General features: G+C 41.1%; 2 protein-coding genes across 6 annotated transcripts in view; both read right to left on the bottom strand.

The window, feature by feature from the left end:
* LOC311042441 (guanylate-binding protein 1-like) overlaps nt 1-14,072 on the bottom strand; it is a 157,516-nt gene extending 143,444 nt beyond the window's left edge. Inside the window, exons 1-15 of one of the 5 annotated variants that reach the window (XM_084053179.1) lie at nt 12,435-12,571; nt 10,661-10,869; nt 10,091-10,190; nt 9,679-9,757; nt 9,388-9,436; nt 8,736-8,921; nt 8,178-8,384; nt 6,717-6,844; nt 5,779-5,888; nt 5,039-5,220; nt 4,677-4,913; nt 3,933-4,207; nt 3,301-3,504; nt 2,963-3,065; nt 1,104-2,430 (exon numbers count right to left, since the gene is read on the bottom strand). In XM_084053179.1, coding sequence (XP_083909305.1) covers nt 2,219-2,430; nt 2,963-3,065; nt 3,301-3,504; nt 3,933-4,207; nt 4,677-4,913; nt 5,039-5,220; nt 5,779-5,888; nt 6,717-6,844; nt 8,178-8,384; nt 8,736-8,921; nt 9,388-9,436; nt 9,679-9,757; nt 10,091-10,190; nt 10,661-10,760 — 2,172 coding nt within the window. In that variant the 5' untranslated portion in view covers nt 10,761-10,869; nt 12,435-12,571 and the 3' untranslated portion in view covers nt 1,104-2,218. Of the gene's footprint in view, nt 1-1,103; nt 2,431-2,962; nt 3,066-3,300; nt 3,505-3,932; nt 4,208-4,676; nt 4,914-5,038; nt 5,221-5,778; nt 5,889-6,716; nt 6,845-8,177; nt 8,385-8,735; nt 8,922-9,387; nt 9,437-9,678; nt 9,758-10,090; nt 10,191-10,660; nt 10,870-12,434; nt 12,572-14,041 lie in introns of those variants that run through there. The other 4 variants (XM_084053175.1, XM_084053178.1, XM_084053176.1 and 1 more) reach the window with 4 other exon arrangements.
* Nucleotides 14,073-31,529: 17,457 nt separating this feature from the next.
* On the bottom strand, nt 31,530-141,195 carry LOC311041919 (guanylate-binding protein 1-like; the record flags this gene model as incomplete). Its single annotated transcript, XM_084052402.1, has 19 exons — nt 141,156-141,195; nt 128,452-128,608; nt 124,383-124,454; nt 123,660-123,722; nt 118,243-118,302; nt 117,322-117,417; nt 114,458-114,517; nt 107,496-107,615; nt 104,588-104,677; nt 100,878-101,069; nt 93,316-93,443; nt 70,601-70,710; nt 68,281-68,468; nt 67,916-68,152; nt 35,193-35,470; nt 34,543-34,755; nt 34,261-34,363; nt 32,225-32,406; nt 31,530-31,700 (listed from the first exon to the last, which is right to left on the bottom strand). The coding sequence occupies exons 2-19, from the start codon at nt 128,465-128,467 to the stop codon at nt 31,530-31,532; spliced, it is 2,379 nt and encodes a 792-aa protein (XP_083908528.1). The 5' UTR covers nt 128,468-128,608; nt 141,156-141,195.
* Nucleotides 141,196-144,179: the final 2,984 nt, after the last annotated feature.

Here is a 144,179-nt window from a genome sequence, read left to right as displayed (position 1 = left end):
AGCGCCACATGTGTTGTGCACACTACCAGTAGACAACAAAAGTGCTACCTCTACTAAAATTGTTGTCTTCGCCAGGCCGAAAGGCATGGCGAGAGAGTATATTTTGCACCCTGTCCGTCCGTGTGTCCGTCCGCGTGTCCTGTCCGTGTGCGAGCAGCTAATCTCCCACACCGTCGGCCCGATCGCTGTGAAACTGTGCACACACACTCCCTGGATGCCAATTCAGAACCTCTGGCCCAAATGTTTCACACTCACATTCCCACTAGGCCGAGGAAGAAATGCCACCCTTTTCACATTGGCCTGTTATAGCGCCACCAGCAGGTCTAATTTAGCAAAACACATTTTTGGAACAAAATGCCTATAACCATGAATGCAGTATCTGATTGCCGTGAAAGGCCTAAGAATAAATGGCACCCTTTTCACATTGGCCTATTATAGCGCCACCAGGAGGCCACAATAACGTACCTGACCTGGCGGAGACCTATGCTCTGAGGAGCACATTTTCTAGTTTCACATGTTTTATATTTTTTTTTAATATTTAAAGCTAAATTACACTTTTGTTTTGGGAGGTTTGGGTCTACCTTGAGTTACCTGGCTTGTAACCCTGCCTTGTAACTCCAAATATTGGTGATATTCTTAATAGTTGCTCTGTTGATAAAAAATAATACAAAATAGCTTGTCCTTGGTGCGAGAATAAATAATTGGTACTAAATGTCTTTAAGCATATTGATTTGATACAACACATGATGATAATATAATGAAAACATTTAACCACAAAAGTAAGAAAACAATAATGTTAAATTCAGTGAACAGTGTCCTGAAGCTGATATACAAGAGGATACAAATTAGTACTGGATGTTTTTTCTGCTGAATCTCATCTGCGTAAGCATACTAATATACTTGACACCATGCCAAACGGGTTCCAACAGCCTTGTTTATTTTCTCTGATAGGGCGCTCCATTCAGGACTATCATGACAATATGTACTTATAATTAACCATTACAGAATACAGTCATATAAGAATGAAACTTAAATAAACTTAATATCAGATGAATAATAACTCAATAATCGAACAGAAATAAGTGTATTTCCATTACGATAGCCTCCCCCATTGACTTACATTTCACGGTGAAACAAGACTCAAAGACAATATTGATTCATTCAGGATGAAATCATTCCGATTAGAGATTTCTACATGGATGCTAAAAAAAGTAATCCTTGTTTACATGCCTTAAAGCATTTAATCTGAATATACCTTTTTGACATGCTTGGTTCCGCTTGTTTTTTTCCTGTAATCTTTCTTGATGGATCCACACCGTGTTTACATGCAGATATGTCCCTGTTGTTCTGAATATCAAAAGGTTTATACCACCCCTCTAATCCAGAATGAACATACCTTCTGATCAAACCGAATTGGAATATTCTCTTCCAATTGACATGTTTACACAAGTTATTGTGCTGTTCTGAATATTAGTGGATGTACTGTAAACAAAAAACAAGCAGAACCACTTTGTGCATATTAAAGTTATATTCCAATTTCACTGCAATCAAACGTTGCATTCAAACGCATTTTGTGCAAAACGGACCCCTCCCACACATTTTGAAAGCCAATCTTAGCCAATCCTAATTGATTCTGATAAAGGTGACAGATAGGCCTACATCATCACCTGACCACAGACATAATGAGTACCAATATGCGTTTTGGACAAAACTGTAGGAGTAGTAGCAAAAACTGTATTTAACAAAAAATGCGGAAAGTCTTGTCAGGCGGAATTGGACGTGGCCTATCTGGGGAGATGTGTCATGATTCAAGGAATTCAGAGAAGAAATATTTGTCATCGTACGGTTCAAGAGTTATGGCCAAAAAGTGAAATGTGCGGTTATAGCGCCACCATGAAGCCAATTAGATAATAATTTTCTTCCTTGGCCAACTGGGAGTGTGCATGCAAAGTTTCACGCCAAACGGTCCAACGTTGCCGCAGATTTGCTGTTCACAGAATGACTGACGGATGGAAAGGGGAGAAAACCATCACCGTCCGGCCTGGCGGAGACAATGAATAAATATTGTCCATGATCACACAGTCAAAGTCTCTATTTTAGTTGTCACATGAGCAAACAAAGCAGATTCTGAAATGTCAACATTACAATACAAAACCGGACACGGGGGTTTGTTTGTTTATCTTCATCATCTTCATCAGGTGGCAATTCAATCCCATTCCTATTCTGATTCAGAGTCATATTCTTGTCCATTGATAGCCCTTAACCGTCTTTGCTCGGCTCTCATACTGTTTCTGTTACTCTTCTCCATGAGCCGTTTCATTTTCTCCTCATAGGTTTTCTGCTGGTAAAACGCCTGCCTCTCCAGTAACTGGTTTTGCATCGCCGTAACCTGTCTTTCTCTCTCTGACTCCTCCCTTTTCGCTTTCGACTCTATAGGAAACCACAAAGGAACCAATGAAAAGACAAAGAAAAAACACTGTTACTATTCCTACCATAATACATAATTGCTGACAGGCAGCTAACAGCGAATGCTGCAACATTACTTAACCACCCAGACAGCCATTTGAAATACCTTATTTTGGAATGTTTGAAGCTCAATGCATTGCAATTCTACCAGTGGTGGAAAAAGTACTCAAATCTTTACTTAAGTAAAAGTACATTATACTGCAATATATAAATACTGTATTGGCATCAAAATGTACTTAAAGTACCAAAAGTAAAAGTAAAAAAATATTTTCAAATAGCCTAAGCCTAGGTATAAAATAGAGCTAAAGTGGTTAATGTTTGTTTTATAATATAATCTGCAAAGTAACTAGTAACTAAAGTTTTCAAATATTTTTTTCCACCACTGCATTCTACAATATACTATAATATACTGTAGAATAATTACTTTTTTATAATGTTTATATTTTGAAACATACATGAATTAAGCTTGATTCATGGACTGACTGAACTATATTACCCTTTGCAATCTGCTGTGCCTTGGAGAGCTGTTCATCTACTGCTTGTATGGTCTCGCCAATTCGAAACTTCTCCTTCAGGTATGCATTCGGGACGTATAGAGGCTGGTATCACACACAAAAAAAACATTTAGATGGAAACCTGTTACTCCCTCATCAATAGGCGCTATTCACAGCAGCCATATTATGAAGACTGTGTTATGAAGACTGTGCTAGACTAAATGGAACAGAGCCTTCATTAGTATCATTGGTAACACCTGGGAAGGAAGTGATAATATGGCTGCTGTGCATAGAGCCTATACTGATGGTCTGAATGTATTCTGCTCCAGCTCAAACTTACCAGGCCTCTTATGCATGCTTCACGCCTGTAGTTTTCTTTCAGCAGGTTGATGTCCTTGCAGAACCTATTGTATCCTCCAGAGACGGTGTAGTAACTCGTTTTCAGCTTGTCCTCCAGAGGCGTAAAGATGTGTTTGACCAGTGCATCCCTGGACTCCATGAAGTTTTTTTCACAGATCTGATCGTATTCCCCCTCAAGCGTGCTCTAAACACATAGTGGTTAAAATGAAAATGTATCGGCTATTCCAATATGGGTTAATATCTGGTCTGCTGTGTTCCAAAGCCAAAGTCACTTTGTATTAGTTATTGGGCCTTTACTTGTCCAGTAAAGGATTAGAAGAGGTGTGACTGAATAGTTCAGCCTGAATCGTTTATCATACCATAATAATAATAATAATAATAATAATAATAATAATAACGTGAAATACTAAGGGTGGATCTTTTACCTTGAGGTCACTGTATAACCATAGCCATGAACATTAGATTAAGAACTCTAAAAGTCAGTTTAACCCATTAATGACTATGATTGAGATGAGAGATTATTCATATCAAGCAGCAGCTAATAAACTAAACTAAAGAGGTAATTTTATTGAACTCAAGAGGAAATTTGTGTATTAAAAGTCCAACACATACCACAAGCTTCTTCTGATATTCATGGTTGTCATCTCTGAAGGAATGTTTCATGAAAAGTGCCAGGGCCTCACTCTCACTGAAAGCATGGATTTCAGACAGTTCCTCCTGGTTGGTGGGGAAGCGTACTGACTTCATCCTCTGTACATAGAGGACCTGGGCCTGCTCAACAGCTTTGGGATTCTCAATCTCAGCCAGTGCCGCCACAGCATTTTCCAGACAGGGAACCTCTCCACTACGGATGGCTTTCAAGTATGTCTCTGCCAGTTGACCAAGCACTGTGGAAGGAAGACGGATTCAGTAAGTGTGTTCAACTAGTCCTGATTGTTAAAAGATTGGTAGACAAAAGTCAGATGCCGCTAATTCCAATGTCAGCTACTGTACAACAACACAGGGAGGCTCTGAGGTATCAAGGATATTAACTTATACTGTCTAGCAAATGTCAAAAGGTATGATTTTAAGGCAGGACAGGATACTTTCAGCCCCGTCCATGTGTGTGTCCATTTGACTGTGTACAGCTAATCTCAGCGGACCCCCTCTTGCTATGCCATCGTCAGTGATACAAATGATACAATTATAGTATTATAATTCCAGTATTATAATATTTATTTTTCCAAGTAAAACAAATTCTCCTTGCGACAGCATTGTAAATGTTTTGGGATAAAATAAATTACATTTTCAACGAAAAAGCACCATGACAATTTGATTACAAAAATTAATGTAGCATAGCTTTTTTAACATACTTACATCTGCCAGTGACCTTTATTTCACCTTTGAGAGTCTTGGTCTCAGACTTAGTGTAGATGTGTTCAGTGAACTTTTTGGCCTGTTCAACAAAGTCTGGATACAGGTCGGCATCTGTCATTTCCTCCATTCGTTTCATTGTCTTAGTGTTGGCTGGTCTCTCAAACACAAAACATGAGCGACATGGGAAGAATTTACGAAGGCAGGTACGTGGTTGGTTGTATCGCTGGTTCTCTTTACCTTTTAAACAATGAAACACATACAGAACACAATACCTTTTAGTGTAAATGTGCAAGAGCATTATTGGCTAGTTTAAATCATTTAAATCAACTATGCTAAAAAAAAATGTCAGCAGTTCATGAAACCTTGTTTCTCCTTGAGACCGTGTTCCAGGTACTCGTCTGCTGTTATGGGTTTCCCATTAATCTCCAGATCGAGTGAAAAATCTCGTACAGCCCACACAAAGGAGGGAAGGAAACGTACATACGTACGATCATCATCCTCATCGGACTTCATTTTGATATGCTTTGTCAGTTCTGTCACATAGCTGTAAGGGATGGTGTTGAGGATGACAAAAACATTTTTAGATGCTGAACATTTTAGTTTGAGAACAGAAATGTGAACATCTGAAAAGACAAAAATGTGTTCATGAGATATACTGTATAGCTTTAATACTGAATACATGTGTAAGAGGGAAACTGTTACTGAAATATTGTTTGGAGATATGGCTGTGATGCTCCTCACAACACCAACAGACAACCTCCAATAACATTTTATTTCCAAAGGTTATTATCATTATCGTGCATTTCCATGGTAACAAAAGCTCCACCAATTAGACGTTTCTGCTATTACAATAGGATTGTGGGTAGTGAAGTGTTTCTCCATGACATTGTTAATGTTTTTTTATCAAACTAGATTGACTGCATACAGATGTGAGGCTTCTACGGGAGCATATAACATCGTTTTACAACCAGGAGCCTCGTGGCAAGTCTATGTTATAGTGTTACGACATTATTATAGCTGATAAAACAATTCTCTATGGAGAGAGTGAATGGGACTTTTACCTATACCTATATCTATAATGAGTGAATAATTTGAAGGATACTGAAGGTTCTCCAGGGCTTTATTATCGATGGTGCCCATGCTGTTGTAGACCAGGGTGCTGCTGAGCAGAACTGCCATGGCAAAGATCCAGTTGTCATTCGTCGTATCTCCCTGAAACCAGAAATATATATTTGGATGTGTCATTTTCTTTGTCAGGCCGACAGGCCAGGAGGCTTAGACTATGTGTGTCTGTGTGACTTTGCACAGATAAACTCGCAAACCGCTGGACCGATCAGCGTCAAACTTTGTCTGCTTTACGTTTTGGCCTATAACTCTTGAACCATACATTCAATTCATGTTGTCATGGGATGAAGTCTGAATCCTAATAACATCTATCAATCAATAATGCTCATTTCTGTCTAATTAGAGTTTGTATGCCATGTGATATTGACCCTCAAAACAAGGTTGTGGGGCCTCTATAGGACGCACTTTCTCTACTTTGCCCCAGACCTAATGGTCTAGGTCAGGATACTGATAACTTACAATTCTTATTAAACATTCTTTCATTCTTTCTTATTAATCTTATTAAACAGTGCTTCTGTCTACAAAAGCACCAACATAGGGTGGGTCCAGAGCCATTTATTGTCTCCGCCAGGCCGAAGGCATGGCGAGAGAGTATATTTTACCCTCCGTCCGTCCGTGTGTGTGTGTGTGTGTGTGTGTGTGTGTCCGTCCGTGTGTCCGTCTGTGAACAGCTAATCTCTGACACCGTTGGCCCGCTCGCTCCGAAACTGTGCACACACACTCCCTGGATGCCAATTCAGAACCTCACATAGCCCTGTTATAGCCCCACCAGGAGGCCGATTTGTGCAAAACCTATTTACTCCTACAGATTTTATCCAAACGTCATGCAAATCGGTACACATTATCTCTATAGTATACTTCTATATAATTATCAAATGCAACGTGATTTGAACATGAAAGAAAATGGTGTCTCACCTTCTCTATATCTCCCAGTCCCTCTGTATCCAGCAGCACCAGAGTGTGGTCAGTCTTTCTGGGGTGAGGTACACACCACATCCAAATGCCCTTTGTCTTGGATTGGATGGTGGATCCCAGAGGGAATCCTTGAGGATGGAATATGGGACAATAACAATAATACTTCTATTTAATCTTTAATTAATTGTATTGAATTATTATTTTATTTAAACTACACTGTCCATATTGATTCCGATTGTTTAAAGGGCAATACTAATTAGATTTCCATTTGCTAGTCATTCTTGCCTTGCCATAGGTTAGCCACTAACCTCAGCTCACAGATAATGCACTTTGTGTAACAATATCTATGATAGTTTGGCATCTATCACATCTTTGTAAGATATTAGACCTTTATTGATCCAAAGTCACCAAAAGTCAGCACAGCAGTCAAAATACAGTTACAGAGCAAAACAAAAGCACTGTAGATATTCAATTCAATTCAATCTTTATTTTAGACTCAGGGTCCATAAAAACAAGACAATATGCCACATACACAGTGCTAAAACTATAAAAAGCAAAGAGAAAAAACAAAACAAAACATAAAACACATAAAACAAAAACAGTCCATCTACAGCTGCTCACAGTCTGTAAAGGCTGTTGCGCCAATGTCTCCATCATGGAAGAGAACCGTGTAGAACTCTTGATAGGATTAATTAAAATCATGATAACATGGTTGTCAAGACTCTTCAATACGACATATGAATTTGTACATTAGATTTCTTAACAGGGCTTGACAGGTAGGTACCCCCAAATTAACAAACATCTGGCTGGCACTGTGCCATCTTGGTACCCTCACCAGCAACCGTAGAGCATCAATACTGTAGATGCAGTCCATTTTGAATGCATTTATGCTCCTTGTATGTTTATGAAACAGGAGGTCTCTCCACAATTAAAATCATCATAACTCGATGGATTCTCAACCGATTTTCACACAGCTTGGTTAGTTACAAAATGTTAGACATGCAGTAGAAATGTTGGTTTTCATACCAAAACACCTTATCTTTTGTAGAGAACAGTAGCCTAATGATTATAAAACAGAAACATAAGACTCTGGCATATGCCCTGCTTAATATGGAGGGGCATTGACATAATGTCCCAGTGGCCAATGTGGTGTCTATGTATTAATGTCTATGGCCACCGCTTCACAAAACGTGAAGCGGTCTGGTATAGATACATAGATAACCTTTATTGATCCCGCAGGGTAAATTCAGTAGCCAGACGCAGCACAGCAGTTAAGATACAGTTAGAGAGGGTCAGGGAAGTACTATAGATTCGGCAGAGTTACGAGTACACAAAAAAATAACACCATCAAATAATGAACAATGGTACACAACAGGATACACCTGGTCCTCTATATAGCGCCACCATGAGGCTGAAAATGTTGAGTGCCTTACCGGGCCTACTGAGAGTGTGCATGCTCACCTTTGTTTGTCCCAGCCAGTTTGTTCATGAGGTAGGACTTTCCAGTTCGGTACAGGCCCACTACTGACACCACAACCACATGTTGCTCAATGCGGTCTAAAATCATCTGGGCACTGGGAACCATACGCAGTCTCCCATCGCTGTCAGTCTTTATCACACATACTGGCTCCTTCATTGACACTCTGCAGTCTCCAGTGATGGTCACTGCTAGTGGAGAAAATACAAGAAACACAGAGGGACATACGAATAATATGTCCACTGCTACCTTAATGCTTAAGGTATTAATGTTTTTTTAAAAGGTGAGAATAGAATATATTATTGCAATGGTGTAAGAAAATGTATATGGTGTGAACTAGGCTGAAAAGGATTATCTATACTCGGCGAGATGGTGTGTTGAAAGGGATTCAAACTGCACGTGTTTCTAAACGTGTTTATAATAAAGAGTGATTCAGGATACACCATGCCAAAGTATACATGTCAACACATCGGCATCTATGGAGCCCCTAAACTTGGGACGTGGAGAGAGAAAAAAAGATTGGTGGAAAAAAAGTTAAATACTTTTGCAAACCAACTCTGAAACCAACTCTTCGACTGTTTCATAGTTCTCTCCGGTCAGGATTTTACTCTGGACTGTCTGCTTGATTAGGCTGCGCTCAAAGCCCATCTCCAATGCAGACTTAATCACTGGAGTGTTCATCATGATCGCGTCCTCAGAGCGCTCTACACCCAGACTAAGATCCACCTCTAAGAGCGAGAGAGAGACATAGATGCAACCGTAGGTATACCAATAGTTAAGCTTAGTTACGAATAGTTACGATAGTAATAATAATTAATTATAAATAATTATATTTAACCCCTGTTTATAATAATTATTATTAATTAAAATTATTATTAATAACATAATTATAATAATAATAATAATAATAATAATAATATCATGACTTGAAGTATACATTTCTTATCCCCTCTACTATTTGACAGCTATGTATACGTATATGTTCATGGATTTTAGTCAATAAAAAACATTGATAAATCAATCAACCAATAGTCTGATAAAAAAAACACCTAAGCGAATGGTTTTAATTATAGAAGATGCAAGGCAGTTCAATTCAACAATTTGTCCCTATATGTTACACTCATAGGAACAAGGACAAGTCTTGTGCAAAGTTTGCCACTCTTGTAAAATCTATTATTATTGTTGCATGCTCACCTGGGGAATCCACACACTCCCTGGAGCTGTTGTCTCTATCTGTAGAGAGCTGTAAGTAGAACACGCACGCACGCACGCACGCACGCACGCACGCACGCACGCACACACACACACACACACACACACACACACACACACACACACACACACACACACACACACACACACACACACACACACACACACCTATTCTTGAGTTATTTTCATTTGGACTCATATGTATTTTATTCTACAATGTTTTTTCAAATGCCAATCGTTCCTATCCAGAAAGGTGGGTGGTTCTGTACTAACCTGTTTTAACAGCAGAGGGAAACGAGCCTGGATCTGATGAACAAACTGCTGTCCCTTCTCTTGGAGCAAGTATTCACATCTGCAATAAACCAGAGGAACATGAATTAAAACATTTATGTAACTGTATGTAATTAATTGATTCAATTAATTCATTATGATGGCCTGCAGTATTGGAGTTACCAAAAATGTTGCTGATAACAATGCAGCTAATACTGACAATAAAGCACTTTTAACAAGGTTTAATTTGTTCAAGGTAACAAGTCGTTGCTGTCGGTCAGAAACTTTGTTTCTCCATATTTCAACTTTGTATGTGTTTTCGTAAAGATTAATGTCCTCCTTCGTCATACAGGATATGAAAAAAAAATCATTTTGGACATAAAAGGCTTCTTTCTGTATTTATAGTGGTATTTACCTGGGAAACCATTTAGCGTGTACCACCCATGGATCATCTCCGGACTGCCAGCATTGCAGGCCTCCGTCACAGCAGAAACACTTCACGTAATCATCACTGCCTGAAACGCCACGCAGGACAATTCAATTACCTGATGTCAAGTAAGAAGGACAGGTGTCTATACGAACACAATTGCGTTCGGGCATGTATTCCTACGGGCTGGGGGTGGCACCTGTGAGCAGGGAGTGTTGGGCAGGAGGGGGAGGCTCTACGTCCTCCCGTTGCGGGCTCCTCACTGGCAGGTGAGTCAGTAGGATACAACAGCAGTGACAACACAGAAATGCGTGTGTGGAGGAATTCATTGGCATACAAAAGTATTTTAATTCAGTGTGAAGCTAAAGTAATTTATATTAAACACAGTCATTAAAGTACAGATGGTGAGGAATTCTCTATGTGCTGCTAACCTCTTTAAAAGGGCGGTAGGGAGGTCCAGTCATAACAATTGCACCGGACCCGTGCTTTTATAACTATTATTTTGTATAATATCAACTACATTAATTGTTAACAACTCTGCTTTGACACAGTCCTTACCTACGTAGTAGAAGCCGGCTTGGGCCAGCTCGTCGGGACGGACAGGGATGCGAGAGGGCCAGTTTAGGAAGGTGAGCAGTCTGTCTTCACTCTGCTGCATGGCTGGATGCGACACGTTACTGAGAGCCAGGGACACGTTGTCTGCCGTGTCCTCTCCGACGGAGCGGGAGCTTGGGAAATTCTCTGTCGCCTAGCTCCGAGTTACTGAGCTAAAAATAAGTAAATGGTTTATTCCCTGACACATTTACCTAAATAGAGGCTCTGTTCATTTGAATATACAGATGCATAGTAGATACAACAATCACGCACTGTTGAGCAATTCTCCAGAGAAAATATCTTGTCAATTTAGTAAATAAAGTCAGGTCATATTTATAGAAATTAACATTGCACATCAAGCTTTGGACAAAGAAACTGTATCATATTTTGTAATACAACAAATGACATCAGTACTTGAACAGGCCTATAGTGGACAAAGCCAACCATCTTATTACAGAGAGTCTACAAGGTGACTAGAGGTCAAATAAATGTCATCTCTCGTCGTCTCCGCCAGGCCGGAGACTATGTTTGCAATCCTGTCTGTCCATGTGTCCGTTTGTATGTGTCTGTGTGTGTAACGTGAGTAACACATCTCCATCAACGATGGACCGAAAGACATGAAACTTAACGCGCACTCCCAGTAGTAAGTAAGTAAGTAAGTCAATTTTATTACCTTTCGAAACAGTGTTACAAAGTGCTGTACAATGGAACACAAAATACATACAATTAACAAGATACCAACAGGGTATCATAGTACAAAATAGTGAAAAGTACAAAACGGCAAGGATAAAAACAAAAGCGTTGACCTATGTGAGTCAGGTAACTTCAAAGGACAAAGTGCTTACGAAACAACAGTGTTTTAAGCATTCTCTTAAAACTTTCAACAGACTCAGCATGTTTTAAAGCCAGGGGAAGGGCGTTCCACAGTGTGGGAGCAACTACTGCAAAGTAGTTGTAGCAGTAGGCCAAGGAAGAACCTCAGCCACATTTATTTCTAAATCGGCCTCATTGTGTCGCTTAAACAGACCATTTTACATTTTGCCTTATAACCTTTGAATTCCTGGATTCCTTGGATCCTGACGCAACTCATCACATAGGCCATGCCCATTTTTGCCTGACAAGATTTTCCACCATTTTGCATTTTCAGTTTTTTTTGCTGCAATCAGGATTTCTTGCATTTTGTGCAAAAACCATTCCCGCAAACTTTGGAAGCCAGTCGCAGACATTCAGAATGGAATGTGAACAATCTGACAGATACATCTCTATCACATGACTACAGACATAATGGGTCTCATTCACTAAACTGTTTCCTATTATATTTAAGTGTAGAGTTGAATGTATATTTTTTAAGTATAGTTTGACGTGCAATTCATAAATAGTATAGGCATTCTGTGAGAAAAAAGGGGGTGAACCTGGGACAAAATACAACATGGTCTCGAAATAAAACTGTCCTATACTACCCAATACTGTAAGCAGAGGAGTAGGTCTAATGCTATAAGAGTGGGACTTCTTAAAATGTTTAATTAATAAACACATTGTCAATGCATCAATAAAATGAACTAAAAGTTAATGTGTCCTACAGACATGACAAAGATTAGATAACAAATAACCTCTGTAAAATTTGGCTTTTACAAATGATCAGAGATTCCAAGGCAATAATATACTTTGCAAACAGGGCTCTTAAGCCACACTTTCCGGTCTACATGTAAGTAAAAGACAAGTGGTCTCAGTGTCTTACCTGCTTCAGTATTGAAATCCTGATGTAGGTCTGGAGAGACAGAGGAAGTATAAAGACAGCTTAATCACCAAAGAACAACAGCTCACTGACGTCTCTTGTGTCTACATACAGGTTACAGTATGAAATTCCTTCAATAGGGGGAGCCAGAGATCTATCTGTTATTTACAAGAAGTGAGACCATTTCTTGTAAATACTGAGAGCGAGTGTGATCTGACCACTGGCACCTGGCCAAGCAACCTAGAACAAAGTGCAACAGAAAATCTTTTGACTGTTTTATCTCATATATATGTTATAACATAATTGATTATTTACCCAATTCCCCATTGACAACCATTAGAAAAATATATTTATACATGTTTTATTGTCTGATCGCACAAAAGGTTCAGTACTGTCCACAATCAACCAGAAATTGTGTTGTATGCAGTACAGAGCCACTACCAACATTCAAAACATATAGGACTGGAATATGCTATCGCTCCCAAATTGACAACACAAGGATTACTAGTTTGTTTACATGTTTGTAAAGTAAACAGTACAATATACCCATAATTGCAGTTATGATCATATAAACAAAATGTGTAGTTTCCCATCCAAAACGTGTTGTCTACTTTTCAATTACAGTATGATTAGAGTTTCTACTATAAAATTAGGATATTTTCTAATAGCGCTGTAACACAATCATTTATAAATAATATTCAGTCATAATAGTTTGATTTCAATTTATGAAAGGAGAGAGACTTACCAGACCAAACTATGACAGTCTTGCTCCACGTGTGTTTGTCCCTATGTATGTCTGAACACGGCATCAACAGCTGCGGCTGAACACAAACCAGAGACTGCAGTGCGACACCTATGCCACTTTAAGACATGCACACGCACGCACGCACGCACACACACACACACACACACACACACACACACACACACACACACACACACACACACACACACACACACACACACACACACACACACACACACACACACACACACACACACACACAAACACACACACACACCAAAAATGACTGATCTACATTTTGATTTAAGTACTTGAGTACTTAAAAGTAACTTAAGTTACTGAAAAGTAGAGCTGTTAAAGTGAGTAGAAATACTTTACAGACGTTAAAGTGAGTAACAGTACGTTACAGCCGTTAAAGTGAGTAGAAATACTTTACAGACGTTAAAGTGAGTAACAGTACGTTACAGCCGTTAAAGTGAGTAGAAATACTTTACAGCCGTTAAAGTGAGTAAAGATAGGTTACAGCCGTTAAAATTAGTACAAATACTTTACAGCTGTTAAAATGAGTAAAACATGCTTTACAGCTGTTAAAATGAGTAATTTTTTTTTTTAGCAGCCTTGAACAGGGATTTAACATTGTTCTTCCAGTTCATATATAGCAATATACTGTAGCTTGATGAAATTGCCTCATCAAAGGCACCGCTCACTTCACACAGTGTGATTTTTAAGTACTGTCCTTGCTATAAATAGATGGTAGCCTATGTCACTGCATGCGTGCCAGGAAAGAGGATCCAAATGCAGATGACTGAAGAAGATCAGGCGCATTTCAGTAAATGTATTAATCAAATGGCGTACAAAGACTTACATAATGGTGAGGCAGGCAAAAGGAGCAGGCAATGGTCCAAAATCCAAACAAACAAGTTGCAGGTCAGAGGAAAATAGAAGCCAAGACCAAGCATGTAGTAACAAAACGTAGGATCTGGCAGTGAACAGAAGAATTGAGCTGGTATAAGTATACAGAGGAGTTGACGGGGAAAACAAAAACAGTAGAATGTGGAAGAGGCAGGGTTTGACCAGGGTTTGACTGAGGGGGAATTGAGTGAAGGTCTGAGGGCATCTAGTGGGTGAAATGAGAATTGCAAGTTAAGGGGGGTGAAGGAGAAGAAGCTGGTGAGGAGAGAATACAGAAATAGCGACAGAGTGAGATGGGATTTATCAGAAACTGAGAGAGCCAGAGACAGATGTGACTAGACAGAAAACAAACAGACACGCACACACAACATGTGTCCTATATTAACCCATTAAGACACAAGGCCGATTCTATATAAAATGCCTTCTAAATCAGTAGTTGTCAAACTTGTTAATGCCAAGGATGACCCCCAAAATGAAATGAATTTGGCCGTGAATACCCCCCCCCCCCCCCCCCCCCATCGGAAAATGTTTTCTGCCAGGGACCCCCCCAGAAGAGAAGATAGGCTATGTGTTAAGAAATGACAAAATTATTCAAATTATAGCAGATGTACAAAACAGTTCATTACAGTAATCTTAACATAATGGCTTATATTGAATACAAAAAATGTTTAACTCACTGTAAATGCTCAAAACATGTTAATGATTAAGTTTGATTACAAGGTAACATAAAACCTAATTGTACTAGAGTCACCACCTTGCAGTGTTGTGAAAGAAGCTCTTTGAAGCTGACAGACACTTGTCACGCCTGGGCATGGGCACACTTTGCATTTCACTGTGACCTTTCAACTACAAATTTAAAATAATGCAACCTTAACCCTTCTGCCATCTCGCTATCTGAGCTGCAAATATGCAATCACATACTGTACCTACAGGGAAACATCAGCATTTGCTTTTGTATTTGTTGCAACTGAAGCAAACATGAACAAATATTCGCATGAACAAAAAGTCCTGCACACTGCTCTTGCTCAGCAGCCGCTTTTATTCAAATTGACAGACGTTTCGGTCTTACTTTCTACTGGACCTTCATCAGGAGTGTCTTACAGCATCCACAAATTAGTAATTCCACACTCCAAAATAGTAGGAAGGCAGGAGGGTTATAGGTTCCTAATTATTTATTTATATATGGAGAAGCACATTGTATCTCCATATACATTCAAAGATATCCTTTTTTCTGGTCTATCCCAAAGCTTTTGCCATACTAGATTTGGCCCAATTATAGCACATTCAATTTACATTTACAGTGAATATCGTCTCCGATCCTTTCAAGAGCTCAAACAAATCTATAACGTCCTTTTTTTTTTTGTTACAGTTGCGCACTGCAATGCGCACTTATGGCGTCCCATGGAATCAGCCTTTACCAGTTCATCCTCTAATGCTTATAGTGAGTGGCATACATGTTAAAAGTTATATATAAATTGCAAGAAAAAACTATATGGAACTACAGGTAATATCACAGTCTAGAACATAGATCTAAAGGACTATAACGTCTGTGCATACATTGGCAGAATGTATGGAATAATATTCTGTTAACCTCTCGTTATTATAATAATCAATTAACTTATTATAAATTGATACAAAGATTGTATTTGTCACCCAGGAAACTCTGCCAAATTAAAATCCTCTATGTTCCTCATGTCCGCAAAAAGGGAATGTCTAGGAGTACTAGCTTTTTGGGCCAAGGTTGCATTATTTCTCACTGACATAACAGAGATAAATATACCTTGTTTACCACACATTTTATTATTAAATGATTATTCATCTCTAAGATTAACACCTCACAAAAAGAGAGTGTTTCTGGCCGGTTTAACGGCAGCAAAACAAATGCTTGTAATGAGATGGAAACCACCTCATAACCTTAATATTCATCGTTGGAAGCTGTCCTTCTATGAAATCTTGAGATTGGAGGCGTCCAGTGCTAGAGCACAGGGTGCAAGGACATAATCGATCCAAACATTACTCACTGCGGCCCAGAAGGTTAAATCAGTACTCTTGAACACCTGTACTTCGGCATCAGAGATTGAGCAACAAGCATGTTGTTTTTTTGTTGTTTTTTCCCACAATTTTGTAACCCTTTTTCACGAGGTGCCAATTATCTAAGTGATCCTGGGCGCTACACTTCCCCCGTCAGCCTAGGGAGCCCAGAGCCGAGCTCATGCCTCCTTCAACGCATGAGAGCCAACTGACCTTCTTTAATATCACCTGACAATGTGGAGTTTCCCCGGTAGGACGTAACGCGTTCCTTTCCCCTCCATCAGGTGCCCCGGCTGTCATGGGGGAGGCGGTATAGCAACCAGGATTTCTACATGTTTTTGTGAGGGTATTACCCTAGGAGACATGGGGAGAACATGCAAACTCCACACAGAGTAGCTCCTTTCGCCAAACCCCACCTAGGGTATGGGCGCTGGTGACGCGGAGGAGAAAACACACCCACAGCGTCCCCGGCAGGAATCGAACCCAGGACCTTCTAGCTGTGAGGCAACAGCGCTACCAACTGTGCCACCGTGCTCCACTCTTTTTTCTTTTTTTTAGAACAGAATTAGAGGGTATCCAACAACATAAGTATGATTTATTTTGGTTTTCATTTCGTTATTATTTAAAAAAATATTGTGTTATATAAATGTATACATCATGGTTTTTCCTTTCCTTTAATGTCTATGCGAACCCGGCAGTCTGGTGAAGGGGTTAAGAAGCAACCTGGGTTGTTTTACAACCACAGGACCGCCAGATCAGAGGAGGAGACTGTCACTACTGCTAGCAGACAAACTATACAGTAAATGATTACATTAATGACCACTGACGGACAATCTATGTACTGCAAATATACACTTCTGTATGCCACTGTGGGATTTTGTATGAACTGCTTGCCCCTACAGTGATGTGATGTAATGTCTCTCCCCCTCTGAAACATCTTCTCATATATATACACCCCTTCATGTTCACAGGTGTGAGACAATAACACTCCTCTGTAGGAGGAGGCCGTAATTGTATCACATTTGACTTGCAATTATCTTGAGATATTGCACACTCTATTTGTCCTTTAATAAATAATTCAACATCAAACTCGCAACAATAAAATATCAATGCACAATAAAGTGCTGGGTGCGTAATTATTGTGAGTCCGATCTGAATATTGTTTAGTATGTCGACTACGCCACTTTTGTTAGAGAGGAAAGTCCCCTTTCCATACACTTTAACTTCTTTTCAGGCTTTCACATGTTCGAGTTACTGGTAAGTTTCAATACTTTGGTTTTGAGAACACAACTTCAGAAAATACCCAGGAGAAACTGGACACGGATTCAAATGTATCAAAGGTAAGTAATCATTTATTGTCCCTATTACAATGGCATCTGTGCCGTAAAAACAATCAAAAATAACCACTATACTAATAAAACCTAACTAAACACAACAGAAACAATTTACACAACAATTATAAAATAAATTATAAAGTTGTGCAAATTACACAGGGCTGGGTCAACAGGGTTTCAATTAGCAGGGGCTCTGCAACAAATACTTCATAAGTAAAGTGCTGTGCCAATAAAGTGCTTTGGGATACTCAACACGGTCTGTTTCGGGGGAATTGTTGCGTGTCCATGGGGGTAAGGGAAGAGGATTTAGGCCAGTCGTCTTTGTCTTCTTTTCTTCTTTGTCTCCTTCTGCAATGATAGAAACTCTGACCAGTTCACTGTGCATTGGTAAAGTACATGCACGTTTCACAGTTGGTGGTTTTACAGGGATAAACGTTGCATGGATCGGTACTTACTGACAGGCCAGGCTTTTACACCTGGCGCTGAGTAGGTTGTGTATGCAACGTTATCGCCACTCTCCGTCTCAGCACTCCTTTTATGGTGTGGTCTCGCTCTCTTCCTCCCCTTCGGTTCGATCACTTTTCCCTCTTTGCTCATAGAAAGGTACACCTCGGCTTCCAACTACTTGGTGGCTGGCGTAACTCACTCAAGTTTTCCTCACTGTATTCCCGGCTCTCATACAACCTCCTCCTCTGCCGTCTCTCTCCGTCTGACACCTCTGTCTCTCTGGGGCTCTGCTTCTCCATTCAACTGTCCCGCCTCCTCTTTTGTACCTGTCAAACCACACCTCTCTTTGCGTTCATTTGTCTGTGGTGACATAACGTCTGGGGACATTGGCCATGACCGTGTCCTTGGGCGTGACCTCGTGACCACCTCTCTGCCACTGAATGTCTCTCCATGAGTGAACCAAGGGACCGGGGGAAAACAATTGTAAAACAATACAGTGCAAAACGGTGGTACAAAAATAATAAGATGGTGGTTAAATGAGCAATTAATTATACATTAAGCACCAATAAAAACAGTTACAAAAGTTTTAAGAAAACCCCCGTTTCACCTTTGTCACACATAGATATAGAAACCTAGATACCTCATTGGCCTCTGCAGTTCGTTGGAGGAACTGGTATCGCGGCCGTCATTTTAGCGTAGGCAAACTGAGATTCAAAGTGACTACTGGCCAATCACAGCGCTCACAGCGCGTTGACTACTGGCCAATCACAGTGCGTCTTTTCCGGGACTTGTCAGTGCAATGGTTCTCAACCAGTGGTCCGGGGACCACCAGTGATCCTTGAGGGGGTTTCAGGTGGTCCCCAGCTAAATGATGGAGAGTTGATAACCAAATGGACCCTTATAGATCTTTAAATCTTGAGTATAACATTTCACACTCTCAAGAGTCAAATTGTTAAACATCTGCATTACTTACTATACAGGTACACAATTAGAGAACGTAAAAAATAATGTTTTGACAGCATCTTATCGAACGATAACAACATATTCTAGGTTTTGGGTGTGAGAGGCTAAAGCTCATCAAACGGTGTTCCGTGGCTCAAATGCCGAATAAATAATGGACCTTGATATGAAAAAGGTTGAAAACCACTGTTTTAATGCAATAATCCATTGAAGCAGACGGTCTCTCCACAATTAAAATCATTACAACTCCCTGAATTTTCAACATATTTTCAAGCGGTTAAGTTTGTCACAAATGCGAGACATGGAGTTATGGATCCAGTAGGCGTAGGCCTATATTTGGGTTACATCTATATTGCATATTTTCATACCAAAATACTTTCAATAGCAGTAATAGTCACAAAATATTTTTGTCTCCATTCACTGACAGTCTGACAGACTACATGAAATCTGCTGGCCACATTGCAGAATTGCCTTTATCCTACATCCTTAATGTTAGCTATTCAGGTCAGAACAGAGCTATCAACTTTGAAAGACCATGGCCCTCATTTATCAACGCGGTGCAGCCCAAATAATGGGCGTACGGCGAGATCACCGCACCTTTCGGCATTTATCAATATATCCTGACGTGGGCTTCATCCTACCGTAGGCTGAAATCTCACGTCTGGTCGGGAGCAGTTGTTGACTTTGGCTGCGCCTGTTTATTCCATTCTAGACCTGCGGAGCAACATTGTCTGACTGTCTGACAGGCATCTAGACACATAATCCACTCCAAAATGTATATCTACACTAATAAATAATCCCTGTGAAAATATAACATTTTATAAAGTAATTTAAACAAACTGCTTTAACATTCATTCAGATAAGATTGTAGATCTGGTTGGTAAATGGTAAATGGCAAGATCTGGTTGCATTGAAAATAGCAAACTCTACAAGCTCACAAGCCAGCGTCGCATCGCGACGCGTTGTGAGCTTGTAGATCTGCCAGTGGCGTCGTTAGGGGTGGGCTTCGGTGGCTATAGCCACCAATGTTTTGTCCAAAGCCACCAATAAAAAAAAATAAAAAATAAAAAAAATATTATTATTATTATTTTTTTTTATTTATATATGTATCACCCTAATCTAACCCTACCCCTAACCCTAAAACCGAAATAAAGTAACCCAAAACGGGGGGGAAAGCACCCTAATCCGCGAAATCCGCGGTAAAAAATGCGCGCGCGCGCGGGAGGAGGGGCACATGCACGAGCGCTGCGCGCGCGTGCATGTGCCCGTTGCCTGCGGGGCTAAGCCCCCGACCTAGTAGAGACCTAGCGACGCGTCTGACTGCTATTTTCAAAATATACGAGCGTTTTTGCGTCGGAACTCCCGACCATCTTTTCATGGACAGTGAGGTCTACAAACGTACAGTAGCTTGTCCTATGGTATGGAGTTACGTCATAGAGAGTTATATAGGCTACAACCTGGCTGGGTTAAGGATATAAACCTGACGCTCCAATCTCTTATAATGTGGGTGGCGGCACGGGATCACTGCAGTCTGCAGACCGCCCGACTCTTTCTTTGGTCGTATTCTGGTTCTTCATGTCGTAAAATCGGGGTGTTTCGAGAATATTTAAGGGCGTGTTATTTAAATGACGCTCGTTTTCAGACGTGAGATTTATCCCAAGGCTGGGACCAAATGTACGCTCGGATCGGCTGTGTAGGATTCGTTCATAAATGTGACTTCGACGTTGGTGTACGGCCGAATATATGGAAACATATACGTCGGTTTATACGCTGCGTTGATAAATGAGGGCCCATGTCTCTAGGAACCTGTTTAAACTGCAGTAAAAGACGATTATTATTCCAAGTTCCAACTAACTGGATGCTGCGCAGCTGCTGCCTTTTAAATGGTTAAGAGCTGGGTTACAAAAAGACCCGCCCCCACCTGGCTCTGATTGACCTACCGAACGCCCCCTTCTGTGAGACACGCGGAAGCTTCAGGGAAGCTTTCCTGCGCTAAAATGGCGCCCAAGATACCAATTAATGCCTCAGAGCCGAAGGAGGCGTCTACCTTTATATGTCTATGCCTGTGTGTGGCTAATCACACAAATAGAGACACACAGGAACTTCAAATTTCACGCCCACAATTGAGGTGCACCCATGCGAGGTCTGTTGTACTGCAGCTGTCACTGCAATTCCAATGAGAGGAATATGAGAGTTAACCTACTTTTAAAATTATCCTACATGAACTGGAGACGATATAGAGTTGAATAAAAATATGTTTCCAAATGTATAGTGTGTCTTTATCAACATATCTTCTTGTTTTCTTAATAGTTGATGTGTTTCACATTTAATTCGCCTCAGTAGTCAACCAGTGCAATTACGGTGTTTTACGATGCCTCTCATACAGAATGCATTGACAGCTGCAGTACATCGTTCTAACGGACCTCGTGTGGGTGCACTGTCTCAATAGTGGGCGACATCATGAACTATAGGCCCAACCTAACACATAGTATACATTTATATTATTTACAAAAAATGCAGCGGAAAGATGTTAATATGGTAGGAGACTCAAAAGAGATTATTTGAGTCTCCTACCGGAAACGCAGCCGGTCATCAAATTATTGGCTTCGGAAAGCAACAAAAACAAAAACATCTCTCTGAATTCAAGGCTTCATGGGATGTGTAATTGATAGAAAATAAGTATTTTTTTGGGGTGAACTACTCTTTTAAGAATTTCATCTATGTTCCCAGCTCTCTCTGGTAGAGACACTTTTTCAATACCCTGGAACCTGAACGATGAGATATCATGCTTAAAGTGTGCTGCTAATGGTTGATTTCTATCCTTTCATCCTCTCCAAAGAAAACAATTGACTGGTGCACATATCTCCTTTCAGCATTTGCTTTTTTATTTGTTGCAACAAAAGGATACATTTTTAAGTAACTGATTGCTTATTTGAAAACACATTATTTTACTGTTCAACAGGAGTAACATTTATCCACTAGAGATATGAAGTAGCCTACTTCCATGTGAATAATGGTGACAAAGTCAATACAAATGATGTTTTATTGCAGGTATGGCAGGTGATTATCCATTGAATATATAGCAAGAAAATGAATCAAATAAATGAGGAATTAAAACAAATTGCCATCTTCAGGATAGTAAAAACACATATTGTTTGGAGGGAACCAGAGCAGACAGCTTATTATAATTCCCTATCAGCTGACTACACTGTCTCTGTAGAAGTGCTATAATGCTATAATAGTATAAGTAATAGATTTGAGAGATTGCAACCAAGATCTTCGATGGATGATGTGGCATCCTAATGAGGAATCCCCTTACTTTTCTATTTCCCAGGGTTTTGATACCTGTTTGCCGTAGCATTCTAGGATGCTCCAAGGATTTCAATTCACGTCAACTCTGGCTCCACCAATAACATCATACTGTACATTTCCATACATAATGTGGTTCCACAAATACAATCTCACAGATTACATTTTTTAAATATTACAGTTTTAATCACTCCCAGTCCCAGATGATTGATTTATCCCTAACATTGAATTGATGACAGTAATAACATACTGTATACCTGTAGCTACATGTCCCTGTTTTGAATAGCTGTAAAATGCACCCATTTGTCAGACTTTGTTTGTTATATTAACAGGCTCCTAATACAGCTTGATTATCCCATTACTTGATTAGTTCATACTATTCGATTTAACATCCTATAATACAATCCGAGATAAGGCGCATGCGCGAGTAATTTGTTTGTCAAAAAAAACTGCGCACTGCACATGCGTATGCGTGGACGCACTGTCTCTGTGCCGTTCATCCAGATCATCTTTCACCCTGCAGCAGATCAGTGTTGCCAGATTGTCCGCGAGCAACAAGCAACCAGCTTCTTTTTTTTTTGTTCTACTCATATATACATATTTTGATATAATTCATTGAAAAAGCTCCCTCAAATTCGCAAGTTTTGACAAATCTAAGTTTGGGGCATCACAACACACCCCTCTGCACAATTTTTTTGGTTTAGCCTGGGGAGGAGGGGACTCCCTTGGTGTTTCAACCAGGTGGGCGTGGTTGCATCCTGAACCGACGACCGTGCACTGTTTAGTTCTCTCTCTCTCTTTCCTTGGTGTTTCGACCAGTTTCCTTGGTGTTTCGACCAGCTGCTGCTAATCTTGCTACCATAATTGGCGGCCACACTCATGGAGTGTACACGCGTGTATGGCCTCAATGGCAAAGCAGACACATGGCCCAACTAACTCCACATTTTCCCCCAAAATTCCTCAATATTCTGCCTGTAAAACCAGCTGCTTCGCATCCCATCACTGTACTTGCAGGATGTACAATTAATATCAAACGCATTATGCTCCAATACTTATGCAAATCACTTCGCCCACTCCAAATTCACGTCCGGGTTGGCTTTTTACCAGCCAATCATCATGCACCTTCGTTGCCGAGCCCCAACAGCGCACCTCCCCCACACAGCACAAAGAACGACACAACAGATCTACAAGCTAACAACGCCTTGCGCGTCTACGTGTTGTTGCCTTGCAAATCCACTGCACATTGCCCCTCCCCCGCAGAGCACACAGCAGCACAGAGAACGACACGGGAGAGAGGCAGAGAAAGGCAGAGAGACAACACACAACACTTTCCCCACACAACTTTACCACACAAAACTTTGCACGCAGCCATGGGACCAAAAAAAAACAACCTAACCAAACGCACACGCAACGCTACGCAACATCGTGTGGCTCGCGCAGCTGCTGCATCAGCAACAACAGTTAATTACTTTGTTATTTCTTTCACTTCCTAAGACATTACTTCAACGTGTGTGTGTGTGTGTGTGTGTGTGCGCATTCAGATTATTAAAAGACGCCTCCAACTCACCATTCATGTGTCCACACGCACTGTTGTGACACAAAAACAGCGCCCATCTCCACACACATTCCTGTGTGTGTGTGTGTGGGTGTGTGTACGCGCGCACACACACGCATCGCAAAAACACACGGCCGCCACTTTGACCAGATTGTACAGGGTCACACATTTCCATATAACACCCTCCACCCAAACCTAAACATCCCTTCTATAGACGGATTTCCGCGCGACGTCATCACAGAGCAGAATGCGCAATCTGCGCATGCCCGGGTGAAAGGCGCGTTCGAAAATACAGCCCTGAGCGGCAGTGAGCGCACTGGCCAATACAAACTAATAGGCGAATGTGCTCCGGTGCGTAATTTCCAAACGCACCCATAGGCTTCCCCCTCCTCTGCGCGGTCATATTCCTCTCATGTTTACTAACAGGAAACCCGTCTATACACCACGTCTCCGTTTGTAGGTGTGTGTGTGTGTGTGTGTGCGCACGGAAATTACTTCAACGTGTGTGTGTGTGTGTGTGTGTGTGTGTGTGTGTGTGTGTGTGTGTGTGTGTGTGCGTGCAGTACTGTGCGTCTTCTGATTATTAAAAGACGCATCCAACTCACCATTCGTGTGTCCACATGCACTGTTGTGCAAACACACAAAAACAGCCGCCATCTCCACACACATTCCTTTGTGTGTGTGTGTGTGTGTGTGTGTGTGTGTGTGTGTGTGTGTGTGTGTGTGTGTGTGTGTGTGTGTGTGTGTGTGTGTGTGTGTGTGTGTGTGTGTACGCGCGCACACACGCGCGTCGCAAAAACACACAAACGGCCGCCATTTTGACCAGATTGTACAGGGTCACACATTTCCGTATAACACCCGCCACCGAAAAGATGTATGATGATTCATTGTATTATTATTTGATTATTAGATAATGATTATACATGCCCCATGATTATTATAAGATCATATATCTTAATCACATATTATAATCATATGATATAATTAATCATCATAACTTATTAATAATCATAATAAAATAACAATATTAAATAACAACATATTGCCCATTTTCCCCCAGCCATTTCGCCATTTACATATGTATATATATATATAGAGAGAGATAGATAGAGATAGATAGATAGATAGATAGATAGATAGATAGATAGATAGATAGATAGATAGATAGATAGATATCCAGTAAAGTGCAGTACTTGCAGCACATGTAGTTATTTACTCACCTCTGTAATTTAATTCATGAATCCCAGGATCCATTCTCTTTTCGACTCCTCTTAGGACATGCTTATGTCTCCTACAGACTACGATAGGCTACTTTACAGGTCACACTTGGACCATTGATAGGCAGGAGTAGGCAGCTTTAGCTTTGTAAAAGGTGTGAATGGGCCAGCCAATGTATCACTTCAGTAACGTCACTGGCGGCCGGCGGCTGTGTCTATAGTTGTCGGAGCAGAATTCATTTTCCTGGCAAATCTTCACTGACCGGGCCATGGCCCCACTAGCCCTCATGCCGCTACGCCAGTGATCGGCGCTGCCAAGTGGTCTCTACGTGGGCGTGGGCGCTACGTGGGCGTGGACGCTACGTGGGCGTGGACGCTACGTGGGCGTGGGCGCTAGATGTGAGGCCGGCGCAGCCGGCCGAACTTCTAGTTAATAGAAAGGAAGACCGGATTGGCGTCACGCCCATTCACTGTGCGTACGATGCGACACCATCACTCTCACAGACTGTCTGGATGTTTTTCTTTTTTCCCCGTTCCATAACATAAAGCTATAGCGTGTGAAGTAGTTTCAACTAGGCTACCTGGCTACTTCTATTTCCAGTAGTATTTCAAAATAAAACGTGTGTTGAATTATAACACATTCCAAGTGTAGATTTTAAAAAAACTCTTATTTTGAAATGCACATCGCTTTGAAAGGAAACAGACTTCTGGGGGCTGCGTGACTAACGTCAAGCCTATGTTCTTCTCACACTTGAGAAGAACATAGGCTTGAGTAAAAAGTAAACAACACACGGACGTGGGACAAGGGACATTATGGAATATAAAGACTTTGGGGCAAAAGTACATATTTACCACCATGCTCTCTGAAATTACCGTATACCATTAAGAAATGCCTTATAGCCTTGATATGTCTATGGTAATAGATGAGGGGTTAACACTACGCAAATTGTAGATCTTCTGGACACAGCTTTCATCCACTATTAGTTTCAGATGGTAATATTTATTAGGCTCTTGTGTGTGGCATTCATGTGATCAATATACAGTAGAGTAGCCTACAGTAAGCCGGCTATTAGCCTACAAATTAATAGCACGGACACAGGAGGTGCGTCAGTCCCTCCGCAGTTTCATTAAGGCATGATAGCCTATTTTCATTATTACGTGACACTTTGGCTGAGATGGCCCGCTGGCTCTAAATGCGACTCATAGCCTAGAAAATAAATAAAAAGCGGTGGAATCTACATCATGTCTATATTATGCATAGGCTACAAGCAATACATCGTTTGACATTTATTTTTATTTTTTAATATATATGTGTTGACAAATGTTGGGCACATATATATTTTATTTGAGGTTTGCCACTGTTGGTAAAGGTCAAGAAAGTCAGAAATCGCGGAACGGTGGTACTGAAGCCCAAAAAGTTTGAGTAGTATACTATCACCCACCAGCTGCGAAACACACAGATCAGCTGATGCCTGTCAGTGGATTAAAAAGCATGATCCAACAGGATCAGCTCATCTGGTCCCCGGACAAGATGAAAACTACGATCACAGCGTGTTGGCTGCAGCTCAAAGAACAGGAGCGTTCAGAGCATCAAAATGCCTTGTCAAAGCAAAAAAGAGTACGACTGTGTCATTTAATCCTGCTCCTGTGCAAGGTAATCATCACTTAATTCAAGTGTGTTAACAGCTTGAACCCCAGCATGCCTATTCTGGGGTGAACAATCAGCAAAAATATAGATCTACAAGCTTACAACGTGTTGCAATATGACACGTTGTGAGATTGTAGATTGCCTATTTTTGATGTAGATGGAAAAAAAGTACAGTTGTAACTGTACTTTGGATTTAAGTGGTTAAAATACAATATACAGTTACAATATTAGGGGTGTGCCGATAAACTAATTTTACGATTCGATAGGTACACGATATTGGGCTCACGATATCGATAGGATACGATATTACTATTTCTTTTTTTCAATTATTATCAACATTGGCCATCATCTTCAGTTTAAAATTGTTTATGTATACAACACATACAAAAGCTGTTTTACACACAAAAAGAAATACATTTATACAAGCTTATAAGGAACAACTGAAGTAAGTTCTCACTATAAACCCCTTTGTTACAGAGGACATATTATGGACACTAATAACAAATATAGTATAAATGCTACATAAATATTAATTCCACTAAAATCATAGTCATATTCTTGTCATCTGGACTTTACTAACCAAAAAAATCCTTGACTTTGATGCTATGCAGGCCTATTTGACAGTGCAGAAACATAATTGCCTTGATGTATGTAACATTAACGAGCGTCAACAAGTGACAGCTAGACACAGACACACACACACACACACACACACACACACACACACACACACACACACACACACACACACACACACACACCTGCCCTCTGCAGTGCTCTATAAACTGAAAGTGACTGGAGTCTCATTTCTCTCCAAAAGCCCTTGAATATGATTAATGATTGCTGTGATTATGGTAAGCTCACATTTCATATATCACACACACCATACACTAAGAAATCCTCTAACTTTCATCAGCCCCCCCCCCCCCCCCAAAATAAATCGACAAACCCCTTGTTAATATAAGTTTATGATTCAAACACAGTCTTTTTTTTCTTGTACAGACATACAGTAATCCTACTCTAATCTTCTCTAATTCTTTCTATATTTTTGATGATTATCACTATAGCCTTAAAAACGTCAAGGTTCTGGGTTATTTTATTCTTCCCTAGGGTAATTTGTCTTGGTTTGACAATTGGTTGTCCAGCTGCCACATACATATACATATATATTGTTTTAAATATGAATGTACATTTTAGCAATGAAAAACATGTCAGTCTCATCAAGTTTGTTTTCACAGTCGACAACTAGTCTAACCACTCTCACGACTTATGTGAGGGTGGTTAGAGGTGGGGTTAACTAACTATTGTTCACACCCATTACCAGGCTGCAGAGGTGATCATAAACGTTGCAATCTTTAAAAGCTTTTTTTCTCAGCTTCTTGTTTTGAGGCTATAAACAAGATAATTTAAGCATCTGAACATGGTTATTCTGATAATTACATCATGAATAAAATAATGTTGTGGTGAAATCACAAATTTGAAACCTAAAACAATTTGGACTGTAAAGTCAAAACCTTAAATGAAAACAAAAAGGAGCTGACAGATTTCTGCTACGCAATAAACCATTTTAAGTAATGAGGTCCGATCATTGGGACCATATGGTGTTTTTGCATGTTGCAAGTCAATGGATAAAAAAATATACTTAACATTACTGCTGACATTTTCCCAAGTATACCATGGTTTTATTGATTGTATTTTTCCTACAATAATGTCCAGGAAGACATTTTGTTTCCATTCAGTTCAGTAAGGTATGAAAATCAACTTATATACTTGCTATGTGTTTAGAAGTGTTGGTCTCCCCGTGTCTCCATCTCATAAAAACAAACAAAAATACACATACTAATTTGATTGGATCAGGAGGGAACTACAGAATACTAGGATAAACAATTGAAATTGGAAGTGATGAAAATAACACACTGTTTGCATAACACTGTAAATGCTCAAATTATGTTTGATAACAAGAGTTTAAACTGATTACTTATTTGAAACATAACTAAGTAACTGATTCATTGAATTGCAAAACCAAAACTTTGTAACTTGTAACAAAAAAACAATCAGAGTACTCTTTCCATAGGATATTCTTTTACAGAGGTGGAAACATTTTGTAAATAATTAAAAATATCAATACTGCATGTAGAAATGTTCTGTTGCTGAAGTAAAATCCGGAATTCAAAATGTACTTGCGTAAAAATACAAAAGCATTAGTATCAAAATGTACTTATAGTACCAAAAGTAGAAAATAGTCATTATGCAGAATGTGTTGGGGGGGGGGGGGAGACATGTGTTCCTGCGTCATCAAGCTAGCAAATGCACAGCGAGTATTTGCAGGAACTAAAGCTGTAGTTTAAATGTTTTTATGAAAAATGTATATAGCTATCATCAAACGTACTGTAGCTGATAAACAGACAACTAGGAAAGAAATACTCTCCTCCTTTCCATTCAGTAGCCTACCTACCGGGGGGGGGGGACTTAGTTTTGTAGCCTAGACTCGTCGGGAATGAGCACAACAAAAGCCTTCGTCGTCATCAATCATTAGAAATTGATTAACATTTCGTGCACGCTTTGTATTGCACTTTACATTTAATTTGTTTATTTGAAGAGTTTAATTCTCGAGGAGGCAGACCATTAGGATACATTTATTTTGCAAAATAAAATGACAAACATCGTCCAAAAAGAAATCGCCTAATAAAAACATTTGTAATTGGACCAATCGCCCAACCTTAGTGTTTGAATTGTTACCCAGCCTATCACATGCAGGTGTAACATAAAAATGGACTCCCTCCTACCCAGTTCCCAATTCAAACAGGCCACACAGGGTTAAAATCCTAAGAGTTCAGGATTTATTTTGCAGTTAATAACACACATTACAGTCATTTAGCAGACGCTTTTATCCAAAGCGACTTACAATAAGTGCATTCAACATAGGTAGGCAAGGAAACTACTAATCACCAGACGTCTTAAGTGCATTCTCTTCTAAAACAAGCAACTAAGAGTATACCCGGGGAACCTATAGGGATGAGCCGAGTATACCTACAGTAGCAAAACGTAAAAGTGCAATATATCAGCTACCTAATTTCTTAAACAGATAAGATAAATGGGAAAATCAAATGAGCAAGAGCTAAAACAAATAAGTATTGAATAAACAAGATCCAATAAAAACAAGAGCTCGTACAACTAATTGAGAACAAGTAGGCAAGGCAAAGAGGAAGGGTCAGGGTAGTGTTTCACATGTACACATACCTAACCTATAACTTCCAAAATACAACACACAAATCCTACTCTCAACGAGCAAAACGGAGAACAAACTGAAATGACAAAGAGAGACCCCAACATACCCAATGCAATACATTATCACAAGGCTAAACTGAACAAAGAGCTGGTGTTTGGAACTTCGCTTGTAGGAAGACATCATAACAATTGAGGACAGCAATCTCTGTAGTCATAGGCGGCGGGTGAGCCCGACATTTGGGAAGGCTGATACGGGACACATGCACGCGCGCGCAACGCGCGTGCATGTGTCCCCCTCCCGCGCGCGATTTTTTTCGGGTTTAGCGCGGATAAAGTTACTTTTTGGTTACTTTATTTCGGTTTTAGGGTTAGGGTTAGGGTTAGGTATTGACCAGCGACAGCACACACAATATATAGTAGCCTAAATAATGCTGCGCACATTTATTGTCTCCGCCAGGCCGTAAGGCATGGCGAGAGAGTATGTTTTACCCTCCGTCCGTGTGTCCGTCCGTCCGTCCGTGTGTCCGTCCGTGTGTTACCACCAAATCTCCGGCACCGTTGGCCCGGTCGCTGCGAAACTGTGCACACACACTCCCTGGATGCCAATTCAGAACCTCTGCCTCAAATTTTTCACATGGGCCTGTTATAGCGCCACCAGGAGGCCGATTTGTGCAAAACCCATTTTTTTCACATTATTCCTACAGTTTTTAACCAAACGTCATGCAAATCGGTACACAGTATCTCTATAGTCATGTGATCAACCCTGATCTGTCCGATTTCCCATATTCCATCCTTATTGGTTAAGGTTGCCATCCAAAGTTTGCAGGATTGGTCCGTTTTGAACAAACTGCCTCAAACCATGAACGCAGCGTGCAATTTCCGTGAAATTTCACACGCACATTCCCACTAGGCCGAGGAAGAAATGCCACCCTTTTCACATTGGCCTGTTATAGCGCCACCAGCAGGTCTAATTTAGCAAAACACATTTTTGGAACAAAATGCTTCAAATCATGAATGCAGTGTCCGATTGCCGTGAACGACCTAAGAATAAATGGCACCCTTTTCACATTGGCCTATTATAGCGCCACCAGGAGGCCACAATAACGTATCTGACCTGGCGGAGACCTGTGCTCCGAGGAGCACTTTATCTAGTTATATATAATTTGCTCAATTTCAAAAAAATTCCAGGATAACATTTGGGAAGGCTTAGCCTACCCTAGCCTTCATTACCCGCCGCCTATGTCTGTAGTCCCCAGCCTGGTCACAGGAGCCAATCATCAGCAGGCTCCACCTACTGTAGTAATCAGCCAGTCACACTCAGCCACCACTCATTCACCTTTCACACCAGCTGGTACTCAATCAGTCACTCATCACTCATCACTCATTCACACACACACACACACACACACACACACACACACACACACACACACACACACACACACACACACACACACACACACACACACACACACACACACACACACACCCCAATGAGGGGGAAACATACACAGGGCAACACAGGGAAAATAACAATTGTGTATAATAAAACCATAAAAGACACAGGTATGAGTGATACTCCTAACTCGCATGCTGAAATACACCCTACATGGGAGATATATCGATTGCATAAGAGTGTGACTGGTAGATAAATGTAAGAAGTCGAACACCCATTACAATGGGAGGTCTAATTAGTTGCATTGATTGTGTGGCTAGAGAATTGTACAATTTTCTTTCTTCAGCTGTTCCTCCAACTGCCTCCTCTGTTCCTCCAACTGCCTCCCCTGTTCCTCCAACTGCCTCTGTCTCATGAGAGCCTGCCCCTGTTCTTCCAACCGACGTCTCTCCTGCGCATCAGCTCTTTTCTTTTGTTCGTTAATCTCCTGAAATAACACAAACACAACACCATAAGATATAAAAACTCATTCTACTGTTCGCACACAATATTAATTTCTGATCAATTCTCTATAATGGTGTCAGACCCGACAAAGCAATGAGCAAAGCACAGTAATTCAGTTTAAAAAGGATGACTACTATGACTTTTCGATCCTTACAGATCGTCTTCAGGTTTAAAAATTAAATGACATGAAATTAAACCTGAAGAAAATCCTAAAGAATCAAAACTTTAATAACCTTTTTTTTCTTCTAAACAACATAATCATCATAATTATAATTTAGACAATAGTCCCCACTCCTTGTCTTGGGGTGTTTTTTTGTCATTGTATAATGTAAATATATGCACATACATGAACTTCGTCCACTGCATTTACTAATAATGACTAGGAGCAGTGAGCAGCCATTCTACGGGGCTCGGGAGAAATTAGAGGTTAAGAGTCTTGCTCAGGGACACAAATCGACACATTGCTGGAATCGAACACCCCATTACACCATTCATATAATCACTCACAGCCATCAGCTTCTCATGCTCTGCTTTGGCTTGTATGCTCGCTCTGTCCATCTTCGCCATGAGCTGGTTCATATTCTCCTCTTGGGTTTTCAGCTGATCAGCCATCTGCCTCTCCAGTGCCATCTGATGCTCCGCCATGGCCCGTCTCTCTCTCTCTGACTCCTCCCATTTCGCTTTCTCCTCTGTAGGAAAAAGAAAAACACTGTTACCATCCCACAAAGTCTTAATTAAGCTAACGGGAGTGAACCTATTTCCCGTCAGCCCTATGTTCCCTCAACCAACCCATAACCCTAAAGATATTTTTGCATCCAAAGAGCCGCAACACATTTTTGGCAGTGTGTGCCTCTTCTTGTTTATATAATTCAATAATCGCCATTTAATAGTGCATGTAGTTGCGTGACAGTTTGCGCTCCGGTGGAGCTCTGTGCATTGGGCAGGAGCCAGCCGGTGATGCCCTGCGTCTGGTCGTTCTGAAGTAGATAGCCTATGGTAGTTTGTCTGTAAACCATCTATACAGTAGGCAAGGCTATTTAACCTACAGTATACTTTGTTTGATGGGAAAGCATTGTGATGGAGAAATCACATCCAATATAAACTAAACACATGGATGTGAATCGCCCATGTTACCTCGTACTGCCCGCTGCCTCTGTGATCTGGTCTATTTGAAGAAATAATCCACTGTTTACTTTGAGGTGAGGACATGAAAAATGCATAGGCCTATGTTTTCAATCTCAATAGTTTGGCTGAAGATCCACTACATGTCATGTTAGCTATGGTTTAAACTTTAAGGGGAGCTGGTCACCTTGGCTGGAGACAGCTTAATTGATTTTACCTAATTACTTCTGCGCTGTGCACTGGAATGATGTCATCAATTATTTGGGAGCAGGTGTGTAAGATTCCAATAGTATAAACATGTTAAATGGCTTTCATACACTCTATACCTTTTTTCAAATGAGATTTGGCATAGGAGATCAAACCAATAGGCATAGGAGATAATAACATTTTCAGTTACTGGTTAGGTACTTTGTAAATGTTGATTATTATTACAAAACATACATGAACCACTTCAGCCCTATATACATTTCGACCATTTGAAAATAAGTTCACAATGCAACATACTGTGAGCTTTCTATTTTCAAAAGATTTTTAGACATTTGAAAACTTGAAATGGGACATTCTGTATAATGAGTACTTTTACTTTTGGTACTTTAATTACATTTTGATGCCAATACTTTTATACTTTTCAAGTACATTCTGAATTCCGGACTTTTACTTGTAACATAGTATTTCTATATTGCAGTATTGATACTTTTACTTACCGTTTTAATGCGGAGAGAGATATTTTTGTAAACGGGTAGATGCGGACACAGAAATACATAATACAAATAATTGCCATCTATTGTTAGGTATGCCCATACGATCACCACGGATATACTCTAAAAGTGTGAAAAACATATTTTTCATTTCACTAGACCTTTACGATGAGCGCATACTTGCAATAGGATTTTGGGGACTGCTGCGCTGGAATATTTTTATGACATGAGAGTGAAGTCTCCCAACTTGGGTAGCCTACAGTATGCTACGTCCACACACCAGCCTCCATTAATGTTTACGCATTAATCAATCACTCCATAAACGTTCATATGATGACAGCCCCAGGCTATCTATCTCTCATAAACATGGTGTCAGTCACGGACCAACAAGCCCTGAGTTAGCTCTGTACTTGGACTGCTCTGGTTTCCTTCTACGTGAAATCTATTCGGCAGAAAACTCACATTCTACCATCTAGCATTTACCACGGACGAGTACAAGTCTTTGCCAAGGACACATTTGTCTGTGTACGGACATATTGATGACTCCTGGTTGTGAGCTTCTAGATCTGCTATTTCTGGCAAATGTTCCCCCAGAATATGGGGTGCTGTGGTTCGAGTGGTTAAATACCTTATTTTGGTATTCCTAAAACACAATTCACTAGGAAATGTTCTATATAAATAGAGCTTGATTGATTTACTGACTGACTCTTCAATATAGTTTACCTGCTGCTCTCCGCTGTGCCTCGGAGAGGTTTTTATCTGACATCAGTAAGGTGTTGCCATTTACCGCCTTCTCATCCAGGTATGCCTTCAGCATCTCCTCAGCCTGGTCTCACACACACACACACACACACACACACACACACACACACACACACACACACACACGTATAAGCCTAAATGGACACCTGTCACCCCTGTCATCAATACTGCTGGTTTAATTGTATTCTGCTTGCATCCCACATTCTCTGACTCAGATCTGAAGTTGGCAGAAATCCAACTGACCTTGACTCCTCTGCCTTCTGCATGGTTGTATTTATCAGTCATCATCTGGAGGTCCTGGCAGAACGTCTTGTATCCTCCAGGGACTGTGTAGAGACCAGCTCGCAGGTTGTTCTCCAGAGGTTCAAAGACTTGTTTGATGATTTGTTCACATGCCTTCCTGGACTCGTTGAAGTTCTTCTCACGGATCTGATCATATTCCCCCTGAAGTACACTCTAATAACATAATGGTCAAAATGAAAATGTATATATTCCCAAATGGGTTAGTCTGTAGAATGCTCGAAAGTGTATTGCTCAGTCTATGTGTCTTTGGCTGAATAGTAAAAAAAAAAGAAGAAAAAAAAGGTAAATAACGTGCAATAAGAAGGCTCTTTAGCATGGAGGTTCCTGTTTGATGTCATTACAGATTCAAACTTTAATGCAGTTAGCCCATTAATGATTAGGATTTGGCCACGATTGTATAAAAATACAAGAGACAAGAGACAGAAATGATGAGCAGTTAAACAACAACTGAAGAGGACAAGTATTAAGCAAGGGAAGTAGGGACTCAAAAGGAGAATAAGTTGACTAAGCCTTAGAGTTGTTTTAAAAGTGTTGCATAGGGTGATGGAAACACAATTTGAAAACAATGGATGATGATTTCCAACACATACCGCAAGTTTCTTCTGATAGTCGTGGTTGTCATCTCTGAATGAATGTTTCATGAACAGTGCCAGAACCTCTCTCTCACTGGATGCATGGATGGCAGACAGCTCCTCCAGGGTGTTGGTGGGGAAGCGTACTGACTTCATCCTCTGTACATAGAGGACCTGGGCCTGCTCAACAGCTTTGGCATTCTCAATCTCAGCTAGTGCCTTCACAGCATTGTCCAGACAGGGAACCTCTCCACTACGGATGGCTTTCACGTATGTCTCTACCAGTTGACCAAGCACTGTGGAAGGAAGACCCATTCATATTTACACTGCAGCAGATGTTGCTAATTCCAATGTCACCTAAACAATAAGGAGAGGCTTGTAAGTATACCGTATTACAAACAAAATACACACAATTTCACTTCCACAATAATAGGTAATTTTGTCCTGGAACAAACAAATCCTCCCAAATGTCATTAATCCTTCAAAAAGTCAAATAAAATGTATCTAACATTTTGACCATATAACCCAGGCATCTTGCATTTATCACACACACTTGCATTTATCAGAATGCAAAGTGAGCACAGGTAGCAGTCATTGATGTCAATCCCTCAAATACTTTTGGCTGACAGAAATGCCAGAAACCCAGTGGCTGCAGTGTACCTTTATTTAAATCCCACTTACTTCTGCCAGTGACCTTTATGCCGTCACTGAGATTCTTGGTCTCAGACTTAGTGTAGATGTGTTCAGTGAACTTGTTGGCCTGTTCAACAAAGTCTGGTTCCAGGTCAGCATCTGTCAGTTCCTCCATTCGTTTCATTTTCTTAGCGTTGGCCGGTCTCTCAAACACAAAGCAAGCGCGATGCACAAAGAATTTACGAAGGCAGGTACGGGGTTCATTGTATCGCTGATTCTCTTTACCTTTGAAATTAAACACATACAGAATTTAATACCTTTCAGGGTAAATGTACAAAATGCCTAGTTTACATTATTTAAATCTCTACTATTTTCAAATAATTTGTCAGCTGTTCATGAAACCTTGTTTGTCCTTGAGACCGTGTTCCAGGTACTCGTTTGCTGTTATGGTTTTCCCATCAATCTCCAGATCGAGTGTAAAATCTCGCACAGCCCACACAAAGGAGGGAAGGAAACGTACAAATGTACGCTCATCATCCTCATCCTTATTGGACTTCATGTTGATATGCTTTGTCAGCTCTGTCACATAGCTGTAAGGGGTTTTGTTGAGGATGGCAAAAGAACATCGCACAACACAGGGTTTCTAAACTTAGAATCTGTTTAATGTAGTTTTAGGACTGACATTTTAACATCTGAAAATACAGAAGTACCTACATGTATTTAGTATTACATACTGAATAATTGTTTGTTAAGAGGAAAACTGTCCTGGAAACACTGTTTGTAGATCGAAAGCATCTGATTGCTGTGGCGCTCCTACCCTCTCATTACATTCACAATACCAAGAGACATGCTCTTAGCATAAGGCTTCATTTAGTTTCAAAAGGTCTATGCATTTTTATGGCGATCGGAAAGAAGGTTTAGACTTTCCCAAAATAACAAACTTGAGCTTGTCCAAGTACTTGGACTAGATAAGACCTGAAGACATGGCAAATGGCTCAATGGTCACAGATATAATATATAAAGTAAAGGAGGGAATAATGAGTGAATGCTCTGAAGGATACTGAAGGTTCTCCAGGGCTTTATTATCAATGGTGCCCATGCTGTTGTAGACCAGGGTGCTGCTGAGCAGAACTGCCATGGCAAAGATCCAGTTGTCATTTGTCGTATCTCCCTGAAACCAGAAGAAACGTTTGGAGGTGTTAGCTACATAATTTACTCTGATCACGTTGTTCATAGTTTGCCACCCTTTAATTTCCCTTTTCTTATGTTTAAATGTGTTTAACAGACAGCCAAAAGAAACCGTTTTGAAAGTTGACAGGTGTACAACAAATCTCCACCAGGCCGGATTTGTACGGCAGACGGTGCAACTTTTCACGTTTGTGATGCCCCCTACGTTTTTCATAAGACTTTTTAGAAGGTGTTTTTAAAGGGTTCAAAGGGTTCATGTAAAGTTGTGTTCTATGACGTTTGTTTATTTCATTTATTCATGTGTCCTATAGAACAGTTTTGGCTTGGTTGTCCAAAGTTGCCATTTGGGCAACTCTTGTAATTTGTATAATCCAATATGGCCACTGAACGACATGGTGAACATTTAATTTTTACCTGCTTGTCCTACAATGATACATGTGTAATACATTTCTGCTTCCCAAGTAGGCTCTCTACTGTTATATAAGAGTTGCAATTAATAATTGATCTAATTTAACTTGTTTGAATGTGTAAGAAGAGCTATCCGTTCTCTGTGTATCTGTTCTTCTGTTTGTAAACTCTTTCAGACAACTTTCACTCCATAAGCATTATTTGTTTTTTTCTTTGTGGCAGTGAACGCAGCAATGTTGGTTAAGTCACTAGACTTAACCAAAAAAGAAGAAAGGAAAGAAAGAAAGTAGGTAGCTAATGCACTTTTACCTTAGTTGCTAGGTATACTCTTAGTTGCTTGTTTTAGAAAATAATGCACTTAAGACGTCTGGAGATTAGTCATTTCCTTCCTTACCTATGTTGAATGCACTTATTGTAAGTCGCTTTGGATAAAGGCGTCTGCTAAATGACTGTAATGCAATGTAATGATGATGTAAATAGAAATAAGTATAAGGGGTATTTCACTTTAAAACAATTATGGGGTCATTTTAACATCTATCTGGCTGTTGTGTGCACCCAGACAGTTCTCAAGTTGCTTGATTGAATATTTTGACATTTGATATACATTTTATCATACCTCCAATATACTTTAAACCCATTGTAACTTCCAACCACATTTTAACCATGTTAGATTATTTGAAAACACATCCTTGGTTCTGGTGACTGATATCACCTTTTTCATTAATGTATTTCATTCTTTTATAGTATTTTTTATTTTATTTTTTCATTTTTAAAAAACAATTATTAAAACAATTAAATTGTATATGTAATTTTATATTATTATTACTATTATTGCTGCTACTATTATTGCTATTAAATATTTTATTATTAAACATTAAAAATGTGTTATTCTTAACAGTACACAGTAGAGTAGACTGTTGTGCATTTCTTTGTCCTTGGTTAGTATGGTCTCAAAAACTAAGAGGAATTAAAGTGGTGTAAGACTTGCACACCACAACAATATGGATGACTCCTTAGACAGAGACTAGAACAATTAACCTTTTTTTTTTTTTTTTTTTTTACACGCCCAACCACGAGCTAAAGTGCTCAAAGTGCACAAGTTATAGTACAAACGTTTCGGTCATAAGACCTACTGACGTCTTTTGCCACTTTAATTATTCTTAACAGTACACAAGATGTAACAATAAAGGAACTTTGAACTTCCAATTTTATGTATGCTCATTACTATGGGTTAAACATTTCCTGTAAGGGTTATGGTGTCATTGTCTGGCCACGCGAGGCTAAGTGAGACCAGGACTGATCTTCTTTGAATAGACATGTGTGGCACTTGGCAATGTGACTATGTACTGTAAGGCATATACAGGTGGTGGCAGTGTACAGTATGAATAATGTCTACCTTCGGTAACGTGGCAAGTAACTTGGCTAATTATAATAATAATTCAAATTTATTATAATTAGCCAAGTTACTTGCCGCGTTACCGACCAAGGTGACCACTTCGGTAATCTCTCAAGAGATTCAGAGCTGCGCTTCTGAATCTGTCGGGAGCCCCGTTCAGAACGTGTGCGCGTTAGCTTAAAAATGGGCGTGCCTTCAGATCTGGAAGTAGGCCGCGCTTTACCCAATCAAATGTAGTGGCCGGGATTTTCATCTGTGCGCTCGCTTCCCACTGGAAACAAACCGAAACTCATATAACTATAGACCATATTCACATGGCGGCCATGTTGCTATTAAGTCAATGAAGTGCCACACCGGTTGCCACGGCAACAGGGTGGCACTTTCAATGTTAAATTCCATAATGGCCGCCGTGTGAATATGGTCTATAGGGTCCTCGGAGCCGACAAAACCACGGAATGTTAGTAACATTTTAACTTGCTCTTTCATCATAGAAACAAGTGGGCTTATAACCAAAACGATACATGTTCTTTGGGAGAAATGTGGAGAAATGTTAGTGGGAATGAAAACATAGGCGCACCACCGGAAGTGGAGGGCTGAGGGCATGTCCACACCCTGGTTTCCAGTCAGCATAGGTCTAGTTAATCACCCCCCCCCCCACAGAGTCAAATGCTAAAGTGAAAAACACTGAGGGCGCTGCTTTTCCTTTTTATTTGACGATGGGTTCCAAGATTACCGCTTCGGTAACGCATTATATTATCCGTTACCGCAATTTGGTAATACATTACAGTAACAAGTTAGTTTAGTAACACTGATCACTTCCTGTAATAACGTCATGATTTATAATTATTAAATGCAACATTGATTTGAACATGAAACAAAATGGTGTCACCTTTTCTATATCTCCCAGTCCCTCTGTATCCAGCAGCACCAGAGTGTGGTCACTCTTACTGGGGTGAGGTACACACCACATCCAGATGCCCTTTGTCTTGGATTGGACGGTGTATCCCAGAGGGAATCCTTGAGGATGGAATATGGGACAGGAGCAAACCAAATTACTTTAAAAATATTTCAACTAGGCTGTCCATATTGATTGTTTGTAAGTCATTCTTGCTTTGATACAAAATGAAGACAAAAAAGCACCTCTATGACCAGCAATGCAACATTCATTATCATAATTATGTATTTAAAACCTCTGAAAACATATTGAGGGTGAGCCCTCAACTACTGGTTCTATACTGGAGGCGCTAGCCAGATGCTAACGTTGCTAGTGCTAGCAAGATGCTAATGTTGCTAGTGCTAGCAAGATGCTAATGTTGCTAATGTTAAGACCTGAGGCCGATTCTTCCAACTAGAAGTTTGGCCCTCATGTCTAGCGTGACGCGTCGTCCACTTCGCATCGCAGATCCACCTTACAGCCACCTCACAGTGTGAGAGAGAGTATTGTGTGAAAGTAGGGCAAAGTCGCTTATAATTTCGGACATGGTAACACTGTGGTGAAAAGTAAGCCAAAGTTGCGTATGATCTGAGGACATGGCAACGCTGAGTGTCCTGTGCTCCCCTCTTTCTCTGTCCCTGCGTCTCTCTCCCCATGTCTGTGGAATAAGGTTAGGTTTTGTCAGCATTTTAGTGAGCTTACGTTATAGCAGGTGAATCCCGGCGGAATTGGCCCGGGGCGACTGTGTTTTGGGGCGAGCGTTTTGATATGGCTTGTGTTGAGAAAGACATTATGTTGAGGCGCGTATAGCAGAGCCACACACACGCACGCGCACACACACACACACACACACACACACACACACACACACACACACACACACACACACACACACACACACACACACACACACACAGCTGGTGCTAATTATACAACGTTGCACAGGCTCCTATAGCACTGGTGAAGCTGCTAATGTTACACTATCCGACATGTGGATTTTAGTTTAATGCAAGATGACATGCAAGATGGTGTGTGTGAGGGGGGGGGGGCTCAAAGAGAGAAGCAGGAGTGTCTCTGCTCCTCCATAGAGACACACGGCCGGAAGCGGAAGGCCTACAAATTCACGCCCACTTTTGAGACAGCGCCGCTACTCGAGGTCCGTTAGAACGATGAACTGCAGCTCTCAATGCAATCCCTATGAGAGGATATGAGAATTAGCCTACTTTTAAAATATTCCTACATTAACAGGAGACGATATTGATTCAAATACAAATATGTTTCCAAATGTATGGAGTGTCTTTGTCAATATATCTTCTTGTTTTCTTAATAGTTGGTGTGTTTCACATTTAATTTGACACTTTTACGAGTTACCCATAATGTTAACACAGCAGAGGGTAAACGGCAGACAGACAAGTTGTCGCATTTCAGTGACATCTCTGTCTTTACGAGCGCTGAGCGGCGACCAGTGGCGTACCCACTGTAGGGGCAGGACAGGCGGTCGCCTGCCCAACTAAGATCTCGCCTCCCCTAGAAACCCCAAACAACCCGAAAATGTGTCAATGCGTGCTTAATGTCTTCAAAGTCTCGCATCCAACAAGCTTTGAACCGAGTAGATTGATCTTGAAAACGGCCACTTTCGCCGGTTTTCTGGGTATTGAAAACCTCAAGGGATGCGTCCGTGATGTATATACCATGCGACCACTTAAACTCTAGATCTCCGATGCTAGCGGTTTTGACATACTGATGGAGTATATTATAGTATATTGTGGGTAGTATATCAAGATGGCAGATATGGGACATTAAAAAGGATAAATTAAACAAATGGGACATTTTATTAGAACACAAAAAAAAAACGCTACAGCCTCAGTAGTTAACCAGTGAAATTACAGTATTTTACAATGCCTCTCATAGAGATTGCATTGAGAGCTGCAGTTCAACGGACCTCGAGTAGCGGCGCTGTGTCAAAAGTGGGCGTGAATTTGTAGGCCTTCCGCTTCCGGCCGTGTGTCTCTATGCAACAGTGTCTGGCCGAGAGAGACGTAGCTGCTGCATGTATACTTCTCCCTACAACGGTGTTTTACCGATCGGATTGTACTGGTTGTGGGCCCGAAGGGCGACATATAAAAAAAATAGCAGATATACAAGCTTGCAGCGCGGCACAAAGTGACACGCTGCAAACTTGTATATCTGCTATTTTAGCCATCATTCCAATCTAAAAAGACACGGATGCTTTCCCTGTTTTAATGGGTTAATCAATGATCGATCAATAAGGTGCATCAACTATCAATTGGTTTACAGTAAATGATTATTTCTACCATTGACAGATTTTTCATTGAGAAATATAATGTTATGCAGCTGAAATAAATCCAAGCCATTGTTTAGTGGCAAGAAGTATTGTAGCAACAACTCAAGACCACTTTAGGATATTGACGGATTTTGCAGATATGAAATTAATATAATATAATACTGTATAATATATAATTATTACAAATTATAGCTGTTTTGAGATTGGGAGCAACTGAGAAGTGGAGAGTCGTGGGGTTAAATCATTTTAATTTGTTCTCATTTAATTGTCCTGATAGCATGGGTGGGCTCCCCTTCCTCCCTCTCTTTCTTTATTTTATTTTGTTCTATATTTTCTGTGTTTCTGTTTCCTTTCCTTTCCTTTATTGTCCCCTTTACTTTTGGAAAAGTGTCCTCTGCATCCAGTTTAAAGCCTGTACTGGCAAGACTAGGCCTACTGTATGTAGCACACTAAATAGGTGCAATTATTAACCAAACTAACTATAAAGGAAAGTGAAAACTCATCAGGCTGCAAACATTAGTAATGATCTGAACTAGGATAATCTATTTTGTGGACTTTGGAGCACATACTGTATCATGAGTGTTCATGTATCTTATTATGAAAATGCTCACCTTTGTTTGTCCCAGCCAGCTTGTTCATGAGGTAGGACTTTCCGGTTCGGTACATGCCCACTACTGACACCACAACCACTTTCTGCTCAATCTGCTGTAAAATCTCCTGGGCACTGCGAACCGCATGCACTCTCCCTTCTCTATCACTCTCTATCAGACATACTGGCTCCTCCATGCTGCAGGCTGCCATGATGGTCACTGCTAGTGGAGAAAAGAAAAAGAAAAAACACAGAGGGACATGAGTATAATATGTGCACTGCTACCTAAATGATGCTACTTTTAAAGGGGAACATCAAATATATTATTGTAAGTGTGTTTGCCAGGATCCAAATCATGAGTTGTGGCTGTCAGGACCCAAGGAATTTGCAGGGAAAAATAACACTAGAGGCCCCACAACATGTTATTCAAATATGAGGTCGGATGTTCATGATAGCTAAGTCAAGTCACATTTATTTGTATAACACTTTTAGCCAGCAATGTTCGGAATTTGCCAATCAGAATATGGAAAGTCGGTCACATGACATTAGAGATAATGTGTACCGATTTGCGTAATGTTTAGACAAAATTTGTAGGAATAATATTTTTAAAAAGTATTCGCCAAAAATTGCCTTCTGGTGGAGCTAAAAAAGGACAATGTAAAAAGGTTGGCATTTCTTTCTCGGCCTTGTGTTTCACGGCAATCGGATGCTGCGTTCATGATTTGAGCCATTTTGTTCAAAACTGGCCACTCCTGCAAACTTAAATGCCAATCATAGCTAATCAGGATGGAATCTGAAAAATCGGACAGATGATCCGTGTTGATCACATGACTATAGAGATAATCTGTACCGATTTGCGTGATATTCGGACAAAATCTGTAGGAGTAATATCAAGAAATGTGTTTTGTAAGAATCGGCTTCCTGGTGACGCTATAAAAGGCTGATGTGTAAAATACAGGGCAGAGGTTTTTCCTTCGCCTCTAGGGAGTGTGCGTACAAAGTTTCACACTGATTGGTCCAGTTATAGGGCTTAGCAGTGACGGACACTTTGTGGTTCCATAATAAAAAAAAGCTTTCATCTTTCCCACAGAGATTTCCAAAAATATTTATATCAATTATTTTAAGCCTAGAATCAAGCCATCTAGGCTCTTGGTGAATCATGGCTGTAAAGCATTTCATTCTGTGAATTATTTTTTGAAAACCGCAAAACAAAGGGTAATGAGTAACATATATATTTTTTTTCTTCACAAAATCAAATGTGTTATGGCTTGATGGGCTTGATTCTACTGTAGACTTCAAATAATTGATTTCAATTATTAGCCTGGATGAAAAGATCTGTTTGGTTTAATGCCTATAGAGATACTGCATGTGTACCGATGTGCGGGATGTTTGGACAAAATAGGTTGGAGTAATATAAAACAAACATATATTTTTCAAAAATCAGCCTCATGATGGCGCTATAACAGGCCAAATGTGAAACATTTGGGTGCAAAAAGTGGGTCTTTAGGTTAGATTCAAAAGTTCCAATGGTGGAGCTGGACTTGACATTAATATAATTATCTACCTGTGTGGGTGTATACTGTAAAGTTGACATTTTTTTTATAAAAACAAAACAAAAACAGTGCTGGGTTTGGGCAAAACAAACAATGTACCTAATAATGTAATAGCCTGGTATATCCTTCACAAACATATCAGAGTGACAGTACAGTCCTTATTATTGTAGTTTGATTTACTGTAGATTTTCAGAGGGAAAAAAATATGCTTGTTAACTCCTGCATGGCAGAGCAGAGATCAGAGAGAGAGAGCTCCGTCCATGGTGGTCATTTTATTAACGCCTTGTTAAGTACTTGGCAGGCTTTCATTTAATTTTCAATGTCTAGTGCCACTTGTATGCAAATGACAAATCCATATGAGAACTCAACAAATAACTATAGATGAATCAATCGGAAAAAAATAAAAATAAAAAATACATCGATAAATCAGAACTGGGCTGGCTAATCATATAAAATCACCACTGGAAACACCCATGTATTATCCATTCCCCTCCTCCCTGTATCTTGTGAACATCACACTTTTGTACATAACTGATTGACGCTTAGACATTGCTTTTGTTCCTCACTCAAACTGTTCCATAGTTTTACACCAGCAATTGATACATAAAAACTTTTCTTGGAGGTATGTCTGCTTAATGTTTTAAAGTTAAATTCTCCCCTCAAATTATAACCCCCCTCATGATTCCAAAACAATTTTTGAATATTGACTGGTAGATAATGGTTCTTAGCCTTGTACATTATTATTGCTGCTAATATAATTACTCATTTTATTACACACCACGTATTTCAAATAATATGGACGTCTAATGTAGGCTACAATATGTGCAATTCATTTTCACACTACTTAAAATGTAATCACGGCATTTAATCATAATTGTCTTGATCCTGGATTTATTTAATTCAAATGTTATGCTTTGCAGAGTATTTTTTCACTGTTAAGTGTAATACTAGTTTATCATAAATGGGGGGAAAAAATAAAACTGGCATGGAACTGAGTTTTATATCAAAGACTGGTATGCTGGTATACAGTATATATATGCACAAATGTTTACAGACATTCATGGTCATAATTTAATATTTGAGGAAGTAGAGTAGCATTCCCCGTCCGTCCTTTTTCATCACCCATCTTGTTCACGTTACATTCACCCATTAAATCATGCAGCAGTTACTGTCTTGCTCAAGGACACTTTGACACAAATCCTAGGAGGAGCCAGGGATCAAACCGGAGACCAGATGGCCACTGTACCATGTTAAATCAATCAGTTAATACATTTCAAATATGGGCCAGCACCCTCCAATCCAATAACCAGGTCCCTTACCACCCCACACACCCAATTAATGTTTTAATTGTGTATGCTTATATCATTTATAAACAACTAATTGAATTTCAAATAGCAGATTTTACATTACTCTGGACTGTTAGTATGTGAATATTACAGTATGTAAAGAATAACCTACTTCCCAAGACGCCACACAAACATAAGCATGCACAATCACACGCACACGCACACGCACACGCACACGCGCACACGCACACACACACACACACACACACACACACACACACACACACACACACACACACACACACACACGTGATAATTATAAGTAGCATTGTACAGCCACAGGTATCCCTCCCTCCATTGTATTATTGTATTATTATTCATATATTTTGTACTGTTAAACAACGGCTACAATTATGAATTGGAACTTCAAACAATAAATGGGTCTCCTTATTGATAATAATTACTCTGTACAATACAAAAGAGCATTATGGACTGTGCTCAATCTGATCAATCAATCTCTGGTTTAGAAATTCATGTCACTGTCACAGTCACAATCTCTCTCTCTCTCTCTCTCTCTCTCTCTCTCTCTCTCTCTCTCTCTCTCTCTCTCTCTCTCTCTCTCTCTCTCTCTCTCTCTCTCTCTCTCTCACACACACACACACACACACACACACACACACACACACACACACACACACACACACACACACACACACACACACACACACACAGTCATGTCACTGCACAGTGCATCTCTCACTATCTCTCTACTATCTTGATAGATAAGATGACATAAGATAATGTACGACACACAAAATGGACACGTATAAAAAGGCTGAGCACAATAAACACATGAATGCAACGTATTTTATAATCATGGTCACACACACAGCGCCTCCTGGGGGCGCTGTACCACCCCCTGAAACACTATTGTAAGTATTTTATTTTACAAGGTCTTACCTTCTGTTACGTTCTGTAACTGAGAGAGGTGGATTGTTGAGACTCAGGAGCCTTTGATTCTTCTCAAGTGGGGAGATGGGTTGGATAAGGCTTCATATACTGTATATATACATATGTTATCAGTGGGTGTGTTGCAAGTGGATTCATTCATGACCAATCACATGATAGCTTTTTATTGTCCTTGTAAAAAAATCAGTGTCACCAAAAACAAACCTTGTACTATGCACCTTTTTTTTTTTTTTAAATCTTAGCTCTTATCCAACTCCGCTAGCAGGGTGCCCACCCATCCTCTACTGGAATATGTCTGTGCCCAGCCGATGGCCTTGGATGCATCATTTATGATAGCATGCATTATATGAGAGGAAGATATGATCTATAGAATTGTGGAGAACATTGCTTCTGACAACATAGTAAAAGTCCACAGACTGGGAGCAGACCATGTATCAGACCAGGCCTGGTGACAGGAATTATGGGAGCCTTGGGAGGGGGGGACAACTTTTGTGGGACTTTCTGGCACAGTACTAAACTGGTTTGAATCATACTGAAAGAACAGGGACTATGTGTCTAGCTTACACATCTGAGCTGACAAAAATGACATGAATAGTTCTGCAAGCCTTGTCTGTTCAACATCTACAGTACATGCAACTAAATATGTCACCGTATGCAGTCAAGACACATATTTACATAACAATTTCATCAACTTGACCCCCGGTATAGAGCATTTTAAGACTCCAAGAAGGGGTGGCAACATTGACAACGTATTGCTTAGGAGAGAAAGTTATTACATACATACGTTACTTGTCTCCAAAAGGTTTGAATCAAGAAAACAAAACGATAGAAACGTTTTTTTGTTAAATTTAACAATATGTCTGGTTCCATTGTTAAGAAATTCAATCCCTCTACACATAAAACCTTTGTCCTCCTCTATACAGTAGTTTTGTGATCGATTGTGTTCTAGTTGATTACCTAGTTAGGCAGACTAATAGTCCATACTATTATCTTCCCATTAATGCACCAACAGTTGATATATGTGAATATCTCTTCTAACCAGGGCAGGAATTTCACGGCGGCCACGGCCGTCGTTGCCCCCCTCTTTGGCCGTGTGCCCCTCAAAAAATTACATGCACTATGACCCCTGTGGCCGTAGTGCCCCCTTACTGCACTGCACACGCTGATTTCACCGTTTCCCCTCTGCGCTATTTTCCTCTCAATAAGGTAGGGTGACTGCTCATAAGTCCGACATCCCACTACTCCGACTACGTGGCTTCCGCGTGCGGTTAGGGTTAGGGTTAGGGTTAGGGATAGGGTTAATGTCGGAACAATGACATGTCGGAACAATGACATGTAACCATACGGTAGACACCAGTTGTCTGGTTGAGATTCAACATCAATTGAAACGCTGCACATAACCAGTGGTAGGTTTGGAGTCTATATTCCAGCTTAAAGTGTGTGGAAGCTAAGCAACGCTTTTGAGAGAGAGAGAGTATTCCATACGGACCGATGTGCCCAGACGTTTGATCAACAGCAAAATATAGATTAATACATTTGACAACATACAGCCAAAATCCCAGAATTATGAGTCTTAGTTTTAATATCCAGAAAGCAATAGAAATGAATTACTGCAAACAAATGCAAATAAATACATCATTTTGCAAACAATATCCATGTTCTGTTCCTTTGTCAATGATCTACAAATGGGAAGTTTATTTCACCAGCTAGAATGTTGACATTGTTTGAGCCGTTTTGGTGCACAGCTCTTCGTTTAAATTAATTGCCTTCACCTGTTGTGCTGCTGTGTGCACCAGGGCAGATCCGCGCCAGGCCAGGTTGACCTACCCAGGACCATGAAATTCATAGTCATAGTAGCTAATTAGAATGAAAACTGCTAAAACTGACTCATATACTGATATAGAACCATATACTGTATGCTATATATATTGTCGCTGTTGGGTGTTTTTTTATTTTTTTATTTAAAAAACAATTTAAAATTGTGCAAATAGCTACAAGCTATAATTATTAATAATTAAGGAATACTACATTTTAAATATGACTTAACGCAGATACAGTATAGGGGACAGCCCATGACGCCCTGGGCTCCAGTCTCCCCAATCCCAATCTAACCGATCTCCACGCCCATAAACAAGCATTGCTTTCGGCACACAGCAATGTTTTATTCTGGAGCTGTTCTGTAGGGAGCCCCTGGGAATATTAATGGTCAACCTCTACCGACTCTCCTCTGAGCCAGTCCGACATAGACACCCTTGTCTGCCTGACACACAGTCATGCACCACCACGTGGAGGTCTTACAACCACCAGTATGGGGGGGGGGGCGACCCTCCTCACTACCTATGCCCACTCACGAGCGCCTATCTCGGACATAGGAGCCAGCCAGACACGACAGGAGGTCCATTTGGGACCAGCATACATAGGGACACGACTGCCTGCCTGACACAGTCTTGCAACATGTGGAGGTCTTACAACCACCACCACTAGGGACTGTCCTCACTACCTATGTTAACTCAAGAGAGCCTATCTCGGGAGTGCCTATCTCGGGAGCCAGCGTGGAGGTCCACTTGGGACCAGTGGGACTATCCAGTGAGCCAGGCGACATAGGGACTTGCCGTGACATAGAATTCGTTTGCATCCCAAATGCTAATTTGCTTTTGGAGGAGCTGAGAACGAGGAGAGCGCAGGCTCCCTAAGCCACTTGGAGTGAGATCTGGCAAAGATACAAATGTATCTTTCATGTATCGTTTGCAGAACTGTCTTCGTTGAAATGTCGTATAATTTCTGTTGGAGGTTTTGCACGTCGGACATGGGGGAGATCAGAAGCTCAGGGTCTCCTTGGCCCCTTACTTTGCTCATCTGCGCTCCAAGTGCCCAGGGAGCAATCCAGTGACCCCAATACTCCCCTCTACCCACCTGAGGGGAACCCTAGGCCCACTAAACTCTAGACCAGTCTAGGCACCCAGTACAGTCTTGGTTCTGACAGCTCTACACTAACCTCCATAACCACCCCCGCCCCTCTTTGCACACTCACACTGATTGCCTTCCTAATGTGTTAAAAAGTTCTATAAACATCTATTTACAAGATGACACTGTCTATCTACAAGATGACACTGCACTTGTCCACGAGAAAAATAAATATTATTGTGTATGTAGGGGAGGAGTTATGAAGTTCCTGTGGAGTGGGTAAGGGGAGGGGTGCAGAGAGATTGGTTCATAATGCAAGATTTTTTTTGGGTGGGGTACTGCCCTGCCAAGCCAAAGTGCAGTAACTACGTTTTTGGACACACCGACTTATTTGTGTATCCCAAAGGTCAAATTAGCCTTTGTGATTTTGGAGGATAAACAATTACCTCAAGAACAGATGTACAATTAGTGTAATATCACTTATATGCCGGTATCTCATTTGGCTGACCAGTTGAATCACTTTTAAACCAATTTTTCAGTGCTTTTTTTTTCATAGTTACTGCACTTTGCTTGGCAGGGCAGTATAGTCAAATATTAATTTAGTTTGGGCTAAATTTGATCCAAAGAGCTATCCGAAACCTTTCAATATTTAAAACAATACTATATTCTCTGCCACCACCTTCTGAATTACTGCAAATTGTGACTACTAGTTTTGTTGTGTTTTGAGGATATCTTGAAGCCTTGTTCCAGTAAAAAATAAATATAAGTAGTTGTAGTTGTAGTAGTTATTATATAATTAGTTAAGTTAACTTGAAACGGTTGACCATTTCAGAGGGTTTTAATAGGGTCACAAACAAAATATTGGATTTCACAATTATCTGATTGTATATCTGCAATTTGGACAAGTCCAATGGATTCCCAGGCCCCCAAAACATGGGGCTAGACACAAAAGGTACTTGTCTAGGATAAATAATGAAGGAATTAAGCTATTTTAATGTTTTTGTGGACATCTTGGACACCATCTTGAAAATAACACCTTAAAAGTGGTCAAACTTTGGTCAACTTTTAGTATGTTATTCAGGACGGAAGGCATACGATAATCCGACATCCCATTTCTCCGACTATGTGGCATCCGCGTGCGGTTAGGGTTAGTTCAGGACACCTAATTCTACCAAAAAAACTGTTGAGAAACATTTGATTCCAATTCGTTTTAGGGAACAGTGCTGTTTTAAATATATATATTTACCCACCTATTTATACAGTAGGTTCTGCAATTCTTTCAATAGGGGGAGACAGAGATCTATCTCTGTTATTCACAAGAAGTCAGACCATTTCTTGATACTGAGAGTGGGTGAGATCTGACCACTGGTGCCTGACCAAATATATGTGTGTGTGTGTGTGTGTGTGTGTGTGTGTGTGTGTGTGTGTGTGTGTGTGTGTGTGTGTGTGTGTGTGTGTGTGTGTGTGTGTGTGTGTGTGTGTGTGTGTGTGTGTGTGTGTGTGTGTGTGTGTGTGTGTGTGTGTGTGTGTGTGTATACACATAGATGAATATAAAAAAGATGTATGCATGTTTTCTTGTCTGATGTCCACACAAAAGGTTCAGTACTGTCCACAATCAACCAGAAAGTGTGTTGGATGCAGTACAGAACCACTACCAATACTCTAAACATATAGGACTGGAATATGCTATCTAATGATTACTAGTTTGTTTACATGTTTGTTAAGTAAATGGTAAATTGATAGATTGATTGATTGCTTGATTGATTGATTGATTGATTGATTGAATACTTTATTAACAGTTTGCAAATAGTACAGAGGTTACATGTTACATGTAATACAATACAATACAACATGTAATACAAAAAAAAGATATTACATGTAATACAATAATGGCTCCCTAATATTCTGTCATATTAGTTTGATTTCAAATGAGGCAGGCAAAAGGACCAGGTAATGGTCCAAAATCCAATGATCAAGAGAGAAAAAAAAGGGTAGTCAGAAACAGGGTTGCAGGTCAACAAAAACAGAAAACAAGCCATAACCTGATGCGGTAACAGAACTTAGGATCTGGCAGAGAACAGAGGAATTGAGCTGGTAAGTAGTTAGAGGAGTTGATGAGGAAACAATAACAGTAGACTATGGAAGAGGCATGGTTTGGCTAAGGGGAATATGGTGAAGGTCTGGGGCATCTAGTGGGTGAAAGGAGAATTGCAAGTTAGGGGGGTGAAGGAGAAGTAGATGATGAGAAATACAGAAATAGAGAGACAGATGTGATGAAACAGAAACATAGAGAGCCAGAGCCTGGTGTGACTAGACGAAAACAGACAGGGAGAGACAGAAACATTATGTGACTAGAGTAGACAAACACAGAGAAAGACAGATGTGACTATCAATAGATACAGACGTACAGTAGGTATGTGGTTTATAGTCCATCCCTGGAGGAAGGAGGCAAGCGATGTGAGGACACAGGAATCGACTGGGTTCAGCTTGAGAAAGAGAACACTCCTTACTCAGTTTAAAGAGACAGCAATTACTTATGACGCATCACAGCTGGATTGCTGGTTCACTGGTTATGGATGTTTATTACAACTGACTTAGACAATGTTGTAGCCTGGCACGACCAGACTCTCACATGTTTGTCAGTAAGTTCTCTCGGAGAACATACTGAATGTCTGACGTGTTCAACAACAACTGTTATGAAAGAGAAAAAAAATCAAGCTCCCAAGCCACGGAAAGGAGACAGATCTTTGTTTGTAACTCCAACATGACATCGATTCCCTTCTCTTTTGTGTATGTGCTAGGGCATGACGTCACTATAGCTAAAAGTGTTGCAAAGGTCGAGACGGTCATAAAACGGGGAAAGGTGGTACTGAAGCCAAAACGGTTTGAGAATAACTGTAGTATACTATCACCCACCAGCTGCCAACACTCACATCAGCTGATGCCTGTGAGTGGATTAACAAGCATGGTCCAACAGGATATAAAATAGTTTCCCAAGCCCTGGTCCCCAGACAAGATGAAAACTAGGATCACAGCGTGTGTGCTGTGGAGCTTAAACAACAGGAGCAACATAGCGCTGCACTAGCTAAAGAATCCACAGCACACGTTATTATACGTTATACACGTTATATGACACGTTTATGAGCTTGTAGAGCGCCTATTTTTGATGTAGATGGAAAAAAGTGGTCAAAGTACAGTTGTATCTGTACTTTAGGTTTAGGTGGTTAAAATACAATATACAGTATACTGTATGTATATGATAAGTATAAGTATATGATTCAAACACAATCTTGTACGGACGTACTGTACAGTAATCCTACTTTTATTATCTATTTTTTATATTAATGTACATTTTAGCAATTAAAAACATGTCAGTCTTATCAAGTTTGTTTTCACAGTCGACAACTGACTGACAAATGACAGTTCAGTTAAGCTAGTGGGATAGTGGTTAGAGGAGGGGTTAACTAGCTATTGTTCCAGAGGTGATCAAAAACGTTGCAATCTTTGAAAGCTTTTTTTCTCACCTGTGTGTGTGTGTGTGTGTGTGTGTGTGTGTGTGTGTGTGTGGTGTGTGTGTGTGTGTGTGTGTGTGTGTGTGTGTGTGTGTGTGTGTGTGTGTGTGTGTGTGTGTGTGTGTGTGTGTGTGTGTGTGTGTGTGTGTGTGTGTGTGTGTGTCTAACTTTGTATCTGGTAACACAAAAAAGTATTCCGGGTTTTACTTTACCCCCAACACTGTAGAAACAAATATCAATACATACATAGGCCTACATGAGAATAATGTTTACAAAGTCAATAAAAATGCATTTATATATGATTTTATTGTAGGAAGTGTAACATAGCAGTTAATTATCTAATGCATATATGGCATATGACAACATGAATAAATGTAATAAAGAATTAAAACAAATTTCCATCTTTATTATAGTATAAAGACTATTGCTATCATTTGTAGGGAACCCGTGCCGACATTTTATTATGATCTTCTATCACCTAAGTGGAAAAAGTGGCACTCCAAAATAAATACTGCAAGATATACTCAGATGTAGTTTCTCATTTTATTGTTTCGGCCGCAGCCTTCCTCTGAGCAGATTAGATTAAAAATGTAATCTAATCTAAGAATATAAATCTCATTTGGGTATAAGATCGCACACAAACTTTGTAATACTGACTGAACTGTCCTGGGGCACAAGAAGAATACGGTAATTCTTAAAACCCAAAGTATTTCTGTAATAATGTTAAAGCAACTGGTATAATTGCATCTAGTACCATTTTAGCTATTTTCATATAATTTGATATCCTCATCTCTTCCTCCAACTTTCTCTGTTTCTTGAGAGCCTCCTCCTGTTCTTCCAACCAAAGTCTCTCCTTCTCATCAGCTCTTTCCTTTTGTTTCTTAATCTCCTGAAATAACACATTATCATAAACAGCACAGCCTACACATCACAGAGTCCACATGATATAAAAAACACATTCTACACTTGACACACAGTATTAATTTCTGATCAAGTATATGCACATACTCTCTATATATTGGTGTTCGAACTCAAACTGCAAAGTGCAGTGATTCAGTTTAAAAAAGAAAGGCATGTGACTATTATTTAATGTTCTGTACAAAAAAGTTTTTGAATGACTTTTGAAATGAAATTAAATGAAATGAAACCTGGAGAAGATCCAAAAGGATTGAAACTTTAATAACAGTCATACATCATTCATATAATAACTCACAGCCATCAACTTCTCATGCTCTGCTTTGGCCTGTATCTTCTCTCTCTCTCCTCCATCTGCTTGAGCTGGTTCCTGATCTCCTCTTCAGGATAAGGATAATTCCTTTTAACAGGTTGTTCATGAAAGTCCTTGTGGTCTTGTTTCCAATGAGAACCTGTGAGCAATTAGGGGTTAAGAGTCTTGCTCAGGGACAAATTTCATTTCATCGACACATATGCTGTCCTGGCCGGGAATCGTACCTGCGGCAACCAGGGCCTCTGGCTCCCTAGGCGGACTCACTAACCACTCAGCTATAGCCGCCCCTTCGGTCTTCTTCAGATCAGCAATCTGCCTCTCCTGTACCTTCCGATCGTCCACCATGGCCCGTCTCTCTCTCTCTCTGACTCCTGCCATTTTGCTTTCTCCTCTGTAAGGGAGGGGTGCAGAGAGATTGGTTCATAATGCAAATGGTGGGGTGGGGTGTATAGTCAAAGATGAATTTAGTTTGGGTTGATCCACAGAGCTATCCAAAACCTTTCAATATTGAAAACAATACTATCTATCAACTGACAATATTCTCTGCCACCACCTTCTGAATTACTGCAAATTGTGACTATTAGTTTTGTTGTGTTTTGAGGATATCTTGAAGCCTTGATCCAGTAAAAAATAAATATAAGTAGTTGGACATTTATTATATAATTAGATAAACGGGTGACCATTTCAAGTCCAATGGATTCCCAGGCCCCCAAAACATGGACACAAAAGACACAAAACATACTTGTCTAGGATAGATAATAAAGGAATTAAGCTATTTTAATGTTTTTTTGGCCATCTTGAATATAACACCTTAAAAGTGGTCAAACTTTGGTAAACTTTTAGACACCTGGTTCCTACCTCAGTCAGACCAGTTTACTCTTCAGTAATCTCTCAAAACAGATTAAGACAGATTCAGATAGATTCAGAGCTCCACAGCAGAGGGCGCTGTTTTTTACAATGGGTTCCCAGATTGATTCTACAGGGACAATCAATGAAAACTAGAATCCCTGCCCATCTTTTCACTATGTTCTTTCTCTGTCTCCCGTTCAGTCTGTTCATTTTCCATTATTTAATGATTTTTTTTTGTGATAATGTTGTTTTGATTTTACTGTGCAGGCTATTGTTTTCAGGCAGAGTGTTAGACAGGGGCAAAAACATCATCTCCATGTATACGGTCAATTACAGTAATCCTAACATAATGACTTATATACTGAATTACAAAAAGAAAAATGCACAACACACTGTAAATGCTCTAAACATGTTAATGATGAAAACACAACTAAGTAATTGATTACTTGAATTGCAAAATCAAAATGTATGAAACGCGTAACACAATAAATTAATCAGAGTAGGCCTACTCTAACACATCGCTTTATCCCCAACACTGGTAGAAACACATATTTTACCGTTCAACAGGAGTAACATTCAACTAGAGAAATTAAATACCTTGTATGTGAATAATAGTGACAAAGTCAATACAAATAATTTTAGATATGCTTTTATTGTAGGCAGTTTAACATAGCAGTTGATTATCCATAGACTATATAGCAAATTGTCATCGTAAAAACACACATTACTATTATTTGGAGGGAACCAGAGCAGAACATGTTATTATAATTCCCAATCAGCTGTCTCTGTAGAAGTACTATAACAGCAGTTTTGAGAGATTGTAGCCAATGTCTTTGATGGATCATGGCATCCTGATGATGAGGAATAATTCTCTATTTCCCAGGATTTGTCTGCCCTAACATTCTAGGTTGCTCCAATGATTTCAATGTACGTCAACTCTGGCTCCACCAATAACATACATCTTAATCTGGTTCCACAAATACAATCTACAGATTACCTGTTGATTGATTTCTCCCGAACATTGAACTCATGACTGATTTCACAACCTGCAAGGTTCAGGTACATTTCCATATACAGTAATAATAATATTCTGTATAATAATTACGTAATCCCTGTTTTGAATAAATGTAAAAAAAAAAAAAAAGAATAATAATAAAAAAGCCACTGGAGCACCCCTTATACACATTGATTATCCTATTACTAGATTAATTCATAATAAACTGTTTAACATAATGGTAAATTGACCACAACTTAAAGCTCTTACATATTGCGTAGCATTCAGACTGTTCACTTATTAATGTATCATTAGCTACTTTAAAGGTAGGGTAAGTGATTTGCAATTATTCAAATAATTGCAAAATGGGTCTACGTTCTGATAGTGCTCGTTACTATAGAGTGTCCTGTCCATATAAGGAGTCTCCAATGTCTCTCCAGCTCCTTATTAAACAGAAAATGCATTTCAGTGCTCTCTCCTGATTGGCTTAAAATGTGTCACCTGCCTGAACATGTACTATATTCTGTTTACTAAAGAGCTGGAGAGACCCCTCTGACCGAACAAACGCTCTGTAGCAATGATTACTATCAGAATATACTACTTTACCCTTTTTAACAAAAAAAAAAAGAAAAATACCCAAAAATATCACTTACCCTACCTTTAACTTAATTGTATTCATTTCACTCATGACAGTTACATGCAAAGTTAACATCATCCCTGAAACAATATTCATAATCAGAGTCATACGTCCTCATTACATCATCCTGATCAATGAACACAGCCAGACTCATTCCCGCTCTGCCATCAGCCCTTCCCACCTAGCTTTAACCATCCTAGTGGTGTCATTAGCCTTCCCTGAGTTTTGTGGTTCTTCACATTCCATTCCCAATCCCACCAGAACATTTCCCCCTGCCTAGGGCACCAAATAGCTCAGAGCCGGCACTGCATGGTGGCAAGTATTATTTGGTCTTAAATGTAGCCTATTATTAATGTCTGCTCAAGACTTGACTTAAAACATGATGCACCATTGTTTGAATCTTAAAGGAAAGAAAGAAAGAAAGAAAGAAAGGGGGAAAAAATCTTTATAATATAGTATTAACGTGGATTACATCGACTGAACAGGATCAATACCTTTTGAAGTGATCGATAATTAAACACCTAAAAAGTACTGTACCAACTGATATTCATGAGACTGGACCATGGTCACTTGGAACAGGTGTACTGTAGGTGTGTACATGGAGGGAAACAAATAATTATTATTCTCTGACAAGCCACTTCCAGAAAAATATACACCACAACGTAAATCAGTGTAATCTGATCAGATATTCCACACTATCAGGGCAAGAACTAAATATGTTCAATTCAATGTAATTTTGAAATAATTAAGCACACACAAAAAATAGTCAAAGCATAAAAAGGTTCAATGACTATCACAACCTGATATTGCCTTGTTAGATCTTTAAGCAGTGGCGAAAAGTAACTAAGTACTAAGTCATTTACTCATTCACTTAAGTACAATTTTGAGGTATCTTTTACTTTATTTTTACTTTCCAATTTTCAATACTTTTTCTACGAGTCCGTACAGTAGTCAAATATTGTACTTGTAGTACTATTGTACAATTATTTGAAAACTTTAGTTACTAGTTACTTTGTAGATTGTTATTACAAAACATACATTAACAACCTCAGCCTAATGTATAGCGATTTGTACAAGCTCACAATGAGCCGCTATTGTGAGCTTGTAGATCAGCTATTTTCAAAAGATTTGTATATATTTTGAAATCTTCTGAAATGGACATTCTGATTGAGTCTTCTTTTACTTTTGGAACTTTAAGTATATTTTGACGCCAAATACTTCTGTACTTTTTTGAATTTCACAAAATTTTGAATACCAAACTTCTTTCTTCTAAACAGAGTATTTCTACATTGTCCTATTGATACTTTTAACCCATTAAGACCTGCGACCGATTCTACAAATGTCTTCTAAATCCTAACAGTTTTCTGAAAAACCTATGTTGCAATATCAGTGGTTCTCAAACATTTTCAAGGACCCCCAAAATGATATGTATTTGGCTGCTGACCCCATCTCAAAATATGTTGTTCAAGGGACCCTCAGAAGGAAAGATTTGAGTTTAAAATGTTCGCTTTAAAAATATAAATATATTTCATATCTCTGCTGTCGGGCAGAAACCAGCTCCAATTCCAAAATGTTCCTTTTTCAGGAAATGAAAAAACAAAACAAAAAGTGGAGTTAAGAGGTTTTGTTCATCATTGATAAGAACAGCTGAATGGACCTCCACGCTCACACTGAGGTTGGAGGTCAAAAGAGGGTGGAGCCTGGAGTCAGCAAAACCAGCTAACTCCACCCCCCTTTGGTGGAGTTAGCTGGTTTAGCAGAAAGTTTGAGGATCCAATGGAGTTTTGCCAGAAGCGCTTTTTAATACTTTTCAATGTTTTTTTTTTCAACACACAGATGTAAAGGGTGTTCAATAGCACTGATTTATGAAAAAAAAAAGCTAAAAAATGGAGTAGGCTGGTTTCTGCCCGACAGCAACGAATAATGTTTTTCCTGTGGCCTAGCACAATGCAGTCAATACTTGTGAACAAGCAGTACTCTCTCCTGAAGCTCAAAAATATAAGTTAGAACCCTCCATTTGGTGATGAACTAGGAGTTTTTAATCTTACACCCAAATTAAGTTTTAATTGGAATAGAAATCTGCACACATTTTAGAGAGATACAGTACCTACAGACAATTGTTATCTCACATCAAATCAATCAGTATTGACATCACTTGAACCAACTGGTTACCACCAGTTATCACGGAAAAAAGCTGTAATAGTATCCACAGCATGCTTATACCAGGCTTTACTCTTCTCTTCCTTCAGCTTTTTCTCTGTCTTGAGAGCCTCCTCCTGTTCTTCCAACCAAAGTTTCTCCGTCTCATCAGCTCTTTCCTTTTGTTTGTTTAAGTCCTGAAATAACACATTATCAGACATATTATGTATATGTATATGTATGTGTATATATATATATATATATATATATATATATATATATATATATATATATATATATATATATATAAAGCCTGCAACGATACATGTATTCGTATTGAACCGTTCGATACGAGGGTCTCGGTTCGGTACGCGCTACGAAGTTCAGACGATGCGCTCTGTGCTGAACCTTACTAGTCTCAATGGATCTGCGCTCAACTATGCAACCTAGACCAACCTAGAGTTGCCTGCTCCTCCCCCCCACTCCCCCCACACCCCCCACACAGAGTAAACAAAAAAAAAAGTCACAGCGTAAGAGAAGACACGCTGAATGCTACGCTAAGTTAACCTGTTGCAATAATGGCTAATGCCACAGAGAGACCAGAAATAGAAGACCCTCCATTATCCAGCAGATCTGGCATTTGGAGCCACTTTGGTTTGCCAGTTAATTACCCTGGAACCCCCTCGAGGAACCCCTGCCTTAGAAGATGGGTATAGTTCAATGTTAAAACAAAATGCTGAATAAATTACACATTTTGGGGAAATAAATCTATTTTATTTGTATCCAAAAAGTATCGAACGTGACACCAAAATATTGAACCGAACCGTGAATTTTGTGAACCGTTGCAGGCTTAATATATATATATATATATATATATATATATATATATATATATATATATATATATATATATATATATATATATATATATATATATATATATATATATATATATATATATATATATATTTATACATATACATATACATACACATACACACATATATATATATATATATATATATATATATATATATATATATATATATATATATATATATATATATATAATTCATAATACGTACATAGGATGTATAGGTGATTGCTCTGTAGAAAGAGTTTTAATGACTATTCGATCCTTATGGATTGTCTTCAGAAAATGTAATGGAATTAAACCTGAGGAAAATCCAAAAGGATTGAAACTTTTATAAACAACAGTCATACACCGTTCTTATAATCACTCACCGACATCAGCTTCTCAAAATCTGCTTTGAATTGTATCTTCTCTCTCTCCATCTTCTCGATGAGCTGGTTGATAGCCTCCTCTTGGGTTTTCTGCCTATCAGCCGCTTTCCTCCTTATGGCCATCTCATGCTCCTCCATGGCCCGTGTCTCTCTCTCTGACTCCTCCAATTTCGCTTTCTCCTCTGTAGGAAACCAATAAGACGGAACCATTCAAAAGAAAAACACTGTTACCATCCAATAAAGTCTTAATTACTGAAAGCTAACAGGATTGTACCTATGTCCCATCAGACCTACGGTATGTTCCCTCAACCAAAACCCTAACCAAAAACCGAACCCTAACACCTAGAGCTGAGCTGGGCGATTAATTACATTCAGATTTTGGTTTCGATCACAGCACTTCATGATCTGTGAAATCCAATGACAATAATCCTAAACAAAACTAGCTTCATTATGTTGGGATTTCTGGGTGTACTCTTCATCATCATCATCATCATCATGATTCACAGGCTGCGGAAGAGCGCCCTCTTACGTAAAACCACTGAAAACACCACATGACGAGAATCTCGTCATTGACGGTGTGAGCCTTGGAGAAAAATGAGTCAATGAGTTAAAAGGATCCCTGGCTAATAATTGCCCTCTAACTGAACTTAAAAACACCTTAAATATTGTATTTATTTTATAATAGTTCATGTTTTACTCAAGGGGAACAACCCCCGTCTCAAGTTGATGATGTCATTTGTCCATGTGGGGTATTCATAAAATAAATCAAATACTTAAGGTGTTTTATTGTAACATTTTTGTTATAGAGGGTAATTATAATGTATTAAGGCATATTTGGCTTATTAGCCAGGGATCCTTTTAATGGCTGGCGCATATCTTAACTTGAGCGGTGGGGGTGTCTCAGTGATATTTTGCTATCTTACACCAAGTGCAACACCGGCGCTATATGCTAAACCAATCAAACCAATCAAAGTGCAGAGTGCCAAGGTTGCACCCTTTGCAAGTGACACTTGTCATGCATTTTAGTGATGAGATCAAAAGAGCACAGAATCCTTTCTTAGTGGGAAATGTCCTGCATGAAGTGAAGCGTGCAAGTTTTAAATCTACTAATAATGTGACATCATGATGTCAGGAGACGAAACAAAACTCTTCTCACCAAGCCAATTTTACAGCTATTTGAAATCCGCCATCTTTAAAATAAAAAAAAGCAACCGGCAATAGGAACTGGAAATCAATCCCTAAATGAATGCTATTGGTTGGGTAGCTTGTCAATCAAGAGCGGGGGCGGGGAATGAATGCTATTGGTTGTTAATAAATGGGACCATAATTTACCAAAACACATATCATGATGAAGACTTCAAACTAGCGACTGGAAGCATATAGTATTTATGACAATGTTTATTAAAGGGATTGTAGGCGAGTTCAGACATAATCAAAGAAAAAAACTGTTGTCAAACACCGCCCCTCCAGCAGTTCGTTTCCCCGACCACCACCAGGGGGTGACGCAAGGGGGGACATCTAAATGAGCCATGCCCAAAATAGGTTGCCTTATGCGGATACAATTCGCGGAACTGCCCGCCCCTACGGTTCTCTGAATTTTTATTTTTAAATAGGCTCTTTCATGATAAATTGACCACATATATGAAGTTAAACAACTAAATTCTATCCACACGCTATCTTAAAAGTAAATTCTGTGCCTCATAAACGAAGTTTGAGAGCGTTTTAAAACCGAAAGTAAAAAGTTGATACGGGCACGGACGCGCACGGACACGTACATGCGTGCGTTAATTTACGACCCGGACATAAACAACATGAACATAAACAGTAGGGAAAATACGGATTTCAGAAAGAGTACTGTGTTTCAATGCAGGAAAACACCCCAGCATCATTATATAGTGGCTGATAGAGGGGAGAAAATGCAATATATATATATATATAAATATTTTTTAAATTTAGGCTTAATGTTCCCTACAATCCCTTTAAGGTAAGAAAATCTTACCTCTAAAGTTCATACTTACCTATAAAAAGTCTAACGTTTGTAAAAAACCCATCCGCTTGCATTGAAAAAAGAATCTTTCTGACACCAGCAAGGGTAAAACAGTGAAACTACAGGCCATTCATATGTACTGTCACTTGAACTCACTTACTTATTAGACTCAATGCACAACTTTCAAGCTGGCCCTTGATGTAAACATACCAACTGAGTTAAAAGAGAGGACATGGAGTGGAGACTTTGTAGAGCTGGGTATTAGTGATGGACCTTAACAAGTTCCATGGCTAAGCTCAGAGCATCTAGAGGACAGAGCACCCCCCCCCCATGCTCACACACACACACACACACACACACGCACACACGCACACACGCACACACGCACACACTCTCGCACACACGCACGCACGCACGCACGCACGCACACACGCACACACGCACACACACACACACACACACACACACACACACACACACACACACACACACACACACACTCACACACTTAAAAACGACTATCTGCGCCTCTGTTTTTAAATACCTTATTTGTAAAGAACAATTGACCTGGAAATGTTCTAAATAAATAAGGTGAATACATTTTGATTGATTTATTGATTAACTCTTTAATATATTTTACCTTCTGCGCTCCGCTGCGCATCGGAGAGGTGTTGCTCTGCTGCTGATAGTAATTCCTTGCCGATTACCGCCTTCTCATCCAGGTATGTCTTCAGCACCTCCTCACCCTGGTATCACACTCACACACACACACACACACACACACACACACACACACACACACACACACACACACACACACACACACACACACACACACACACACACACACACACACACCATTAAGCCTAGATGGAAAGCTGTCACCCTTCATCAATACTGATGGTTTAATTGTACATTCTCTGACTCAGATATGAAATTGACAAAAATCTAACTGACCTTGACTCCTCTGCCTTCTGCACGCCTGTATTCATCAGTCATCGCCTGGAGGTCCTCACAGAATGTCTTGTATCCTCCAGGGACTGAGTAGAGACCAGCTCCCAAGTTGTCCTCCAGAGGTTTAAAGACTTGTTTGATGATTAGTTCACATGCCTTCCTGGACTCGTTGACGTTTTTCTCACAGATCTGATTGTATTCCTCCTGAAGTACACTCTAAAAACATAGTGGTCAAAATTAATGTGTAGTTATATTCCCAAATGGGTTAATCTGTAGTGTGCTCCAAGAGTTTATTGCTCAGTCTATCTAAGTTATCGTCCTTCATCCAGTAGATGATTATTGAGGGGCTATTACTGAATTGTAAAAAAAAAAAAATAATAATAATAATAATAATAATAATAATAATAATAATAATAATAATAACTAGAAAAAGTGCTCCTCGGAGCACAGGTCTCCGCCAGGTCAGGTAGGTTATTGTGGCCTCATGGTGGCGCTATAATAGGCAAATGTGAAAAGGGTGTCATTTGTTCTTAGGCCTTTCACGGCAATCGGAGACTGCATTCATGATTTGAGGCATTTTGTTCCAAAAATGTGTTTTATTAAATTAGACCTGCTGGTGGCGCTATAACAAGCCAATGTGAAAAGGGTGGCATTTCTTCCTCGGCCTAGTGGGAATGTTTGTGTAAAAATTCACGGAAATCGCACGCTGCGTGCATGATTTGAGGCATTTTGTTGTAAACGGACCTCTCCTGCAAACTTTGGAAGCCAATGTTAGCCAATTAGGATGGAATATGAAATATCAGACACATCCATCTTGATCACATGACTATAGACATCATGTTTACCGATTTGGGTGAAATTTGGATAAAATCGGAAGGTGTAATACAATAAAAAATGTTTTACATAAGTCGGCCTCCTGGTGGCGCAACAACAGGCAGATGTGAAATATGCAGGGCAAAGGTTGTTCCTTGACCTCTAGGAAGTGCGCATATAAAGTGTTACACAGATCCGTGCAATTATAGGTAAAAACACAAATCGGACTGTTATAGCGCCACCATGAGGCTGATGTGAAAAATGTCAAGTGGCATTTCTCCCTCTGTCTAATGGGAATGTGCGTGCAAAAAAATACGGAAATTGCATGCTGTGTTCATGATTTGAGGCATTTTGTTCAAAACGGAGCACTCCTACAAACTTTGGAAGCCATTTTTAGCCAATCAGGATAGAATATGAAAAATCTGAAAGACCCGTTTCGTTTAATGACTATAGAGATACTGTGTACCAATTTGCATGATTTTTTGACAAAATCTGTAGGAGTACTGTAAAAAAATATGTTTTGCACAAAGCGGCCTCCTGGTGGCGCTATGAAAGGCCCTGGTGAAAAATTTGGGGCAGAGGTTCGGCTGTGGCATCCAGGGAGTGTGTGTGCTCAGTTTCGCTGCGATCAAGCCAACGGTGCCGGAGATTAACTGTCCACAGACAGAATGACACACGGACGGACGGACAGGGGGTAAAACATACTCTCTCGCCATGCCCTTCGGCCTGGCGGAGACAATAATAATGATTTGGCCAGGTGTGTAGCAAATACATGTGGGAGCTGGGAGGGCCTCCCACAGTGAAAGACAAGAGACAGAAAGCAACAACAACTCAAAAGAAAAAAGTATTAAGCGAGGGACTCAAAAGGACAATAATTTGACTAAGCTTTAGAGGTGTTTTAAAAATGTTGCATAAGGTGATGGAAACCACCAACACATAATATGAAAACAATGGATGTTCATTTCCAACACATACCAGAAGCTTAATCTGATATTGGCCATCATCATCTTCGAAGGAATGTTTCATGAAAAGTGCCAGGGCCTCTCTCTCACTGGATGCATGGATTGCAGACAGCTCCTCCAGGGTGTTGGTGGGGAAACGTACTGACTTCATCCTTTGTACATAGAGGACCTGGGCCTGCTCAACAGCTTTGGGATTCTCAATCTCAGCCAGTACCTTCACAGCATTTTCTAGACAGGGAACCTCTCCACTACGGATGGCTTTCAAGTATGTCTCTGCCAGTTGACCAAGCACTGTGGAAGGAAGACTGATTCAGCAAGTGTTTTATCATGATAGTTCAGAGACTGATGCTTATGCTGAAGCAGACAAAAGTCAGATTAATTCCAATGTCTCCTACAACAACAAAAAAAGGGGAGGCTGGGTGGTGTACCGAATATTATGTTATACCGTCATTAATCCTTACAAAGGTATTTTTTTTACTATGCCATCGTCAGTGATACAAATCATTAAATGTTGCATTTATTCATCTTTTCAAATAGAACAATGCTCCTTGCAAACGTAATGTAAAGGTTCTGTAATCAAATAAAGCAGTAAGCGACTAGAGGTCACAGTTTACATATTATTTTATAATGGCTGAGGGGCGTACAGCTACAGATACACTGGATCACTGTAGAAACAAATCACGCTCCTGTAATTGATATAAGCTGATCTAAGGAGAAGATTATAGTGTGTATTATCATTACGTCTACTAAACAGAAACCAGCCAATCAGAACAAGGATAGGGACTATCCATTTTAGAATGTACAAAAACGACAAAAACACTAACTCATTCACTGCCAATGGCGTCTTTTGACGTCTCGGCAGTGAAACACGGAAATTTGACGCTTTCTCACGGTCAACCGTTTTACGAACACTCACGCTTTTTATCGTTAAGGTCTTTTGTCTGTGCTGAGCGAGTTTGAGGCGGATCTGACCATCCTCCTAGGAGGAATTTGTTAAAGTACGACCCGTGAAAATAGCATAAAATACACTGAAACACCACATTAAATTAGAAATGGCTGACTTCTTGTTGGGTCTAGGTCATGGCTCCAAGAGACTTTTTTGTAAGTTGGGACATGATACAGGTATGTACCAATATGAATAACTATAGGTGAAACCGCATTTTGTGGCTTCAACGTTGACATTTTGTAGGGGGCGCTATTGAGCCATTAGGTCACACACCCTTTTGAGACAGATACAATACGTAATCTTTTGCCACTTGTGATGTGTGTGCAAAGTTGCGCAACATTTTGAGTATGTTTAGGCCCTCAAAAACACAATTTATTTTTGCAAAGAATAATAATAATGTTTGCAAATTCAATAGGGCGTCGCACTGGTGCAGTGCTTGGGCCCTAAAATGAAACAAAAATACACCATGGCAATTACAAAAAATAATAACAACTAGAAACAAAATTTCTTAGAAATGTTGTTGTTGTGTGTTATTTGTGTTATTTGTTAAGTCTGGACCCAAAATATTGTCACTACACAGTACCACCAATCAACTCCAAACATAATGAAACATGCTCCTAATTGTTTTTTGGGTGGTCATGCGGGGTAAAAAAAGAAGCAAAAAAATGATCAATTTAAAAAATTATAAAAAATGTACCAAAGCCGAAAACCAAAAAGAAAGAAATAAATTAAAGCAAAAAATGTGCATCTAAAAAATAATTAAAGCTGCAAGCAGCCATGAACGGGCCCTCGACGTTCTGTCCACGATACAAGTCTGTTTGGCAATCAGCTGAAAAGTTAGGCTAAATAGCTTAAGCAATTTCAGCCTGTCCCTATTGACCGTCTAAGTTTGCCTAGCAAATTTCGTAGGTATTTGACGCTGGGAACCGGAGTTATGGCTGTTTAAAGCCCAGCCAATAGGAACACAGAGGGGGCGGGGCTTAAGCAATTTCGGCCTGTCACTATTGGCCATATAAGTGTACCTAGCAAATTTTGTAGGTATTTGACGCTGGGAACCGGTGTTATGGCTGCTTACAATTACAGCTCGTCCCTATTGGTGGTCTTAGTCCACATACCAAATTTGTAATCGGTAGCAGGCTGCGAACTGAAGTTAAGGCTGTTTAAAGCCCAGCCAATAGGAATTGTAGGTCGGTTATTCTCACTTCCTGTTTGGCGTTGAAGTTTGACGCTTTGCCACGGTCATGCCGTTTTACGAAAACTCAAGCTTTTGATAAGTTTTCATCGCTAACGTCTTTTGTGTACTCTGAGCGAATTTGAGGCGGATCCGATAATCCGCCTGGGAGGAGTTCATTAAAGTAAAACCCGTGAAAATGGCGTGAAATACCCAAAAACGGCACTATCAATTCAAAATGGCTGACGCATTGCCCCTCAAAAACGCGATTCATTTGTGCAAAGAATAATAATCATTGCAGTTTCAATAGGTCTTCGCACTACTGTGCAGTGCTCGGGCCCTAATAATAATCATTGCAGTTTCAATAGGGCTTTGCACTACTGTGCAGTGCTCGGGCCCTAATTAAAAAAATGTAAAAAAATAATAAAATAAATGTAAATAATTACTCAAATGGTTTCAAGTGATTGTTTCACCCACTTCCGGTTGTCTGAGCCAAAAACGGAGCCCAATGTATTTCTTCGCAGACCCCCACGTAGGGTTTTGGGCACTTTTTTTAAAACATGGGTTTCAATGGGGGACTAAAAGGGGGCGTGGTTATGTAGTTTTGCCTATTACGTTGTATATTAAATACTATATAAATGTTTGTTAAGAGGAAAACTGTCCCTGAAACACTGTTTGGCACTAGAAAGTATCTTATTGCTGTGGTGCTCCTACCCCCTCATTACATTCACAATACCAAGCGAAACGATCTAAGCATATTCACGGCCAAGCCGCACGTTTTGATGTCTATATTACCGGGGTAGTGTAAACCGTGCGGCAGGAGAGGTCAATCGAAATTGTATGGCGGAATACAATAACTGTTTTGCCATTACATGGCAGGCACACTTAATAACAATAATAACTAATTTGTCCTGGAACAACCACATCCTCCCAAATATAATTCATCCTTCAAAAAGGAAAATAACATATTCATATTTTGACCATATCACCCATCCCTAAACACACACATGCATTTGTCAGAATGCAAAATGAGCACATATAGTATTCATTGATTTCAATTGATCCCTCAAATGCTGATGACTGACTGAAACGCCAGACACCCAGTGGCTACAATGTACCTTTATTTAAATCCCACTTACATCTGCCAGTGACCTTTATGCCATCTCTGAAAGTCTTGGTCTCAGACTTAGTGTAGATGTGTTCAGTGAACTTCTTGACCTGTGCAACAAAGTCTGGATCCAGGTCAGCATCAGTCAGTTCCTCCATGCGTTTCATTTTCCTAGGGTTGGCTGGTCTCTCAAACACAAAACATGCACGAGGCACGAAGAATTTACGAAGAAAGGCACGGGATTCGTTGTATCGCTGATTCCCTTTACCTTTGACAAAATTAAACACATACAGAACACAATACCTTTTACTGTGAATGTGCAAGAGCATCTAATGCCTAGTTTAAATGATTGAAATATCAACTATATTCAAATAATTTGTCAACAGTTCATGAAACCTTGTTTGTCCTTCAGACTGTGTTCCAGGTACTCGTCTGCTGTTATGGCTTTCCCTTCCAGCTCCAGTTCAAGTGAAAAATCTCGCACAGCCCACACAAAGGAGGGAAGGAAACGTACATACGTGCGATCATCATCCTCATCCACATTGGACTTCATTTTGATATGCTTTGTCAGTTCTGTCACATAGCTGTAAGGCGTTTTGTTGAGGATGACAAAATAAGCTCACACAACACTAGGTCTTTAAACTTAAAATCTGCAAAATGTAGTTTTAGGACTGAAATCTGAACATCTGAGAAAACAGAATTACCTATGTGAGATTTACTTATTTAGTATTAAATACTATATCTCTGCTGTCCAGCCAGAAACTGCTAACTCCAAAACACTCATTGTTCAGGAAACGCAAAAACAAAATTTACGTTTTTCAGGAAATGAAGAAAACCTTATATTTTTAAAACAAAGCAACACTGCCTCATCAAAGTTGGTATAGTGACTTTATATATTGTCAGATACTTGCATGTGTCATTATATTATCAACACTTTAACCAAATCGCGGGTAAATCAACACTTTATCCAGCGCAAGTGGAGTTAGCAGTTTCAGACGAGCAGAAATCAAGCTGAAGTGGAGTTAGGTGTCCAAACAACAATAGCTCCACTCGCTGCTAAGGGAGAGGTTTCTGAAGGGTACAAATTCTCAAAAGCTAACAATGGATCTCCAAGCTCACAATGCATCACAACAACGTGTGAATTAATGCCCTGATGCTTCATGCCACTTATTATATAGGCCTACAATAATAAACAGGACTTTAAATATTACAATAACTTCTGCAAAGAGGTAGTAGAATAGCGCGACAGAAATGCTATGAACGCCTTTCTTCTTGTCACATTGCTCTCCTCATTAAACACTTAATAGATTTTAGAAATATAATTACTTGTTTTCATAACATTAGCGTCAGTGCTAAGTTTGATAAACAGGTACACTGCATAGTTTTAACAGACTACGGGGAGCTTGTTTACGTGATCCTCCTCCTCGTTCACTGCGCAACGCGCTCTACTCATGCTGTTGAAAAGCAGCGCTGTAGAGGAGAGGGGGGAGTTGTTTGTTTTTGACGGACAGTTTGAGGATCCAATGGAGTTGGGAGTTTTCGTCAGAGGCGCTTTTTAATACTTTTCATTGGTTCAAATGTTTTGATATTTTACACAGACCTAAAGGGTGTTCAATAGCCTTGATTTATGAAAAAAAAAAAAAAAAACTGAAAATGGAGTTAGCTGGTCCTGGCTGGACACCGACGATATAAATGTTTGTTCAGAGGAAAACTGTCCCTGAAACACTGTTTGCCGCTAGAAAGCATCTTATTGCTGTGGCGCTCCTACCCTCTCATTACATCTGCATTTGTATGAAGATTGGAGAGAAGTTTTAAGCATTTGCCAGGGCTTTCCCAAAACAACATACTTGAGCTTGTCCAAGTAGCCTACTTGGACAGAATAAGACTATTCCAAAGTTAATAAATTAACAAGTGAAAACTTGCCAAATATGGGACTCAATAATCACAGATATAATATGAGTAAATGAGGGCATAACTAGAAAAAGTGCTCCACCGAGCACAGGTCTCCACCAGGTCAGGTACTGTAGGTTATTGTGGGCCAGCAATGTTCGGAATTTGACAATCAGGATGGAATATGAGAAATAGGACAGGTCCATCTTGATCACATTACTATGGAAATAAGGTGTACCGATTTGCGTCATGTTTGGACAGAATCTGTAGGAGTAATATAAAAAATATGTTTTGCAAAAATGTGCCTCCTAGTGGCGCTATAACAGGACAATAAGTAAAGGGTGGCATGTCTTTCTCGGCCTAATGGGAATATGCGGGCAAACTTTCACAGCAATCGCATGCTGCGATTATGATTTGAGGCATTTTGTTGAAAACGGACCAAGCCTGCAAACTTTGCAAGCCAATGTTAGCCAATCAGGATAGAATATGAAAAATCGAACAGATCTGTCTTGATCACATGACTATAGAGATGCTGTGTAACGATTTGCGTGACGTTTGGACAAAATCTGTATAGGAGCAATACCATTTTTTGTGTTGCAAAAAGAAACGGCCTCCTGGTGGCGCTATAACAGGCCGATGTGAAACATATGGGGCAGAGATTCTGCTCTGGCATCCAAGAAGTGTGTGTGCACAGCTTCGCTTTGGTTGGTCCAATGGTGCCGGAGATTAGCTGTTCACAGACACACGGACGGGCGAACAGGGTGCAAATAGTCTCGGCCACGCCTTCGGCCTGGCGGAGACAATGAGTGAATGATCTGAAGGATACTGAAGGTTCTCCAGGGCTTTATTATCAATGGTGCCCATGCTGTTGTGGACCAGGGTGCTGCTGAGCAGAACTGCCATGGCAAAGAACCAGTTGTCATTCGTCGTATCTCCCTGAGACCAGAATAAATTGTTTGGATGTGTTAATTACATAACTCTGATCACATGTAGTTCATACTTTGCCACCATTTAATTTCACATTTGTTACTGTATGTTCAAATGTGTTTAACAGACAGCCAAAAGTGTAGCCTGGCATTTCCAGACTGATGACGTAGATTCACTCACACGTTCCTCCACGGAATCAGTCTGGACTTTGGCCCAAAGGCAGAGAGTATGAGAAATCAGAAATTGACCGGGCCAATCAGGGGCTGCTTTTCAAACTGTTGTACGGACAGCAGTTGAAACACAGTCACTGATTGCCCTCTCTGCCTATGGGCCGAAGTCCGTGTCCGTGTTTGGTAAAAAAAGAAACACTGTTTCTGTGGCAAGGGCGTGTTTGCTAAATATAGGGCTGCATCGCGTCATGTTAGAGTGCTTCAGTGAGGCTGCAGAGTTCATGTGCAACCTCTTCCAGAGAGTGATAGAGACACTAGAAACTCTCGGACGTGTGTCTAAAAGGAGGTTTTAAATGGAGTCTGTATGGCTGAAGATAAATGAACACATGACGTCGGTGGGAGAGAGGACATGTTGTGTGTTTTGGACAAACAGCAGCGTGATAATAATAGTAATAAACTTTATTTATATAGAGAGTTAGAGAGTTCATAATACTAGCTTGAATGCCAAGAATTTTGTTGTCAAAAAAGTTACACTTATCTATAGAAGCAGGGAGCGACTGCTTATAGGACTGGGGGGGTTCAAGAGACGATCAATGGTAGAAAATAAAACTCTGGCATTGTTTTTGCTCTCATTAATAACGGCAGAAAAATATGCCTGCCTAACCAAACGCTTTGTTATACACAGCTGTTGATTTTTGAAAATATACAGGTGGATAGTGAGTTTATTTTTCCTCCAGACTCGCTCGGCTCTACGACATTCTTTCTTTAGTGACCGCATATGCTCGTTGATCCAGGGTGTTACTCTGGAATTATGTTTATTGTTGGACTTCAAAGGGGCCACTATATTGAGAGTTGTCTCTAATTTATGATTAAAATGTTGAACCATGGGAGGCATGCGTTAATCCGACAGACCTTTTCTCCGACTACGTGGCATCCGCGTGCGGTTAGGGTTAGGATGCGGGTTTGGTTCGGGTTTAGTATTGGAAACGTCGGAGCGCTGCGCTGTCGGAGGAATGCGCTGTCGGACTAACGTACTGCACCCGTTGAACCATAACATTCACTGAGGGAGTATCAGGCAGGGGGGGTGCACATGCCAGATGAAGGGGAAACTCGTTGGCTGCAGATGGGCTAAAAAAAAACGTATTTTTATGCTATACTCTGTATTGTTTTTTACTAGGTCAGAAAGAGTCATATTAAAACACAGCACATGGTGGTCTGATAGCTCAGGCCTATCAATAATCCTGTCAACAGTGATGCTCAAGCCTCTAGAGATGACCAAGTCCAGGGTGTGTCCATGTTTATGCGTTGGCCCAACAACGTGTTGAATACAATCAGAGGAATGCAATATCTGTAGGAACCCCATAGCCGCAGCATCTGAGGCATTGTCCATATGTAAATTAAAGTCCCCTGTCAGAAGAGTTGTGTCATAATTAATAGTGAAGATAGATAGCAGGTCTGATATTTCCGTTACAAATAGGGCTTTGCTGCGCTTCGGAGGACGATAGATGCTGATCATTAGCACGGATCATTGACTTTCCAGTATGGTGGCCTGATATTCAAACGATGGAAAGCTACCAAGAGTCAGAGGCTTACACTTTAAAGTGTCTTAGAAGATGTTTGCCAGTCCACCTCCTTTCTTACCTTCACATACTAAATGTATAAAACTGTAACCTGGGGGACAAGCATCGGCTAGTGGGATTGCCCCATCCGAGCTTAGCCATGTTTCTGTTAAAAAAATGATATCTGGCTTCTCATCACAGATGAGGTCATATATAGAGGTAGGCTTATAAGGAAGAGACCTAATGTTAAATAGGGCCAGGTTTAGCTTATGGTTATGATTGTGGCATTTTACTGGGCTGGATTGTTTTACTGGTCGGAGGTTTGCCAAATTTGCTCTACTAGCTAATGCCCTATTTACTGGAAGAGGGCGAGAGGACCAATAGCTAGGAATAAGATTGGAAGAAAAGGGATCCTTCCACAAGGGGGCGGTAGCCACGCTAGAGGGGACACAGTGGATCTCAGTGGACGGGGAAGGGAGAGAAGAAGAGCAACAGGGGGGTGACATCGACCGTCATTTCCTTCCAGGAAGTTAAAATGGGGGAGGCTCAGGCTGTACCTTTATCAAACTGTACTGTACAGCGTGTCGTATGATTTGGGCCAGCGTACGACTCCCCAACGGATTAGGATGGAGACCATCCCGTGAGAAGAGGGGCGAGCAATTCCAAAACAAGTTAAAATTGTCGATGTAATTTATTTGTTGGGCAGCGCAAAACGAGGGAAGCCAAGTATGTAGATAAAGGATTCTGCTAAAACTACCAGCTAGCATGGGAAGTGGGCCGGACAGAAAGATGGACTTTCCACAGCTGCTGACCATCTCAATCAGGCTTTTGAAGTGGAGTTTCAGAAGCTCAGAGCACTGTAAAGCTGTGTCGTTTGTTCCCAGATGGAATATAATTTTTTCAATCGTTGGTGGGAGAGAGGATAACAGTTCTGGGAGTTTTCTAATGATGTCGGGGACTGTGGCTCCAGGAAAACAGTGTGTTATTGCATTTGGAAAATGTATGTTTTTGAGAATGGAGTCGCCGATTAAGATAGCAGTGGGGGGGATCAGAGGCGGCACAGATTGAGGGACGGGGTGCTGGCCATGCAGGAGGGAGGTGGTTCCACGGCTGGCTGCTGGCGAATGCGAGGAGGACCCCCAGACTGTCTGGCGACTGCTGACCGTAACAGGTCGCGGCGGTCAGAGGGGGACGACGCTCGGTGCTCAGATGGTGGATGGACAGCTACACCAGCCGTCGTATCCAGGGGGCTGATGGCGGGCTGAGTGGCCGGCAGTGTGGAGGATGTGGACAGCTTGGACCTGGGTTCTGGGGGTGAAGTGGACAAGCGATCAGGCTCCAAGGACACTGGGAGGCGACCCTTTGGAGCAAGTGAGGGGAACTCATGCATGTTTGGGATGGAAAATGCATTACTAGTGGACAGCGGGGGGGCATGGAGTGGACGGGGCTTTCTACCGTTCTTTCCCTGACCGACCACTCTCCAGGGGACAGGAGTAGAGCTGGCGGAGGGGCGGTTTCTTGGCTGAGCGCCCTGGCCGTTCCACTTGTCGGTGGTATCCGGGCACGAGACGGTGGAGTCCACCTCGGTGGGGGGGTTTAGCTGAGCAGCTTGTTTCTTCCGATGGTGGACGGCATCCATGTCAGTGGGGACGGTGGCATTGAGCTCAGCCACTGCAGAAGTGGCACCTACAGGGCCCATGGAGACCTCCGGGTCTGATGCATTGGGCTCTGGGACTGATGCGATGTCCTCCGGGTAGATGGAGAACAGCTCATCGATGATCAGTTCATCATCATGGATCTGGTGGAGCAATGAGACTTTCCCTCCAGTTCGGATACCTGCTGGGTCAGCTGGAGACATCTGTCGCAGCCGGATGATGAGGTAGGTGGACTCATGATGAGGTAGGTGGTCGCTGAGGGTACATAACTATGGCCAGTAAAAGTGATTTTTGGTGAAGTAATGCAGGCTCTTTTATGGCGACTAGTAAACAGGTAGTGGTACGGTGTGTTAACGTACCGTCGAGGGCTACTCCAGGTAGCCCGCCACGTTTTAGTAGACTTGAACACAGGAGGGTCGTAATCAGAGATTCTGGATCAGAACGGCACTTACCGACAAGGGCCCAAAGAACTGGGCCCGCTGCGATGAGTCGGCGTTGGGTTTTAGTGTCACTCTCTCTGTAGTGGAAGACGGTGCGGTTAGCCTCCTGGCTAACTCGCTGTCAAACTGGCTAGATTTCAGAGCACTAAAATAAGCGATCGGTGCATCCGATCATTAAAAGCACTTAGCCGGATTAAAATCAACATATTCAAATCCCTGTGTATAAAGTGTGGTACTGAAATGTGACTTAGAAATAAATAAAATAAGCCAATTTCGGAGACGTTGCTAACCGGTGCCTAACGGTGCCTCACAAATGCCAGCGCATGCGTAGTCTAGCAAGGGTTTTGGACATACACGTTTTCCACCCGACAGAGACAATATGTGAGTGATTATCACAGATGAGGTGCTACACGGGACAGATGAGGTGCTGCACGGGCACCTCATCTGCACGTGGTGCTGATGTGTATTGTGTGAAGCTTGTCAGAGTGTTTGTGTTTGAGCACCTCAGTGCGGCTGCAGAGTTCATGTGCAACCACTTCCAGAGAGAGATAGAGACACTAGAAACTCTGCTGGAGAAACAAAACAAACTGGTGGACATTGATTTGGATATGGACATAGATCTACACAGTGCAGTTATGTTTCCCCTCATTGGATCCCTCCAATGTGGGTATCACTCCGCAGCGGGGGGATACATTCGAGGTAAGGATTAACTGATTCACTACCGTGCGCACCTGTGCGTGCGTGGGAGTGTGGCCTCCCCTATATAGGCACACCACACCCACGCGCGCCTGCTTTTTCATTTCTCGGCGGAACATTCAGGTTCAAAATCGGTAAGTGAGCAGAGAAGGTATGTAACCTCTACTATAGCTCAATTATTTCACATCCAAGTGTTCTCAGTGGCTAGGTTTAGCCTGGAGCTGCTAACTTTGTAGCCCTCCTCACGAGAACTCTTGATTGTTGTGCCGTGTGTACCATTAATGCTGGTTGCTAAATGTTTGTAGCGCTGTTAGCACTGGTTAGCAGCTGGCTGCACTAACCAAGCCTCAGCTTGTACTAGCTTTGTTAGCTGTGCTGAGGTCTTTTTGTGCTTTCTTTCCTTGCTTTGCAGGAATCCCAATTAAAGGAAATTCTGCTTTATATCAAGGTTTGTATTTTCAGTCAGTTTTACCATAACCTGGTGCTGACTGTTATTCCCCTTAGCTGACAGGCATCTCCATAACCTGGAAGCCTGGTCAGTCTGTATTAATGGGAGAAATGGGGGTGGTGTATGCATGTACAGTATATACACAAAGACAATGACTGCATCCTTCGGGAAGACCTGAAAGATGCAGCCATTGAAGCTGTGTGGGTCGAGATCATTTTTAAACATGCTAAACCTGTGCTAGTCGGTACCATATACAGACCTCCTAACCAGACTGATTTCTATGATAGACTTGAGGAGTGTTTAGCTAAGGTGGACCATGCGGAGACGATACTTCTTGGCGACTTTAACACAGACATGCTCCGTAAGGAAGCGTCAGTGTTTAAGTCATTCAGGGGGTTTGTAATCGGCACTCACTCCACCAGCTGATCACTCAACCCACAAGGCTGAGTGCTTCCACTCAAACTACCATAGATCTCATTCTAACAACGGACAAGGACAAAATCCTCAATAGTGGTGTTTCTACTTGTGGCATATCTGATCATAACATGATCTTTTGCACCAGAAAGAAACGTAAACCTAAGACCGGTTACCACAAATCAGTCACGATCAGAGACCTCAAAAACTACAAGAGTGAGGACTTAGATCACAGACTAGAGGAACAGGGTCCGACGTTCTAAACAGCACACAGGTAGACGAGTCTTGGCTTGATTTCAAAACCAAATTCATTCAAATTTTGGACAGTGTGGCTCCCATGAAAACCATCAGGGTCAAAACCCGCTCGGTACCATGGATGAATTCGGACATCCTTACTGCCAAACAAGGTCAATGGCATGCTCCTGTTAGCAGAAAAAAGTTACCTTGATGACAAAAATGAGGTAAATCAAAGCAAACCACGAGAGCTTTGGAAGCTATTCAACAATCTACTAGGCTGCAGCAAGAAATTGAAAACCAGGTTTACAAACATAAACCTCATGGTTAATGGCTCTCGCACTACAACCAAACAGGAAGTGAGTAAAATCCTCAACATATTCTTCACGACCGTAGCCTCAGATTTGGTTGAAAAACTACCCCCTCACTCTGGGTGCTATGGTGGAGAGTATGTTGACTCATTTTACGAAAAACAGGGTGTACGCAAAGATGATTTTAAACTCTCCCCTGTGACAACAGATGAGGTGTTTAAAAAATTGAGTGCACTCCAACAACACAGAGCCACTGGACTCGACAACATCCCCGCCAAATTTCTAAAAGACTCAGCCGCCTCCATTGCTCCAATCATTACTCACATAATAAACCTCTCCATCATACAGGGAAGGGTCCCTAACGACTTCAAAAAAGCAAGGGTGACCCCTCTGTACAAAAAAGGGAACCGATTAGACCCTGGCAACTACCGCCCTATTTCTATTCTAAGCTCCATCTCGAAAGTCATGGAAAAAATTGTCTATGAACAGGTCGATAAGTACCTTGCCGAGAACAATCTAATTTACAAATTCCAATCTGGTTTCAGAACAAACCACTCCACTGACACATGCCTTCTCTATTTGAACGACTCTATCAAACAAGATGTCGACAAGGGCAAATATTGCGGCATGGTCATGCTGGACCTCCAGAAGGCCTTTGACACCGTTTATCACCCAATTATGATCAATAAGCTCAAAGCAATAGGTTTTGATGATACGTCAGTAAACTGGATGAGATCCTACCTGGAAGGGAGGGAGCAAGTGGTGGAAGTAAAGGGCACCCAGTCCCCTCCCCTCCCAGTGACTTGTGGAGTTCCTCAAGGAAGTATACTAGGACCTTTACTGTTCCTGATATATGTGAATGACATGTCTTCAGCTTGCGACTGCAAACTGTTCCTGTTCGCAGATGACTCTGCTCTGCTGGTCTCGGACAGGGACAGGCTGCAGGTTGAGAAAACTCTCAGCACTGAACTCAACAAGATCTGCATCTGGCTCTCCGACAACAAACTTTCATTACACCTGGGTAAAACTGTATCCATCCTCTTTGGGTCCAGTCCTAACCTTAGCAAGGCTGAGAGTTTCACGATCAAAGTGGATGACGATGTTATCACAAGAAAGGAGGAACTTACCTACCTGGGTTCTATCTTGGAGGCAAACCTCTCCGGTAACAAAAATGCAGAAAAAGTGATCAAAAAGGAATCCAAACAATACACTATTTGTGGAGGATTGATCGTCTAGTCAGTAAGAATACTCTGAAGATTATTGCAGGGGCCCTCATACAAGGTCATTATGATTATGCATGCACTTCATGGTATCACAACACCTCCAAGGCCTTAAAAACAAGGCTCCAAACATCCCAAAAAAACTTGTAAGGCTACTACTTGGCCTCAATCACAAAACCCATCTAACCCCTGCTCATTTTGCTAGGATTGGATGGCTTAGGGTTGAGGACAGAGTACAGCAACTTGCTATGGGCCTGGTCTTCAAGATACGCCACAACATTGGGATCCCCCTGTATTTGTCAAAATACTTCCAAAATGTGAATCAAGTCCATGGTCATAACACCAGAGGTAGCTCCACAAATCATGTTCAACCCAGATTTGGCTCAACAAAGGGAATTAACTCGTTCTCATGCTATTCATCAAAAATGTGGAATGCCCTACCAGAAGGAGTAAAGGAGTGTAAAACCCTACTCACTTTCAAAACTGCCCTAAAGATACACCTTCAGGAGGCTGCAATTGAAAAATGGCCCCTGTCCAAGTCCTAACCTACCCCCCCCCCCTACCTTCCCCTCTCTCTTTCTTCTTTTGTACATATTTTTCACTCTTCATACCAGTAACCTGTAAAGTGATTGTATGACATTCTATAGTAGTGTGTATATCTGTCTGTCTCTTATATGTCATCATGATTTGTGTGCGTGGGGAACTCATTTGAAACAAGCCCAGTGCTTTAATGAGTCTTCCAGTTTAGCAGACCTCGTATTGTGAATTTGTACTTCCATGTACTGTTGTTCTCATGTCTTGCAAAATAAAGTACATCAATCAATCAATCTGTTGTGCTTTATATTTCAAGGTTGTGTTTTCAGTCAGTTTTACCATAAACTGGTGCTGACTGTTATTCTCCTTTAGCTGACAGGCATCTCCATAACCTGGAAGCCTGGTCAGTCTGTTGTTTGCTGACTACATTTATTACTGTTTAAGGGATAAGTGTATTGTTTTCAGTTACAAGTGTGACACAGGTGTAAGACCCTTACGGGGCGGCCATTGTCATTGGGCCTTTCCCCCGGTAATTCCCTTACCGGGTGCAGTGCATAGGGAGAGGTGACTCTACCACGGCGTGCCAGGGGCACGGGGCCACTACAGGATGTCAGCCCTTTGTGTGAAGTGCAGAGAGGACATCCCACCTGGGGATGCACATGCATCTTGCATGCACTGCCTGGGGCTGGCCCATGCAGAGGAGGCGGTGAGGCGCCCTAATGGCTGCCTGTACTGCTCAGTCTTCTCTGAGCGTCTGAGAGTGGCCCGACTGGGGGCCATGCGGGCCTATGTGGCTCAGGCCTTGGCTCCAGCTGAGGACCGCAGATCTCTGCCTCCCTCTAGTGTGGTGAGCCGTCATCACAGTAGTCCTGCCCTCAGTGCAGGCTGCTTGGAGAGCAGGCCTGGCATCAGCAGGTGGACGCTGACCAGGGAGACGACATTCTCTCAGTGGAGGCCAGCGAGGGCCTATGGCTGGGAGATGACGCCGGCACTGTTAACCGCAGTTCCGAGCAGTCAGCGGGGCCCTCTGAGGGGGGCAGTGACCGTCCTGATGTGGCCCCTGCCATGCAGAAAGGGGTCCAGGACCTTGTGGAGAGGATCACAGTTACCTTGGACATTGCCAAGGAGGGTCCTCCGGGCAGCCCGCCAGTGGTGCCCATATCCAGTGCCTTCAAGGAGGCCATGATGGAAGGCTGGGCTGAAAAAAGAGGCCGCTTCCGCTTTACCTCTGATTCTGGGCCATGGGCTTTCATGGCAGAGCCTGATTCCCTTGGCCTCCGTGAGTACCCAACCATGGACTCCATGATTGCAGCCATGGTCCTGCCAGATAAGGACATAATTGGCAAAAAACCCCGTCTTAAGGCCCCTCCTTTAAGGCCAGGCCGACAGGACCGAGGTGGCCATCCACCTAACCCGGCTCAGAGGTTAGTCACAGCAGTCAACCTGACGGTGTCACCGGCCTCGGCCACTTCTCCCAGGCCCAAACGGCAATCTGGGAGGAGCGGGTGGAGTCCCCATGGGTTCTTTCTACCATGCTCCAAGGGTACAGACTCCAATTCCGAGGCCGGCCGCCTCCATTCACGGGTATCCATCCTACGACAGTGGGCCACCCCCTGAAGAGGGAAGTGCTGCGGAAGGAGATATCCGTACTGCTGGACAAGGACGCCATCAGGATACTACGGCCGCTAGAACGGCTAGGTTGGTTCTACTCGACCTACTTGTAAAAGTTCCGTATGCTTTCCCCAGCTTGTGTTATTCAGGCCATGTCGAAAGGCCTATGGTTCACGACAATCGACTTGAAGGATGCGTATTTCCAAATTCCCATCCACCCATCCTGTTGGAAGTACCTCCGGTTCGGGAGGTACTTTGGTATTGGGTAGTTATTCTAAAGTTGCCACTACTCCTCATTTACTAACTATTAACAAATACTTAACTTACCTTTTACAAATCAATTGTTAATGATTTGATTCCCATCTACTAATACCAGAGACACGTTGTACAACAGCAAATGGGTGGGTACAGAAATGTTATGTGATACTGTGGACATATTTCACATTTTGGTACCTCAACCTTGTTTAATATTTTACATGAATGAACAATTTATTTGTAATGAATAAGGAAAACAGTACAAAAATAACAAATGCATCAATCTAAAATAACAATAGCAAATAAAGAAATAGTCATATCAACAGTAATACAGTAATTAGAAATAACCAAAAGGAATACCTTCATAATCCCATCATAATCCGCCTCTACAGTCCAGATTACATATAGCTTTATACAGCACACACATTAGCTTTAGCTTTATAGCAGGCCTTCTGCAGTAAGCAGTATGGCCACAGCAACACCATGTGCTAAAATTGTAGCTATGCTAATATTTACAGGATAATAAGTGTTCCCAACCCATTGTAACGTGGTCTACTCGGCACTGAAATGTTTGCGAATGTAAGCTGGATATGACAAAATATATAATATATTTTTGACAAAATATATAGTATATTTAAAAACAAGAAAAACAACTTTGTTAAGTTTACATTTTTATAATTTTATAATTACTTTCTGCAATTTCTACCACAGGTTAAAAGAAAAACTGTGTATGTTTACATTTTCATCATTTGTGCAACCCATTAAGGCCATGGACCCCCATCTGAAAAGGTTTTGTGCCAGGGACCCCCAGAAGAGAACATTTGTCTTATTCAAAAGCATAAAAGAAATGTTCAAATACTGCACAAAAATAGCAGATGTACAAGCTCGCATCGCGGGTTAACTGGTTTTAGAGTATTTGGTATTATACAGTATGGTCAAGTTGGACGATATAGCTATAGCTCTGTTTTCATCATGTGTATCATGGATGAAAATGTAGTACCGTCACCTTGCTAAACTAGTGGCCTATGTCATTTTTTGAGGAAAATGATATTTTTGCTTAAGTCAGCTCCTCATGACACTCTGGTAAAATCGCCTATCTCCTAATTGAAAAGGATCATGCTGTTCACTCCCCTTTTAGTATAATGGCCTAACTCTCTAGTGTGACTTAGGCCAAAATAGGCCTTTTTTTTGGCCTAAGACACATGGTTTTGTGACTTAGGCCAAATTATTTACTGATTTAGGAAATGTTTTAAATATTTTTTTGTTGCCAAAGTCAGATTATCTTATTTAAACCTATTTAAATCTCTTATGTTACATAACTGACAGACAGTGTTATTTCTATTTAAATAGTCATAATTTGTTATAAACATTTTGGGTGAAATGTTTAAGAAATATCAAATAGTTTTGTTTTGGATCAGTTTTTTATTTTTCCTGAAAAACTTGACAATAGGCATAGGCCATTAGTTTAGCAAGGCGACGATATTGCATCGTCACAAAAGGGTGGGGGCGTGGCTGTGGAAAGGGTTGTGTTTGGTAAAAAGGGTCTGCAACGTCATGATTGGTTGCCATGTCTGCTTATTGTAAGCGACGACATTGCCCTTGTTTTTTCTGTGAAGGTGCTTGTAAAGACTAACACTGCAAGAAAAGAGGCATTAATGGGCATTTTTGGGCATTTACAGTTGCTCAGTAAACCTGCAGTTTGCTGGTGTTTTTGTACGTAATTGGAAATTTACAGTTGAAAATGTTTACTGTGAAATACGTCTATATACTTTGGAAATCAGTGATTTACCGTTCCTCTGCCAGACAAAGACCCAGCAGGAGACTGGCCATTTCCTTTGACATCCAAATTCACTCTTTGTTTAAAGAGGGGGTCTCTCTCTCCCTCTCCCCATTACCAAAGCAAAAATGGAACAAAACAAAACTATACTTTTCAATGTTTTTGTTAAGGGCTTAAAAAAGGGCTTCATTTGTTAATCATTTTTTTTTTCATTTTTTTTTTCAAAGTGAATAAGAATATTTCCCATATCTGTGTTTAACAACACTGTCATCAGTGTATTTTTCAGACATGTCAAACTCTCTGTACTTAGTAAAGTTGAGCCTAGGCTCTGTACTTGGTCTGCTCTTTTCCCCTCTACCTCTTCTTAAAGGGGCTACACCATGAATTAAAAAAATATATATTATATATAAATATTGCCCCCTAATACGTTTTAAACAGGTTGTAAGCCTAAAAAACATCCAGATATTTTTTCTCACAATCTGACTGTCTGTCATTCCAAGCTTTTTCAGCTGCAATACCAAAACGTCCTATTGGGCAGGGGGGAGCTACTGCGCAATTCTGTCTGGCCATCATCAATGCAAAATCAGGGCAAGTGACATCACTTGCCCTGCCATTCTGAAATGGCCTGTTCAGACACGCCCATTCAGGAAATCCATGAAATGAGCATGAATGACTGAATGTTAAAAAAAAATATTTTTTGGGGTACAAGAGACACTGGGGAGCCCAAAAAATACTAAAAACCTAAAAAAAAATGAAATTCATGGTGTAGCCCCTTTAAGTTCCCCTCAGAATATAGGGATATTAGGGTTCATGTGGTTAATGTAAATACAAGAAAAAGGTCCTATCACGCAAAGATTTGGAGACCCCCCTGTAGTAACTCTGAGAGCCACCTAGGGGTTCCCGACCCCCTGTTGAAGACCCCTGCTCTACAGGGAAAGACTTGATATCTACACTACAGAAAACATTCAGTTGGACATTAAACACACACACACACACACACACACACACACACACACACACACACACACACACACACACACACACACACACACACACACACACACACACACACACACACACACACACACACACACACAGCTGACATTAATTAGTGCTGTTGATTGCTGTGTGGTCAAATGCGAGCCAACGAGCCATCGTTAACCAGCTAGTGTTACACAGCTGACTGCCAATATGAGCATTTCTGTTGAAAACGCATCACTGACAGGCTGATGAAGGCTATACATAGACTAGATAAAATAAATAGAATATACCAAGTTACTATCAGAACCTAGTAACAATCAGAACCAAAGAAAGACACTTTAATAGATTATAGTTCCTTTAACCAAACCATCTGATCAGTTTAAGGTTAAGAGTAAAGGAATAACATCTGAAAGAGAGTCAATCAAAAGTAAGCCCTGGGCCGTGCTCAGTGCTGTATTTCCGAACGCACCCCTAGTAGCTGTCTGCAGTGTTGCCTGGTCTGATTATTATAAGCCACATTGGGCTCATTTTTCTGAAGTTGCTTGTAAATAATGGTAGAACGGTTGTGAGCAGTGATGAGCTGTGGATTTTTGAACTAAGGGTACTGTATTTTATGACGTCACGCGCGCGCACATAGCCACTCAGCTCAGTGCTAGTTGAAATACTGTATTCAACATGTGATTATTAATGTAATCTAATCATATGTATTATTATTTTGTTGTATTGTTGCATTGTGAATTTGTTGTTTTTATTTTTGTTTCAAATTAATTATTTTATTTTCCTTTTAATTTTATATAAAAGCCCTTTACATAGACTCACCCACACATAAGTAGGCCTACTTAAAATAATCAGACAACTTGTCTTTGTCTTGTCGTCTGTCATTGTGAGAGGAATGTAACACATTCAATTCAAGTCGGTGTCTTTTCTCGAGTAGCCTAATGTTATGCAAAGCAGCCAGGTAGACGCTATTGAGAACGGCTCGCCACTGACGGCGCGAACCTTGAGAGGCTATTGTTTTTAAACTTTAAGGCGTTAAAGACCGCCGCTGACGGTGCATGCACGCGCGCCCCCAGCTCCCACAGTGTCAGAACTAAGGGTACGCCGTACCCCCCGTACCCCCTACAGCTCAACCCTGGTTGTGAGCTTGTAGATCGTCTATTTTCAAATAGCCAACATTTATAAATATGCACATTGTTTAATGGACGACATATATATAGCTTTGAAGTGCTCGTGTGGCCTTTTATAGTCGCTTCTTTTGGGCTTGTTTTCATAGACCTGTTTGCTTATTTCTCTCGCAAAGTCTGGCAACACCGCTGTTGACGCAGCAGCAGTCTCCTGTTCCTCGCCGAGCCGGCGAAAACTTCTGGGAACTCAGATTAGCAGTCTCCAGTCTCACTGTGAGGATTTTACACAGAGCGCGTTTCGCTCAACTCCAATCCATTGCCGTCTGTGCGCTGCCGTGTGCGCTCTTACAGGTGGTTGTTTGGTGTTATAATAATGTATAACTTTGTTTGTAAAATTCAAAGTTTAGAAGATAGATTCGAGAAGATCGAGCAGCTGCTACTACTGCTGCTGAGAATGCCACTGATTCTACACTGCCCGCAAAAAGGATTAAAAGAGCAAAGAATTCAAAGCTTGCGGTAAGTGAAATTATGTCTGCAAATAGGGGCTGTGTGTGTCCACCTAAGGCGAGAATGCCTTTATGCTTTTATAGTCCAACTAACTTTGTGAATCTTTCTGTTTGCAGGAGGCGGTGAGACGTCTACACAACTCTGAAAACAATGCCATGAGACTTGATCCAAAAGAAAGGTACGTTTTTTGTTTTTTTGTATCACTGTGTAATTTACCCCAGCTAAGTAATAACAATACATAACATTTATATAGCGATTCTCTTAGTACCCAAAGTCGCTTTACAACAAAACAACAACTTTATTAGGAGATAAATACTTCTAAAAAGGAACCAGTAAGCTAAGGCAGAAACAGAGGTTTGAATTAGGGGGGAGGGGAAGGTGGGTTTTGATGCAGGCTTTGAATAGGGTGGGGTGGAGGTGTGAGCTTCGAATGGAGGGGGTTGGAGTCTGGAACTGGTGGCTGTGTGTGCTGGAATAAACATGCTGCCTTTTTATTTTCAGTATCAATTCTCCACATAATCTTGCAGTGATGACCCATATGTTGGATCAGGTCAGCATTGCTAGTAAAATATATAAGTACATCTTCCACCACTGGCCCCAGTAAAAGCTTAGACTTTTACAGGGGCCAGTTAAAAATTGCAGTCACATGTAGGTTCTCTTTTAGAGCAGTGTAGATGTGGAATTGTGTTGTTTGTGTAGATAAACAACTAAATAGATCATAATTGTGTTTTCCTTGTATTTCAGCGGCTTGCAGGACACACTTTGAGTCTCTGAGAAGAAGCCATCGCCTGTACCAGCCAGAGAATTCTGACCAGAAGAAAAAGCTGAATGCCTCAATGAAGACCCGACAGAGAAGATTGAGGGTTTGGTGGAGGGACTCCAAAGAGAAGCAGAGGCCGTTCGTTCAGCAAGACACTGCATGAGAGACAGAACTACATTTTTTTTTTTATTATTGTCCCCTTTGTGGGAGTTTTTTACAACTTCTGGGGGTCCCTGGAAAAAACATTTGGGGATGGGGAGATGGGGATTTTTTTTTACTGTTTTAGAAGATATTTTTGAATAGCCAAAGTATACTGTATACTGTTTTTTTTTAATCAATAAACACAATTTACCTGACTGAGATTGTTGCCTATTTGTTTTCAGAATCTTGTATGTATATATGTGTGTGTGTGTGTGTGTGTGTGTGTGTGTGTGTGTGTGTGTGTGTGTGTGTGTGTGTGTGTGTGTGTGTGTGTGTGTGTGTGTATATAACTAAATAAATACATACAAATATACATGAATAAATATATATATATATATACATAAATATAAATAAATTAAAAAAAAAAAATATATATATATATATATATATATATATATATATATATAAAATAAGGGAATAAGGGGGGGGGGACCACCCCCCAGATCCCTAGGGGGGGGCACCACCCCCCAGGTCCCTAGGAGGGGGGTCACCTTGTGAGCCCCCCCCCCCCCCCCACACACAATGTGACCCCCAAAATAAGGGAGGGATGCCCACCTACGTCACAGCCAATCATAGGTGGCTTATTGCACATGCTCAGTAGCATTGCTCGAGATAGGGGGGATCTCCCCCCTCCCAAATTGTGGAAATCCAGGTTAGGGCTGAAGGTGTGATTTTCTGGCAGCAACCCCAGCAGGGGGTCACGCATACTTAATTTGGTACCATACAGGAGTTTACCGACCTACAAAACTTTGAGTTTTCCGAGTGGAAAACTCTTGTAAATTCTTGTAAATTCTCTGAGTTTACATCTCATATTCATCGGTTTTCATAGCCGGAAACCTTGTTTTTTTTGCAGTGCTAGTGGTTGCGGTTTGTCCCTGTTTCTAAAACGTTGTTGATATTTAGTATGAGTTATTGGTTGATATATTGATTCTTGACTGTGCCACACCTCCTCAAGTCCATCTGTGATTATTACCAAGATGTTTCACTGTACCAATTCTTAATAATATATTATTATTATTATTATTATTATTATTATACCCCGGGAGCAGTATGGGTTAGCGCCCCATGCTGCGTCTTCCGTGAGGAAGAAGCCCAACAAACCCGCGGTGAGGCCTTTAGGAGGGCCATTCCATTCCAGCGTACCGCAAGCGGAGCTAATACCATTAGACGGCCCAATCTAGTGGTATCGGCCCAAGGAACCATCACGCCAGAAGGAAATGTTTGGATCGGGATGGTGCGGAGGATCTGGTACAGCGCTCAGGTCCTGGACCTGGTGAGACGAAGGAGGAGCCCGGCCAGGAGGCCAACCACAGAGCTTAGTCCCTCCACGTGCCAGAGCCTCCCCCGAGTTCCGGCAGAGTAGTTCTGGAGAAGCGGACTGATTGGCCCTGTCTTTCCCTATAGGACTGACCGTGGGTGCTACTGGGACGTAAGTCGGGGCTTGATCAACCCTGGCTGGGTCACCTGGGCGAGGGTGTATGTTGTATGTTGCGAGACCCGAAACACCCTATGACCCCAGGCTACAACACTGATGATGCGTCCCAGTTGCAGCCATGTGATGTATTTCTTTATTAGTTATTCTATTTATAGTGGCTCATAGGAATTTATAGACTACGTGACAACCAGGAATAGTTTGGTGACCACAGGAGAGACTGTTGACAGCCGGAATGTAGACGGTATCCCGGGAGCAGTATGGGTTAGCGCCCCATGCTGCGTCTTCCGTGAGGAAGAAGCCCAACAAACCCGCGGTGAGGCCTTTAGGAGGGCCATTCCATTCCAGCGTACCGCAAGCGGAGCTAATACCATTAGACGGCCCAATCTAGTGGTATCGGCCCAAGGAACCATCACGCCAGAAGGAAATGTTTGGATCGGGATGGTGCGGAGGATCTGGTACAGCGCTCAGGTCCTGGACCTGGTGAGACGAAGGAGGAGCCCGGCCAGGAGGCCAACCACAGAGCTTAGTCCCTCCACGTGCCAGAGCCTCCCCCGAGTTCCGGCAGAGTAGTTCTGGAGAAGCGGACTGATTGGCCCTGTCTTTCCCTATAGGACTGACCGTGGGTGCTACTGGGACGTAAGTCGGGGCTTGATCAACCCTGGCTGGGTCACCTGGGCGAGGGTGTATGTTGTATGTTGCGAGACCCGAAACACCCTATGACCCCAGGCTACAACACTGATGATGCGTCCCAGTTGCATCCATGTGATGTATTTCTTTATTGTTATTATGGGGCCAGGCTTCCAGCATGGACCCATATTGTTATTGGCATTATTCTGTTTCTTCTTCTTCTGCCACTTTTGGCAGTTCTGGCTGAACCGTGCAGTCGCTTTTTATGAAACTCGGCCATATGATAGATGGTCATGAAAAACGATCAAGAAAAAATTCTCACAATCTTTCGTCAAAAGGTGGCGCTATAGCACTCAATTGAAAAATGCCAACTTTGATCAGGTACAACTCATGCCCTGTTTCACCTACAGCCATGAAACTTCGATGCACACATGCGTCTCCTCATGCTGAACAACTTTCACACTCTGACTTTTGACCTCTGACCTTTAGATCTCCCACCATTTTGAATGATATGAAAAACAGTTAAAACCTATCTCCTCCTGGGATTTTTGAGTAATCTGCACGAAACTTTTTACACATGAACTTTGGACCTATACCAAAAAACGTTTGCAAAATATCTTCCATAAGTGAAAAAATGAAGCTTTAATGAGCCAATGAATATTGCAGTTTTATGACAATTATTCATCTGCCCCTAACTCATACATGCAGACTTACCATTCTTTGAAACTTTGCAGAAATGTAAAGGGCCATTCCAAATATCACTGAAACCAATCTTACTCCAATTGGTCAAACGGGGGCGCTATAGCAATTTTTTGAAAATTGAAACTTTAAACAGGCAAAAGTCATACCTCGTTTGGCCGACAGCCATTAGACCTGCTTACACATGTGCCTTGACTAATGAGGAACACATCTATCACGTTGACCAGTAAGCACCGCCCTTAGGTTGTCCGCAATCTTGAGCAGTTTGAAAAACACTTAAACCCAGGATTTTTCAGCTATTTGCGTGAAACTGTATGATCAGTGTGATCTCTTTTTTCAGAGGTTTGTCTCTTGGTCCAATAGCGTCCCGCTTAAGTGTATGTCTCACAACCTCAAGGTCACAGGTTCAAGCCTCACTTGGTGCAGACTTCATCTAAGTTGCATTTCACACAACATGACTATCAATGAATACATTTGCAATTGTTAAAGATAACATGAAATACTTAATTGAGTGTTTTTTACATACTTCATTGTGAAAATAGCTGATCTACAATCTCACAACTTTTCAGATAGCAATGAGAGTATGTTTTTTCAATGTATAACATACTTCATTGTGAAAATAGCCGATGTACAATCTGACAACTTTTAATGGTTTGTGAGCTTGTAGATCGGCTACTTTCACTAGTTTTGGTTCTGAGGAGATGTACAATTTCTTCATTGGTAAATGGTTTGTGAACGAGTGATCTTTGTGTTAGTGAAACAGGGGCTTGGGTCATGACAGAAGGCAAGAGTTTGTGATCCTCAACAGACGATATCAGCCTGGACAAAGCTATAGCACTATAGGTAGTGTTGCAGCTACCTAAGAGTGCCTCATGATCGCAAGGTTGCCGGTTCAAGCCTCACTTGATGCAGACTCATTTAAGTTGAATTGCAAAAAACATGACTCAATCTATTCCGTTTCCATGGCTCTCTCTCTCTCTCTCTTCAATCTATTCCGTTTCTATCTTCAATCTATTCCGTTTCCATGGCTCTCTCTCTCTCTTCAATCTATTCCGTTTCTATCTTCAATCTATTGCGTTTCAATGTCTCTGTCTCTTCAATCTATTCCGTTTCTATCTTCAATCGATTCCGTTTCCATGTTTCTGTCTCTTCAATCTATTCTCTCTCTCTCTCTCTCTCTCTCTCTCTCTCTCTCTCTCTCTCTCTCTCTCTCTCTCTCTCTCTCTCTCTCTCTCTCTCTCTCTCTCTCTCTCTCTCTCTCTCTCTCTCTCTCTCTCTCTCTCTCTCTGAGGGTCGGCCATAGCTGAGTGGTTAGTGAGCCCGCCTAGGGAGCCAGAGGCTCTGGTTGACCCAGGTACGATTCCAGGCCAGGTCAGCAAATGTGTCGATGAAACGAAATTTGTCCCTGAGCAAGACTCTTAACCCCTAATTGCTCACAGGCCCTCATTGGAAACAAGACCGCAAGGACTTTCATGAACTGACCTGTTAAAGGAATTATCATTTCTCTTTCTCTCTCCTGGCCCCATATTATCGCTGCTTGCAGCTATATTTATGGGGCCAGGCTTCCAGCATGGACCCATATTGTTATTGGCATTATTCCGTTTCTTCTTCTTCTTCTGCCGTTTTTGCCAGTTCTGGCTGAACCGTGCAGTCGCTTTTTATGAAACTCGGCCATATGATAGATGGTCATGAAAAACGATCAAAAAATGAATCTCACAATCTTTCGTCAAAAGGTGGCGCTATAGCACTCAGTTGAAAATGACAACTTTGAACAGGTACAACTCATGCCCTGTTTCACCTACAGCCATGAAACTTCGATGCACACATGCGTCTCCTCATGCTGAACAACTTTCACACTCTGACTTTTGACCTCTGACCTTTAGATCTCCCACCATTTTGAATTATATGGAAAACAGTTAAAACCTATCTCCTCCTGGGATTTTTGAGTAATCTGCACGAAACTTTTTACACATGAACTTTGGACCTATACCAAAAAACGTTTGCAAAATATCTTCCATAAGTGAAAAAATGAAGCTTTAATGAGCCAATGAATATTGCAGTTTTATGACAATTATTCATCTGCCCCTAACACATACATGCAGACTTACCATTCTTTGAAACTTTGCAGAAATGTAAAGGGCCATTCCAAATATCACTGAAACCAATCTTACTCCAATTGGTCAAACGGGGGCGCTATAGCAATTTTTTGAAAATTGAAACTTTAAACAGGCAAAAGTCATGCCTCGTTTGGCCGACAGCCATTAGACCTGCTTACACATGTGCCTTGACTAATGAGGAACACATCTATCACGTTGACCAGTAAGCACCGCCCTTAGATTGTCCGCAATCTTGAGCAGTTTGAAAAACACTTAAACCCAGGATTTTTCAGCTACTTGCGTGAAACTGTATGATCTGTGTGATCTCCTTTTTCACAGGTTCTTGTCTGTTGGTGGCTTCTCGCTTAAATGTGTGCCCCACAACCTGAAGGTCACCAGTTCAAGCCTCACTTGGTGCAGACTTCATCTAAGTTGCATTTCACACAACATGACTATCAATGAATACATCTGCAATTGTTAAAGATAACATGAAATACTTAATTGAGTGTTTTTTATATACAGCTGATCTACAATCTCACAACTTTTCAGATAGCAATGAGAGTATGTTTTTTCAATGTATAACATACTTCATTGTGAAAATAGCCGATGTACAATCTGACAACTTTTAATGGTTTGTGAGCTTGTAGATCGGCTACTTTCACTAGTTTTGCTTCTGAGGAGATGTACAATTTCTTAATTGGTAAATGGTTTGTGAACGAGTGATCTTAGTGTTAGTGAAACAGGGGCTTGGGTCATGACAGAAGGCAAGAGTTTGTGATCCTCAACAGACAATATCAGCCTGGACAAAGCTATAGCACTATAGGTAGTGTTGCAGCTACCTAAGAGTGCCTCACGACCACAAGGTTGCTGGTTCAAGCCTCACTTGATGCACACTCATTTAAGTTGAATTGCAAAAAAACATGACTCAATCTATTCCGTTTCCATGGCTCTCTCTCTCTCTCTTCAATCTATTCCGTTTCCATGTCTCTCTCTCTGTCTCTTCGATCTATTCCGTTTCTATCTTCAATCTATTCCGTTTCTCTCTCTCTCTCTCTCTCTCTCTCTCTCTCTCTCTCTCTCTCTCTCTCTCTCTCTCTCTCTCTCTCTCTCTCTCTCTCTCTCTCTCTCTCTCTCTCTCTCTCTCTCTCTCTCTCTCTCTCTCTCTCTCTCTCTGAGGGTCGGCCATAGCTGAGTGGTTAGTGAGCCCGCCTAGGGAGCCAGAGGCTCTGGTTGCCCCAGGTACGATTCCAGGCGAGGTCAGCAAATGTGTCGATGACATGAAATTTGTCCCTGAGCAAGACTCTTAACCCCTAATTGCTCACAGGTCCTCATTGGAAACAAGACCGCAAGGACTTTCATGAACTGACCTGTTAAAGGAATTATCATTTCTCTTTCTCTCTCCTGGCCCCATATTATCGCTGCTTGCAGCTATATTTATTATTATTATTATTATTATTATTATTATTATTATTATTATTATTATTATTATTATTATTATTAAATATTACAGAATTCCAATCAATTGTAATGTAAACATTACAAATGTAATACAACATTTTAACAACTTGTTATCAGGTAACAACCACATATTATTGTACCTCATGTATTGCATTACCAATGCTGGCCAAATCAATGAACTACATGGCAGAAAACACAAGCATCACACATCCCACTCTGACCTAGAAAAAAACGCCTCCCACAGACATACAGGGACTGACCTGTTTCACACTGTCGCCAGTCTATACTTGACATCTATGTCATATGTTCTTGTTTTTAAATATCAGGTCAATCTCACATGTTAAAGGGCAAGACCACTTTGGTAGAGGTTTGGGTTGGGTAGTTACCTTGCCATGATGTAACAACAAAGGTGGGCAAGAAATCCAAAATAAATCTTCATTTGACTAGAAATTGATCATTTTAAATATGCTCCTCATTTACTTACATTGTACAGTGAAGAGAGGCTCTGGGGACATATTTTACCCCGTAACAAACTCAAACAAAGCTGATTCTGACAATATAGAACATCACCAAACTTTTTTTTTTTTTTAATAACAATAAACATCCACAGAACTGGATCCAGATCTTCAAATAGTAAAATCAACAGGAAGTTGACATTTGTATTAAATAAACAGAACTGGGTTTGGTGATGTTCTATACTGTCAAAATCAGGCAATCAGCTTTGTTTACGTTGGTTAACAGGCTCAAAAGAGCCAGCATTACAGTGGTCTCGCTGTACAATGTAATTCAATGAGGAGCATATTTTGAAATATCAAATTCTAGTCAATGGAGAAATATTTTTTTATTTCTTACCCGCCTTTGGAGTTACATCATGGCAAGCTACACAACCCAACCCAAACCTCTACCAAAGTGGCCTTGCCCTCAAATCAAGGTTACATTTTACCTGAGAGAACAACAAATGGAAACAACTTGATGAACATTTTATGATTCACTTTATAAAATGTATATTCACTTTTTATAAGATGGTAAGATGGTAATGGTAATATGTATATTGTGCAAATGTAAACATACATTATATATATATATATATATATGTGTGTGTGTGTGTGTGTGTGTGTGTGTGTGTGTGTGTGTGTGTGTGTGTGTGTGTGTGTATATATATATATATATATGTATATGTATATGTATATGTATATATATATATATATATATATATATATATATATATATATATATATATATATATATATATATGTGCTTATAATCAGGATCAGAAAGTTCACTCAACACGTTCTCATGGATTCAGGTTTTCAGTCGCCATGACTCATTTTTATGAGATCAATGAGTATTAGAATAATTTACAGAAACAATGATTTGAACATGAATCAAAATGGTGTCTCACCTTCTCTATATTTCCCAGTCCCTCTGTATCCAGCAGCACCAGAGTGTGGTTAGTCATACTGGGGTGAGGTACACACCACATCCAGATGCGCTTTGTCTTGGATTGGATGGTGGATCCCAGGGGAAACCCTTGAGGATGAAATATATATAGGACAATAACAAACCATATTTCAAAAAGACTGTCCATATTGATGCTGAGTCTTAATCGGGAGGCACGCGTTAATCCGACAGACCTTTTCTCCGACTATGTGGCATCCGCGTGCGGTTAGGGTTAGGGTGCGGGTTTGGTTCGGGTTTAGTTTTGGAAACGTCGGAGCGCTGCGCTGTCGGAGGAATGCGCTGTCGGACTAACGTACTGCACCCGTCTTAATCAAGGGCCCAGCATCCGGCTTTGAAATTGAGTCTATATAGGAGGTAAAAGTTCATATGTGAATGGCCTGTAGTTTCACTGTTTTACCCCCGCTCGTATCAGAAGAATTAACTCTCAATGCAAGCGGACAGGTTTTTGTCGAACTTTGCACTTGATTTTATTACCTTAACACATTCACTGCCAGAGGTTTTCTAGAACAGGCTGCTCCCACTGCCAGCCATTCTGACTATTCTGACTCATCTTTGAGGACCCACAGAATATCTTTTGCTATGACTATGAACACATGGAATATCTTAAAACAAAGATTAGAATCTCTTCTTTCATCTGGAAAAGAGCTTTACATTTTTAGCGCCGCTAGCCGCTCTATACCTTTAGGTATAGGGTGGATCCTGCTCTATACCTGACTTTGTCCGTGTTCACCGTCAACGCTCTGATTGGTCAGACCCGTCAACGCTCTGATTGGTCAGACCCGTCAACGCTCTGATTGGTCAGACCCGTCAACGCTCTGATTGGTCAGACCCGTCAACGCTCTGATTGGTCAGACCCGTCAACAAAGTGATTGGTCAAGCTTCACGTGACACATGGCTGTAAACACATTATAAACACATATCGATGACAAAATGTATCAAAGGCGCCGCTACCTTCACACAGGGTGTGATTTTTTTAAAAGCTATTCAATCAAGGGGATGAACTTTTCCAGGTTTCGAGCTGACAGTGACATGAAAATGACCCATTAACAATAACAATGACGCATCTCCAGGTGGTCTGGGTTGTGAAGTCATGCCCTGCTTCAAAACCGGATGTAAACAAAAAGGGTCCATGGGATCGGATAGGGTCCCGTCTATCGACTGGAACAATAACATTTCTACTGCGATCCGCCATTTTGGAGCGATTGGCCATCGAAAATGGCTGGTTTTCACCATAGACATATAAAGGTAGACATATAAAGGTAGACGCCTCCTCCGGCTCAGAGGTGTCTGTATCTCGGGTGCGCACCAGCTTCCACAGGGCAAGCGGGAAGCTTCCGCATGCGCCACAGAAGGGGCCGTTCGGTAGGCCAATCAGAGGCAGGTGGGGGCAGGTCTTTTCGTAACCCAGCCCTTAATCCTTTAAGAGGCAGACTCGCAGCAATTAGTCAGTTAGACGCGCTATGAGTGGCCAGTAGTCAATGCGCTGTGATTGGCCAGTAGTCACTTTGAGTGGCAGCTTGCCTTCTCTAAAATATAACAACATATCGTCGGTGTCCGGGACCAACCAGCTAACTCCATTTACAGCTTTTTTTTTTTTTTTTTTCATAAAAAGAACACCCTTTACGTCTGTGTAAAAAACAACATTTGAACCAATGAAAAGTATTAAAAAGCGCCTCTGACAAAACCTCCCAACTCCATTGGATCCTCAAACTGTCCGTCAAAACCACATAACTCCCCCCCTCTCCTCTCCAGTGCTGCCTTTTCACAGCATGAGCAGAGCGCGCTGCACAGTGAACGAGGAGGAGGACCACGTAAACAAACTAAACGGCAGGGTTTTTCTCCCCGTAGTCTGTTAAAACTATGCAGTGTACCTGTTTATCAAACTTAGCACTGACGCTAATGTTATGAAAACAAGTAATTATATTTCTAAAATGTATGAGTGTTTAATGAGGAGAGCAATGTGACAAGAAGAAAGGAGTTCATAAGCTGTCTCCAGACCAGACCGATTTTGGGCCGATTCGGCGTCGGGAAGCGTCGTGTATATAGTCGTCCAGTCGGTTAGGGGTCCGTCGGGGGGTCCGTCGGGACCTTTTCGGCCGACCCAGAGCCGACCGAACATGTTCAGTCCTTTGGCCGACTGGTAGTAGCCATGTTGCAGAGAAGTAGTGTCAACAACACGCAGCGAGTGCTGGGAGGCATACGTAAATCCGACATCCCATTTCTCCGACTATGTGGCATCCGCGTGCGGTTAGGGTTAGGTATTGCACCCGCGAGTGCTATCGGTGTTGCCAGATTATGTGAGAGAAACAAGCGACCATGTCTATGAAAACCTACATTCACTGTTTCTCGTTGTTGCTCCCAGAGAGAGAGATTGATTGATTTGACCTACTTTTGCGCTGTGGTGATGTAATTTATTGGGAGCAGGTGTGTGAGATTCCAATAGTATAAACATTTTAATTGGCTTTCATATACTCTTAATATATTTTTTTCAAATTAGATTTGGCCTTATAGATCGAAATGTGCTCAGTTTTGGCTATTTTCTGGGTGCTATAATTTCAATAAATTAATTAATGTATTTAATTTTGATTATTCGAATAACCGTTTTCAAAAATGTTGTGTACACGTCAGCAGTGGTGGAAAAAGTACTCAAATGTTTTACTTGAGTAAAAGTATCAATGCGCGATTTTCCTGTCGATACAGTTTTTTTTTAGACACAGTCCCCTGTTCGTTTGTCAACAATGATCTAAATGGGAAGTTTATTTCAGCAGCTAGAATGTGACAGATTCAGGCCTAGGCTACACGTACATGGATCTTTTTCTAAACGCACATTTTTGTGTGTGTTTGGGCCTTTCAGCCACACGCAAACGGTGTTTTTGGCCGCTAAAACGGATATTTTTGTAAACGGATAAATAAGTGAAGGTTTTCCAAAACATGCGTTTCAGTGGATCTGTGTGGACATGTAATCCGGAGATTATGAGAAACGATGACGTCATCGCGCATTCGCACATGGTCATTATATTAATAAATAAATAATATAATTATACACACCGGACCGCTCATGGTCATTATAATAATAAATGAAGAGAGAGAGAGAGAGAGAGAGCAACACTTACAGTCTATGAAACAAGGCACGCTCATTTATGGCAAAATAATGTCATAATTAATATTAAGACAGTGGTGGGAAAAGTAGCTCATTCACTGTGTGACGAAACCCCTCTTTCTCTGCGCCGAGTAGAGCACACGGCGCGCACACAGGTTGAATGTGGGGTCTGTGGTCCTAAAACACAATCGCCCCGGGTCAAAATCCAGCGACCATGGAGCGACCGCGGGTGGCCCGCTCCAAAGGTGCGTGGGTCGGGGAGTTTTGGGACGACCACCCATGGAATGAATTGATGAAGTAAAACTCAGCCCTGAAACATGACTGGCATACCATGACAGTCATGGTGCCGAGAGTCCCTGCTTTATAGTGGTGTTCGATTTTTTTTTACGTTGTCAACTCTCACATGTACATAAACGTTCAGTTGTCAAATATAAAGTGCTTACCCCCGAGCCACGGACGTTATAAGGCGATCCGGATCGCGATAAGTACCCGTATCTCCCGTATTGTTCAATAAAAAACATTTTAATCCGATCGCCGGCCATTTTCTCCAAATTGTCTCCGATGCTTTCAACCATGCGACACTAATGGTTGGGAGGTGTATTGCACTCTGATACATTACCAAAAAAATGCTTTTTATTGAACAATACGGGAGATACGGGTACTTATCGCGGTCCGGATCGCCTTGTAACATCCGTGGCTCGGGGGTAAGCACTTTATATTTGAAATCTGAACGTTTATGTACATGTGAGAGTTGGCAATGTAAGAAAAAAACCGAACACCACTATAAACCAGGGACTCGGCACCGTCATGTGAACCATGGCTACTGTTTGCGCTGCAGCTGCGCCCTAATAATGTTGTTTTCGTTTATGTTCACGTATGCTGTTCACGTATGCTATTAAAATAATGCAGCTTTTGCAGTATTGGGCCTTAACATGTGATTAAAATGTATTTGTATTTGGCCCCTCATATATAAAATAAATGTAAATGTAAAATCTGAACTTGAAACTTGCCGCTGATCAATGCGTTTCTGCGTCTACGTATGGACAGGGATTTTTTAAAATCTTTGTCATGTGGCCAGGGATTCTTTTTAAAAACGGAGGACTAAAATATCTGTTTAGTAAAAGATCCATATACGTGTAGCCTAGGCCTTAGTCCGTTTTTTGGTGCACAACACAACCCTCGTTTAAGTGAATTGCTTTCACCTGCTGCTGCTGTGCGGAGTGTGCGCTACAGGGCATATCTCCGCCAAGCCAGGGTGACCTACTCAGGCTCATGAAATTCATATGCAGGCATAGTAGCCAATTAGAATGAAATCTGCAAAAACTGACTCATATACTGATACAGAACCATATATTGGCTATATATTATGGCTGTCGGGTGGAAATCTTGTATGTTCCTTTCTTATTATTATTTAAAAACAATTTAAAATCGTGAAAATAGCCAATCTACAAGCTGTAATTATTAATAATTAAGGAATACTATATTTTAAAGAGTGAAAAATCAACTAAAGTCATTATTAGTGCAAGTTCAAAAATAGCAGATCTACAAGCTCAGAACGCATGCACCGCAACACGAACCCCTCTTTGCAGAAGTTATTGTAATATTTAAAGTCCTGTTTATTATTGTAGGCCTATATAATAAGCGTCATGAAGCATCAGGGCATTTACACGTTGTGATGCATTGTGAGCTTGGAGATCCATTTTTAGCTTTTGGGAATTTGAAATATCCATTTGAAACCTCTCCCTCAGCAGGGTAAAGTGGTGATAATATAATGACACATGCAAGTATCTGAAAATATATAAAGTCACTCTACCAACTTTGATGAGGCAGTATTGCTTTGTTTTAGAAATTTAAGGTTTTCTTCATTTCCTGAACAATTGTTACGGTTTCAAACCCTTCACCTCCACCTTCCACGTCTGGAGTTCCTGTGCACATCCAGTACGCAGTTCTCACTCTGCCACCTAGACACTCAGGCTCACCTCATCATTCTCCTCCCGGTGGCAAGCTGACTGGGTGCGGCACTGCACACCTGATTCCATTTTCCAATCATCACCAGAGTCTTCAAGAACCCTGCCTTCCCCGCGCCCCTTGCCAGATCTTCCCATAGAATTACCTGGCAAGTATAGCTGAAGCCTACATTGTTGCTGTCCATACCCTGTAGAGCTATTTTCTGTTTGTTGTCTCCGCCAGGAGACTGTTTTCACTTTCCGTCCCCCCCCCTCGGCCAAGCTAACATTGGTCAAGCCTCACGTGACACGTGACAATACGGTGAAATAGTGTGATCTGATTGGCTAGTGACGTATAGCGGCCTATAAATACATCTGTCACTTTGAAAGAGTCTTAGCCTCTTTCAAAGTGAGGTAAGACAGGAATAATCACGAAATGGCTGAGAAATGGCGGAGCAATACATTATGTAGACACACTGGTGTCATCACAATATGTAATATAAATAGCTTAGACAGGATTAATCAAGAACAGTACATTCCAGTACAAACTGAGATCACAGTTAATGACACAGTGCAACTAACTCTTATTATGCAAACTGAAGAAGCTAATCATTGTCTGCAAACCGATGAAGAACCAAAGGCGCAACGCCTTTGGTTCTTGTATCTGACATGTATCTGACGGATAGAACACTTACACAGACAGGACAGATAGGACACTTACACAGACAGGACGGATAGGACTTACATAGGACGGATAGGACACTTATACAGACAGGACGGATAGGACAATTATACAGACAGGACGGATAGGACACTTATACAGACAGGACGGATAGGACTTACATAGACAGGACGGATAGGACACTTATACAGACAGGACGGATAGGACACTTATACAGACATTGTGTCATGTTACTATGACACAGCAACATGTTCTATTTTTTGTAAGAATTAGAACATAATAATTAGAACATTCCCAACATTCCCAACACAAGTCTGCTGGCGGAGACTTGTGCTCCGAGGAGCACTTTTTCTAGTTTTTTTCTGCAATCGTTCTGATCGCTTGTTTTTTGTCACACTCCAGATCTGCGGTGCCACTCCTTGCTTGCCACCACCATTCCTCTGAATCGTTTGGCTACCGACCACATGCTTGGACTCTGACTACTCTCATGACTCTCCCTAAGTATAGTTTTATATGATATAATATCTACTTCTATACATATATATTTGTGCCACTAGTTGTATATGTATATTCATGTAGATGTATATTGATATATCTATACATGTTCAGTTTTGTGTATTTTGGACAACGCCTTGCAAGGCATTAACCCTTTCCTGTCTCCTGAGTGGTTGCATTTGGGTTCTGAACACAACTCATTCTTAACAACAATGAACGTTTTGGAGTTAGCAGGTTGCGTCTGGACAGCTGAGAAATATAATATGAATTGTCAATGCAACTCAAAACAATTTAAATAAAATCAATTAAAACATTAAAAAAACGAACTAAAAACTATAAACTATGAGTTCAAATCTTTAAAATCTGCAATTAAATCTCACAATTGACTCAAATTAACGGGATTAACATGGACAACATATACGTAACATTTTTGAAGGGTGTTACAAACATGGGGAGCATTACTGTAGTAGCACAAAGCAGATACCTACAGACTTTTGCAACCATCAGGGTGAGCCATGTTCAGGAGCGGGTACAGTGCTTACATTACATTACATTACATTACATTACAGTCATTTAGCAGACGCTTTTATCCAAAGCGACTTACAATAAGTGCAATCAACAAAGGTAGGGAACGAAAGCTACTAATCACCAGAGGTTATAAGTGCATTTTCTGCAATAACAAGCAACCAAGAGCATACCTAGCGCTAAGGTAAAAGTGCAATATATCAGCTACCTATTTCCTTAAACAGATGAGACAAAGTAGTCAACATTCCAGACATGGCTAAGCTTTTCTAAAATTGCTTTATAAGTAAGAAAAAACAAATGCTGATCTCTCCTTACTGCTAGACAAGGCTGTTTTTTTTATGTATATATATTTGTAAGAGTATCGTAATCCACACAATTCCTGAGTAGGCATTGTTTGCGTGTTTATTCTGCAACACCCAGGACTCAAACTCACAACCATAGACACCAAGGGCAAGACATGAACTCCTTCAGCTATACTTGCTGATACTTGTAAGTGAGAACCTGCATATGGCTTCACACTATGGGAATTAAAGCTGAGATTGTAGTGTTGTAATTAGGCAAACTGGATGTTACTACCATAGAGAAATGGTTAAGTTGTCAAAATGACAATGTCCTGACCAATGTTTCTATTAAATATTTGTTTAAAATTAACATAATGCACTAGTAATTAAATTAACTAGGAGGCTCCATTTTGTGGACATTGGAATACATACTGGATCACGAGTGTACATGTATCTTATAATGAAAATGCTCACCTTTGTTTCTCCCAGCCACCTTGTTCATGAGGTAGGACTTTCCGGTTCGGTACATGCCCACTACTGACACCACAACCACGTTCTGCTCAATCTGCTGTAAAATCTTCTGGGCACTGGGAACCATACGCAGTTTCCCTTCACTGTCACTCTCTATCAGACATACTGGTTCCTTCATTGCCATGATGGTCACTGCTAGTGGAGAAAATACAAAAAGGGACATGAGGATAATATGCACACTGCTACCTAAATGATTATGGTATTAATGCGGAGAACATCAAATGTATTATTGCAAGCGTGGTTGCCACAACACAAGTCATGGGTTGTGGCCTTCAGGACCCAAAGAATTACAAAATACAAAAGTTGCTATAACATGCCATAAAACACAAAAAATAAAGAACACATTAGCAAAATCAGACAGCCTTTTCCTGTTTTCACATTTTTAATTTGGACAGGAAAACAAATTATACGTTAGTAGGCCTAGCATGGCCAGATGTGTCCATGGCATGCATCCTACTAGTCAGGGGATATTAGCAGAATATTTTCCAATCTTGGAATAAATTCCTTACCAAAACAAATCTTGTAAAGGTGTCTAGTAACACATCTCACAAAGACTGAAATTCAGTATCCCTAGGAGAATTTTTGACAGCTCCTTAAAGTTGGGGTACCCACCATAACCTTGGTTTAAAAAAAAATCCAAATGTAATTCTGTTTTAAGTAGCATGTGAGGGGTCAAACTAGGGTGTTTTTATGATTCTGAATCCATTGCAATCATTTGTTTTGCACCAAAACCACTCCTTGGGCTAAAAACGGCCATAGCCATGTATACTTTTTGTGTAAAAAGCCCATTGAGATTGGGCCGTTTTTAGCCCAAGGAGTGGTTTTGGTGCAAAACAAATGATTGCAATGGATTCAGAATCATAAAAACACCCTAGTTTGACACCTCACATGCTACTTAACACTGGCATGACTGAGGTTTCATTATCCAACACACAGCCTGCAAAACGGTCATTTTGAACAAGAAATCAAGCTCTCCTGTTCGTTACTGTCTCACCTCTGTGCTCCAGACTAGCTGACACCTTCTCACCCACACAGTGGGGGGTTCCATTGTCTTCTAAATAGCCATTAACATCTCAATTGCACTCTGCGCAGTCAGTGAGCCCACATAATGTTGTTGTTGTAGGCAGGCACAAACATTATAAAATTAGGCTAACTTGTAATGGTAACTGCAGATTCTGTATGTAAAATCTTTATTTAAAAAAAAGCGTATAAAACAGCGCGATCTGTAGCGTCACACATTAAACTCTTCAGTGAAACATGGAGCCTATATGAACCACTGAAGCCACTGTCTAATTACGTGACTCCAGGGTTAGGGTTAGGGTTAGATTACGTGATCTCCATTGTGCAAAACACATGGATATCTCTTGACAAACCAATATTATAATATATAATATTCACATTATTGTCTGAGCGTAAAGCTCTCATTCTATCAGCTGTTCACGCTGATGAGAAAGCGTCTCCTCTCCTGTCCCTCTCATCTCCTTGTCAGCGTAACAAGTGAACACATCGCTATATGTTCCACAAATGTGCTCATTCCTGCGCTAAATATCTGATCTAAAAACATAAAACAATCGCTGCCTGACGAGCCATCTGCTTGTAGATCACATCTGTTGGCACAGCATTTTAAAACAGCGCGATCCAGTAGCAAACACTCTGTACACTGCAGCGAAAGGGTTGCCAAATTTTGCGAGAAAAATAAGCAGTCAGGTCTATGAAAATGTTACTGCATGCATTGTGCCCTAAGAAAACAGTGAGGCATGAAACCATTGCATTGTAAATGGGGTTTATATCCGAGGCAAATTTGCAACCCCAGTCCCTGGTTAGACCTTTCTATATAAATATTTACCTAATAAAAATGATCTACAAAAGGACATGCATGAAGCTCTAATCTAAACAAGTATGAAAAGATATTTATATCTGCAAAGTAACTAGTAGCCTAACTAAAGTTTTCAAATAATTGTAGTGGAGTAAAAGTGCAAGATTTGCCTCTGAGTTGTAGTGGAGTAGAAAAGTATTACCATTATAATGTAATTATATATATCATTATAATAATAATAATAATAATAATAATAATAATAATAATAATAGAAAGACGCCCAAAGTCGCTTATAATAAGCAGACATGGCAACATAGAATAGTTGCGCAGCAGCGAGTCTGCTGTCTACGGGCCGCTCTGTGGGGGGTCTCGAGGTGTAAAGTGCTCTAGGGAGGGGGAGAGAGGGGGAGAGCGATCAATTTAGCCGAAATAAAACGGCTGGGATGGGATACATGGTATGTATTTCATATTTATAATGAGTTAAAAAAAAAAAAAAAACGGAGATGGTTTGAAACATATATTTAGGAAAAGTCATGAAAGATGAACTTTCTCAGAGCTTCCTGAGAGAAGTTAAGCCACTTTCAATTCTCAAAATCGGTCCCATTGATTGCTTAGTCACGGAAGTGTTAAAACAGAATTAAATTTGGATTTTTTGGGGGGATTTTTTTTTAACCAAGGTTATGGTGGGTACCCCAACTTTAAGGAGCTGTCAAAAATTCTCCTAGGGATACTGAATTTCAGTCTTTGTGAGATGTGTTACTAGACACCTTTACAAACACATTGGTGAAGATGTTTCTGGTAAGGAATTTATTCCAAGACTTTTTTAATATCCCCTGACTATACTAATGAACAACAAAATACAACATTTCTCCCAAATGTTAAGTGTGCCTGCAGCTCGCCAAGTCTTTGCAACCTTGAGTTCGATAGGTAGGGTGAAATAAATGAATGTATTGTTTTAACCACTTAGCCAAGATCGTACAAAGTCGAAACCTAGCTCATTCCCTAGCTCAGTTAAATGTTGTGGACCCAAAATAGTGTCACAACAAAGTACCACCAATCGACTCCAAATGGCATGAAACGTGCTCCTAACTGGTCTTTGGGTGGTCAATTTTGGTGGGGTAAAAAAAAAACTAAATAAATGTATTCAAAAAAGAATACAAAATTAACCGAACCCTAAAAAATGAAAAATAAAACCCCCAAAAAATTAGGCCGAAAAGGAGCATCTTAAAAAATGGAGCCGGATGTATTTGTTCTCAGAAGTTTTGGAGCGTTTTGGGCACTTTTTTGGGGGACTAAAAGGGGGCGTGGTTACGTAGTTTTGCGTATTACGTCGCCGTGGTAACACGTAGCTGCAAGATAACGAATAGCCAGCTTGTCCCGGTCAAGCCGCACGTTTTGATGTATAGCCTACAGTACATTGCTGGGGCTGTGTCAACCGTGTGGGAGGAGTAGTACTTTGGTCCCCTAATGCGGCCAAAAGGGGCGTGTTTACGTAGGGTTTTCTTTTTCTTTTGTATACATTTTTTTATTCGTTTTTTTCTGGTTCTTTTTTTTATCCTGCCAAAATTGACCATCCAAAAACCAGTTAGGAGCACCTTTCAGGCCATTTGGTGTCGATTGGTGGTACTTTGTAGTGACACTATTTTGGGTCCAGACTTAGCGAGCTTCAGACACACTTAACATTTCTAAGAAGTTTTGTTTCTAGTTTGAGAATTCTTCTAGCATGATTGGTTCACCACTGATTGTCTTCAGACAGACAGAAGGGAAAACGTAATACGAGGCCATGCCTTTTGGCCTAGCAGAGAAAATAAACTATAAACTATGAATTGTCCTTCACCATCAGTAGCAGGACCATCTTGGGAATGCAATGATGGTTCTGGTTGGGTTGTCACTGTAGCTGGGACAGGCTCAGCTTGAGTAGAAGGACCTAAACAGACAAGGCAAAAAAAAGAATAGCCAGAAAACTGTTGAATAACACGATTAACCACAGACCTACACATTTGCAAAAAGGAAAAGAAATCCCCCTCTAAGGGACCATTCGATATTTACTGTATAGGTCAGGACCCTCCATCTTACATATATGTATTTTTTTTCCCTGAACCCTCCCCAATGATAAAAATATATATATATACTATTTAAAACAGATAAATATGCCCAATTGTTTGCTTTCTGCAAACAGAAACAGAAATTATTACGATATTATTGCAACCTATGCAATACGAGACGGCTCCATAACAATGAGCCAAAATCTTTCGAAGATAGCAGATCTACAAGCTCACAACTTGTCACACCACAGTGGCTGCTGTTACATGGACAGTTGTATTCGGAATGAATACACTTCTATTCGGAATGAATGAATGGATGAATTCATTCCGAATAGATTTGCTCATGTAAACACCCCAATTGGAATAGAATATTCCATTCCAGTCTGACCCGAATGCATTTTCATTCGGAATAGAAGGGGTGGTATAGACCGTTTGAATCGGGTTAAATCAATCGGAATTGACCATGTAAACACTTTATTCCAAACGCTCCTGTCTGTTTGGAATACATGCATTCCTTTGCGCATGTCCGTGCTTAGAAGGGCTGTCAGAATTGTCCAAAAATGACCTATCAAATCTCTAATTCGGCCACGGTTGGTGCTGAGAAGCGCTCGCTCCTGCGGGATAAAATTAATGATTCTTATAGCGTAATTTAATAAGCCTGTAATGGTTAAGCCCAGACTTGTCCAGGAGAACGGACGCTCCGAGGATTGCTGGCCTAGGCTACACTTATATGGATCTTTTTCTAAACAGGTATTTCAGTCCTCAGTTTTTAAAAAGAATCCCTGGCCACATGACAAAGATTTTTTTTTTAAATCCCTGTACACACGTAAACGCAGAAACGCATTGATCAGCATGCAAGTTTCAATTTTAAATCAGATTTTATTTTATTATTTTAATTTATTTTATATATGAGGGGCCAAATACATATACATTTTTAATCGCATGTTAAGGCCCAATACTGCATTATTTTAATAGCATACGTGAACAAAAATAAATGAAAACAACATTATTAGGGCACAACTGCAGCGAAAACAGATGAGTTTTACTTCATCAATTCATTACATGGGCAGCCGGAACGGTTGTCCCAAAACACCCCGCCCCACGCACCTTTTGAGCGGGCCATCCACGGCTGCTCCATGGTGGCTGGATTTTGACCGGGGGCGATTATGTTTTAGGGCGACAGACCCGTTATATTATACCTCTATGGACAGACCCTGTGTGCGCACCGCGCGCTACTCGGCGCAGAAAGAGGGTTTTCGTCACAGTGAATGAGTTACAGCATGTTTCAAAGCTTTTTCATAATAATACAAGAAAGCGTGACACTCGGCATAATGAGTAGCTTATACTTTCTACTTAAGTATATTTTGATGCCAATACTTTTGTACTTTTGCCATAAATGAGCGTGCCTTGTTTCATAGACTGTAGTGTTGCTCTCTCTCTCTCTCTCTCTCTCTCTCTCTCTCTCTCTCTCTCTCTCTCTCTCTCTCTCTCCATTTATTATTATAATGACCATGAGCGGTCCGGTGTTTAAGTATTATTATTTATTATTATAATGACCATGTGCGAATGCGCGATGACATCATCGTACGGTACCTACATGAGAAATCTGACAAATATAGGCTAGCCTACGTTTTACCGTGTCTGGTACCAATACAAAAAGAGAAACTGGTCTGAACTTGTAGATCTGCTACTTTTGCATTAAAACGGCAAGGACAAAGGAACACAGGCTTGCACCGCATACAACGCTGCCTGGTGCGTTGCTTCCGGGCCTGCCTACGACCGATAGACCTCCGCTGCGGAGGCACAAGGGGGCTATTGCCTCCTCCCATGCTCACCAGGGGAAGCTCTGCTCCGGGTAGTGGCCCCTGGTCCATGCCCGGGCGTAGGCGGGAACCACTTTGCGCATGTCAAAAGTTATATTCTGAATGAATGATTTGGTCATGTAAACGAGGAATACTTTTATTCAGGTCCCATGTAAACAGGTGAGTGGATCAGATTCCTCTATTCAGAATGAGTTCATTCGGAATGAATTCATTCGGAATGAATACATGATGGTCCATGTTACTGTGGCCAGTGTGTTGTGAGCTTGTAGATCTGTGTTCCTTTATTCCTCCCTTGCTGTTCCACATCCTTCCTTTCTTGCTTTCTTATCCTCCCTTTCTTACAGTTTTTAGCAATCAGGTATCAATAGATCCTATTTGCATGTGTTAAAGCTAAAGCCCTGCATGTGTGCAAATAGTGTGTGTGTGTGTGTGTGTGTGTGTGTGTGTGTGTGTGTGTGTGTGTGTGTGTGTGTGTGTGTGTGTGTGTGTGTGTGTGTGTGTGTGTGTGTGTGTGTTCTAGGACAGTTGGTAAAATAATTAGTAGCTCATGCACAATAGTATGTAAGTTGGCCTTGCTGCTCACTGTGGGTTTCTTGCACAGCCCTAAAATGAGCATCATTACTCATTCATCATAATGCATGTGTCTGTCTCTGTCCATGTCAACATGTGCATGTCTCCCTGTCATTCATTGCAGCTGTAGATGATGCCCAACTAGGTTGCACAAGACCCTGGCTAGATGAGACCACAACCCTATCTGGTGTGTATACACACTACCACAGGAATATTGCAATATTTACTTGTGCTCCGCCTAACTACAAACATTCTATTCAATTCTATTCCATTCTATATTAATGTATGTATAACATTACGTACTCACCAAGGACTCGCTCGTTGTCAACTGGGACAAGGTAGACCACGACTACAGACAAACAGACCCCAACCAGTACAGATATACAGACCCCAACCAGTGCCAGCACCATGAACCAGGTGTAGGACACTGAAAAAGAGACAAGCAGAAAAAGGCCTTTTGTCGCTTCAAAAGATAATCCTATTTGTGTTGCACAACAAAACCCAATTCATTAGTTTGTTAAACTATGATAAGCTTGATGGATTTCAGCATTCAGCAGAAACACAGTCAAATCATCATACAATTGTGGAATATAACTAGAAAATATTGTTCCTGAAGAAACAATTTGGGCTCGCTTTAAAGCCAAAAAACGTAGTATAAAAAGTACAAATTCAGTTTGACTTGGCTCCAGTGAGCTTGTAAATTAGGTATTTCCGATGGTTTACCCTGTGTGTGTGTGTGTGTGTGTGTGTGTGTGTGTGTGTGTGTGTGTGTGTGTGTGTGTGTGTGTGTGTGTGTGTGTGTGTGTGTGTGTGTGTGTGTGTGTGAGTGAGTGAGTGAGTGAGTGAGTGAGTGAGTGAGTGAGTGTGAGAGAGGGCGGAGGGGGGGGGGGGGGTTGTGCCGGGTTATGTTGAAAATGACTCGTTTTCCACACTGTAAAAAGTTAAGGAGATGTGGAGGTTTTTTATCAAGGAGATAGAATGGGAGCGGACGGGAGCCAGATTTTTTGGCACGTGATCCATCCGTCCCTTCCTTCTCAGAGGCACCGTCGGTGGTTCCAAAGTTGCGCTACCCCCCCCCTGTGGAAAAAAACGAAATCTTTGATAACACGGTAAATCCCGGTTTTGGCACCTGAGCGTCTACTCTTTGATAACACAGTAAATCACGGTTTTGGCACCCAATGTGTTAAATTGGAGCTTGAAATGTACAAAGTTATTGCCATAAAAATGTCACCCATTTACACACTCATTCGTACACTGATGGCGGAGGAAACCATGCTAGACACCTACTCATCGGGAGCAATTAGGGGTTCAGCGTCTTGCTCAAGGACACTTCGACACTAACTCTGGGGGAGCCCGGGATCCAACTGTGAACCTCACAGTTGCCATTCGGCCACTTGACAGGCCACTCTACTCCTGAGCCAGTGCCGCCCCCTGTACTCACACTTTCCAAAGACTGTCAAGGTTTTTCCAAAATGGCAGATCTACAAGCTCACAACACATCACATTGTAGATCGGCTTTGTTTTAATAGTTAAAGTATGACAGAGGGGGGTATATCATGTGGCTGTGTGTGGTTACTGTAGGTTTTGTATTAATCAAATCTGCAAAGTAACAAAGTCCCAAAACACTCTGCCCCATTTTTTTCGCGGACCGAGGCCGCCGGTTTAGACGCGGGGCAAGGGTGTTTCAGGACGGCGGTTCTTCTTCTATTACATTTCTGAATGGAGAGGTGCTCGTCTCTGCGCAATGGAGAACCGGTTTGACGGCGAAACTGGTTTTCTAATGGCCACTCATTAACTATTCGGCCGAATGCAAATGAGCCCCATTTGAAAACAAAGGCGACTTAAAGAGTGAGGGGCTACTAATGTCGTTATGTTGATTTTTTGTCAACACAGGGGCAAGCAGGGTTCACACAGACCGGGCCATGGCCTCGTTGGCCCCAATGACCATACGCCTCTGATTGTAGTGGAGTAGTAACAAAAATGGAAAGTAAAGTAAAAGTACCTCAAAATTGTACTGTGCATTGTAAGCACTTGTATAGTACTTGAGTAAATGTACTTAATTACTTTGCAGCACCATTGAGCAGCCAATGACTGACAGATAGGTATCACCAGCTGCACTGATTGCTAGTGTAGAGACATGGGTTTATATTAATGGTCTTAACTCAAAATGTATACATCACAGAGCTTAGATCTTTGGATTAACCCTTGCATTGTGTTAGAAACCTGCATCCACGTGTGGTGTTAACGGGTCAAATTTGACCCATGATTTAACTCAGCCCAAAATACTAAAAAAGACAATATTCGCATTTATTTTTTTCTCCCACCTCATAGCTGACTTGTAATGCATTCATATCCATGTAAACACTTTTTATAATATTATGTTGGGTTAGGGTTTCATCTTTCAATATATGTCGTTTTCAATTGTAAAAATGTTAAAATTCACTCATTACTTTTCCTATATTGAAGACAATGGATAATGATGTTATCTAGCTATAATAGACTAACATTAGAACACACTTCCAAAAATAAAAATAAATACTTGTTTTAGTTTTTTAACTTTAAAAAATGTTAATATTATTAAAAATAATGACATCTGTGGCGTTAGCGGGTCAAAATTTAATAGAGGGTAAAAAGTCATTTATTTTTCATAAACTCAAACTTTATTTTACTCCTGATAGAAAATGCTAATTGAGGACAGGTCTCTCTCCCTCTCAAACATGTAAACATTGAATATTGACAATTTGGGGGGAATTGAGCCTCACTTCTCTGCCGGGTCAAATTTCACCCGCTAACACCACAGGTGTTAGCGGCATTTTTTTTACACATATCTGTGTAAAACATGCGGCCACAGTGACTTTACGAAAACATGGGCCATTCCTCCTATGTCCTTCTCTCTCCCTTCTAGCAAACACCATTATATTAGTGTGTATTGGAAAAGGTGAAAAGACTGAGATCCACATGTGCTTTAAAGTGGGAATCCCACTGAGGAGAGCTTCAAAAGTATAAAAGTGATCAAAAAGTTAAACAGCAATGGAAGTCATAATGTACGTCAACCTTTTAAAGTTTAAATGGAGTCTGTAAATTAAAGCATGCTGAAGTGACATGATTGTAAACAAGTGAAAGAAAAAGGGGTTTTCAGTTGAAATAACATTGACTTTTCCATAGACTTGGGGTGTTTAAAGTTAAAGGATCTACACCATGAATTTAAAAAACAATAATAATATTTAATATCATTTTGTTTATGTCCCTCAAACGTTTTTCAAAAGGTTTGAGCCTAAATCAAGCCTCAGATATACTCATTCCAACTAACTTCTCTCTGGCTTATAAAGCACTTTCACCTGCAATACCACATTGTCCTGTTTGGCACGGGGCACTATTGAGCCAGTTTGAATGCATGTTATCTCCTCGTTCTGTGTGGAAAAAGTTAAAAAAAAAGTTAAAAAAAAAGGAAAACATTTTAAAACAAAAAAAATTGGTTGGAACTGAAAAACGGGAGGGATTGTACCCTGAAAATCAGTTTGGCCTGTTTTGAGACCAATGTACAGAAAACCCCAGATTTGCTGTGAAAGCCTGAGTGTTCAAACTGGGGTATTTTGGGGGATAGAAGAGAGGTAGGGGAAACCAAAAACACACAAAAAAGAAGAAAAAGTTAAAATTCATGGTGTAGTCCCTTTAAATATTTCAAAACTACAAATTATTTCAAAAAGAAAAGTACAAGCACACATGTCCACAGTAAGCTGTATTGTTTACAGTTTGAATTGAGTTTCTAAGTGAAAGTATGTAGGAGTAGTTAGGTGCCAAACCTTTGAGGAGAATATAAAAATAGTGCGAACATCTATAGTGGGCTCGCTGCTCCTGCAGCAAGCCCACTATAAACAGCCGAATAAACAACAGAAGCAAATGTACTGGTGTTCCATTTACATTCCTTCAGAGTGATGCCTGTACATCATGTACTCCTATGTTACAAATTAGAAATAGATATCTGACTTTGAGGGTAGAGGTAATCCTTACAAGCTGTACCTTGTTGTAAAAGTGAAAAAATACCTATTAATAATTGACCAAAGTTAAGTTTCTGAACTCCCAGCATCTAATACCTACAAAACTTCCTAGGTATACTTAGACAAGCTGAAATTGCTTAAGCCCCGCCCCCTCTGTGTTCCTATTGGCTGGGCTTTAAGCAGCCATAACTCCGGTTCCCAGCATCGAATCCTACAAAACCTCATAGGTACACTTAGACGGCCAATAGGGACAGGCTGAAATTGCTTGATTCTTATTATTATTATTCCGCTTGCGCTTCTTCCCGATAATGAATCGGGAAATTGAGGGCCTAAACGTACAAAAAAAATTACGTATTTTAATGGTGGTGATCTGCTTGTGGAACTCGAAGCTTTTGTGTGTTAATATCTATCTAAGATTTACATCAGACTTAAAGGAGACATCCGGGCATTTTCAGTGTTATCTTTAATGTGTTGCTTAGCACTCACCAACATTGACAGGGTCGTTGCGTTAATCTCATTGAGTCCGTGTCGTCCCGTCTAACGACCCCCTCCGTCGGCATAATGGAGGCGCGACGATAGCCCAAATTCGCCTATTTTAACAAATGCAAAGTGCTAGTTGCTTATTTCTCTCCCAGTACCTGGCAACTCGTGTTGCCAGGCAGGGAAATAAGCAACTAGCATTGGCTCGTTGTGCATTAGCAGTTAGCTCGTCGGAACTTTCAGCGCCTGTTATGGTATCATGAGACTCCACAATGACTACTAGGAGAAAAAAAACAGACTTTGCATTTGTTAAAATAGGCGAATTTGGGCTATCGTCCCGCCTCCATTATGCCGACGGAGGGGGTCGTTAGACGGGACGACACGGACTCAATGAGATTAACGCAACGACCCTGTCAATGTTGGTGAGTGCTAAGCAACACATTAAAGATAACACTGAAAATGCCCGGATGTCTCCTTTAAGTATGCTGCTGAAAGTGTTGGCTGGGTTCTACTGCACTGATTTAGGTAGTTTGACTTTTTACAGATGCATGCTTGCATCCCTCCTATCTGTGCGTGATAGGAAAGGTCTGAAGCACACTTGTTACACATAGTTAGTACACTTCATTTCTCATTAATTGTAGGATGACCTTTTCAGGATGTATGCTTGCATTCTATTAAAGTCACCAGCAAGCTTGCTGCTTCACATAGATATCGTATGACTGTTAGGGGAATTTTTAGACTTGGTGTTGGGGGATTTCAGTTATGCACTCTCTGAGTTAGCCTAGCATGCCACTTGGCTAAGTCAGTGAGTATGCATTCATTAATTTGGGGGTTTTGCTTAGCATTCCCTGATTTTGCTTAGCATGCTGCTTGGACAAAATTCAGGGAATATCTCCAAGAGTGGAGCCTTTAACGTCAAGCGTTTGTTGCAATAAATGGTTAAATCTATTTTGACGTGAGTCTTCCTGACTGAAATGAAGCATAGCGTTAGTTCATGCAGGGCACGGAAGTCTTGCATGCCTCAGCTGTAATCGGCTGTCAGAAAGCTGACAACATCAGCCTAGACATTCACAGCTCTGCTGGTCCTTACGTCACACATTCATACTCCAATCAGAGCTTAACAAGGAGGTCCCTTTAAATACAGCTTTGCATTCACTAGGTCTCTGCTTGTCTTGCTGCCTGCTTCACTGCTGCTTAGCTCCCTCCTCCACCCCAGCCTCCACCTTTTGATCATAGTCTGGCATAGGCTCAAATACTTGTGATGATATATGTGCTAATTCACACTAATATGTCAATATATTGCTTATTGTTTGATATTGTATCCCTTTGGGGGTTTTGCTTAGCATTCCCTGATTGTGCTTGGACAAAATTCAGGGAATATCTCCAAGAGCGGAGCCTTTAACGCTAAGCTTAGCGGTATTCCCTTTGTTGCAATAAATGGTTCAATCTACTTTGACTGAATATATATATGTGGGTACACCAACTTTCAGCAGCTGTCACAGCTTTCGGGTTTGAAATGTGTATCTTTACAAACACATTTCTGAAGAAATTTGAATATTGGCCATTTAAAGGAGAATTTTGAACTACATTTTTCTTACCTTTTATATGATATTACTTTATCCTAGGACGAGTGGTACAGTAGAAAAATGTCGTAACTCCATCCCGAGTCTGCCGCAGCTAAAAACCAGAGCGGGCGCTATATGCTCTAGATTGCGTATTTCTATTGCGATTTATTTTTTATTTTTTTGTTCATATCTGACTTTCCTAATGACAGAAAATTGTCCACGTTGTTTTCGTGTGGGCCGCCGTAGTGTTTACATCAGTGATCACGGGCGAAATCTCGGCTTGCGAGACTTCCGGAGGGGCTCATCTCACACAAACACTGTGGACGGTTTTCTGTCATTGGGAAGTCAGTGATGAACATAAAAATATATAAAAAATCGCGATAGAAATACGCGAAAGGTAAGAAAAACGTAGTCCTAAATTCTCCTTTAAGTGGCATAAAATGGAAAAACTAAAGTAAGTACAAGTAAGCTATTAAACAATTTTACTCAAGCTTGAGCAAAATCACTTCAAATATTCCAGTAGGCTTGTTACATGTGATGTTACATGTCTAGGATGAATAATGAAGGAGTCATGCTTGTTACATGTCTAGGATGAATAATGAAGGAGTAATGGTCTTTTTAAGGAACTGGCGGCGGCCATCTTGAAAATGTTACCTTTCTAGTGGTCCGATTTTGGTAAACTTTTGATATGTTATTAAGTACAGCTAATACTACAATAATCCATTGAAATACCTTTTGTTGCAATTTGTTTTGGGTCAAACCATAACTGCACCCGCCTATATTCCCTAGATAGATACTTTATTGATCCCAGAGGGAAAATTCAGATATCTCATAGCTCATACAGGCAAGGTTAGTTAAAAACACAAAATCACAAAAAGAGAGGGGGCACAGGTTAAAACAGAGAGAAGACAAATATGAAAGATATATTATGAATAAGCATAAAAAAGCATTTAAAAGGTGTCACTGGGAATAAGAAATAAAAATCATCCTTTGTCATTGCAAATAGACCCATGGGCAAGGTCTAGGGCCTAGACCGTAGGATCGTAACAAGGCTTTTCCAAAATATGGAAACAAATTAAACAAAACAGTTTAGATTCATTCAGTTTTACTCAATTTCAAGGGGTAGTTTGTCTATTATAGGCTCACTTCAAATATTCCAGTAGGCTTTTCCAAAATATGGAAACAAATGAAACAAAACAGTTTAGATTCAGTTCAGTTTTACTCACTTTCAGGGGGTAGTTTGTCTTGACTATGGCGCCGTTTCACCGGTATCTTACCCTGGCCTTCTGCAACAATATGAGACAATGCAATTCAATCAATATAACCCAATACAATTTTATTTGTGTTGTGTCATTATCACACACACACACACACACACACACACACACACACACACACACACACACACACACACACACACACACACACACACACACACACACACACACACACACACACACACACACACACACACCTCACTTGACTCGGTTGAAAATCCTGGTCCTTCATTAGAGTTGCTTAGCTCTTCTCCATGTTCTAATTGGTCGATATTTGCCCGTAATGTGGCCAGAGTTGCGAGGGCCCGGGAATCGCTGCTGCTTGCAGCTTTAATTAGGTTTTCGATGCTGGGAACTGGAGTTATGGCTGTTTAAAGCCCAGCCAATAGGAAGACAGAGGAGGTGGGGCTTCAGCAATTACAGCTCGTGCCCATTAGTGGTCTTAGTCCACATAGCAAAGTTGTACTCGGTAGCATGCTGCAAACTGGAGTTATAGCTGTTTAAAACCCAGCCAATCGGAATTGTCGATCGGCTATATTCACTTCTTGTTTGGCGTTGAAGTTTGACGCTTCGCCATGGTCACGCCGTTTTACAAGAACTTTTCATCGTTAACGTCTTTTGTGTACGCTGAGTGAATGTTCTTTCTTTCTTTCTTTTTCCTTTATTTATTCAGAGGAGCCCATTGAGAGTAAGCTCTCTTTTTGAAGGACTCCCTGATAACAACATATCTATATATATACAATTTGAATCCTGCGCCATGTCGGTTGTCAGTATGTTTGTCAGTATGTTGTATGTACGTTGCATCACTCCGAATATGGACACAACGCCAGTGTGACGTAATCTCACGACAGCATGACATCACGCATGACATCACATCCTACCTATAAATTCTAGGATGCCGTCAGATCGCACCAGTTCGACGGCTTCCATAGTGGGTTTTGGTCATTGGAGAGGTGATGCACGTCACCTCTTTCTGAAGTGGGTACTTTCAAAGCCTGCCGTGGATTTAGGAGGGCACAAAACTCTCTCTCACACTGTGAGGTGCCTGTAAGGTGGCACTGCAAAGTGAACGACGCGTCACGCTAGACGTTCGGGCCGCGTAGCGGCCCGAACTTCTAGTAAAATACATATATTAATGAGAAACAATAACAAACATTTGAATCACATTACAATGTCACAGATGCAAATAAACATAGTGTTACATGAAACAGGTGCAGTCACTATGTAGTGTGTCCTCAAGAAGCACCCTAAATGTCTTTATTGAGACCAATCGCACCAGTTTCAGAGAGTCCTGAAGTTTGCTCCATTTGTGTGGAGCATAAATACATGAAATAAGTCTTTCCTTGTTCACTGCTCTTACGTGGACTGGTATATCTAATGTGTGTTTGTGAACGTGTTGAATGTCCAGTAACCTTTGGTTCCAAAAGCGATGATAGATATAAAGGAAGTTTACCACACAAGGCCTTATAAATAAATAGAATACAATGTTGCTCTCTACGAACAAAAACAACATGGACAATTTTCTGTCATTAGGAAAGTCAGATATGAAAAAAAAAGAATACTCAAAAATTTACGAAACCGTGCACACGCATCAAAAGTGGCGAAAAATTACATTACGAAAAGGGGGGGCGTGGCCTAATGTATCAATAGCGCCCCCTACAAAAGTTTTTGCTTCAAGCCCAACAATACGGTTTCACCTGCACGCATGCAAATTGGTACACACCTGTATCATGCCCCGACTTACAAAAACCTCTCTTGGAGCCATGACCGAAACCAAATAGGAAGTCAGCCATTTTGAATTTTTAATGGCGTTTTTGTGAATTTCACGCCATTTTCACGGGTTGTACTATAATGAACTCCTCCTAGGCAAATTATCGTATCCGCTCAAATTCGGTCAGCGTACACAAAAGATCTTAACGATGAAAAATGATAAAATGCTTGAGTTTTCGTAAAATGGCGTGACCGATGCGAAGCGTCAAACTTCAACGCCAAACAGGAAGTAAAAATAGTCAATCTACAATTCCTTGCTGGGCTTTAAACAGCCATAACTAGTTCCCACCATGCTATACTGTACCTACAAAACTTGCTAGGTGCACTTAGATGGCCAATAGGGATAGGCTATAATTGCTTAAGCCCCACCCCCTCTGCATTCCTATTGGCTGGGATTTAAACAGCAATCATATCGTATCATACTTTTGTGCACACCCACAGGACATACAGTAACTTAAATCATCGTTTTGTGCAAACATACCGAGATGTGAGTCGCGTCACTTGATTTGGTTGAGAGTCCTTATCCTTCATTGGAGTTACTTAGCCCCGCCCACTATTCTGATTGATTGATATTTCATAGTTTCTATCTTTTCTTTTTATCCCACAATTTGTGTAACCCATTTATTCACCCCAGTGCCAATTGCCTAAGAGGAATCCTGGGCGCTACGCTCCCTCTGCCAGCCTGGGGAGAACCCCGAACTGAGCTCATGCTTCCTTCAATGCATGAGGAGTGAGCAGGCCGCTTCCTAGGAACCAAACAGTTCCTTTCCCCTCCATCAGGCGCCTTGGCTAACCAGGGGGAGGCAGTATAGAGACCAGGATTACTGCATGTCTTTTGTGAGGGTACTTACCCTAGGGGACACGGGGGAACATGCAAACTCCACACAGAAAGGCCCTTTCGCCAACCCCACCTGGGGTATCGACACTGATGACATGGAGGAGAGAACACGCCCCCAGTGGCCGCAGCGTCCCCAGCAGGAATCGAACCCAGGACCTTCTAGCTGCCACCGTGCCCCCCCCGGTGGACAAAACCCACAACTCACCTGCGCTGGGCAGAGCTTTGACATAGGAGCTCGGAGCATCTGTTGGTGTATTGCTGTCATCAGTGTCATCAGCGCTGGTGAGATTCCTGGCACTCACTGTAAGCCAAAACAGTGAAAGACTGAGAAATACAATTGGTTGTATGACCTCAAAATTAAACCACTATTTCACCCTCAAACAGTTTGAGTTATATGAGCACATTTCAAAGTGATTTTCTAAATGGACGTTAACTTAATGAATGAATATCAACAAATATCAATGCATTGTACTCAAATCATTTGACAGCATTCTTGCAGAATTACTTTTGTCAGAAGTGGAAGTACCTGAGGGACTTATTCCTCTACCCTAGGATGAGGCTGGAGGGGCTTCATCAGTTTGCTATGAGAATGTACAACGAGGCACGAAAAAGGCAACGGAAACTGACTTTCTGTGACTTAGTAGCATTACAACGTTCAGAATCTGAATCAGAATCAACTTTATTGTCTTATGCTCTCTATTATGTGGTTGTATTTTGTAAATCTTCAGAGATATCTAGTTGTCTTTTTGAAAAGGAATTGTCTTTCCTGATCTTTTGCACTTTTGTATAATAGTAATGCATGATGTAGTAATCCTCCCTAATTGTCTGGGAATGTGAGACTTAGCCAGGGAATGTGAGACTTAGCCACTGTTCCTTATTGCTATCATGCTATTATGTCACGGTCCTTATTCCCTAGAGTCTAGGGAATAAGCAGTGACATAATGTTGGCAAGGGCTAGGGCCTAGAACATAGGATCGTAACAAGTCTTTTCCAAAATATGGAAATAAATTAAACAAAACAGTTTAGATTCAGTTCAGTTTTACTTAATTTCAAGGGATAGTAATTCTTGGCTATGGGGCCGTTTCACAGATTAAAAACAGTTAATATTCAGTTCAGTTTTACTCACTTTCAGGGGGTAGTTTGTCTTGACTATGGCGCCGTTTCACTGGTATCTTACCCTGGCCTTCTGCAACAATATGACACAATATGAATACAATGCAATCAATATAACCCAATACCATTTTATTTGTGTTGTGTCATTATCACACACACACACACACACACACACACACACACACACACACACACACACACACACACACACACACACACACACACACACACACACACACACACACACACACACACACACACACAAACACACACTCACACACACAGGGGTTCTTGTTCACCTCACTGGACTCGGTTGAAAATCCTGGTCCTTCATTGGAGGTTGCTTAGCTCTTCTCCATGTTTTAATTGGTCGATATTTGCCCGTAATGTGGACAGAGTTGCGAGGGCCCGGGAATCGCTGCTGCTTTCAGCTTTAATTAGGGCCCGACCGCTGCACAGTAGTGCAAAGCCCTATTGAAACTCCAATGATTATTAAAGCTGAAAGCAGCAACGGGCCCTCGCAGCTCTGTCCACGATACAAGTCTGTATGGCAATCAGCTGAAGTTATGCCACATAGCTTAAGCAAATGCACCCTGTCCCTTTTGGCCGTCAAAGTGCACATAGCAAGTTTGGTAGGTTTTCGATGCTGGGAACTGGAGTTATGGCTGTTTCAAGCCCAGCAAATAGGAAGACAGAGGGGGCGGGGCTTCAGCAATTACAGTTCGTCCCTATGGGTGGTCTAAGTCCACATACCAAATATGTACTTGGTAGCATGCTGAAAACTGGAGTTATGGCTGTTTAAAGCCCAGCCATTAGGGGCTGGGCTTTAGCAATTACGGGGCTTCAGCAATTACAGCTCATCCCTATTGGTGGTCTTAGTCCACATACCAAATGTGTACTCGGTAGCATGCTGCGAACTGAAGTTAAAGCTGTTTAAAGCCCAGCCAATAGGAATTGTAGATCGGCTATATGCACTTCTTGTTTGGCGTTGAAGTTTGACGCTTCACCATGGTCACGCCGTTGTACGAAAACTCTTCTTGAGCTTTTGAGAACTTTTCATCGTTAACGTATTTTGTGTACGCTGAGTGAATTTTCTTTCTTTCTTTCTTTTATCTTTATTTATTCAGGGAAGCCAATTGAGAGCAAGCTCTCTTTTTCAAGGACGCCCTGATAACAACAATGTAAAACACATACATAATGAGAAACAATAACGAACATTTGAATCACATTTCAATGTCACAGATGCAAATAAACATAGTGTTACATGAAACAGGTGCAGTCACTATGTAGTGTGTCCTCAAGAAGCACCCTAAATGTCTCTATTGAGACCAATCGCACCAGTTTCAGAGAGTCCTGAAGTTTGTTCCATTAGTGTGGAGCTTGAAAGCAGTCTTTCCTTATTCACTGCTCTCACGTGGACTGGTATATCTAATGTGTGTTTGTGAACGTGTTGAATGTCCACTAACCTTTCGTTCAAAAAACGAGGATAGATAAAGGACATTTACCACACAAGGCCTTATAAATAAATACAATACAATGTTGCTCGCTACGAACTGCGAGAGATGGCCAACCCACTTAATCATATAAAATACAGTGATGGTGAGATAATCATCGCCAGTAATAAAACGCAAAGCACTGTGGTAGACTGCTTCCAGAGGCTTCAGTGTGGAGAGTGAAGCATACATATACAGTATATCCCCATAGTCAAATACAGATGTTATTACAGATTGAACAATAGTTCTTCTGTTGGTAAAAGAAAAACAGGACCTGTTTCTGTAAAGGAAGCCAATTTGTCCTCTTAATTAGGTTCTCCACATGAACCTTAAATGAGAGTTTGGCATCTAGCCAAATGCCCAGGTATTTATAAGATGTGATCAGCTCAATTTGTTCACCTTTAAGAGCCATTAGGGCACGCCCCTTTTTGAGACTAATAAAATATGTAATTCTTTGCCACTGGTTATGTATGTGCAGTATTGCGTAACTACGCATTGCCCCTCAAAAACGTGATTTATTATCGGGAAAATAATAATAATTAAAGTTGCAACCAGCGATGACCAGGCCCTCGACGTTCTGTCCACGATACACGCCTGTATGGCAATAAGCTGAAAAGTTAGGCGACTACACTTAACTGAAAAGTTAAGCGATTACAGCCTATTGGCCGCACCTAGCAACCTAGCAGGTTTCAGAAGTTTAGCATGCGGGGAACTGGAGTTATGGCTGTTTAAAGCCCAACCAATAGGAACACAGAGGGGGCATGGCTTAAGCAATTTCAGCCTGTCCCTGTTGGCCGTCTAGGTGCACCTAGGAAGTCTCGTAGGTTTTCGATGCTGGGAACTGGAGTTATGGCTGTTTAAAGCCCAACTAATAGGAACAAAGAAATGGCGGAACTTAAGAATTTACAGTTGTCCCTATTGGTGGTCTTAGTCCAAAAAACTAATTTGGACTTGGTAGCATGGTGCATACTGGAGTTATGGCTGTTTAAAGCCCAGCCAATAGGAACACAGAGGGCGCAGGGCTTCAGATATTACAGCTCGTCCCTAATATTTTACGAAAACTCAAGCTTTTAAAAACTTTTCATTGTTAAGGTCTTTTGTGTACGCTGAGTGAATTTGAGGCGGATCCGATTATCTGCCTAGGAGGAGTTCGTTAAAGTACAAACCGTGAAAATGTCTCGAAATGCAGAAAAACGGCACTATAAATTCAAAATGGCCGACTTCCTGTTTGGTTTAGGTCATGGCTACAAGAGACTTTTTTGTAAGTCGGGACATGATACAGGTGTGTACCGATTTTCATACATGTAGGTGAAACCGTATTGTGGGGCTTCAAGCATGACATTTTATAAGGGCCGCTATTGAGCCATTAGGCCACACCGCTTTTGAGACGATTTTAATACGTAATTTTTCACCACATATGATGTGTGTGCATAGTTGCGTAACTTTTTGAGTACGCTTTGCCACTCAAAAACACGATTCATCATCGGGAAGAATAATAATCATTGCAGTTTCAATAGGGCTTCGCACTACTGTGCAGTGCTCGGGCCCTAATAATAATCATTGCAGTTTCAATAGGGCTTCGCACTACTGTGCAGTGCTCGGGCCTTAATAACCAGAAAACTGTTACCATATAAGACGTTTATAAAGAAAGTAAGAAAGAAAGAAAGAAAGAGGGGACTAGGACAGGTGGGTGGTTATATAGGAGGTGGTGGAGGGACTGGATCAGGTGGGTGGTGCTAAGGTGAAGTTCAGGTACATAGGCCTACTTAAAGGATCTACAGTGTAGATAAAACGGCCATAGCCATCCTTTTCCAGGTATACTTTTTGTGTAAAAAGCCCATTGAGATTGGGCCGTTTTTAGCCCAAGGAGTGGTTTTGGTGCAAAACAAATGCTTGCAATGGATTCAGAATCATAAAAACACCCTAGTTTGACCCCTCACATGCTACTTAAAACAGAATATTTGTTTTCCCCCCCACCTAAGGTTATGGTGGGTACCCCAACTTTCAGCAGCTGTCAAAAATTCTCCTAGGGAAACTGCATTTCAGTCTTTGTGAGATGTGTTACTAGACACTTTTACAAACACATTGGTGAAGATTTTTTTTGCTAAGGAATTTATTCCAAGATTGGAAATCTTTCTGCTAATATCCCCTGACTATGTGAAAGCCTGAGTGCTCAAACTGGGGTATTTTTGGGGATAGAAGAGAGGTAGGAGAGACCAAAAACACACAAAAAAGAAGGAAAAGTTAAAATTCATGGTGTAGTCCCTTTAATTAACTATTTATCTCTTGCTGTGCACTTTTATGACAAAAATATTCCTCCTTATATAATAATAATGCCTGATGATCATGTTTTAGGGGGTAAAAATCACGGCAGCCCATCTTTAAACAATTACATTGTGACAAAGTAGAGGCAAACATGTTACTCTGCCTTTAAGTTTCCAAACTTTTTGTGGGCAGTTTTAGTATCCGCAAGTGTTGTGGTCTGATGGTGATATTGTGACAGTAGTGCCAAGTCATCTCCAATGTCTACGTATTAAAACCCACTGAATATCGTTAATTTGTTCAATTGTTGTTCTCATTATCGAGTCAGTGTAGGGCTGGCTAATAGGCAACCCTGTCTGACCCCAGTCTTGATCTCTATCTAACTCGACCTCTATCCACTACACCGGCTTCGAATGCTATCAATGCATTGAATGGGAGATTATCACGTTTTATCAGACCATTGAATGGGCGAAGTAGGCGAGCTACCGTCTACCCCGCGATTTGTCAGACCATTCATTGGGCGTAATCAGGAGCTGCTGACCTACCGACGGAGGCGGAGCAGTCCCCACAACAATATTTACGATTCTGTCCGTATCGGTACATAACTCGAACGGCGCTGAGTAGGCACAGGCGAGCGTCGCACCGCTCCGGACGGCAACTCAGTCGTCTTAGCTCCTTCGGTGGCCCGTCGCGGGGCTCCAGCTCGCCTGAGACTGCGCGCCTCCGTCATGGTCCGAAACCAAAACAACCAAAACCAAAACCGAAACTGAAGTATTTAAGTCATCTCCGTCGGTAGGTCAGTAGCTCCTGATTACGCCCAATGAATGGTCTGATAAATCGCGGGGTAGACGGTAGGTCGCCTACTTCGCCCATTCAATGGTCTGATAGAACGTGATAATCTCCCATTCTATGCATTGATAGCATTCGAATCAGGTGTCCACTATCCATAAGGCAAAACACACCTACGCCTTCACCTCAGAGGCCACAATATCCTAAATATATACCACATGTGAAAAGGCTCGAACGGCCAAGGCTCCAAAGACAGTCAGAGATGCAATTTGTTTTTTTGTTTTTTTCGCCGAACTCCTCCACCGAACTCCAGTGCAAAAATATATACAAATAGCAACAATACTGGCCAAAAAGTCAAACATAGAGCAATGAGAAAAATAAATAAGCACTAAGGCAAACACTAATAAACAAGACCCAACTTGATAAGAACTCTCTTCAGGCTATACCTTGATCAAACAAGGCCCTGTAGCTCTCCCTCAGGCATGTTACCTGTGTTTCTGCCCATATCTAACTCCCTGTCTGTCCCTGCAGCCTCCCTTAAATAGGGAGTGGATCCTACCACAGGACACAGAACTAATTAGCAACAATTCTTCCAAACACTTCCATAAATACTCCCAGAGATTCCCCAGTGCCACAGTATAAAAGTAACCCAAACATTCGTAATGATGCGTTACAATTAAACAAATATAACTTGGGTTGAAGACTCCACCATTGAAGTGAACATCTTGCTCCCCCTCAGACCCTACTCCTGTGTTTCAGAAACGCTAGATAGGATGGTTAGCAGACGTTACACATAGTCTGTCAAATTTCTGCACAGAGCATACTACGTACATAATCTGTATTCGTAGTCTATACTACTGGTGTAAGGAAAACAAAATTGCCTCACCAGTAGTAGCAGGAACAGCTGCTTGGATTGTAGCTGGGTCAGGCTCAGCTTGAGTTGAAGGACCTAAGCAGAGATATATAAGTGACAATATAAATGAAAAAAAAGAAAACTGAAAATAATAACTGTTACCTTATAATAATAATATACGTAATATCAGCATTTCCAAACATAACGTAGAACTAGAAAAAGTGCTCCTCGGAGCACAGGTCTCCGCCAGGTCAGGTAGGTTATTGTGGCCTCCTGGTTTCGCTATATTAGGCCAATGTGAAAAGGGTGCCATTTCTTCTTAGGCCTTTGATGGCAATCGGACACTGCATTCATGATATGAGGCATTTTGTTCCAAACATTTGTTTTGCTAAATTAGACCTGCTGGTGGCGCTATAACAGGGCAATGTGGAAAGGGTGGCATTTCTTCCTCAATGCAGTGCGAATGTGTGTGCAAAGTTTCATAGCAATCGGACGCTGCGTTCATGCTTTGCAGCATTTTGTTCACAATGGGCCACTCCTGCAAGCTTTAGATGTCACTCTTAGCCAATCAGGATGGAATATGAAAAATCTAACAGATCCGTTTTCATCCCATGACTATCATAAAGGATGCTCATCATTAACTACTTAATAGCTGCAGAAAGTCAGTTAGACTGACAGACAGGCAGGCAGGGGTGAAAACATAATCTTTGGCCCTGCCTTTTGACCTAGCCGAGAAAACTATTAATTTCCCCTCACCAGCAGCAGAAGCATCTTGAGAATGTGATGATGGTTCTGGTTGGTTTGTCGCTGTAGCTGGGACAGGCTTAGCTGGAGTAGAAGGACATAAGCAGACATAACACATAATACATAATAACCAGAAAACTGTTACCATATAAGACGTTTATAAAGGAAGGAAGGAAGGAAGGAAGGAAGGAAGAAAGAAAGAGGGGACTAGGACAGGTGGGTGGTTATATAGGAGGTGGTGGAGGGACTGGATCAGGTGGGTGGTGCTAAGGTGAAGTCCAGGAACATACTTAATGAACTAGTGGGTGTGTCTACAAACTAATTTGATCTCTTGCTGTGCACTTTTATGACACAAATCTTCTTCTCTACGTCATCCTCAGACAAGCCCTCCATCGGCGTCTCCAGTCATCTCGGTTCTCCATACATCTGGACAGCTCCTTTGTGCTTTCTGTACCAGCATCTTTCCTTAGTACATCCACGTAGGTAGGTGTGGTACGTCCTCTTGATCGATGCCCGTGTGTTGGTTCCCACGGTACAAGCTTTTTGGCCCGGAATTCTCGGTGTCGGTGGCAGTGGCCGGCTAGTCTCATCCTCCTGACTGCTATCTTTTCTGATACACTTGGTAGTGCCCCGTACAGACGCTTGTTGGTAATGTGCTCGTCCTGGTTGATGTTCAGTACCACACATAACATTCTGGTGTAGCACCCGTCCAGGGACTTCTGTAGGGCTTGCTTTAGTGTCCAGCATTCAAAGCCGTAGAGGAGAACGGACTCCATGGTCTCAGAGAAGAAACTGATCTTGATGCGTCGGGGAAGGTTGGATTTCCACACACTGGTCATGCCATTAAGAGCTCTCCAGGCAAGTGCTTTCCTCACCTTAAGGTCCTTTTCTGTGGAGCCGACCCAGGTATTTAAAGCGCCCAGGTATTTAAAGTCACTGACCTCCTTTAGCACAGTGCCTTCTGTTGTTGTTAGGGGCGGGTGTTCTTGGGGGATGTTATAGGTCATGACCTCGGTTTTCTTTGCATTTAGCATGAGGCCAACCAAGCACACTCTAACTCCACTCTGGTCAAGAGCTCCTGTGCCTGCTTTACATGGTCAGATAGCAGGCAGATGTCGTCAGCGTAGTCCAGGTCTGTCAGGGTTTCTGCAAGGTGTCTCGTAGACCTTCTGGGCGCGATAGTGAAGCCGAGCTCATGCTCCCTTACTTTCATAGCTTTTCTCAGAGCATAGTCCAGTACTGTTATAAAAAGGAAAGGGGCTAGGGTGTCACCCTGCAGCACTCCGGTTTGGATGTTGAACTCCTCGCTGTTACCGTCGGGCGTTGTCACTTGGGCTCTCGTTCCCGTGTACATGGTTCCAATGGCTCGGAGTAGGTTGGGAGGAACATCGTAGACCTTAAGTATTCTCAACATCATTCCTCTGTGGATAGTGTCGAAGGCTTTCCTGAAGTAAATGAAGCACAGCACCGCCGCCAGGTTGTTCCTCTTTACCTCCTCAATGATCCTCCATAATGCAAGGATCTGGGCTAAGGTGGTTCTCCCCTCTCGGAATCCGTTTCGGTTTTCCCTGAGGTGGGGGTTGAAAACATTTCGTATCCTGTTCAGTATCATGTGGTTGAACATGTTTGCGATGATAAAGGTCAGGCTGACACCACGGTGATTGTCAGGTTTTGAGAGATCTCCAGATTTTGGTACCGGGATGATGTGTGAGAGAGACCATATTTCTGGCATGATGTTTTCCATCAGAGCTTGGTTGCAGATCTCTAAGATGACATCATCAAGATTGCAGTTCTTGATTACCTCTGGGGGAATGCCGTCAGGTCCAGCACTCTTCCCCTGCCTCAGGGAGACTTTGACCTTGGCAAATTCCCCTGTTGTGAAAGGGCCGTCATCAATGTTGAGATCCCTCAGGACTGCAGGTATTTCCTTCTCGGCACCTTCCACTGTCTGGTGTGTGCCAAGAAGGTTCCTGTGAGTTAACCAGGTGGTCACTCTCTTCTTCCTCCTTATATAATAATAATGCCTGATGATCATGTTTTAGGGGGTAAAAATCACGGCAGCCCATCTTTAAACAATTCAATTGTGACAAAGTAGAGGCAGTCATGTTATCCTGCCTTTAAGTTTCAGAACCTTTTGTGGGCAGTTTTAGTATCTGCAAGAGTTGTGGTCTGATGGTGATATTGTGATAGTACTGCCAAGTCGTCTCCAATGTCTACGTATTAAAACACACTGAATATCGTTAATTTGTTCAATTGTTGTTCTCATTGCCCAGTCAATGGCAAGTGTAGGGCTGGTTAATAGGCAACCCTGTCTGACCCCAGTCTTGATCTCTATCTAACACTATCCATAAGGCAAAACACTAAGCCTTTACCTCAGACGCTACAATATCCTAAATATATACCGTCATGTGAAAAGGCTCGAACGGCCAAGGCGCCAAAGACAGTCAGAGTCTGTGGTGGCGCTATTGAGATAAATGAGGGTAATAATAATAATAATAAATGTAATAATAAGGGTAATAATAATAATAATAATAATAATAATAATAATAATAATAATAATAATAATAATAAAGGTTACAGCAGGATTTCATGTCATTTTATTTTATTGTATTATTATCAAAGCAATAAGAACTGAAATGGGCCCATGTTTATATAAAACAAATTGGTGATACTTGCTAAGCACTGCCAGGTTTACATAAAACAAGGTGCTACTCACTGTTAAGAAAACATTTTTCCCCTGTCAATTTTATTTGCACACAATATTTTAGAGAGGGGTTATTTTGTATCCTTTCTTGTGGACAGTTTGCAGTCAGTGTTTTACTGAGGAAGCACTATGCATGCATATTTTTGTACATTGTACTAGGCCAATTCGTTATGCAAAAGAATGTAATAAGATTTCGGAATAAATACATAATTCCATATTTTTGACTTTTATGGGTATTTTTTTCTTTTTCAGTTACATATGTTGCGATATAATTGTTGACAACATTTCTTGCAATATATCGAGTATCTCAGATATCGTGTATTGTGATATTATCGTTATCGAGGACCAAATATCACCACAGTTATCATATCGTGAGCTACCCGGATCGTCCCACCCCATCCATCTTCAACCGCTTATCCGAAATCGGGTCCCGGTCTCACCCCTAATAGTAATATAAGTCAATATTTAAACATTTCTTTGTGGGTGTAACCCCACTCCAATGGATCTGGTTCAAAGGGATTTGGTTTAGCCCCCCTATAAGTACGAAGTGAAGTGAACGCCCCCTTCTACCAGAGAAAGAGAGAGAGAGAGAGAGAGAGAGAGAGAGAGAGAGAGACACACACACACACACACACACACACACACACACACACACACACACACACACACACACACACACACACACACACACACACACACACACACACACACATAGTTGCATGCAGCAGCCAGTGGGTTCAGTTTCTATTAAATAAGTATTTTTAAATTATTCTAAATTACTTGGGGGGGGGGGTCCAATCTGACTTGGGGGGGTCCAATCTGAAGCTAGGGGGAGACGACCCCCCCCCCCCCCCCCTCCCCCGGTCCCCCCGTCCCCCCCGGGATTGACGTGCCTGAGTGGTTCTCCAAGTGGAGTCAGGAGACTAGATAGAAATAATAGATAGTTAGGAACCAAATAGACCCTTATGGGTCTGTAACTCTAGAGTGTACAAATGGAACCATTTGTACACTCTTCAGTTAAATTAACATTGATTTTACAATATAAATGTGTATCCTAATGCATGTCAAACTGGGGATCCTTGAAATTAAAATAGTTGAGAATCGCTGCTAGAGCTGTAAAAAATCTTCTCTTATGGGGGTCCTTGGCTTATCTTTTCAAATGGGGGTCTGCGGGCTAATAAGTGTGAATTTGGGGGTCCTTGACATGAAAAAGTTTGAAAACCACTGGCTGTAGCTGTAGGACACACACACACACACACACACACACACACACACACACACACACACACACACACACACACACACACACACACACACACACACACACACACACGCCCTATATGGGAAGGGGCGATCCCGTGGGATCAAACTACTTACTCCTTTTGGTGGCCATAGCTGAGTGGTCAGTGAGCACGCCTGGGCAGCCAGAGGCCCTGGTTGTCGCAGGTTCAATTCCAGGCCAGCGATGTGTCCCTGAGCGAGACTCTTAACCACAAATTGCTCCCGAGTGCCGCATGATGGCTGCTCACGGCTCCTAGTAGTTATAGGATGGATAAATGCAGAGGACACATTTCACATAATTATGTGCAAATATACAGTGACAAAAAACACCCCAAGTGGGCCCTAGATCATATTATTGCAATTTAGAATCTCTTGTGCTGTGGTGAGAATAGTGTTATTCCAGACGAGGTAGGAGTTTCAAGGTTCATTGTGTTTCAGGTTTTATAACAATCAGAGGTTTATGCACAACCATTACTGTGGTTTATATTACCTGTCTGCTCCCGGGATTCTGATTTAACGGTAACACTGATTCTGTATTGTATAATAGAGGTGCCAGTCGAGCAGAACCTGGTCAGGCCTAGCTCTTACTTTGAGGATATACTGTATGTGCGGTACCTCACGCCTAGGAGGTAAGGTGTAAGGTGTGTTCGGCAGCTTTATTTGATCAAACTTTTAATGACGCTTGGTGATGTTTTAGTCATTCACTGATGTTTTTTGTATTATAGGCTGAAATGGTGTCTCTCTGCCATCTTGTTTTGACAGGGTGATGTTCGCCGCTGTGCATGTTGGCGTCATCTTGTTTTGACAAGGGGAAGTTAACGGTTGTGCGTGTGGGTACATATGAAACATCCTCTGCTCTCACGAGAGCAGAGGAAGTGGTCACAAAGAAGGCTGTACGTCCCGTCTAGCATTGAGAGATGACAGATGCATGAAACCTAACCACATGCCTTGTAAACAACACCTGCCTCTCTGCAACCACCATCTCTGCAGGCATGGATGCCTATCTATGTTGGGTGGGTAGGGTACTCAACAACAAGTCACACACACGTCAACCAAGTTTTAACCCCTTAATCAGAAATACCTGATGAAAGTCAGTTGTCAAGAAAATACTTTTTTTGCTGTAAGTCAAGACAGTGTGCGCGATCACCATTCTTTCCTGTCTCATTCACTGGCTGCGCACCTGTCCCAGTAGATGTGCAAAAGGACTTTTTTTATAAACTACATTTCAAGTCATACAATTTGATTATTGACTGATGATGAAACCATAACTGGCATAAGGACTTTGCAGATTACAGGTACACACGGTATCAGAGTACATCATGTATTGCATCCTGTGCACGTTACAAAGCATCACACAATAAATAGTCATCCGACAGACACATCCTGTGGGTGCTCGGCTTTCTCCTGGGTGCTCGGGCTCCCTGGCACCCACAGGATTGGCGCTGCAGGTCTCTGCACAAACATACACTGAACAGAGAGAATGTTCTGTTTTCTATGTCAACTGTATGCATGAAGAATGAGCATGTAAGGTATAGTGTCATATCACCAGATGTTATTTACTGTATGAACTGGTGAAAAAAAAAAGTGTAATCACTGTAATCAAAACGCCCTTCATGACAGTTACTCTATGATTTCAATGTATTTATTCTTTTTTTTAGAACAGACTGGATCAGTTTAAAGTTAGCTCCATGTCCTAATCTTTGAAGCTGAATGTTATTGTATCTTGACAAAAAGGTCACAGTTGATGGCCTTGGATCTGAGAATTTGTACCAAAGAGATTTTCTTTATAACCAAAGTACATTAAGAACTGGAATATAATTAATGTGATCTGAGAGCAGCTTTGACAGCGATGTGTCACTCATGTGTGACTCCTGTTATTTCCTCATGAGAAAACAATGAACTTTTGAGGCACTGAAAACTAAGCTAGTAACTTCCATCATGATTACTGACATCGACTATGCAGATGACATTTCCCGAGTCTGGGACACAGCAGAGAATGTAAGGGAACTACTACTGGCAGTAGAAATGGAGTTCAGGAAGAACTGCCTCAAGCTCAATGCCAAGACAACTAAAGTATTGGTACTTAACACAGAGGACATCATTTCCACTGCCGACGGGACAGTGCTCGAGGTAGTCAAGGACTTCAAAGGACTTTTACTTTTAGTTGTACTAAGTATTTTAAAAGCATGTACTTTTGAATACTTAAGTATATTTAAAAGCAAATACTTTTTTACTCTTACTTGAGTAACATTTTGACTGAGCTAGTTTTTCTTGTAGTGGAGTAAATTTCACCAGTAGTATCTGTACTCAAGTACTGGGGTTGAGTCCTTCGTCCACCTCTGTTCCCAGTCTAACCAAACCTGAAAATGACAGGACGGTGGGTGATATGAATAGATGTTTTTGTCTGGGTTTTCAAATTGTTCTGTGATCAAACAACAGGTAGCCTACCCCAGAATCTGCTGGTCCATCTTCCATACATGGTTGCTCACCTCTGGTAGGGTGCTTTAAAGACCTGCTATAAACCCTAGCTCATGTCATTATCTAACTGCTAGAGAGGTTCTACATGTACACTGCCTGGTTGTTGACCCTGTCCATTTGTCTGTTTTAACAATGTCTATCACAATGTTATGCCTTCCGTTGATTCAACTTAAAATACTATGTCATTAATAGAAACTAGACCATACCCGGTCGACGCATCCGTGGGGGGATATGCGCACATGATCTGGCAACCCGGGAGGCGACATTGTTTGACACATAAACGCTAATAAGAAGCTGAGATTTGATGAAATTGAAAAACGGGCTTCACAGTTAAGTTCAGATGGTAATGGTCAATGGCTGTGTGCAAAATCAGAGCAATTGGTCCAGCCACTGAGGAGAACCGGGTAGCTTCACTCACGCACCACTACAGAGGTTACTAGAATTATAGTAGGATTATAGTAGGATTATAGTAGGATAGTAGGATAGTAGGATAAACAAGTTTTGTAAACTTCTTTATCATTTCCTGCTGATGAAGGGAAAAATGTATACAATAGGGCCCTGATTTTCTGAGGCCAAGGGGTCCATGCATGAACTTACAATCTGGCCCTGGTGGATGTGTGTTGTGCGTATGTGATTGGCAGCCACACATATTGTCTATGGTAACCTTTAGCAAGGGTCAGTGGTGGACAGTAACAGAGTAAATGTACTTGAGTACTGTACCTAACTACAGATTATGAGGATATGTACTTTACTTGAGCATTAGATTTTTTGAAAACTTATTACTCTTACTTGAGTAAATTTACAAGACAAATATTTTGCTTACATTTCTAGGAAGGCTGTAAAGTACTGCATACTTTTGGGTTGGCTATTTTTACCAGCTGCTGCAAACCGCTGGTCTACACACAGGCATACCTCATCATCATCCTAAAGATTTGCATCATGTTCGACATGTATTTCATCTTTGGCTGTCCTGGCGGTCCTTCACTCCTTTAAGCCAATGGGGACACTTCCACGTTTTGGGCCCTCCCTCCTCCCATCCTATGGGATCATACTACTGGTCTACACACAGGCATACCTCATCGTCATCCTAAAAATTTGCATCATGTTCGACATGTATTTCATCATTGGCTGTCCTGGCTGTCCTTCACTCCTTTAAGCCAATGGGGACACTTCCCGTTTTGGGCCCTCCCTCCTCCCATGCTATGGGATCATACGCCCCCTCCCCTGTAAGGAACACAGCTGAGCTGACCTACAAGCCCACACCACTTCCATCAACGACGCGTTGAGGTCTTGAAGATCGCTTGGGGCGTGGCGAGGTCTCTGGACAGCTTATGCAGTATTTGAGTAAATATACTTAGTTACTTAGCGTGTGGAGAACGCTAAGTAACTAAGTAAGCCCCCCCCCCCCCCACACACACACACACACACACACACACACGCAGGCCACACAGAGAGAGAGAGAAGAGAGAGAATGTGCGTGCGCGCCGCGCAGTGCGCGCACACACACACACACACACACACACACACACACACACACACACACACACACACACACACACACACTACAGTTGCACCGACCAATACGACTTCATTTATTCACGTATCTGACATTGTCTATCACGGCCACGGACTAGAGCCTGCAAACTCACTACAGAGAGACTACAGATAGATAGCCAGTACAATACGCAAGAGAATGGGAAATTGTGTTGTAAGGTTATTTATTTTCCCCTGTGTTCGGCCACTGTTCTATGGTATGTGGCGCTGTTGCGTGACTTTCTCCTCCTTCCTCTCAGAATATGGGATCTCGCCATGTTCAGTCAGAGAAATAAGCACCCAGGTCTAGGAATACACGCCCAAAAGAAGCAACTACAGGCCACATGAGCACTATTTGAAAATAGCAGATCTACAAGCTCACAACTGTGCATGTCCCACAGGACAGAGACAGGAGCTCCTCTACAAGACGGACGATGTTAATTAACAACTTGCGCTGTTGTCATAATAAGTTGTCATGTAACTTTCAAGTGAAGTTTATGTGGGGAAACTTGCTGGCCTGCTGGAGCTACATGGTGTGTCTCAGCGTGGCCAGTCTGCCTCCGACACACACACACACGCAAACGCACGCACACACACACACACACACCCACCCACCCACCCACACACACACGCACGCACGCACGCACGCACGCACGCACGCACGCACGCACACACGCACACACGCACACGCTGACAAGCCGCACACACACAACCAGGGCTCGAGACTAAGGGAGTCCCGACGTCCCGGGGACGTAAAAATATGTATTTGGGATGCACATTTATCGACACAGACGGGACGCAGAGGATTTCTTTGAGCCGACTGTGCATATTACTGTCACTGCACAAACGTGCAAACTCGCAGCATGAGACACATGGAAAATAGAATAATAAAATAAAATGCTGTTAACAGAATGCTTACAAAGTTACCGCAGGTGCTGATCATCCTTTTCAGGTAGAACTTAGTTCCAAACATGCTGCGCAGCCTGCGCTATTTGAAGAGGTGGAGAACAAACTGTAAATCTGGGCTACAACTACTCGAAAAGAGCCGATCTACAAGATGTGGCTGAGATAAATCAGCAGCATATAGATGAATGTGTAAAATACAGTAAAACCCCCAAATTATCAGAGTCTTAATATCCAGAAAGCAACAGAAATGTGTTATTGGAAACAAATTAAAAGTTTAGGCTATCATTCAAATAAGAGAGAAGCTGCGACCTCACCTCACATGTTCTGTTACTTTTTTAAACAATAATCCAAATGGGAAGTTTTCAGCAGCTAAAATCATGACAGTTTGACATTGTTTGAGCCGTTTTTGGTGCAACACAAGTCTCAGGCTTCGTCCACACGTACACGGGTATTTTCATAAACGTAGCTTTTTATATGCGTTTTGGGGGGTTCGTCCACACGCAAACGCGTTTTTGCTCCATGTAAACGCATCTTTTGGAAAACTCCTGCCACAGTGTAGATTTTTAAAAACTCCGGCTATGTGTTCCCGTGTGGACACGGTAAACGGAGTTTTTGCAATCGTTTTGTAACGTTTAGCCGTTGTCGTGTGGACAGAGAGATTTTTTTAAACAGGGCCGTGTAGACGCGGAGGTTTTCAAAAACGAAAACGAAATATCTGCGTTTATGAAAATACCCGTGTACGTGTGGACGAAGCCTCAAATTCCCTCATTGTAGTTAATTGTTTTCACATGCTGCGCTGCTGTGCGAGGTGCGCATATCCCCGCCAGGCCAGGTTGTCTACCCAGGCCTGTGAAATTCATAGGCAGTCACAGTAGCCAATTGGAATGAAATCTGCTCAAACTAACTGTTATACTGATACAGAACCATATATACGATACGATACGATACGATACGATACGATACGATACGATACGATAACCTATATAGGCTTTATAATGTCGCTGTCGGGTGGAAACCTTGTCCAAAACCGTTCCTCAAAAAAGTAAATAGACGATCTACAAGCTGGTGGGAGCTTGTAGATCAGATTTTTTTTTTTACAGTGCAACACTCTTGTATGATTACATAGGGCATTTGATTTATGAACAAACATAAAAAGTTGAAATATGGAGATACAAGTTTCTGCCCGACAGCGACGCTATACATGATTTAATCATATGCATTTATCCATCAAAACATTATTTATGTTTATTTGTATTTATTTGCTTGCTTTTTGTTAAAATGTTGTAAACTTTAAAACAAATCCAAATAGTTCAAATTTATTTGGAAAATTAAAAGTTACCGACAATAAATCGGTCAAAACATTGGTAATCAGTGGTGTAGGACTCTCCAATAGGCTACTACTACTACTACTACTACTAATAATACTAATAATAATAATAATAATAATAATAGTGCATTCATTTATTAATACATTTTCTTTTTTTTTTGGGACGGATTACATTAATTTGGGGACGGTTACACTAGGAGTTTGGGACGGTCCTGGGACGGTGGTGAAAAAGGTTAGTCTGGAGCCCTGATACACACACAGACAGAGACAAAATACAGCATGCAGCTGGTAATAATATGACTGTCAGTCATTTAGTCTTGTTTTTTTGTTATTCCTTAAAATGCAATTGGCCACACTTCTGCTCTCACACTAGCCAGAGACCCTGGTTGTCGCAGGTTAAATTCCAGGCCAGCGATGTATCCCTGTGCAAGGTTTCCCTTAACCGGGTGCATTTCTCCTTTCCGACATGTCGCCTTTCCGACGTTGACGAACCCTATACCTAACCCTAACCCTAACCCTAACCGCACGCGGAAGCCACTAGTCGGAGTGGTGAGATGTCGGAATGGAGAGTGAACACCCACTTAACCACAAATTGCTCCCGAGTGCCGCATGATGGCTGCTCACTGCTCCTAGTAGTTATAGGATGGGTAAATGCAGAGGACAAATTTCACATAATTATGTGCAAATATACAGTGACAAAAAACACCCCAAGTGGGCCCTATATCATATTATTGCTATTTAGAATCTCTTGTGCTGTGTGTGGACTCCAGAGGAGGTAGAAGTTTCAAGGTTCTTTGTGTTTCTGGTTTTATAACAATCAGAGGTTTATGCACAACCGTTACTGTGGTTTATATTACCTGTCTGCTCCCCGGATTCTGATTTAACGGTAACGCTGATTCTGTATTGTATAATAGAGGTGCCAGTCGAGCAGAACCTGGTCAGGCCTAGCTCTTACTTTGAGGATATACTGTATGTACAGTACCTCAGGCCTAGGAGGTAAGGAGTTGGGCTCGGCAGCTTTATTTGATCAAACTTTTAATGACGCTTGGTGATGTTTTAGTCACTCACTGATGTGTAAACAACATCTGAAGAGAATTGAGAATTGAGCTCCTGACCCCTGGGTAGTTGAGTATAGTATCATTTTTTGTTATTTAGCAAGCTGCTAGTAGTTGTACACTAAGTGCTTTTCTATTAGTACTGTATTATTAGCTTGTGTGGTAGTCTGTAGTTTCTAGTACTATTGTTTTTGTGCTAAAAGCAGTAGGCTATTGTCACCCTGGAGTAGAAGTAGTTTCACCCTGTATAGGCCACTTGATTGCCCTGTGAAGTGTCTCGTTTAACCAGCACTCCTGGCAGACGATTAGCAATCAGTTGAAGTGGTCTTATACCACCAGCTGAAAGCGGCAGCTTTTAAGAGGCGGCCAGCGAACGAAGGCCAGGCGAGCAAAGGCAACAGGCGACTTTGTCAAAGCCCGACTTTGTCAATGAACGATAAGCAGTATCATTGATTAGTGACATAGATAGTAGTGTGATAGATATAGTAGTGTGCAGTGTGTATATGTTTAGTGATCTACAATGTGTTTTCTTCCTATTCCCGTCCTCTCCTCTTCCTGGTGGTCGCACAAACACTGGGTTACACCCAGATGCCGTGACACCACTAATCTAATCTATCCTACTCTTTCAACTCACGTCGAGCAAGTGGTAACGGGAGGGCTGTGGAATTGCCACTCGGCTGCGGTGAAAGGCAAAGCTGCTTTCATCTCAGCCTATGCATCATTGCTCTCCCTCAACTTCCTTGCTCTGACCGAGACTTGGATCACACCAGAAAACACCACTACGCCCGCGGCTCTGTCAGATGTGTATTCTTTCTCTCACACTCCCAGAACTGTGCGGACAGGTGGTGGTGCTGGTCTGCTTATTTCCAGAAAATGGAAATACTCTCCTATTTCACTGTCACAATTCTCTCCTACCTCCTTTGAATTTCACATGGTCACTGTTTCTCATCCAGTCAAGCTCACCATTGCAGTTGTTTATCGCCCACCGGGCCCTGCTGGTGGCTTCCTGGAGGAGCTGGACCATCTAGTCTCTCACTTCCCTGTCGATGGCTCTGGATTCATCCTTCTGGGTGACTTCAACCTCCCGACTGAGAAGCAACTAGACCCACTACTTTCGTTTCTCGCCGCCTTCGACCTAGTTCTCTCCCCATCTCCCCCTACCCACGAGGCTGGCAACCAACTGGACCTGATCTTCACCAGAGGCTGCTCTACTGCTAACCTGTCTGTCACTCCTCTTTCCAGTGAAAAGGGTAAGAAACTCTCTGATCACTACTTCATGTCCTACTCTCTCCCTCTCCTCTCCCCCCTCACAGCCCCTCCCTACCCACATGATTCTGACGTCAACTCGGACTGCGAAGAATCTGGGTGTGACCTTGGACGATCAACTGTCGTTCTCGGCTAACATCGCATCAGTGACACGGTCCTGTAGATTCCTCCTCTACAACATCAGGAGGATTCGCCCCTTCCTCACGGAGAAAACAGACCAGGTAATCATCCAGGCTCTTGTCATCTCCCGCCTGGACTACTGCAACTCCCTCCTTGCTGGTGCTCCGGCATCAGCCATCAGACCTCTGGAGCTTGTTCAGAAAGCTGCGGCTCGTCTGGTGTTCAACCGCCCCAAGTTCTCCCACACAACTATCCTTCTCCGTTCTCTGCACTGGCTCCCCGTAGCGGCTCGCATTCAGTTGAAAACCCTGGTGCTAGCCTATTGGGCAGTGAAAGGAACAGCTCCTTCTTACCTCCGGGCTATGGTCGATGCCTACACCCCTGCCCGACCACTTCGGTCTGCCACCTCGGGGCGACTGATTGCCTTGTCACTCAAGGGTCCTTCTGGTCGATCGGCACGGTCACGACTTTTTTCCGTTCTGGCCCCACAGTGGTGGAATGAACTTCCCACTGATGTCAGAACAGCAGAGTCACTGCCCATCTTTCGCCGCAGGCTGAAAACCCACCTCTTCAGGAAACACTACCCTTCCTCTTTGCCTGGCCTACTTGTTGTTAACTAGTTGTACGAACTCTTGTTTTATTTTTGTATTGTTTTATTGGATCTTGTTTAGTCGATACACTTATTTGTTTTAGCTCGTGCTCATTTGATTTTGCCATTTTTGTCTCATCTGTTTAAGAAAGTAGGTAGCTGATATATTGCACTTTTACCTTAGCGCTAGGTATACTCTTGGTTGCTTGTTTTTGCATGAAATACACTTAAAACTTCTGGTGATTAGTAGTTTTCGTTCCCTACCTATGTTGAATAAACTTATTGTAAGTCGCTTTGGATAAAAGCGTCTGCTAAATGACTGTAATGTCACTGATGTTTTTGCATTATAGGCTGAACTGGAGTCTCTGTGTCATCTTGTTTTGACAAGGGGAAGTTAACGGTTGAGCGTGTGGGTACATATGAAACATCGTCTCTCACGAGAGCAGAGGATGTGGTCACAAAGAAGGCTGTATGTCCTGTCTAGCACTGATAAATGAAAGATGTTGAAACCTTCAACCTAACCACATGCCGTGGAAACAACACCTGCCTCTCTGCAACCACCATCTCTGCAGGCATGGATGCCGATTTATGTTGGCCTTGGTTGCCCCAGGTACGATTCCAGGCCAGGCCAGCAAATGTGTCGATGAAATGAAATTTGTCCCTGAGCAAGACTCTTAACCCCTAATTGCTCACAGGCCCTCATTGGAAACAAGACCGCAAGGACTTTCATGAACGGACCTGTTAAAGGAATTATCCTTATCCTTTACACCAGGGGTGGGCAAGATTTCTTTCCAGGGGGCCATACTGACTTCCATAAAGTGAGTGAGGGGCCACACATTGTACAATTGAAACTTGAAACATATAGTGCTAAATTATGTTAAAACTACATGGATTTGGTAGACATGCCATGATGCCACACTACTTTACGATAAGGTACTTGCTTTCACAACAATAATTTTCAGTTACAAAACTGTAACTGAAAATTGTTCTGTTAATTTTTCTTTTCTGTATCACTCTGTACTCTGGCCTTACAATAACAAGATGACTTTCATAAAACAATCCACGTCAATGCCGTATCAACTTTTAAATGAGCCTATAAATGTATACAGCATCTTATCTTATATGCACCACTCAGGTCACTGATCAAACGCATTGCATAGTGTTATAAATATGTTTCACTGTTAAATAATAATAAAACATTTGAGTACATACGGATGGAGGAATGCAGGTAGTACTCAAATGGTACATATGAATTACTATTAATTGGAGTAGTTAAATACATTTTTCTGAAAACTGACAGACAGACAGTGACAGAGTGAGAGAGGCAGTGATCTGATCTTTACATTTTAAAAACACTTTCTCAGCTGTGTGCAGGTTAAGCCATAACCCATTCAGTTCATTATTCCAATATGGTTGTTTGGTTCTATAAAACTTCTTAACATCATTATTTCTAATGGCACAGTGTTTGTTTAATTCTTTATACAGAATATTACAAAATCGTCCATAACACAAATCTACTGTATATTGTCCTGAGTTCTGCTACCATTTTGCAGCTGATTTATAACCTCAAGGAGAGCATTTTGGCACGTCTCAGAAGACAAAAAGTTTTCCGGGAGATGTCTACTCCATCTTTATACACCCTGCTGCGCCTGCGAGTCTACAGTCCTCTGAGTATGAATTTCACCTGCCTGAAAACGCACACAGAGCACCAAATGATCAGGCAGTCTGCTGCGCTCATCCAACAGTTTAACAGCATCGTATCCAATTTTTTTCTACAAGCTAAACACAAAATTCACGGCATGTGTTTAAATCAGCATGTGGGGTCACAATATAGTCTACCACAGCTTTACGCCCCATAGAAATAGACGTGAAGTTATCATTTTCTGGGTTTAACCTTCCATTAAGCACACAACATTTAGAATCTTTCAGAAATGCAATGAAGGTTTGCCCATGTTTATTTACACCTGTGTCCAATGCAGTCCTAGGAAGAATATCATCTTCATCAACATAATCTTTCAGATCTGCAATTCGACTATTCAAATCACCACAGATATAAGTAGCGTCTACATTAGCTGTGTATATCAATGCCAATAAATGATTAAAGAAAGGATCTGCGTTCCGTCCCCAAGTTGAGGTTTCAGGGGATAAATAACAAGAAATAATAAAAAAAAAGAATATCGCGACTCCCTGTATTCAAAACGTAAACAAATAATTCCATCATGCACTTTATCCACAATGTTAACGGAAAACTGATCACAGACAGTATTCTTAACACAAAGTCCAATACGATTATGACCGAACCAAGTAAATCCCTCTAGAACAAGAGAGTCATCGGATAAGTGAGTCTCATGTAGGAGTTTGGTTTAGTTTGACTCAGTTCCACAGATACATATTGTGGGAAAAAAATGCCTATCTGCTCACATTGCAAGTTGTTGTGAGCTTGTAGATTGACTATTTACAAAAAAACTTTATTAGGTAATGTTTTTTTTGGTGTAGTTTGTTGGTTACTTTTGACGTAGTAGCCGTAGTAAAAAACAAACAATTATTAATTGTTTGTTTTTTAATTTTAGAGGTATTAAAAAGGTCTTAAAAGTTCTTAAATTGTCACTTTATAAATGTGCAGATACCCTGTATACACTTATACTGCATGTTGTTTTGTTTACTGTTGGGTAAACAAACAAAGATTTTTGGGGGACCCCCAAAAATCATGTGGCGACTCCCCTGGGGATCCAGACCCCCAGTTTGGGAACCCTTGACCTATAGTACATGTTGTCAGTGCTGCGTGTTTGGAATATTCTGAATCTAGTGAAGCATCAGGATGTTATCTCTCGTACCAGCTTTAAAGTTAAAGAAATTATGCTGTCTCGTCTGCAACATAAATTAATTGGATAATTACATCAATTTATTTTGCCACCCACTAGTTTATTCTGAAATGACGCCTCTGCTCCCCCCCACCCCTCTCTGTCTGTCTGTCTGTCTGTCTGTCTGTCTGTCTGTCTGTCTGTCTTTCTGTATGTCTCTCTAACTCTCTCTCTCTCCCCCTCCCTCCCTCCCGCTCTCTCTCTCGCTCTCTCTCTCGCTCTCTCTCTCTCTCTCTCTCTCTCTCTACCTCACACACAACAAACGCACGCTCTCACGCTTGCTCGCACGAATGCATGCACACACAGTTTACACATTGCATCATGTAAAACCTTAAAATACACGCATGCACCAACACATTCTTCATTGCATCATAAAACCTTAAATCACACGCATGCACACACAGTTTACACATTGCATCATAAAACCTTAAATCACACGCATGCACACACAGTTTATACATTGCATCATAAAACCTTAAATCACACGCATGCACACACAGTTTATACATTGCATCATAAAACCTTAAAATACATTATAACTTGACATTTCATGTCAAGTTATAACATTAAAAAAACTAAAATGGAGGTAAAAATAGCGATCTTAATTATAGGAAGAAGTGAAATAAAGTTACACAAATAATTAAAATTCAGTTGTCTTTACTTACCAACAGATTCTTCCTGCGCCACTGAAGGATACAAGAAAAGTTGAACGTAAAATGATTTGAGAGAACAGCCCTATATGTAGACAGGGAGTGGTCTAATAGATCTGTCACTGTCACGTATTTGTTCATGATACATGTCTTGTCTGTTCTCATTGTACTATTGTGCTGTGATCCTTATCTCAGAAAATATTTTATTTTGTACAACCATAATCCTTTTCTTGCAAGGTTTTGCAATATCTTCTATATACCCCACATATAAATATTTGAATTTGTCAAATCATACAAGACCTTATTGTCTCCGCCAGGCCGAAAGGCATGGCCGAGACTAGTTTTTCACCTCCGGCACTGTTGGCCCGGTCTATGCGAAACTGTGCACACACACTCCCTGGATGCCAAAGCCAAACCTCTGCCCCGAATGTTTCAGATTGGCCTGTTATAGCGCCATCAGGAGGCCGATTTGTGCAAAACACATTTTTGGATATTACTCTTACAGATTTTGTCCAAACATCACAGAAAACGGTTCACAGTATCTCTATAGTCATGTGATCAGACAAATGTGTACGATATTTCATATTCCATCCTAATTGGCTAACTGGCTTCCACAGTTCCACAGAAATGCCACTCCCTTTGAGTACTTGTAAGTACTTTTACTCAAATACATACAGTAATAGTACAACACTGCATCTGGAGCAGCAACAGAATAAATTTCAAATATTTTTACTCAATGTATTTATTTTTTAATATTTTTTGCTCAATTTATTTACTTGTTTGTATTTGTACTAATTTGAACAACTTTTAAGTATTTTTTACAGATTTGAACAACTTTCAAGTATTTTGACTATTTTAACAACTTTTAATGCACGCAATGAAGTATCTTAAATTGTATAAGTATATGTTTAGTACTAACCAGTTTTTGTGAGCTCTGTAATAGATCTTACTATTCTTTCAATGTATATTCATGATGCTGCAGTGTTTTCGTTGTCCGTTGGTCACAGTTCATGGAGACAGAAAAGTGTATATGGTTAGCTCTTTTTAGATGGCATATTTATTAAAAATAAAACATACAGCAATGTTATTTTCAGAATGCAATATGAATGTCAATGAAAAGTACATGCTTGTTGTATCACGAACGGATCAGGTTCAGTTCCACAGCAGTCTTAAAGGTGTAGTGAAATGAAAAATATGTTTTTCACACTTTTAGAGCATATCCGTGGTCATCATATGGGCATACCTAACAATAGATGCAAAAAAAAAATGAAAAAAAACCATTTTTGTGTATTTTTATATCTAAAGTCCCTAAAAAGCCAATCTTAATTACTTCCTGTAAAGGAAAACGTGCTGAGTGATGACATAACGCAGCCTTCATGAATATAAATGAATCTTGATTACATGCACCTGTTTGATTCCCATAGCTGCACCTTCAAACACAGCTGATTTTGATTACAGAGATACTCCGTTTTGAATCTCATTGAAGATGAGTGTATTACTCATTTTAAACTTCATCTGCACACTAAAATATGTATCTGAAAACATTATAGGTTAGAAATAAGCCAGGTAGTAGCAAACGTGCTTCACTGGCCGTCTCTCTCTCACTTGTAAACAAACACTAGCCGTGTTGCCCACGGCTGAAGTGATTGAGATCCAACGTCCCATAGCCTGAAGGGATGGGACCTTCTGATTGGTTTAGAGTCGTTGAGCCGACGTTTCAGACTGAACCTTCAAAATAAAATGACCGAAAATGTCACTTCAGTGCGTCTTTAAGGAGCGCGCTCAGCCACCAGGTCAGGTCAGGGTAGGTAGGAGAATTCTAGCCGTCTCGTCTGCAAGCATAAATGCCGACCTGCAAGCTCGTTTATACTTTGCACAATCGAGGGGAGTCTTTTTCCAATCCAATCCAATCCAATCCACTGTATTTATAGAGCACATTTAAAGGGGGCGTGACATACCCCAGAAAAAATAATCTGCTGTAAAAACAAGTTCTTTGTTTTGTTAGTGTTTAATGTACTCTTATCATGTTCTTATCTACTCTACTGTCTCAGACCACGCTACTGAAACTGAAATGTAAGAGAAAAAAGGAACTTTTAACAATGAAATAAACATGCAATACAAAATCTGATGATAAATAATGTTATGACTTGTGAGGTCATTACAGTAAATTAAATATTATGTAATTTATTTGACATAGAACAATGGCTCCATCTACAGGATCCATACATTAACATTTTTATTTGTAAACCACTTACTGTAGGCCTAATCTAATCCCTATATTCAAACACATGTTTAAATGTTCTTCTATAATGGCGTGCCAAATAGGAATGTCAGTGATGTCATAAAGTCGTACTTCAAAACTACTCCACAATGCAAAGCACATCTTGACCCAATCCATGCGTATTTGCTGACACACCATACAAGACAGAGGGTGACCACTGCACTATGAAAGTGTTTGAATGAGAAACTTGAAGACTCTAGCTGAAGCATCAATGCTAGGGGCTGCATACTGTATAACACATCCTTGCCTAAATATACAGAGATCCATGCAAATACAATGTATAGTCAATGAGCAGGAAGTTTATGGTGCAGTAAATGTGCACAGTTTAACCATGTGACACATTTGGCGTAACAGTAGGGGATGCCGAATCTGTACTGGACTGTGAGTTACTAGGCCTGTTTGTAATAAAGTGGAGAAGACGTCCGCACCGTTCGGATCAGCATCCGATTTATTCAGTAACAAGTACAACACATAGCAAAGTTCCAGGGAGCCCTCTCCTGCAGCCTTACGGCTGGGGAGAAGGCACAGTAACCAGTTACATTTTAGTTCACTTTTTTATACTGTAGCTCACATTAGAAAAAGGAGGATCAGAAAGTTCATTATGCCCTAAAAACAAACACTTTTGCTTAGTTTCACCTTTTTAATGTTGAATGCACAATAAGACAGATTTTTAGGATCACAGTAATTAACAAAACAAAAAGCAATAGCGTAAATCACGAAATATACAAAATATATTCAGTGCATAAGGTATAATATTT

This window comes from Gymnoscopelus microlampas (genome assembly GCF_963454915.1).
Source record: "Gymnoscopelus microlampas genome assembly, chromosome: 3".
Lineage (NCBI taxonomy): Eukaryota > Metazoa > Chordata > Actinopteri > Myctophiformes > Myctophidae > Gymnoscopelus > Gymnoscopelus microlampas.
Note: the sequence above shows the minus strand (reverse complement) of the source record. Positions and strands in the feature narration are given on the sequence as shown.